This window comes from Thamnophis sirtalis, unplaced genomic scaffold, assembly GCF_051295495.1.
Source record: "Thamnophis sirtalis isolate CommonGarterSnake01/CBP01778 unplaced genomic scaffold, rThaSir2_p1.2 scaffold_6, whole genome shotgun sequence".
NCBI lineage: Eukaryota > Metazoa > Chordata > Lepidosauria > Squamata > Natricidae > Thamnophis > Thamnophis sirtalis.
This window is the reverse complement of record NW_028261386.1, coordinates 123,655,667-123,771,587: the sequence shown is the minus strand read 5'-3', so window position 1 is coordinate 123,771,587 and position 115,921 is coordinate 123,655,667. Positions and strand designations below refer to the sequence as shown.

The following is a 115,921-nucleotide window of genomic DNA, read 5'->3' as shown; positions in this document are numbered from 1 at the left end:
ACGACACTCAGATCAGATCAGCCCAGCATCTAACAAACAGAGAGCTAGCAGTCATTCTGGCTCCCCCTTATGGCCGATTGAGGAAAAACAGCAACCAATCACATTTTACCGTATGATTTAAAGAAACAATTACAACATTGCTACATGATTTATATATTGCCAACCCAACTGTTAGATTAAATTCCTAACAAAACTCATTAGAAATAGTAGCATGGTTTTTAATTGTGTCAGATGAAAAGCAACGTTTAAGCTTTCTCCTTTCCCAGATCCTTTTTTCATGTTAAATAAAACAGAGGGTGATGTGACTGGACTTCAATATAAAACAACTACTTTCAATTTCTCTTTGTTTCTTGATAGGTCTCATAATGGTTAGCGTTTATTTCACCAGGAAACGCGCTTTGGCTACTGGCCTGGTGATGGCTGGAGGGGCTGCAGGGACTGTCCTCCAGTATCAACTGCAGCCCTTTCTCATCCATAAGCTGGAATGGAGAGGCAGCCTAAGGGCCTATAGCGCTATGTTAGCCATATGTGTCATTGCTGCCTTAGCCTACAGGCCCCTTCAAAACGGTATGTATCTGCTTTGGGCATTTTAAATTAAATATCTCCTTTTTCCTGTGTGTGTGTGGGGGGGGGGGGAAGAGAATCCATATTGGGTAAAATAAGGATACAAAGTACCCCAAAGAGTTCTTTTCAGGTTTCTGAATTCTCCTACACAATTACTCAGACACAACACAACTATACATCCCTGCCCCCCCCCCCCCCCCAATAAATAAGTAGCAACACGGGAATGAAAAGAAAGTAAATCCAACATTTAGGACAACTATTGGAACCATGCAATAGTGTAGAAACAATTGGAAAAGAACTGAATTTTAAATTATTTATGCTTTGTAGCTCAATTGAGTTGAGACCCTCTTTTTCCTGTTTGGGAGTTTGACCTTGGGATGGAGAGTCTTGGAGGGGAAGCACCAACCACTGAAACCAGAGATTGACTCTTCTTCCTCCCTCCCTTTTCTCTTCCAGACATGGATCCCAATGAACAGCTGCAACCATCATGGTCTGATCATGGTGAGCCTTTATTTCACAAGCAAACGCTATTTGGCTACTGGCTTGGTGATGGCTGGAGGGGCTGCAGGGACGGTCATCCAAAATCAACTGCAGCCCTTTCTGATCCAGAAGCTGGAATGGAGAGGCAGCCTAAGGGCCTATAGCGCTATGTTAGCCATATGTGTCATTGCTGCCTTAGCCTACAGGCCCCTTCAAAATGGTATGTATCTGCTTTGGGCATTTTAAATTAAATATCTCCTTTTTCCTGTGTGTGTGTGGGGGGGAAGAGAATCCATATTGGGTAAAATAAGGATACAAAGTAACCCAAAGAGTTCTTTTCAGGTTTCCGAATTCTCCTACACAATTACTCAGACACAACACAACTATACATCCCTGCCCCCCCCCCCCAATAAATAAGTAGCAACACGGGAATGAAAAGAAAGTAAATCCAACATTTAGGACAACTATTGGAACCATGCAATAGTGTAGAAACAATTGGAAAAGAACTGAATTTTAAATTATTTATGCTTTGTAGCTCAATTGAGTTGAGACCCTCTTTTTCCTGTTTGGGAGTTTGACCTTGGGATGGAGAGTCTTGGAGGGGAAGCACCAACCACTGAAACCAGAGATTGACTCTTCTTCCTCCCTCCCTTTTCTCTTCCAGACATGGATCCCAATGAACAGCTGCAACCATCCAGCGACAGACCCTAGAACGTCCTTAGGGACCCCTGGAAGGCGACTTTGTTTGTCCTTGGTTGTTGGTTTTTTCTCATTATGATGATATTATTGTTATTTAATTCTATGTCCAAAAGAAGAGTCTTAGCTGAAGTTTTAAATATTAATTTGGTTGTTACGTTTCATTTATTATTTCTTGCTTACTTATTTTTTTAATTAAAATATTACATTGGTACTTCTTTTGCCCCAGGATGAATAGCTGCAGTGGGTGAAATCCATTCTTTACATGCCAGTTAAAGCCTTTTTCCCTGCAGATAATTTATAAACTCTTTATCGTGGAGTAATATACAAATGTGAACAGACAGTTGGACAAAGGCTTAATAAAATTCTAACCGGAGTTGGATGTGATTTTGTTTTCAAACCTGATCTTTGTCGATTGATAAATGTCATATGAATAGTCTATAAATACATCAATATTCCTAAAAAAAAATACTGCCCTAAGTTATTGAAACCTTTATAGTGATCCTAGAATAACATAATGAAATTTACAACAAGGAAAAACCGAAAGAAGGGTTATACTTTGAATAAAGGAGAATAAAATTAAAATTAGAAAGGCTCATTAGTCTTGATGAGAGGAAAAAGAAAGATTAATTCCAGGAAGTATTTTCAAAGGTATTGTAAATCTTGTTTGTTTGTGTGTTTATTGGATTTATATGCCGCCCTTCTCCCAGAGGACTCAGGGCAGCGTACAACATTAAAAAAAAAACACATTACAAAAGTTAAAAAGGAAATTAAATAAAGTATCCAAAAACAAACCCAATTAATATTAACAATACAATTTTAAAAATTAGATTAAAATTAATAATTACATTAATCATTTATTTTATTCTGTTCAGGCCAGGCCGGCTTGCTGGAAAAGCCAACTTCTTAGGGCGCGTCAAAAGGACTGGAGGTCGTCAAAAGGACTGGAGGTCGGGGATTATACGAAGCTCCAGGGGCAGCTCATTCCAGAGGGAAGGTGCTCCCACAGGGAAGGCTCTCCCCCTGGGGGTCTCTAGCCGACACTGTCTGGCCGACGGCACCCTGAGGAGGCCAACTCTGTGGGATCGCACTGGACAGTGGGAGGCTACTGGTGGCAGTAGGTGGTCTCGCAGGTATCCTGGATATTCTTATTGCATAAGAAAAACTTCCAGTTCAATTTATGATAGCCCTGAAGGAAAAAATGGTTTTCTAGAGATATGTCAGATCTATATAAAGAAGAAACAGTCTGCCTCAGAGGAATTCAAAAATGCTGAAGGATTTATGAGATTTGTCAGAACATTGTACATCAGACTAATTATGTCAATCATAACAAAGGCCAATAAAATCTCACGGCAAATAAATTATGCACAGTTGGCTCTAGTCTATTTTCAAATCAAATGATGATGCAACAGCATACAAAAAGATGGTCTTATTGCTATAGCAATTAGCTTTTGGGCAGAACAGAAATGTAGAGAAATAGGAGGCACAGAAAGAAGATGCTAGCTAGTATGGTGGCTTTTAAAAATGTATCATTTATGTGTGTGTAACAGGAAGATTTGTTGTTATGCAGTGGTGAATCACAGAGCAGGAATGGGACACAGGACAGAGCATGGGGTGTAATAGTAATATTATTTACATGTTTCTACAACAAAAATATTTTATTCTGTGCTTGATTTCTGAAAAAGAAAAGCAGAAGAGACATCTATGGATCAAAATTTCACTAAGATTTGTTGATCACTAATTATGATTGTAAGATGCAATGATTCTTCAATTTGGGAGAGAACTGAACCAAAGTATTGCTTGGATAATTGCTGGTGAATAGGAAGTTCTTCATCAGCCTCCAGTTTTAAAATTCAGGAACCTATTATGACCATTTAACTTATTTATTTATTACATTTATACATTGCTCATCTCATTGTTGCAGTGATTCCGGGCAGCTGATTTTCATCACTGTGTTTACTAGTTATCCAAACGAAAACAAAACTGCTAATTAAAATTACTTTTATGTAATCAAAGATTAGATAAGCATATGAAATAATGAAGCAGGAAAAGAAGCAAAGGACATCACAATTCTCGCAGAAAAGTGCACAATAATACAAAACATAAACTAAAAGGTAAAGATATTAATCTAATGCAATCAACTGTTGCCACATTTTAACTGCAATCAAACAGTATTTGGCTGCAATCCTTGCTATATCTTCAATTGAAATTTCCCTAGTAAACCAAACAAAAAAGTTTCACATAAAGAGACTGGGAAAACCAAGCATATGTGGAAAGAGAGCATAGGTGTCCCACAATTAATGAAAAGACACGGATTATACTTTCCTGCCAATTTCCTATAGTTGCCATATCATTAACACCTTTCTGTGGATTCGCTTATTGCTGTGATGCCAGCAGGATCACATTTACACAAGAAATAAATGAAAAGTTTATAAATAAGTTTCAAAATAAAACGCTGCTATATTTTTGTTGATATTACAGTATTCTAAGAATGTATTATACCTCTGGAATAAAAAATGGTTTGCTTCCTTCCCCACATAAATTGGGTGACACATAAATTAAATAAACATGTATTTATTTATTTGTTGGTTTTTCTTATTTTCAGAGCATCAGAGTGTAATTCATCCAAATTTATTTTAAAGTAGATATTAACAGAAGTATGGAATTGTTGTGATCTATGAATAAAGCAAAACCCCTGTGAAATAATTTAAAATAAAAATAAAAATATGAATAGGCAGTTTATTCGACATTCTATTTCACTGTACTTAATTCTGGTGTTTCCTTACAATTTAGAATCTATGTAATTTGTTAAATGTTTCAAAAAATTAAGTTGTGTTTATTCTACAAGTATGCATAAATTGTAGCTTTAAAATGGCACCATCTTCTACTTAGGTTTAATGGGACTTCTCAAGATTTAAGAAAGTACTTTGGAGGTAGTGCTTGCAAAACCATTCATGGATCAAATTACCAAAAAAACCAACAACATTCCAGTGATGTAACCTTAAACACTTCTGCTTTTATTGTTTGCTGAGTTTGTCTGCTGATAGATCCAGTGCCCTGTCAAGTAAAAGAAACCTATCCTTTGCTGATCGATGATTCAACATCTTGATTCTTTATGGTTGATTGCTTAGAATCCTTCAAACACTCTTGATATTCTTTTGGGATTTATTAGTGACTAGATTCTTCACTGCTGGTAGAGCTAATCTTGCAGGCTGGTGAGATGTTAGATTTCTCCATATGAGTTTGTTGATTCTCAGAACAAGAAATCCAAAGAAGCTTATACTCCTGGACATTGTCCCAAGTTTAAACATTATTTTAATTAATACAGAATACATAATAAACTCTTGAAATATTTGCTCCATTGTTTTAACAGTTACATAACTCCACTTATAGAAACAGGAACAAGAATAAATGCAAGTTACGGACTGCATATCATATAAGATTTAAGTTTATACTTTTTGTGTTCCGGGGCCCTTTCATCAATTTCATAGCAAATCTGGCCAGTATCTATTTTACTATCCTTCAAAATCAGGGATGAAGCAGGTTTTTTTGAGTTTTTAAATTAATTTCGTGTTGCAGAAGAACCTATAGTGCTGTATACTGAAATATTCCCATCTCACATCATCATCTAATATTTATTCTCAGAGGATGGTTGAAAGGATAGTGCCGACATCATCTTCCATTCTTCAAATACCTTTTTTTCATCTGATTATGTGGAAAAATTTATTAATCTTTGCATGTGGTTACAGAAAACCTATTTCTTATGATTTATTATGTAGAAATGATTAAAGAATAACCTAAACATTAATTTTGGGTCAGATTTTAAATTCAAGTAAATGGCTTACACAAATTCTCAACAGTGATATTCAGTATGGTGTTTCATTGTGGCTTAAGAATGATACCATTCCATGGCAATAAATATATACTCAAATAAGGATTTAGGCTGTATGCTGCAAAGTAAGGAATAAAATATACAAACTTTATGTATATCCTGTTGGATGACACAGAATGGCATCCATAGCAATGGCTGATTTGGACAATGTTACAAAACAAATGGGCCATGTACCCCAAGTTAATTATTGGATCCCTCCAAATAGAAACATCTGTATCTCCCAAAATATCCTTTATGACATGATAAAAGAATTTAATCCATCCCAGCATTTCAGAGATTCGAGATATTGTTAAGATTATGGATAAAATTAATGGAGTATGAAAGAAAAATGACATGATCATGGGAGTTTATTTCAGCCAGCTGATTTCTTTCTATATCAACTAAATTCTCAAGAGGGCAAGCTATAGCTATAATGTAAAAATTCCAGCTGCCCTGTCAAAAAATTAAACATGGAAGGTGTTTCAGGAGTGGAAGATTTCAGGAGTGGAAGGTTTCTTGCAGGCAATCTCATTTTTCAAGGGATGAAAACAGAATCAGCTATCTTAAATGTAATCCTGACTAACAGAGAACATTTGGGAGATGGTCTGAAACTGCCAGGACCTTCAGCAAAGCAACCTCATGTTGGAGTTCAAGGTAACTAGAAGAAAAGCTGAGCCAAATCAATACAGTGGTACCTCGTTACTCAACTACTTTACAACTTGGCACTAGAACACATTTTGATGTGAAAATGTTGTCCCAGTACTTGTTTGTTTAGCACTCAATGCACAAACTAAAACTTATCAGTGTTGGCTGCCTTGTGACTCACTACAGTATTCGTTATAAGATTTTTTTTTGTACTCATTATTTTTGATACTCATCGTGCCTCCCAGAACCAATTAAGGCTGAGTATCAAGGTACCACTCTATCTTGGATTTCCAGAAGGGTGATTTAAATTAATCCAGGCAAAAAGTAGATAGTGCACTTGGCTTGGAAGCCTGCAAAACAAATAACCAATATAACGATAAACAAGATATTGAAAAACAGTACTGTAGGATTGCCTTATGGTGTTGCAACGAAGACAGAGTCAATTCCTTTGTAAATGAGATTTTTATTATAAAAATAGATTTCTTTGTAATAAAAGTTTTATAAATGTTATAAAAATTATTTCTATAAATTGTATTTTGATAGCATTACAACTTTCAGTAGTTTTTTCAGCATTTTTGTAATTACATTGAAGTGTACCATCATCTTTAGTGGATCCTAGTATTTTCATACACGCACACACCAGAGGTGGGCTTCAAAAAATTTTCGAACCTACTCTGTGGGCGTGGCCTCCTTTGTGGGAGTGGCTTGCCAGCCATGTGACCTGGTGGGAGTGGCTTGCCGGCCATGTGTTTTCTCTCTCTCTCTCTCTCTTTCTCTCTCTTTCCTTCCTTTTGTCTCTGTCCCTTTTTCCTTTTTTTCTTTCATCTCTCTCTTTTTCTTTCTTTTTTCTTTCTTCCTTTTTTTCTTTCTCTCTCTGTGTGAGTGTGTGTGTGTGTGAGTGGCGGGTTTCAAAAAATTTTGGAACCTCTTCTGTAGGTGTGGCCTGCTTTCCAGGTCCACTGGTGGAACTTCTTCTAACCGGTTCGGTAGATGTGATGAACCGGTTCTACCGAATAGGTGCAAACTGGCAGGAACCCACTTCTGGCACACATACACACACACTTTGGGGGAAACAACTAGGGCAGCAATATTCCGACAGTAATGGCAACAAGATTCACTTCTTCCTGATAAACACATCCTGCTAGAAAGTGGAGAGAGCTTGCTTGCTGGCAGGTTTAGCACTAGTCTTCTTGGAAGTATCTCTAAAACTATATAGAGTCCCTGCTCCAAAGCTGAATGTTGGACCTTCTGTAGAGAAATCACTTGATTTCCTCACAGAGGTCTTTGAGTGGGAAACCAGCTACAGCAGTGGTCTCCAACCTTGGCAACTTTAAGACCTGTGGACTTCAACTCCCAGAGTCCCTCAGCTTTGCAAAGCTGGCTGAGGAACTCTGGGAGTTGAAGTCCACAGGTCTTAAAGTTGCCAAGGTTGGAGACCACTGAGCTACAGAGATGCAAGGAATGCAGGAATGGGATGAGCTGAAGTCCACAAGTCTTAAAGTTGCCAAGGTTGGAGACCACTGAGCTACAGGGATGCAAGGAATGCAGGAATGGGATGAGCTGAAGTCCACAAGTCTTAAAGTTGCCAAGGTTGGAGACCACTGAGCTACAGAGATGCAAGGAATGCAGGAATGGGATGAGCTGAAGTCCACAAGTCTTAAAGTTGCCAAGGTTGGAGACCACTGAGCTACAGGGATGCAAGGAATGCAGGAATGGGATGAGCTGAAGTCCACAAGTCTTAAAGTTGCCAAGGTTGGAGACCACTGAGCTACAGGGATGCAAGGCAGGAAGCAGCTGCCCCATCTCCACATGCTTAGGCCACTTTTCATAAGCAGATGTCTGTGGAAATTCTCAGTCATCCAGGTCACAGTTGTCTCAAAAGTGCTTTTTCAAAAGACAACTGTCTGGTGTTTTTTTTTCCAGGAGGAAGAGGAGGAAGGGGGGGGAGAGGAGGAAGAAGAAAAGTTTGTCATCCAATAAATCCCATGAGTTGCTTTCAAGCAGATTCATCATTCCTAAGCGGATGAATACACGGTCTTGGAATGCTTGATCCCTAATGGGAAGAAATTATTTCCCGAGTGGGCGGCTGTGCTCATTTGCATCGCGAGATGCAAAAAAAAAAAAAAAAGAGCCGTCTTTTCTCCTTTTTTTCTCCTCTTCAAAAGGCCTTGTGAGAAGGTGCCTGAAGAAACCCATGAATCTTTGCAAGCTTTAGCTATCCTACTCACTGTCTGCGTTGGCCAGATATGGCTTCAAGGCCAGGTGATAGACTGCCCCCTACAGGCAGTGAGAGGGACAGCTAAATCATGGAAAGAACCAGTGGACAAGGACCCTGATTGCTGACTGGGGAGTTTTTGGAGCTGAAGTCCACTCTTCTTCAGGTTGCTAAGGTTGAGAAACATGCTCTAATAGATCTTGCACTGGGCAGTTGGACAGATGACCTCTAAGGTCTCTTTCAACTCCATTTGTCCATTATTCCCTGCTTACCTTTTTATGGAAGGAAAAACAATCCTCTCTAAAAAGGGACTTGAACAACAAAATGGAGGATGCGGGGTCTTTGCCAGTTTTAGCTGTCCTACTCACTGCCTGCAGAGGCCAGGCATCACTTAAAGGCCAGACTATAGACTGCCCCCTACAGGCAGTAAGAAGGACAGCTAAAGATGGCACAAGCCCCACAGGGTCCTCCATTTTGTGGCGGGAAAGAGGGAAATTGGCAAAGGAGAAAAGTGGAGAATTGTGGAGTATTTTCTGTGTGTGGAACCTTTTCTCTTCTTTTGGCACCTTGAATAAAATCCATCTTGGTTTTGTTGTCCCCAAAACTGGGCTCTTGCTTAAGTGTCGAAGCAGATAAGTCAACGGACACAAGATGTGATACAGAATCATACTTTTACTTTGGTACCCAGATCTAAGGACCCCGGTTTGAAAAGCTAACCAAGGGCCAAGACTAGAGTCTTCCAGCAGTTTTTATAGTCAAGGGATGGTCGCCTTCAACCCTTTGCCCTTCCCCTAATCATGCATGCACAACAGATCATTTTGAATGGTTATTTGGGTTTTACGTTGTTTTCACACACACACACACACACACACACACACGGTCACAGGTGACTTGCAAAGTGTGCCGGTTTAGGGTTTTTTTTCCTTAGAAGTGAGCTATTCTTCCTGGCTGGCGGTTTGAAGGTGCTAACTTCTGCCTGGCTGTTAATGTGCAGCCCCCCCTCCTTCCTTCCTATTGCAGAGCAGAATAAAAGAACAAACAGCTTTTTCTGAGGCAGCCCCCCCCCCTGCGACTCCCCTCCCTCTTCAGAGAGAGAGACAGGAAAGGAGCAAAGCTCTTAATTGCCAAGGCAAAGAAATGAAGACAAGAGAAAATGTTTTATCAGAATTCATATTCCTCACTCTCGTGTCCATTCCATTCACGCCAGAGTCCTATCTCCACATAGGACATTTCCCCATAACCGTCGTAAATGGGAGTCAGTTGTCCAGCCTCCAAATGTAAATCCCGGGACCAGGGAGATGCTGCAACCTCATCACTTAGCAAAACAATTCTCCATCACCATAAGGAAGTGAGGGCTACTTGGAGTACAAAATAAACCAATACAATGATGCCAGATAGACAAATATTGCACCCAGATCCATGTTGTCTTTTCCCTCAGAGTGTACTTTTAACATCAGGTTGGAGGCATTATTTTCCTCTTTAACTCTAAGCATAAATGCTTCATTATCACAAAACACATTTTATCTTAGTAAATCTCTATTATATTAAATACAGTATGGCGCATCACAGATAATGTACATTGCATTTTTTGGGAAGGACAAAAATGTATGTTTTTGTTTTCAGTTGTGGTTATAAAGTACATAATCAGATACCAAGCAAGTTATATCATATATTTGTGACAGATGAAGTTTTATTTACCATAATACAAAATAGCTACTCAGTACAAATAAGTTATTTGCACTGACTTTCATTTTCCACTTCATTACTATAGCAAAAAGAAAACATATTTCTATTTATACCTTTTCTATCAATTTTAACTTTGTTTATAAAGTGACAGAACTTTAATTAAACCTGTATCATGTGTGATGTATATAAATTAAAATCTAAACAACCTTAAGAAGAGAAAACATGGAAGATGTAGTTATTTTATAGTCTCTGAACACGATTCAAGGTGCTGGTTATCACCTTTAAAGCCCTACATGGCCTAGGACCCGGATACCTGCGAGACCGTCTTCTGCCACATACCTCCCTTAGCCCAATAAGATCGCACAGGATGGACCTTCGTCTTCTGAGCCGAAGGACAGAGAATGGAAGTGTGACCTTCCTCCCATATTTGGACATACCAGGGGTTGTGACTTTAAATATATACCTTTCACCCTGACCTGGCTGATAAGGAGTCGAGCCCTGTAGCTCAATGGTTAACACATCTGCCTAAGAGGCAATAGAGCACAGGTTCGATTCCCAGCAAGGGTATGGCTAGCTGATGAGAGCTAAATAGCTTGAAATAGATCTATACTAGTCTCCCTTTATTTATTTATCAGCATAAATATAACAAATATATATATATATATATATATATATACGTACATACATACATACATACATACATTCTACAACACTTTCTTCTTTATGCACACCTTTCTTGCCGAAGGAGAGGTAAGTTAAGAATACATTTTTCTACAAATCCATCACTTCTCACTTCACAAAAGCTTCATTTTTTTTTTTTTACAAAGAAAATCCAATCCCTTTCACAACACAATTTACATAACAACCCTTGGACCAGCCTGGTGGAACAAAGGTGGGTTAGCAAATATTTATTAATTATTTATTAAATTTATGTACCACACATCTCACTATCCAAGCGACTCTGAACAACTTACAACAGAGCAACCATTAGCATTTTATTGGGAGAGGAAGACATTCTTGTGTAGTGACTTACAAGAAATGAATCTGAAAATCCTGAAAAGCTTACCTGCTCCAAGACAGAGAAGCAAAAATAGTGGAAGAGGTTGTATCTACCCAGGTACCCCAGAATAAGTCCTATTAAATACCTGGGACTTAACACTACTCCGAAGTACAGGTAGTCTTTGACTTACAACAGTTCATTTAGTGATGGTTCGCTAAAAATAGTAAACTAATAGTTACTCATTTTAATAGTTGCTAATTTAAGAACTGCAATGTTTCACTTAACACACGTGGCAAGGAAAGGTGGTAAAGCGGGGCAAAACTCACTTAACAAAGTTCTCACTTAGTCTCATGAATTTTGGGCTCCGCTGTGGTGGTAAGTTGAGGACTACCTGTATTGGGCAAACGAAGGGCAGAAACGGAGACTTCAGCCAAAGAAGAGAAACAACGTGAAAGAAACCACGTAAAACCCCTTTTATGAGTGATCCGAGCGAAGAAGGTGCCGGGGTGGATGGATGGGTGGGTGAGCAGGCAGAGGCTGCAATCCAGGGCTGGCCCCCGCAAGAGCTGCCCCCTTAAGAAAAACTCGGGTTTGGCCTACCGCCTCCCACTACTCAACCTCCTCCCCAGCCCGGCCGCCAAACTCCGCTCCCCGCTTACTGGCTTGTCCGCCGCTGGAGGCGAAAGAGCGGCCCTGCCGGAGCGATAGGCGCAGAGCCATTTCCTGCCAAGGACCCGCGCCTTCAATGTCCCCGCGAAGTGGGCGGTGCTTGTTGAGGAAACCCCGCCCCTCGCCCGCCCCTTTTCCTCTGGCCTCCCGATGGAGGATAGAACTGCGTTTCGGGCTCTTTGCAGCTTTTGTCATGGAACGTGGCTTGTGGACTTCAACTCCCAGAATTCCTCAGCCAGCTTTGCTGGCTGAGGAATTCTGAGAATTGTAGTCCACAAGTCTTCAAGTGGCCAAGGTTAGAGACCCCCTGATTTAGAGTATATACAGAGGAGGAGACGGGAGCCTGCTCGCTTTTAGACGAGGCCACGTGGACTTGAATCGTGGGACCCGGCCTGAGTTTTTCGCCAGGGTAAAGCGGCGTTGGATCGCGATCGATCCTTGCAACAGGTCTAAGTGAGCAACTAGTAGTGGTACTGTTATTCTTTTTAGCGACGCCCTTTCCTCTTTTTGACAACCTCTGCAAACTATATTGGAACTCTATGGGAAACCGCTTTCTCTTGGGACGTGGCTTTGATCCATAGGAGTAGGTCCTATGAGGCGGTTAAGCCTCTTGGAAGTCTACTTTGGCTCCTAGTGGCTGCATAGATAAACCTTGATGCGCTCTTTTTCGCAACACTGTAAGTGGGTTTTGCAATGATTTTCTTCAAGGATTTTTTTTTTTTAAGCGTCCTAATCATTTGTCAGCGACCTCGGATTCTCTCGAGGTTTTTTCATCTAATCCCCTGTGTGGCATCACCCTTAATGCACTATTTTGGCTCAGAACTGCAAAAATGCCGTTTGCTGAATTCCTGAATTCACACGCGCAAAACCTAAGCGAACGTATTATGCCTTAAGTAGATGGTCATATTCGGGGTGCGACTAAACGGCGGTAGGATAATCCAGTCCTGTGTGTTGGGCAAATGCAGACAAATTGGCATGAGCAATCAGCTTTTATGGCTATATAAATTATATATATATATATATATCGTGCCCTGCCAGGAGACAGGAGAGATTAAATCTGGGGGACCCGACTGCATAACAACTGGCCTTCAGTGCATTGCAGCTTTTTGTTTTGGAAAGAAGCCAGTCTTTAGGGACCATTTCTTGAAACCCTGGTGGAATGGAGGAAAGCCTATACTGGCAAAGATTTGGGGCTCCTAGTATTTAAAACAGCACAAACGCTAGCGTGTTTGTTCCTAAAATTGCAGATTTTGTACTCTTAAAAGCATTTTGTGCCTTAAATGACAGTTCCTGGGACTTAACCTAATCAGTGCGAACTGGGCAGTAAAGGAGGCTGCTCATTATAGTCCCTCTAACTTATAAAGCCAAATGATAATGATAGTTCTTGGACACACGTTACGTAAGATAATCCAAGTTAGATATTTCTGTAAGTCGTTCATTCTCTTCCTTTTAATTTTATTGGCTATGTTGGAATCTGACAGTTGTCATGTGTTTATGTGCGACTGCAAACAATGTGAAGCTGCTTGAATGTAGAGAGAATCAGTGGAGTTCTTCTGACTCCTTTGAGAGTTGCAGCTTCCCTCTGGATCCCACCTCCATTTCCAGGTGCTGGAACAACCCACTTGGAGGCCTTCTCTCAACACGGAGAAGTACCACATTATATTTGAATGCCTTTGTCAGGATTCCAAATAGCATCCAAAAGTAAATCAGAATCCAAAGCAAAAGAGTCCTCAAAGTTCCCATTTATTAAGACAGCCATGTCGGCACCTCTGGGAAAACCCGAATCTGAAAGCTTCCAGGTTTTCCCCACCTAATTGAAAGTTCAAGATCTTGCCCCCACACCCACAATTCCATCACATGGTCCAATCTCCCACTGCCATGCTGGCAGTTCCACCCGTCCAGTTCTGGTCAGGTGCAGAGGTGCAGAGAAAAAGGATGCCCTTGGCTTTCTAGAAAGAATCATGTTTTGGCTACACAGTAGGTAACTCCATTGAATCCCCCCTCCCATTTTCCCACAATAGAAAAAGGCATAGTAGAATAAAAGAAAGTGTGGCAGGCCAAAGATCCAAAAGAAAGCTGCAGGCCTGACAGTCTTTTGATTTTGCAAAGTTGCTTTGGCATGGTGGAAATCTTCCTTGCATTATATAGGGCTGTGCAAAATGCCACCTAAGTGCAGCAGAATCCTTTGATCTTGTTTGATGACTTGATCTGGAACACTGTGGGATGCTTCTTCAAAAAAGGTTTCTCCAATTGGGGCCTCATTTTCATTCAAGTTCATAATTGGTGGGGGAGTTTATAACAACTCATCATTGGAAAGCTTCGTTGAAGACGTTTCATTTCTTAATATAATAATGTTAATGATTTGATCTTCTAGGATGCAACTGTCAACGCTGCTTACATCGCCAGCGTCATTCTGCTGAGCAAATATGATGATGACGTTGTGCAGCAAATGCCGATCTGGAGGAAGTGAGAAGCCTTGCATCATCTAGAGGTACGTACAATTAAGCTTGTGAATAAGGTTATCTTTGAACGAAAGAGCTATTCTGGCGTGTGGGCTAATTATTTTACTTAACGTAAAATGTGAGTCATTAATGAGATAGCAGTGAGGACTTCTCCCTCATCAGTGCTGGATGCTGTGGTCTTCCCACTGAGGCCAACGTCAGCCTCTATACAGCATCTGTAGAAAGAGGAGCTTCCTACATCCCGGGGCTGAAATTAGGCTAAGAGCTTGGCTCTGTTCAAGAGTGATCTCTAGGCTGGAATACTGCAATGTGCTCTACATGGGGCTGCCCTTGAAGAGCATCCGGCGACTTCAGTTAGTCCAAAATGCAGCCGCGCGAGTGATTGTGGACGCACCACGGTTCGCCCACATAACACCGATCCTCCGTGAGCTGCGTTGGCTACCTGTTGGTCTCCGGGTGCACTTCAAGGTCCTACTTACCATTCATAAAGCGCTCCATGGTAGTGGATCTGGCTATTTGAGAGACCGCCTTCTGCCGATTACCTCCCTCCGTCCCATCAGATCGCATAGAGTAGGCCTCCTCCGAATTCCATCCGCCAGTCAGTGCCGACTGGCGACTACGCGGAGGAAAGCCTTCTCAGTTGCAGCTCCGACGCTATGGAACAATCTCCCCGTGGAGATCCGCACCCTCACCACCGTCCAGGCCTTCCGCACAGCCCTCAAGATCTGGCTATCCCGTCAGGCCTGGGGATAAGACTTTACTCTTGCCCCTCCCGAATGTTGAATGAATGTTGGGTTTTTACTGCTAATTATTTTTAATCACATTTTCTTTTTGTGTTTTGTCCTGCACTCCCTCCCCTTATTATTGTAAGCCGCCCTGAGTCCCCTCAGGGAAAAGGGCGGCCTATAAATGCTTAATAAAATGAAAAAGAAAAAAAAAATGAGTCCCCTTGAGAAACTCACCTATAGGGAAACCGCCAGGTCAAAGGAAATTCTATTAATCTGGATCTGGAAGTCCAGAAGGGAAGGCTGCATCTCTCAAACCGTTGATTTTGATTTATATACAGGATGGTTGCACATCCTGGGTTTTCAGACCCTTCCAAGAAAGTTTCCCGAATAGACTGATTTGCTGATCGAGTGAAATAGCTTCCTTCTTTCCTGCCCCATGCAACCCCTTGAGAATGAGAAGGGAGAATCTGACAAAGAATTTTCCTTTTCCTTCCACCAATTTATGTATACTGTAGTTTTAAATTAATGGGGAGGTTTATTCGTTGCAGAGGTTACTGTTGTGTATACTTGAACTTGCTTCTCCTAAGTAATCTTTCTCTTATCTAGAACATCCTAAAGGAGACGCCAAGGTGCGACCAGGAGATCATCAACAGTGAAAATGCAGTGAAGGCCGTCACCCTTTGTGGTAGGCATTTTTTTCATATTTCTGTGCTTTTCAAAAATGTTTCATACACACACACACACACACACACACACACACACACAATCCAAAAGCCATGAACAGAAGCCATGCAGAGGGTTAAATAATTCTGCTCAATTCCCAAACTTGAAAGTGCATGAGAGGGGCAAGAGAGGGTGAAATACCCAAGTTGACCCTGCAAGTTCCAATGTCAGCAGCAAATTTGCCTGATGATACTGTGATGTCTGTTTTATCATTCTTAAATGATTCTTAAGTACCAGATGCCTTTGTTCTTAAATGCCCATTGTTCCAAACTAACAGACAAACTTGTTTTTTTCTGCTAGGACTTAGCGTCCACTTAGTGTCCAGACAAATCCATAGGATGAGTTAGTAGTAGATACTAAATGTTTCTCTTGTTTGCCATAGGTTCACCATCACAGGTGTAGGGTCTGCTTGGGCAGGAGGTTAGACTAGATGACCTACAAGGTCCCTTTCAACTCTGTTTATCTGAATCAGCATCTGCATTCTGGTTTCCTTTGTTTCAGAGGTGTTGCTCGGTTGCTTGCAAGGCGATTTCTGATATTCTAAAGAGCCTTCTGGCGTGGCAGACAGATGAAGCTCACCTGAACAGAATAATCAAGGTACGATCGTGTGTGGAAGAGTGCAATGAGATCTGCAATGTTGTCCCCAGACCTGGCCTCTTGCTTGGTGTTGAATCCTATAAGTCACCGGACACAAGGTGTGATACAGAATTATACTACTTTTATTTTGGTACCAAGACTTAAGGACCCCTTCTCTCTATAATTAGGAGTTTGATTTTTCCAATGGTATAAACCAGCCATTGAGAACGGAGCACATACCCACACCTGACGTAGCTCCCCCTCAGCTCCTGGCAATGCAATTTCCCTTAGGTGTGATTGGAGTTCTGCCTCAACTGCTCCCTTGGGCCGGGTGTGTGGTCCAGTTTATCTGTCCCTTCAGCAACCTTTTTGATCTCCTTCCTCCTGGCCCCACCTACTGGGACCGTTGGTTCTTTTGAACCAATATCTGATTCCTCCTTTTGTCTCCCTGGGTCTCCTACACCTTCAGTGCCAACCATTTCATGCCAAGGAGACACAGGCGGAGGGCACTGATGTCAGAGACCCTCCTTTTTAATGTTCCGGTTTTAGATTCGTTATCTGGGATTTGATCCCTTTTTACCTTGCCTCCTGTAGGCTTATTACCCATCCTTGTGACTATGTCTCACACCTTACAACCCCTGGGGGAGTCCCCCACAATAGTCTCACCTTGTTCTCTGGACGGTTAACTTCTGCCACTTAAGCTGAGGAAGCCTGGCTTTTGTTTCCAATATCTTTCTCCAGGATGAAATTGTCCACACCTTGATTTTTCAGGGCTTCGACCTTTGAGTCTCACACCGTCCAGGGACTTATCTCAGGGCCAAGTCCAAAAGTAGGCAGGTTATGGTCATTCTGTCCCCCTTTCTCTGAGTTGGCTGCCTCTGGATGAATACACAGCCAAGGTACCTGGCCAGATATAATTCTTAGGAACCATTCACTCTCCCCTCAACTGCCAACTTACATGACCTGGAGGCCTCCCCTTTGATTTGTCCCTCAGGCAATGGGGGATCCAGACATGTTTGCCCGCATTCTCCACCAAACTCTTGTCCCCAAACCTGGGTTCTTGCTCAGTGTCGAAACCGATAAGTCACGGGACACAAGGTGTGATACAGAATTATACTTTTATTTTGGTACTAAGATATACAGACCCCAGTTTGAAAAGCTAGCCAAGGACCAAGATTAGAATCTTACACCAGTTTTTATAGTCAAGGGATGGTCGCATTCAACCCTTTGCCCTCACCCTCATATGCAAGCAAAACAGATAATACTGATTGGTTATTTGGATATAGGAGTTGAGATATTGCACAACATCTCAACTTCTTCCACTCTGCTTTCTTTTCCATCCTACCAGTGAGTGAAAACCATATCCCCCAGTTCAAAATCCCTCTTGGGTTTCTCACTTGCTGCTGTGCAGATTTCACATTACAAAGCACTTGAAATTTTAAAAGAAACCATTTCTGCACTTACAAAAGGAAAACCAACAAGAACAAAATTATTCCAGCCCATGCATAAGAAATAAAACACAAATTTAAAAAGTCCTTGGCGGAATAAACATAAAATAGTATTTTTCATTGTAACGATTATAGTTTTCTTTAACTGTAAGTATTTTTTTGTAAAACATAGCAAGATAGCAATACGTGTCTAGAAAATGGAATTCTCTCCGCTTTTCCTAGGCCTTGCGGAACTGGCTGACCTCGCCTGACCTCACCTTGCGTGAGAGAGCAACCCGGTCCCTGATCCAGCTGCTTCAAATCTATAAAAGGCAGATCCCATCCGGGGTGAGTTGGTTGAGGAAGCAGCCTTTCTTACCCCTGGATGAGATGGGCTTGCTGTTGGGTTCCAGAAGGTCAGCCTTGCATTTACCCTGGGCCTGTCTTATTCCGCAGAACCCGACCATCAGAAACAAGGGACACTGGATCGGCCTGTTGGTCCCTTTCTGGGTCCATACAGAACCTGCCTTCCAGTACTGGGACCTCTTGGCTGCTAAACATGAAATTCCCAGCTCCAGCAACAGGTAGGTTTCCCTCAGTGACTAATGGCCATTTTTGCACCCTTACGTAATTTTTGGGCTGCAGGAACTTTCGTCCAGTATATACTGCAGCATCTATTGCCGGAAAGTCAGCCTTTATTGACTGGACTTCAATATAAAACAACTACTTTCAATTTCTCTCTGTTTCTTGATAGGTCTGATCATGGTTAGTAAGTAAACGCCATTTGGCTACTGGCCTGGTGATGGCTGGAGGGGCTGCAGGGACTGTCATCCAAAATGAACTGCAGCCCTTTCTGATCCAGAAGCTGAAATGGGGAGGCAGCCTGCAGGCCTATAGCACTATTCTAGGTCTATGCGTTCTGGCTGCCTTTGCCTACAGGCCCCTTCCAAAAGGTCTTGCTTATTAACAGTCTTGAAGCAAATGGTTTAAACTATATGTCAATGCTCTTGAAACCCACAAGAATTGGTGTCATTTACATCAGTAAAACATACAAGTGAGTTGATAATATTTTTTTTACGATATTTTTTTATATGTTTAATTAAATGCCTTTGTCTTTTTAAGCTTGGGTTGGATCAATCAGCCACGCTCTGATGATGATACTTGCTCCCCTGTCCGGGAAACTCATGGTGAGGTATGGAGCCGCCAAAGTGGCAGTAGTTGGAGATCTGGTGACCATAGGTGGTCTGGTGTGGTCATCCTATGCGGACAAATTCAAGTATCTGTTTTTCAGCTGGGGAATCATTGTCGGCGTGGGATCAAGTCTGGCCTACGCTCCAGGTAACGCTTTACATTAAAATCAAATTTTGTCAGACATTTCTTCTGTTTTTGAAACAGAAGGAGGAGGGGACAGGGATAACGCGGTGCCCAGTTCAGGAGCGGAAGGGGATGTGTCACTGCCATGGGCGGGGGTGGTGGCGGGAGCTTTGGCAGCTTCACCTCAGCCGCAGTGTCAGACGGCAAATCTGGCAGTGCTGTTGGAGGAGGAGGAGGAGGTGGCGGCAGAAGATATTCTGGTGGCAGCGGGGGCTTTGGGGCTTCACCTCAGCTGCAGTGCTGGGCGCAAGCGGCTAGGACTGGCCGCCCACAAAGGGCCTCCCCGGGCTTCCTTTGCTGAAAACGGGGCGCTTGGTGCTAGTTTGAGGCCTATAGCGCTATTCTAGGTATATGCGTTCTGGCTGCCTTTGCCTATAGGCCCCTTCAAAACCGTATGTATCTGCTTTGGGCATTTTAAATTAAATATCTCCTTTTTCCTGCAGGAACTTTCGTCCAGTATCAACTTCAGCATTATCTAATCAAGAAGCTTGGATGGAGAGGTAGCCTGTGGGCCTATAGCGCTATTCTAGGTATATGCGTTCATTTAGGACAACTATTGGAACCATGCAATAGTGTAGAAACAATTGGAAAAGAACTGAATTTTAAATTATTTATGCTTTGTAGCTAAATTGAGTTGAGACCCTCTTTTTCCTGTTTGGGAGTTTGACCTTGGGATGGAGAGTCTTGGAGGGGAAGCACCAACCACTGAAACCAGAGATTGGCTCTTCTTCCTCCCTCCCTTTTCTCTTCCAGACATGGATCCCAATGAACAGCTGCAACCATCATGGTCTGATCATGGTGAGCCTTTATTTCACAAGCAAACGCTATTTGGCTACTGGCCTGGTGATGGCTGGAGGGGCTGCAGGGACGGTCATCCTAAATCAACTGCAGCCCTTTCTCATCCATAAGCTTGAATGGACAGGCAGCCTGCAGGCCTATAGCGCTATTCTAGGTATATGCGTTCTGGCATATGCGTTCTTGGAGGGGAAGCACCAACCACTGAAACCAGAGATTGACTCTTCTTCCTCCCTCCCTTTTCTCTTCCAGACATGGATCCCAATGAACAGCTGCAACCATCCAGCGACAGACCCTAGAACGTCCTTAGGGACCCCTGGAAGGCGACTTTGTTTGTCCTTGGGATCTATGTATTCCTTGGCCTCTGCCTATTTCTCCACCAGTGCAACTAAGTGGCTCTGATCAGGGGAGTGAAATCACCACAACCTGGGGAGCCCTGGGGCACTGAAAGGCCCCCCCCCCCAAATGTTGGTGGAACTAATAGGAGAAAGAATAGAATCCCTCAGGGCTAGAAGGGACCTTGAAGGTCTTCTAGTCCAACCCCCAATCTTTTTTGTTGTTGTTGAAAATCTGGAGCCCCCATTAAGAATTATCTTCATTATCATTGTTAAGAAGACAATGTACTAGTCAGTTATATTTGATTCTTTTCCTCTTCTTCAATCCCCAGAAAAAGGTGTCTGCAAGTGTCACCAGAGAAACAAAACGAAGATGTGGAGGCTGATATCATCACTGTGGAACCGTACATACCGGAACTCATCTACCCCAACATCCCCATCATTGATGAGTGAAGGATGTCAGACGTTCTACGTTGCACGACAATGTGATGGATGGTAAGTGTTTGAACTAATTTGGTTGTTGGTTTTTTCTCATTATGATGATATTATTGTTATTTAATTCTATGTCCAAAAGAAGAGTCTTAGCTGAAGGGAGAGGATTTGGGGTGTCTTGAGGTCACCTGGGGTCCTTGGTTGCTTTGCAGTGCCTGCTTTGGGTTTTTGGGTGGGGATGGCTGGCCTTGGAAGCTAAAAAGGAAGAAGAGTGGGAGCCTGGTAGTTTTAAATATTAATTTGGTTGTTACGTTTTATTTATTATTTCTTGCTTACTTATTTTTTTAATTAAAATATTACATTGGTGCTTCTTTTGCCCCAGGATGAATAGCTGCAGTGGGTGAAATCCCAAAACAACTGGAGCCCAATTTGGACCCCATCGGCATTGACAATCTCACCATCAGTCAGTTGCCAAAGGCCGCCTTCCTTGGAAGAGCTGACATCCAGTCTGAACATCTAGCTGACTGTGTGAAGAACCACAATTCCCCCCCTCCCCCATGAGGCAGGACCTTGACATGGTTGTGGGGCTTGTGTGCTCTGAGGAAGATTAGGGCTACACCTCAGGTTCAACCATACTGAACAGGACTCATGAGAGGAATCGGACAAAGAGTGTCTCTCCCATAAACAATAGAGGAAAGCACATAGAACAGAAACCCAGATTGGCTCTCTAGTTGCCCAGGTCAAGAAGGACCATGCCAGGGCTTCATATTCTTGGACATCTGGTGGAAAATGACCTGCAGGACTCAGGGATGATGGCTGAGCATCCAGGACTGGCAGCTGATGAACAACTGGAAGGAAAGTGTTTTTCCTGACTCTCCCTAAGATGGCATCCAGACTCAGCAGGGTTTTTTTTTCCCTGCTGAGAGATTCCTGGTTTCCTCACCTGAACTGGTTCTTTTCGTTTTTCTTTTTATGTACTTTTTATGTAGTTTTATTTAACTTTTGGGGCTTGTTTGTAATTCTAATTACATTTTTGGGAGGTTTTGAATAAAATAAAAAATTGATTAAAAAAAGAAATGATAGGACAAAAAGTATAAATGAAATCTTAATGAAAGATTCACATTGTAGCTGCCATTCATTTGTTCTTATGTGAAATAAAAGGGTCTTGTTAAGTCCTACTGCTAAAAATTATCTATTTTTCTACTAGAGTTTACTTATGCACTCTATTAGGAAATCGTAGATATTGTTCTAAAAGCTGGATGGTATTTTTAAAACAAGATCAAAGTAGCTTTATCTAAGAATTGGTATACATGTTTGATCACAAAATCCTATTTCTTCAACTATCCCGCCTGTATTAATGACAACATAGAAAACTAGATGAGCAAGGACCAATTGCTATTCACACCTCCTCAGTTTTATGAGGCATTATCTTAATTAATTAACTTAATTATGAGGGAGTACCGTAGTTAATACTTTGCTGGATCCAGGCATTCCCGCAAACTATTAAGGAAGTGTAAAGATAAGTGCAAATAAAATATGGCACCAGGCTAGAAAGTGGAAGATCCTGAGTTCTAGTCCCACCTTAGTCATCAAAGCTGGGTGACTGTCGGTCAGTCACTATGCCTTCTACTTCACAGGGTTGTTGTTGTGAGGGGAAATAGGAGAAGGAAGGTGTGTTTGATAGATTGACTGCCTTGAGTTGTTTATAAAAATAAAGGAGTAGTAACAAATAAATGACCTTGGGGAGAGAAGGAGATGCTGCTGCACAGGGAATAATCAGATAAGGTGGGGGAGCCCCCAGGTGCATAACTGGCACAGAAAGAACCTCCGAAAGGACCCTCCATCATTTTTCAGGCTTTCAAAAGAGTTGGTGGGAGAGATGTACTTTCAGACTTTCAAGATTATCTTATGTATCCTTCCAATAAAGTAGAGTTACCTCATTTGGTCATATTTCCTATCTGGTGTACCTGGGAGGTGATGAGTGGGGGGACTTGCTACCTTGTGTGCCAGGTGAGTCTGGCCAGAGCTGGATCTGGGATCTCAGATGCGGCTGCTGCAGACTTTTGAGGTGCTTCTTCTTGTTTTCACTCATCTTCTGAAGACGGGTGACTTTCTCAGTTGGCTGTAGTGGTTTTTCTGCACATGGTAACTGTGGTCCATCTCAGCCACTTCATGTTGCAGACTCTGGAGGTGCTTCTTAATGTCTGGCAGAAAGTTCCTCGCCTCTTTGAGGTTTTTCTCAGTCAGCCTTCTCTTACTTGAGATGGACACTTGGCTAAGTAACCTCGTGCAGTTCTTTGTAGAGTTCTTTAATGTATTTCACCAAAGATTTGTTCTCTAGCTCTAACTGATGGCATGATCTTCTGCAGATCGTCTGTTGTGGTCTTAAGTTGATCCACTTTCTCCTGGAGATAGCTGTGCTGATCTTTCATCCACTGATTATCTTTCTGGAATTTCTGGGTCTGAAAGTCAAAGGAGTCTCTCAGTTCATCAACCTGGAAGTTGGGACCATCAGTGGTCGCTGAGAGATCATCCAAGGATATTGGCTGTACGACCATTTCTTCCTTGTTGCTGACCTGTTTGACAAATGGAGACACAGTCACATCCTCTCTCAGTTCAGGTCTAATTTTACTAACCTGCCTTCTCAATTCTGGCTTTTTCCTAAAGTTTTGGAGTCCATCATCTTCTGCTAGCATGAGATGCAGCAGGAGTGGATAACCAACAATCTGCAGGGGGGGGTCTCCTGACGAAGGATCCTTTCAATATAATCTACCCAGATCTCAACTAAAAACCATCAGGTTCAAAATATCATATTTGAGCCACATCAAGTGAAAATCAGCTCTCTGGAAATGCTGGTAAAGGTGGAAGGAAAGAGAAAGGGAGGAAATTTTAGGGTAAGGTTGGTGGATTTGATTACTGTGTGGATGGGTGAACTTTTGGGAGACCGGAAAGTCCAGACTGGGGACAGGTCATCTATCTACCTCTGTGGTCACTCAGAGTCCACACAGTTTCCATGCTGTCAATCAATGCAGACCAAACTCCCTGGAGAAGTCTGCAATGCTGGGAAAAGTGAAGGATCACCCATAAGCAGCTAAAATGAGGCTGGGGGAAGGTTGGGAGACCCAGAGGACCAGGTTGGGGACAGATCTCCATGGAGAAAATTGATCTATGGGCTACTAGGCATCAACATTCAACTTGATGACACATAATCAATCTATCAGTCAGTCAGGCAGGCAGGCAGGCGGTTAACTTACAAGGTCCCTTTCAGCTCAAGGCTTCTGTTGTCTACTTCCTTTTCATTGTTGCCTTAACCTACAAACAGGGAACAGATTAGGGTTAATGCAATCAAATGACAAAAGCCTAAAGCAGGGGTGTCAAACTCAATTCCATTGAGGCCTGTATCAGGGTTGTGTTTGACCTCGGGGGGGCTGGTGTGTGTGGCCAGGGTGGGAGTAGTCAGTTCGACATCACTCGTGTCAAGAGGCACCCCTCCCAGGCTCCGTTTTGAGCAGCGACAGCCTCCTGCAGTGCTCTACCAGCGAACTAGGGCTTAGTAGGGCCACTCGCGGCCCTCTCAAGCTCCGTTTTTGTTGACAGAGGCGCCATGGGCCAGTCCGCTATTTGCAGAGTGTCCTGCGGGCCGGATCTAAGCATTCTGCAGGCCAGATCTGGCCTGTGGGCCTTGAGTTTGACACCCCTGGCCTAAAGCAGTATAACTTTGTATAAAAACACAAACTTGGCCCTTTTAAGGCTTGAATGGTCTTCAACTCCCAGAATTCTGCTTGCTGAATGCCTGGCTGGGAGTTGAAGTCTCCCATACCTTAAAGGGGTCTAGTTTGAGAAACGCCAACAAAATCCCTCAATACTGGTCTCTCTTCAAACTATCCTGACTTCCCATTTGATTCTGAATCCAACTCAAGGCATCTCATTGCTCAAAAACCCCACAGGAGTCGGTATCAGCTCTCTATCAATTTGACTGTCTTTGTATTGCTATAATTTCTGATAACAGCAATAGCAATAGCAATAGCAGTAGACTTATATACCGCTTCATAGGCCTTTCAGGCCTCTCTAAGCGGTTTACAGAGAGTCAGCATATTGCCCCCAACAATCTGGGTCCTCATTTTACCCACCTCGGAAGGATGGAAGGCTGAGTCAACCCTGAGCCGGTGAGATTTGAACCGCTGACCTGCTGATCTAGCAGTAGCCTGCAGTGCTGCATTTTAACCACTGCGCCACCTGCGCAGGAAAAGGTGGTGACCTTTGGAATTAAGACAGACACCCCCCCCCCTGCAAATACTTACTACGAGTCCCATCTCAACCATGAAAGCCCAGTGAGTGACCTTGATCCAGTCCTTCTCTCAGCCTTCACAAGGTTGTTCTCTTGAGGATGAAGAAATCTTAGATATGTTCACTGCCTTGAGCTATTTAGAGAAATAATAAAGGTGGTGTAAAAAATCCAAGTAATAAAAAATGAAAACAAACGTTCAGTTGCCAGGCCAAGTGTGTTATTGGGAAATAACTACTATCTGGCCAACAAAATCAGAGTTTAGTAATTTCCCCAAATCATTAAGCAGATCAACCTCTAGCTTTGTGGTTGCAATGCCCACCCAACTGGGACAGCCTGAAGCCATTTTTTTGGCCCCTAAAGATTGCAGGTTTTTCCGAGTGCGCTTCACCGCCACAAAGCCAGCCAGGCCCAGCCCCTTTCTGGTGACAGGAACTTTTGACATGATGGATGAGGAGTTTGGTGACAGGTATGGAGGCTGCCAACATGGCAGGTATCAGCATGTCTGTGAAGTTTAATGGAATCCCCACTTTTCTAATCTTCCCCCCTTGGTTCTGCCTTAAAGTGAAGGGTCTCTCCCTCCTGAGGAGCCCAGGCGAGGGAGACCCTGCGATGCCCCCAGTGCCAGCCATCCAATCCAGCCACTTTCCAGGGATGTTGAGCAGAGCCTCCATTATATGGTCTAGACTCCCCAAGGATGCTGGAGGTTGCCATGGCGAGCTTCAGCCAATGAGCTTAGGAGGAGCCTCTGACATCATAGGCCAAGGCTTTGATTGGCCTGGACCTGAGATTTAAACAATAACCGCCAACTGGCTGCCTTCCCTTGAGGGTATGGGTTATCCATTGATGAGCCAATCCTGAAGGGGCTTCGAGCCCCGAATTGGCTTCAGCCAGAGCGGCTCCCTCTGAAAGGGAAACCCTCGGTCACCTGGAGAGGTTGGGGAGCCCCAGATTCCACCCCTTCTCTGGGAGTGAAATTAAAATCTTGTCCCTTGGAGTATAATCTGGTGTTAAGAGATCCAGAGAATCCAGGTTTCCCTCTCTAGGCCCAAATGATGAAAGGGAAATATGCATAAAAGAGATATGATTCATATTCAAAAGGCCTTGTGAGAAGGTGCCTGAAGAAACCCATGAATCTTTGCAAGCTTTAGCTATCCTACTCACTGTCTGCGTTGGCCAGATATGGCTTCAAGGCCAGGTGATAGACTGCCCCCTACAGGCAGTGAGAGGGACAGCTAAATCATGGAAAGAACCAGTGGACAAGGACCCTGATTGCTGACTGGGGAGTTTTTGGAGCTGAAGTCCACTCTTCTTCAGGTTGCTAAGGTTGAGAAACATGCTCTAATAGATCTTGCACTGGGCAGTTGGACAGATGACCTCTAAGGTCTCTTTCAACTCCATTTGTCCATTATTCCCTGCTTACCTTTTTATGGAAGGAAAAACAATCCTCTCTAAAAAGGGACTTGAGCAACAAAATGGAGGATGCGGGGTCTTTGCCAGTTTTAGCTGTCCTACTCACTGCCTGCAGAGGCCAGGCATCACTTAAAGGCCAGACTATAGACTGCCCCCTACAGGCAGTAAGAGAGACAGCTAAAGATGGCACAAGCCCCACAGGGTCCTCCATTTTGTGGCGGGAAAGAGGGAAATTGGCAAAGGAGAAAAGTGGAGAATTGTGGAGTATTTTCTGTGTGTGGAACCTTCTCTCTTCTTTTGGCACCTTGAATAAAATCCATCTTGGTTTTGTTGTCCCCAAAACTGGGCTCTTGCTTAAGTGTCGAAGCAGATAAGTCAACGGACACAAGATGTGATACAGAATCATACTTTTACTTTGGTACCCAGATCTAAGGACCCCGGTTTGAAAAGCTAACCAAGGGCCAAGACTAGAGTCTTCCAGCAGTTTTTATAGTCAAGGGATGGTCGCCTTCAACCCTTTGCCCTTCCCCTAATCATGCATGCACAACAGATCATTTTGAATGGTTATTTGGATTTTACGTTGTTTTTTCACACACACACACACACACACACACGGTCACAGGTGACTTGCAAAGTGTGCCGGTTTAGGGTTTTTTTTCCTTAGAAGTGAGCTATTCTTCCTGGCTGGCGGTTTGAAGGTGCTAACTTCTGCCTGGCTGTTAATGTGCAGCCCCCCCTCCTTCCTTCCTATGGCAGAGCAGAATAAAAGAACAAACAGTTTTTTCTGAGGCAGCCCCCCCCCCTGCGACTCCCCTCCCTCTTCAGAGAGAGAGACAGGAAAGGAGCAAAGCTCTTAATTGCCAAGGCAAAGAAATGAAGACAAGAGAAAATGTTTTATCAGAATTCATATTCCTCACTCTCGTGTCCATTCCATCCACGCCAGAGTCCTATCTCCACATAGGACATTTCCCCATAACCGTCGTAAATGGGAGTCAGTTGTCCAGCCTCCAAATGTAAATCCCGGGACCAGGGAGATGCTGCAACCTCATCACTTAGCAAAACAATTCTCCATCACCATAAGGAAGTGAGGGCTACTTGTAGTACAAAATAAACCAATACAATGATGCCAGATAGACAAATATTGCACCCAGATCCATGTTGTCTTTTCACTCAGAGTGTACTTTTAACATCAGGTTGGAGGCATTATTTTCCTCTTTAACTCTAAGCATAAATGCTTCATTATCACAAAACACATTTTATCTTAGTAAATCTCTATTATATTAAATAAAGTATGGCGCATCACAGATAATGCACATTGCATTTTTTGGGAAGGACAAAAATGTATGTTTTTGTTTTCAGTTGTGGTTATGAAGTATACATATATATATATATATATATATATATACATACATACATACATACATACATACATACATACATACATACATACATACAAGTATTCTACAACACTTTCTTCTTTATGCACACCTTTCTTCCCAAGGGAGAGGTAAGTTAAGAATACATTTTTCTACAAATCCATCACTTCTCACTCCACAAAAGCTTCATTTTTTTTTTTTGCAAAGAAAATCCAATCCCTTTCACAAAACAATTTACAGAACAACCCTTGGACCAGCCTGGTGGAACAAAGGTGGGTTAGCAAATATTTATTAATTATTTATTAAATTTATGTACCACACATCTCACTATCCAAGCGACTCTGAACAACTTACAACAGAGCAACCATTAGCATTTTATTGGGAGAGGAAGACATTCTTGTGTAGTGACTTACAAGAAATGAATCTGAAAATCCTGAAAAGCTTACCTGCTCCAAGACAGAGAAGCAAAAATAGTGGAAGAGGTTGTATCCACCCAGGTATCCCAGAATAAGTCCTATTAAATACCTGGGACTTAACACTACTCCGAAGTACAGGTAGTCTTTGACTTACAACAGTTCATTTAGTGATGGTTCGCTAAAAATAGTAAACTAATAGTTACTCATTTTAATAGTTGCTAATTTAAGAACTGCAATGTTTCACTTAACACACGTGGCAAGGAAAGGTGGTAAAGCGGGGCAAAACTCACTTAACAAAGTTCTCACTTAGTCTCATGAATTTTGGGCTCCGCTGTGGTGGTAAGTTGAGGACTACTTGTATTGGGCAAACGAAGGGCACAAACGGAGACTTCAGCCAAAGAAGAGAAACAACGTGAAAGAAACCACGTAAAACCCCTTTTATGAGTGATCCGAGCGAAGAAGGTGCCGGGGTGGATGGGTGGGTGAGCAGGCAGAGGCTGCAATCCAGGGCTGGCCCCCGCAAGAGCTGCCCCCTTAAGAAAAACTCGGGGTTGGCCTATCGCCTCCCACTACTCAACCTCCTCCCCAGCCCGGCCGCCAAACTCCGCTCCCCGCTTACTGGCTTGTCCGCCGCTGGAGGCGAAAGAGCGGCCCTGCCGGAGCGATACGCACAGAGCCATTTCCTGCCAAGGACCCGCGCCTTCAATGCCCCAGCGAAGTGGGCGGTGCTTGTCGAGGAAACCCCGCCCCTCGCCCGCCCCTTTTCCTCTGGCCTCCCGATGGAGGATAAAACTGCGTTTCGGGGCTCTTTGCAGCTTTTGTCATGGAACGTGGCTTGTGGACTTCAACTCCCAGAATTCCGCAGCCAGCAAAGCTGGCTGAGGAATTCTGGGAATTGTAGTCCACAAGTCTTCAAGTGCCGAAGGTTAGAGACCCCTGATTTAGAGTATATACAGAGGAGGAGACGGGAGCCTGCTCGCTTTTAGACGAGGCCACGTGGACTTGAATCGTGGGACCCGGCCTGAGTTTTTCGCCAGGGTAAAGCGGCGTTGGATCGCGATCGATCCTTGCAACAGGTCTAAGTGAGCAACTAGTAGTGGTACTGTTATTCTTTTTAGCGACGCCCTTTCCTCTTTTTGACAACCTCTGCAAACTATAGTGGAACTCTATGGGAAACCGCTTTCTCTTGGGACGTGGCTTTGATCCATAGGAGTAGGTCCTATTAGGCGGTTAAGCCTCTTGGAAGTCTACTTTGGCTCCTAGTGGCTGCATAGATAAACCTTGATGCGCTCTTTTTCGCAACACTATAAGTCGGTTTTGCAATGATTTTCTTCAAGGATTTTTTTTTTTAAGCGTCCTAATCATTTGTCAGCGACCTCGGATTCTCTCGAGGTTTTTTCATCTAATCCCCTGTGTGGCATCACCCTTAACGCACTATTTTGGCTCAGAACTGCAAAAATGCCGTTTGCTGAATTCACACGCGCAAAACCTAAGCAAACGTATTATGCCTTAAGTAGATGGTCATATTCGGGATGCGACTAAACGGCGGTAGGATAATCCAGTCCTGTGTGTTGGGCAAATGCAGACAAATTGGCATGAGCAATCAGCTTTTATGGCTATATAAATTATATATATATATATCGTGCCCTGCCAGGAGACAGGAGAGATTAAATCTGGGGGACCCGACTGCATAACAACTGGCCTTCAGTGCATTGCAGCTTTTTGTTTTGGAAAGAAGCCAGTCTTTAGGGACCATTTCTTGAAACCCTGGTGGAATGGAGGAAAGCCTATACTGGCAAAGATTTGGGGCTCCTAGTATTTAAAACAGCACAAACGCTAGCGTGTTTGTTCCTAAAATTGCAGATTTTGTACTCTTAAAAGCATTTTGTGCCTTAAATGACAGTTCCTGGGACTTAACCTAATCAGTGCGAACTGGGCAGTAAAGGAGGCTGCTCATTATAGTCCCTCTAACTTATAAAGCCAAATGATAATGATAGTTCTTGGACACACGTTACGTAAGATAATCCAAGTTAGATATTTCTGTAAGTCGTTCATTCTCTTCCTTTTAATTTTATTGGCTATGTTGGAATCTGACAGTTGTCATGTGTTTATGTGCGACTGCAAACAATGTGAAGCTGCTTGAATGTAGAGAGAATCAGTGGAGTTCTTCTGACTCCTTTGAGAGTTGCAGCTTCCCTCTGGATCCCACCTCCATTTCCAGGTGCTGGAACAACCCACTTGGAGGCCTTCTCTCAACACGGAGAAGTACCACATTATATTTGAATGCCTTTGTCAGGATTCCAAATAGCATCCAAAAGTAAATCAGAATCCAAAGCAAAAGAGTCCTCAAAGTTCCCATTTATTAAGACAGCCATGTCGGCACCTCTGGGAAAACCCGAATCTGAAAGCTTCCAGGTTTTCCCCACCTAATTGAAAGTTCAAGATCTTGCCCCCACACCCACAATTCCATCACATGGTCCAATCTCCCACTGCCATGCTGGCAGTTCCACCCGTCCAGTTCTGGTCAGGTGCAGAGGTGCAGAGAAAAAGGATGCCCTTGGCTTTCTAGAAAGAATCATGTTTTGGCTACACAGTAGGTAACTCCATTGAATCCCCCCTCCCATTTTCCCACAATAGAAAAAGGCATAGTAGAATAAAAGAAAGTGTGGCAGGCCAAAGATCCAAAAGAAAGCTGCAGGCCTGACAGTCTTTTTATTTTGCAAAGTTGCTTTGGCATGGTGGAAATCTTCCTTGCATTATATAGGGCTGTGCAAAATGCCACCTAAGTGCAGCAGAATCCTTTGATCTTGTTTGATGACTTGATCTGGAACACAGTGGGATGCTTCTTCAAAAAAGGTTTCTCCAATTGGGGCCTCATTTTCATTCAAGTTCATAATTGGTGGGGGAGTTTATAACAACTCATCATTGGAAAGCTTCGTTGAAGACGTTTCATTTCTTAATATAATAATGTTAATGATTTGATCTTCTAGGATGCAACTGTCAACGCTGCTTACATCGCCAGCGTCATTCTGCTGAGCAAATATGATGATGACGTTGTGCAGCAAATGCCGATCTGGAGGAAGTGAGAAGCCTTGCATCATCTAGAGGTACGTACAATTAAGCTTGTGAATAAGGTTATCTTTGAACGAAAGAGCTATTCTGGCGTGTGGGCTAATTATTTTACTTAACGTAAAATGTGAGTCATTAATGAGATAGCAGTGAGGACTTCTCCCTCATCAGTGCTGGATGCTGTGGTCTTCCCACTGAGGCCAACGTCAGCCTCTATACAGCATCTGTAGAAAGAGGAGCTTCCTACATCCCGGGGCTGAAATTAGGCTAAGAGCTTGGCTCTGTTCAAGAGTGATCTCTAGGCTGGAATACTGCAATGTGCTCTACATGGGGCTGCCCTTGAAGAGCATCCGGCGACTTCAGTTAGTCCAAAATGCAGCCGCGCGAGTGATTGTGGACGCACCACGGTTCGCCCACATAACACCGATCCTCCGTGAGCTGCGTTGGCTACCTGTTGGTCTCCGGGTGCACTTCAAGGTCCTACTTACCATTCATAAAGCGCTCCATGGTAGTGGATCTGGCTATTTGAGAGACCGCCTTCTGCCGATTACCTCCCTCCGTCCCATCAGATCGCATAGAGTAGGCCTCCTCCGAATTCCATCCGCCAGTCAGTGCCGACTGGCGACTACGCGGAGGAGAGCCTTCTCAGTTGCAGCTCCGACGCTATGGAACAATCTCCCCGTGGAGATCCGCACCCTCACCACCGTCCAGGCCTTCCGCACAGCCCTCAAGATCTGGCTATCCCGTCAGGCCTGGGGATAAGACTTTACTCTTGCCCCTCCCGAATGTTGAATGAATGTTGGGTTTTTACTGCTAATTATTTTTAATCACATTTTCTTTTTGTGTTTTGTCCTGCACTCCCTCCCCTTATTATTGTAAGCCGCCCTGAGTCCCCTCAGGGAAAAGGGCGGCCTATAAATGCTTAATAAAATGAAAAAGAAAAAAAAAATGAGTCCCCTTGAGAAACTCACCTATAGGGAAACCGCCAGGTCAAAGGAAATTCTATTAATCTGGATCTGGAAGTCCAGAAGGGAAGGCTGCATCTCTCAAACCGTTGATTTTGATTTATATACAGGATGGTTGCACATCCTGGGTTTTCAGACCCTTCCAAGAAAGTTTCCCGAATAGACTGATTTGCTGATCGAGTGAAATAGCTTCCTTCTTTCCTGCCCCATGCAACCCCTTGAGAATGAGAAGGGAGAATCTGACAAAGAATTTTCCTTTTCCTTCCACCAATTTATGTATACTGTAGTTTTAAATTAATGGGGAGGTTTATTCGTTGCAGAGGTTACTGTTGTGTATACTTGAACTTGCTTCTCCTAAGTAATCTTTCTCTTATCTAGAACATCCTAAAGGAGACGCCAAGGTGCGACCAGGAGAGCATCAACAGTGAAAATGCAGTGAAGGCCGTCACCCTTTGTGGTAGGCATTTTTTTCATATTTCTGTGCTTTTCAAAAATGTTTCATACACACACACACACACACACACACACAACCCAAAAGCCATGAACAGAAGCCATGCAGAGGGTTAAATAATTCTGCTCAATTCCCAAACTTGAAAGTGCATGAGAGGGGCAAGAGAGGGTGAAATACCCAAGTTGACCCTGCAAGTTCCAATGTCAGCAGCAAATTTGCCTGATGATACTGTGATGTCTGTTTTATCATTCTTAAATGATTCTTAAGTACCAGATGCCTTTGTTCTTAAATGCCCATTGTTCCAAACTAACAGACAAACTTGTTTTTTTCTGCTAGGACTTTGCGTCCACCCGTGCAGTTCCCCCAAACATCAAGCAAAGTCTCGAGACAAATCCATAGGATGAGTTAGTAGTAGATACTAAATGTTTCTCTTGTTTGCCATAGGTTCACCATCACAGGTGTAGGGTCTGCTTGGGCAGGAGGTTAGACTAGATGACCTACAAGGTCCCTTTCAACTCTGTTTATCTGAATCAGCATCTGCATTCTGGTTTCCTTTGTTTCAGAGGTGTTGCTCGGTTGCTTGCAAGGCGATTTCTGATATTCTAAAGAGCCTTCTGGCGTGGCAGACAGATGAAGCTCACCTGAACAGAATAATCAAGGTACGATCGTGTGTGGAATAGTGCAATGAGATCTGCAATGTTGTCCCCAGACCTGGCCTCTTGCTTGGTGTTGAATCCTATAAGTCACCGGACACAAGGTGTGATACAGAATTATACTACTTTTATTTTGGTACCAAGACTTAAGGACCCCTTCTCTCTGTAATTAGGAGTTTGATTTTTCCAATGGTATAAACCAGCCATTGAGAACGGAGCACATACCCACACCTGACGTAGCTCCCCCTCAGCTCCTGGCAATGCAATTTCCCTTAGGTGTGATTGGAGTTCTGCCTCAACTGCTCCCTTGGGCCGGGTGTGTGGTCCAGTTTATCTGTCCCTTCAGCAACCTTTTTGATCTCCTTCCTCCTGGCCCCACCTACTGGGACCGTTGGTTCTTTTGAACCAATATCTGATTCCTCCTTTTGTCTCCCTGGGTCTCCTACACCTTCAGTGCCAACCATTTCATGCCAAGGAGACACAGGCGGAGGGCACTGATGTCAGAGACCCTCCTTTTTAATGTTCCGGTTTTAGATTCGTTATCTGGGATTTGATCCCTTTTTACCTTGCCTCCTGTAGGCTTATTACCCATCCTTGTGACTATGTCTCACACCTTACAACCCCTGGGGGAGTCCCCCACAATAGTCTCACCTCGTTCTCTGGACGGTTAACTTCTGCCACTTAAGCTGAGGAAGCCTGGCTTTTGGTTCCAATATCTTTCTCCAGGATGAAATTGTCCACACCTTGATTTTTCTGGGCTTCGACCTTTGAGTCTCACACCGTCCAGGGACTTATCTCAGGGCCAAGTCCAAAAGTAGGCAGGTTATGGTCATTCTGTCCCCCTTTCTCTGAGTTGGCTGCCTCTGGATGAATACACAGCCAAGGTACCTGGCCAGATATAATTCTTAGGAACCATTCACTCTCCCCTCAACTGCCAACTTACATGACCTGGAGGCCTCCCCTTTGATTTGTCCCTCAGGCAATGGGGGATCCAGACATGTTTGCCCGCATTCTCCACCAAACTCTTGTCCCCAAACCTGGGTTCTTGCTCAGTGTCGAAACCGATAAGTCACGGGACACAAGGTGTGATACAGAATTATACTTTTATTTTGGTACTAAGATATACAGACCCCAGTTTGAAAAGCTAGCCAAGGACCAAGATTAGAATCTTACACCAGTTTTTATAGTCAAGGGATGGTCGCATTCAACCCTTTGCCCTCCCCCTCATATGCAAGCAAAACAGATAATACTGATTGGCTATTTGGATATAGGAGTTGAGATATTGCACAACATCTCAACTTCTTCCACTCTGCTTTCTTTTCCATCCTACCAGTGAGTGAAAACCATATCCCCCAGTTCAAAATCCCTCTGGGGTTTCTCACTTGCTGCTGTGCAGATTTCACATTACAAAGCACTTGAAATTTTAAAAGAAACCATTTCTGCACTTACAAAAGGAAAACCAACAAGAACAAAATTATTCCAGCCCATGCATAAGAAATAAAACACAAATTTAAAAAGTCCTTGGCGGAATAAACATAAAATAGTATTTTTCATTGTAACGATTATAGTTTTCTTTAACTGTAAGTATTTTTTTGTAAAACATAGCAAGATAGCAATACGTGTCTAGAAAATGGAATTCTCTCCGCTTTTCCTAGGCCTTGCGGAACTGGCTGACCTCGCCTGACCTCACCTTGCGTGAGAGAGCAACCCGGTCCCTGAACCAGCTGCTTCAAATCTATAAAAGGCAGATCCCATCCGAGGTGAGTTTGTTGAGGAAGCAGCCTTTCTTACCCCTGGATGAGATGGGCTTGCTGTTGGGTTCCAGAAGGTCAGCCTTGCATTTACCCTGGGCCTGTCTTATTCCGCAGAACCCGACCATCAGAAACAAGGGACACTGGATCGGCCTTTTGGTCCCTTTCTGTGTCCATACAGAACCTGCCTTCCAGTACTGGGACCTCTTGGCTGCTAAACATGAAATTCCCAGCTCCAGCAACAGGTAGGTTTCCCTCAGTGACTTATGGCCATTTTTGCACCCTTACGTAATTTTCGGGCTGCAGGAACTTTCGTCCAGTATATACTGCAGCATCTATTGCCGGAAAGTCAGCCTTTATTGACTGGACTTCAATATAAAACAACTACTTTCAATTTCTCTTTGTTTCTTGATAGGTCTCATAATGGTTAGCGTTTATTTCACGAACAAACGCGCTTTGGCTACTGGCCTGGTGATGGCTGGAGGGGCTGCAGGGACTGTCCTCCAGTATCAACTGCAGCACTTTCTCATCTATAAGCTGGAATGGAGAGGCAGCCTAAGGGCCTATAGCGCTATGCTAGGTATATGCGTTCTGGCTGCCTTTGCATACAGGCCCCTTCAAAAAGGTATGTATCTGCTTTGGGCATTTTAAATTAAATATCTCCTTTTTCCTGTGTGTGTGTGTGTGGGGGGGGGGGGGAGAGCAACCCGGTCCCTGAACCAGCTGCTTCAAATCTATAAAAGGCAGATCCCATCCGAGGTGAGTTTGTTGAGGAAGCAGCCTTTCTTACCCCTGGATGAGATGGGCTTGCTGTTGGGTTCCAGAAGGTTAGCCTTGCATTTACCCTGGGCCTTTCTTATTCCGCAGAACCTGACCATCTGAAACAAGGGACACTGGATCGGCCTGTTGGTCCCTTTCTGTGTCCATACAGAACCTGCCTTCCAGTACTGGGACCTCTTGGCTACTAAACATGAAATTCCCAGCTCCAGCAACAGGTAGGTTTCCCTCAGTGACTTATGGCCATTTTTGCACCCTTACGTAATTTTCGGGCTGCAGGAACTTTCGTCCAGTATATACTGCAGCATCTATTGCCGCAAAGTCAGCCTTTATTGACTGGACTTCAATATAAAACAACTACTTTCAATTTCTCTTTGTTTCTTGATAGGTCTCATCATGGTTAGCGTTTATTTCACGAGGAAACGCGCTTTGGCTACTGGCCTGGTGATGGCTGGAGGGGCTGCAGGGACTGTCCTCCAGTATCAACTGCAGCCCTTTCTCATCCATAAGCTGGAATGGAGAGGCAGCCTAAGGGCCTATAGCGCTATGCTAGGTATATGCGTTCTGGCTGCCTTTGCCTACAGGCCCCTTCAAAAAGGTATGTATCTGCTTTGGGCATTTTAAATTAAATATCTCCTTTTTCCTGTGTGTGTGGGTGGGGGGGGGGGAGAGCAACCCGGTCCCTGAACCAGCTGCTTCAAATCTATAAAAGGCAGATCCCATCCGAGGTGAGTTTGTTGAGGAAGCAGCCTTTCTTACCCCTGGATGAGATGGGCTTGCTGTTGGGTTCCAGAAGGTCAGCCTTGCATTTACCCTGGGCCTTTCTTATTCCGCAGAACCCGACCATCAGAAACAAGGGACACTGGATCGGCCTGTTGGTCCCTTTCTGTGTCCATACAGAACCTGCCTTCCAGTACTGGGACCTCTTGGCTGCTAAACATGAAATTCCCAGCTCCAGCAACAGGTAGGTTTCCCTCAGTGACTTATGGCCATTTTTGCACCCTTACGTAATTTTCGGGCTGCAGGAACTTTCGTCCAGTATATACTGCAGCATCTATTGCCGCAAAGTCAGCCTTTATTGACTGGACTTCAATATAAAACAACTACTTTCAATTTCTCTTTGTTTCTTGATAGGTCTCATCATGGTTAGCGTTTATTTCACGAGGAAACGCGCTTTGGCTACTGGCCTGGTGATGGCTGGAGGGGCTGCAGGGACTGTCATCCAAAATGAACTGCAGCCCTTTCTCATCCATAAGCTTGAATGGAGAGGCAGCCTAAGGGCCTATAGCGGAATGCTGGCCATATGCGTTCTGGCTGCCTTAGCCTACAGGCCCCTTCAAAAAGGTATGTATCTGCTTTGGGCATTTTAAATTAAATATCTCCTTTTTCCTGTGTCTGTGTGGGGGGAGGGGGGAGAGAGCAACCCGGTCCCTGATCCAGCTGCTTCAAATCTATAAAAGGCAGATCCCATCCGAGGTGAGTTTGTTGAGGAAGCAGCCTTTCTTACCCCTGGATGAGATGGGCTTGCTGTTGGGTTCCAGAAGGTCAGCCTTGCATTTACCCTGGGCCTTTCTTATTCCGCAGAACCCGACCATCAGAAACAAGGGACACTGGATCGCCCTGTTGGTCCCTTTCTGTGTCCATACAGAACCTGCCTTCCAGTACTGGGACCTCTTGGCTACTAAACATGAAATTCCCAGCTCCAGCAACAGGTAGGTTTCCCTCAGTGACTTATGGCCATTTTTGCACCCTTACGTAATTTTCGGGCTGCAGGAACTTTCGTCCAGTATATACTGCAGCATCTATTGCCGCAAAGTCAGCCTTTATTGACTGGACTTCAATATAAAACAACTACTTTCAATTTCTCTTTGTTTCTTGATAGGTCTCATCATGGTTAGCGTTTATTTCACGAGGAAACGCGCTTTGGCTACTGGCCTGGTGATGGCTGGAGGGGCTGCAGGGACTGTCCTCCAGTATCAACTGCAGCCCTTTCTCATCCATAAGCTGGAATGGAGAGGCAGCCTAAGGGCCTATAGCGCTATGCTAGGTATATGCGTTCTGGCTGCCTTTGCCTACAGGCCCCTTCAAAAAGGTATGTATCTGCTTTGGGCATTTTAAATTAAATATCTCCTTTTTCCTGTGTGTGTGGGTGGGGGGGGGAGAGCAACCCGGTCCCTGAACCAGCTGCTTCAAATCTATAAAAGGCAGATCCCATCCGAGGTGAGTTTGTTGAGGAAGCAGCCTTTCTTACCCCTGGATGAGATGGGCTTGCTGTTGGGTTCCAGAAGGTCAGCCTTGCATTTACCCTGGGCCTTTCTTATTCCGCAGAACCCGACCATCAGAAACAAGGGACACTGGATCGGCCTGTTGGTCCCTTTCTGTGTCCATACAGAACCTGCCTTCCAGTACTGGGACCTCTTGGCTGCTAAACATGAAATTCCCAGCTCCAGCAACAGGTAGGTTTCCCTCAGTGACTTATGGCCATTTTTGCACCCTTACGTAATTTTCGGGCTGCAGGAACTTTCGTCCAGTATATACTGCAGCATCTATTGCCGGAAAGTCAGCCTTTATTGACTGGACTTCAATATAAAACAACTACTTTCAATTTCTCTTTGTTTCTTGATAGGTCTCATCATGGTTAGCGTTTATTTCACGAGGAAACGCGCTTTGGCTACTGGCCTGGTGATGGCTGGAGGGGCTGCAGGGACTGTCCTCCAGTATCAACTGCAGCCCTTTCTCATCCATAAGCTTGAATGGAGAGGCAGCCTAAGGGCCTATAGCGGAATGCTGGCCATATGCGTTCTGGCTGCCTTAGCCTACAGGCCCCTTCAAAAAGGTATGTATCTGCTTTGGGCATTTTAAATTAAATATCTCCTTTTTCCTGTGTGTGTGGGTGGGGGGGGGAGAGCAACCCGGTCCCTGAACCAGCTGCTTCAAATCTATAAAAGGCAGATCCCATCCGAGGTGAGTTTGTTGAGGAAGCAGCCTTTCTTACCCCTGGATGAGATGGGCTTGCTGTTGGGTTCCAGAAGGTCAGCCTTGCATTTACCCTGGGCCTTTCTTATTCCGCAGAACCCGACCATCAGAAACAAGGGACACTGGATCGGCCTGTTGGTCCCTTTCTGTGTCCATACAGAACCTGCCTTCCAGTACTGGGACCTCTTGGCTGCTAAACATGAAATTCCCAGCTCCAGCAACAGGTAGGTTTCCCTCAGTGACTTATGGCCATTTTTGCACCCTTACGTAATTTTCGGGCTGCAGGAACTTTCGTCCAGTATATACTGCAGCATCTATTGCCGGAAAGTCAGCCTTTATTGACTGGACTTCAATATAAAACAACTACTTTCAATTTCTCTTTGTTTCTTGATAGGTCTCATCATGGTTAGCGTTTATTTCACGAGGAAACGCGCTTTGGCTACTGGCCTGGTGATGGCTGGAGGGGCTGCAGGGACTGTCATCCAAAATGAACTGCAGCCCTTTCTCATCCATAAGCTTGAATGGAGAGGCAGCCTAAGGGCCTATAGCGGAATGCTGGCCATATGCGTTCTGGCTGCCTTAGCCTACAGGCCCCTTCAAAAAGGTATGTATCTGCTTTGGGCATTTTAAATTAAATATCTCCTTTTTCCTGTGTGTGTGTGGGGGGAGGGGGGAGAGAGCAACCCGGTCCCTGATCCAGCTGCTTCAAATCTATAAAAGGCAGATCCCATCCGAGGTGAGTTTGTTGAGGAAGCAGCCTTTCTTACCCCTGGATGAGATGGGCTTGCTGTTGGGTTCCAGAAGGTCAGCCTTGCATTTACCCTGGGCCTTTCTTATTCCGCAGAACCCGACCATCAGAAACAAGGGACACTGGATCGGCCTGTTGGTCCCTTTCTGTGTCCATACAGAACCTGCCTTCCAGTACTGGGACCTCTTGGCTACTAAACATGAAATTCCCAGCTCCAGCAACAGGTAGGTTTCCCTCAGTGACTTATGGCCATTTTTGCACCCTTACGTAATTTTCGGGCTGCAGGAACTTTCGTCCAGTATATACTGCAGCATCTATTGCCGCAAAGTCAGCCTTTATTGACTGGACTTCAATATAAAACAACTACTTTCAATTTCTCTTTGTTTCTTGATAGGTCTCATCATGGTTAGCGTTTATTTCACGAGGAAACGCGCTTTGGCTACTGGCCTGGTGATGGCTGGAGGGGCTGCAGGGACTGTCCTCCAGTATCAACTGCAGCCCTTTCTCATCCATAAGCTGGAATGGAGAGGCAGCCTAAGGGCCTATAGCGCTATGCTAGGTATATGCGTTCTGGCTGCCTTTGCCTACAGGCCCCTTCAAAAAGGTATGTATCTGCTTTGGGCATTTTAAATTAAATATCTCCTTTTTCCTGTGTGTGTGGGTGGGGGGGGGAGAGCAACCCGGTCCCTGAACCAGCTGCTTCAAATCTATAAAAGGCAGATCCCATCCGAGGTGAGTTTGTTGAGGAAGCAGCCTTTCTTACCCCTGGATGAGATGGGCTTGCTGTTGGGTTCCAGAAGGTCAGCCTTGCATTTACCCTGGGCCTTTCTTATTCCGCAGAACCCGACCATCAGAAACAAGGGACACTGGATCGGCCTGTTGGTCCCTTTCTGTGTCCATACAGAACCTGCCTTCCAGTACTGGGACCTCTTGGCTGCTAAACATGAAATTCCCAGCTCCAGCAACAGGTAGGTTTCCCTCAGTGACTTATGGCCATTTTTGCACCCTTACGTAATTTTCGGGCTGCAGGAACTTTCGTCCAGTATATACTGCAGCATCTATTGCCGGAAAGTCAGCCTTTATTGACTGGACTTCAATATAAAACAACTACTTTCAATTTCTCTTTGTTTCTTGATAGGTCTCATCATGGTTAGCGTTTATTTCACGAGGAAACGCGCTTTGGCTACTGGCCTGGTGATGGCTGGAGGGGCTGCAGGGACTGTCATCCAAAATGAACTGCAGCCCTTTCTCATCCATAAGCTTGAATGGAGAGGCAGCCTAAGGGCCTATAGCGGAATGCTGGCCATATGCGTTCTGGCTGCCTTAGCCTACAGGCCCCTTCAAAAAGGTATGTATCTGCTTTGGGCATTTTAAATTAAATATCTCCTTTTTCCTGTGTGTGTGTGGGGGGAGGGGGGAGAGAGCAACCCAGTCCCTGATCCAGCTGCTTCAAATCTATAAAAGGCAGATCCCATCCGAGGTGAGTTGGTTGAGGAAGCAGCCTTTCTTACCCCTGGATGAGATGGGCTTGCTGTTGGGTTCCAGAAGGTCAGCCTTGCATTTACCCTGGGCCTTTCTTATTCCGCAGAACCCGACCATCAGAAACAAGGGACACTGGATCGGCCTGTTGGTCCCTTTCTGTGTCCATACAGAACCTGCCTTCCAGTACTGGGACCTCTTGGCTGCTAAACTTGAAATTCCCAGCTCCAGCAACAGGTAGGTTTCCCTCAGTGACTTATGGCCATTTTTGCACCCTTACGTAATTTTCGGGCTGCAGGAACTTTCGTCCAGTATATACTGCAGCATCTATTGCCGGAAAGTGAGCCTTTATTGACTGGACTTCAATATAAAACAACTACTTTCAATTTCTCTTTGTTTCTTGATAGGTCTCATCATGGTTAGCGTTTATTTCAAGAGGAAACGCGCTTTGGCTACTGGCCTGGTGATGGCTGGAGGGGCTGCAGGGACTGTCATCCAAAATGAACTGCAGCCCTTTCTCATCTATAAGCTGGAATGGAGAGGCAGCCTAAGGGCCTATAGCGCTATGCTAGGTATATGCGTTCTGGCTGCCTTTGCCTACAGGCCCCTTCAAAAAGTTATGTATCTGCTTTGGGCATTTTAAATTAAATATCTCCTTTTTCCTGTGTGTGTGGGTGGGGGGGGGGAGAGCAACCCGGTCCCTGAACCAGCTGCTTCAAATCTATAAAAGGCAGATCCCATCCGAGGTGAGTTTGTTGAGGAAGCAGCCTTTCTTACCCCTGGATGAGATGGGCTTGCTGTTGGGTTCCAGAAGGTCAGCCTTGCATTTACCCTGGGCCTTTCTTATTCCGCAGAACCCGACCATCAGAAACAAGGGACACTGGATCGGCCTGTTGGTCCCTTTCTGTGTCCATACAGAACCTGCCTTCCAGTACTGGGACCTCTTGGCTGCTAAACATGAAATTCCCAGATCCAGCAACAGGTAGGTTTCCCTCAGTGACTTATGGCCATTTTTGCACCCTTACGTAATTTTCGGGCTGCAGGAACTTTCGTCCAGTATATACTGCAGCATCTATTGCCGGAAAGTCAGCCTTTATTGACTGGACTTCAATATAAAACAACTACTTTCAATTTCTCTTTGTTTCTTGATAGGTCTCATCATGGTTAGCGTTTATTTCACGAGGAAACGCGCTTTGGCTACTGGCCTGGTGATGGCTGGAGGGGCTGCAGGGACGGTCATCCTAAATCAACTGCAGCCCTTTCTCATCCATAAGCTTGAATGGAGAGGCAGCCTAAGGGCCTATAGCGGAATGCTGGCCATATGCGTTCTGGCTGCCTTAGCCTACAGGCCCCTTCAAAAAGGTATGTATCTGCTTTGGGCATTTTAAATTAAATATCTCCTTTTTCCTGTGTGTGTGTGGGGGGAGGGGGGAGAGAGCAACCCGGTCCCTGAACCAGCTGCTTCAAATCTATAAAAGGCACATCCCATCCGAGGTGAGTTGGTTGAGGAAGCAGCCTTTCTTACCCCTGGATGAGATGGGCTTGCTGTTGGGTTCCAGAAGGTCAGCCTTGCATTTACCCTGGGCCTTTCTTATTCCGCAGAACCCGACCATCAGAAACAAGGGACACTGGATCGGCCTGTTGGTCCCTTTCTGTGTCCATACAGAACCTGCCTTCCAGTACTGGGACCTCTTGGCTGCTAAACTTGAAATTCCCAGCTCCAGCAACAGGTAGGTTTCCCTCAGTGACTTATGGCCATTTTTGCACCCTTACGTAATTTTCGGGCTGCAGGAACTTTCGTCCAGTATATACTGCAGCATCTATTGCCGGAAAGTCAGCCTTTATTGACTGGACTTCAATATAAAACAACTACTTTCAATTTCTCTTTGTTTCTTGATAGGTCTCATCATGGTTAGCGTTTATTTCAAGAGGAAACGCGCTTTGGCTACTGGCCTGGTGATGGCTGGAGGGGCTGCAGGGACTGTCATCCAAAATGAACTGCAGCCCTTTCTCATCCATAAGCTTGAATGGAGAGGCAGCCTAAGGGCCTATAGCGGAATGCTGGCCATATGCGTTTTGGCTGCCTTAGCCTACAGGCCCCTTCAAAAAGGTATGTATCTGCTTTGGGCATTTTAAATTAAATATCTCCTTTTTCCTGTGTGTGTGTGGGGGGGGGAGAGCAACCCGGTCCCTGAACCAGCTGCTTCAAATCTATAAAAGGCAGATCCCATCCGAGGTGAGTTTGTTGAGGAAGCAGCCTTTCTTACCCCTGGATGAGATGGGCTTGCTGTTGGGTTCCAGAAGGTCAGCCTTGCATTTACCCTGGGCCTGTCTTATTCCGCAGAACCCGACCATCAGAAACAAGGGACACTGGATCGGCCTGTTGGTCCCTTTCTGTGTCCATACAGAACCTGCCTTCCAGGACTGGGACCTCTTGGCTGCTAAACATGAAATTCCCAGCTCCAGCAACAGGTAGGTTTCCCTCAGTGACTTATGGCCATTTTTGCACCCTTACGTAATTTTCGGGCTGCAGGAACTTTCGTCCAGTATATACTGCAGCATCTATTGCCGGAAAGTCAGCCTTTATTGACTGGACTTCAATATAAAACAACTACTTTCAATTTCTCTTTGTTTCTTGATAGGTCTCATCATGGTTAGCGTTTATTTCACGAGCAAACGCGCTTTGGCTACTGGCCTGGTGATGGCTGGAGGGGCTGCAGGGACGGTCATCCTAAATCAACTGCAGCCCTTTCTCATCCATAAGCTGGAATGGAGAGGCAGCCTAAGGGCCTATAGCGCTATGCTAGGTATATGCGTTCTGGCTGCCTTTGCCTACAGGCCCCTTCAAAAAGGTATGTATCTGCTTTGGGCATTTTAAATTAAATATCTCCTTTTTCCTGTGTGTGTGTGTGGGGGGGGGGGAGAGCAACCCGGTCCCTGAACCAGCTGCTTCAAATCTATAAAAGGCAGATCCCATCCGAGGTGAGTTTGTTGAGGAAGCAGCCTTTCTTACCCCTGGATGAGATGGGCTTGCTGTTGGGTTCCAGAAGGTATTTCTTGCTTACTTATTTTTTTAATTAAAATATTACATTGGTGCTTCTTTTGCCCCAGGATGAATAGCTGCAGTGGGTGAAATCCCAAAACAACTGGAGCCCAATTTGGACCCCATCGGCATTGACAATCTCACCATCAGTCAGTTGCCAAAGGCCGCCTTCCTTGGAAGAGCTGACATCCAGTCTGAACATCTAGCTGACTGTGTGAAGAACCACAATCCCCCCCTCCCCCATGAGGCAGGACCTTGACATGGTTGTGGGGCTTGTGTGCTCTGAGGAAGATTAGGGCTACACCTCAGGTTCAACCATACTGAACAGGACTCATGAGAGGAATCGGACAAAGAGTGTCTCTCCCATAAACAACAGAGGAAAGCACATAGAACAGAAACCCAGATTGGCTCTCTAGTTGCCCAGGTCAAGAAGGACCACGCCAGGGCTTCAAATTCTTGGACATCTGGTGGAAAATGACCTGCAGGACTCAGGGATGATGGCTGAACATCCAGGACTGGCAGCTGATGAACAACTGGAAGGAAAGTGTTTTTCTGACTCTCCCTAAGATGGCATCCAGACTCAGCAGGGTTTTTTTTTCCCTGCTGAGAGATTCCTGGTTTCCTCACCTGAACTGGTTCTTTTCGTTTTTCTTTTTATGTACTTTTTATGTAGTTTTATTTAACTTTTGGGGCTTGTTTGTAATTCTAATTACATTTTTGGGAGGTTTTGAATAAAATAAAAAATTGATTAAAAAAAGAAATGATATGACAAAAAGTATAAATGAAATCTTAATGAAAGATTCACATTGTAGCTGCCATTCATTTGTTCTTATGTGAAATAAAAGGGTCTTGTTAAGTCCTACTGCTAAAAATTACCTATTTTTCTACTAGAGTTTACTTATGCACTCTATTAGGAAATCGTAGATATTGTTCTAAAAGCTGGATGGTATTTTTAAAACAAGATCAAAGTAGCTTTATCTAAGAATTGGTATACATGTTTGATCACAAAATCCTATTTCTTCAACTATCCCGCCTGTATTAATGACAACATAGAAAACTAGATGAGCAAGGACCAATTGCTATTCACACCTCCTCAGTTTTATGAGGCATTATCTTAATTAATTAACTTAATTATGAGGGAGTACCGTAGTTAATACTTTGCTGGATCAAGGCATTCCCGCAAACTATTAAGGAAGCGTAAAGATAAGTGCAAATAAAATATGGCACCAGGCTAGAAAGTGGAAGATCCTGAGTTCTAGTCCCACCTTAGTCATCAAAGCTGGGTGACTGTCGGTCAGTCACTATACATTCTACTTCACAGGGTTGTTGTTGTGAGGGGAAATAGGAGAAGGAAGGTGTGTTTGATAGATTGACTGCCTTGAGTTGTTTATAAAAATAAAGGAGTAGTAACAAATAAATGACCTTGGGGAGAGAAGGAGATGCTGCTGCACAGGGAATAATCAGATAAGGTGGGGGAGCCCCCAGGTGCATAACTGGCACAGAAAGAACCTCAGAAAGGACCCTCCATCATTTTTCAGGCTTTCAAAAGAGTTGGTGGGAGAGATGTACTTTCAGAATTTCAAGATTATCTTATGTATCCTTCCAATAAAGTAGAGTTACCTCATTTGGTCATATTTCCTATCTGGTGTACCTGGGAGGTGATGAGTGGGGGGGACTTGCTACCTTGTGTGCCAGGTGAGTCTGGCCAGAGCTGGATCTGGGATCTCAGATGCGGCTGCTGCAGACTTTTGAGGTGCTTCTTCTTGTTTTCCCTCATCTTCTGAAGAGGGGTGACTTTCTCAGTTGGCTGTAGTGGTTTTTCTGCACATGGTAACTGTGGTCCATCTCAGCCACTTCATGTTGCAGACTCTGGAGGTGCTTCTTAATGTCTGGCAGAAAGTTCCTCGCCTCTTTGAGGTTTTTCTCAGTCAGCCTTCTCTTACTTGAGATGGACACTTGGCTAAGTAACCTCATGCAGTTCTTTGTAGAGTTCTTTAATGTATTTCACCAAAGATTTGTTCTCTAGCTCTAACTGATGGCATGATCTTCTGCAGATCGTCTGTTGTGGTCTTAAGTTGATCCACTTTCTCCTGGAGATAGCTGTGCTGATCTTTCATCCACTGATTATCTTTTTGGAATTTCTGGGTCTGAAAGTCAAAGGAGTCTCTCAGTTCATCAACCTGGAAGTTGGGACCATCAGTGGTCGCTGAGAGATCATCCAAGGATATTGGCTGTACGACCATTTCTTCCTTGTTGCTGACCTGTTTGAAAAATGGAGACACAGTCACATCCTCTCTCAGTTCAGGTCTAATTTTGCTAACCTGCCTTCTCAATTCTGGCTTTTTCCTAAAGTTTTGGAGTCCATCATCTTCTGCTAGCATGAGATGCAGCAGGAGCGGATAACCAACAATCTGCAGAGGGGGGTCTCCTGACGAAGGATCCTTTCAATATAATCTACCCAGATCTCAACTAAAAACCATCAGGTTCAAAATATCATATTTGAGCCACATCAAGTGAAAATCAGCTCTCTGGAAATGTTCCTAATGCTGGTAAAGGTGGAAGGAAAGAGAAAGGGAGGAAATTTTAGGGTAAGGTTGGTGGATTTGATTACTGTGTGGATGGGTGAACTTTTGGGAGACCGGAAAGTCCAGACTGGGGACAGGTGATCTATTTACCTCTGTGGTCACTCAGAGTCCACACAGTTTCCATGCTGTCAATCAATGCAGACCAAACTCCCTGGAGAAGTCTGCAATGCTGAGAAAAGTGAAGGATCACCCATAAGCAGCTAAAATGAGGCTGGGGGAAGGTTGGGAGACCCAGAGGACCAGGTTGGGGACAGATCTCCATGGAGAAAATTGATCTATGGGCTACTAGGCATCAACATTCAACTTGATGACACATAATCAATCTATCAGTCAGGCAGGCAGGCAGGCGGTTAACTTGCAAGGTCCCTTTCAGCTCAAGGCTTCTGTTGTCTACTTCCTTTTCATTGTTGCCTTAACCTACAAACAGGGAACAGATTAGGGTTAATGCAATCAAATGACAAAAGCCTAAAGCAGGGGTGTCAAACTCAATTCCATTGAGGCCTGTATCAGGATTGTGTTTGACCTAGTGGGGTGTGTGTGTGTGTGTGTGGCCAGGGTGCGAGTAGCCAGTTCGACATCACTCGTGTAAAGAGGCACCCCTCCCAGGCTCCGTTTTGAGCAGCGACAGCCTCCTGCAGTGCTCTACCAGCGAACTAGGGCTTAGTAGGGCCACTCGCGGCCCTCTCAAGCTCCGTTTTTGTTGACAGAGGCACCATGGGCCAGTCCGCTATTTGAAGAGTGTCCTGCGGGCCGGATCTAAGCATTCTGCAGGCCAGATCTGGCCTGTGGGCCTTGAGTTTGACACCCCTGGCCTAAAGCAGTATAACTTTGTATAAAAACACAAACTTGGCCCTTTTAAGGCTTGAATGGTCTTCAACTCCCAGAATTCTGCTTGCTAAATGGCTGGCTCGGAGTTGAAGTCTCCCATACCTTAAAGGGGTCTAGTTTGAGAAACGCCAACAAAATCCCTCAATACTGGTCTCTCTTCAAACTATCCTGACTTCCCATTTGATTCTGAATCCAACTCAAGGCATCTCATTGCTCAAAAAACCCCACAGGAGTCGGTATCAGCTCTCTATCAATTTGACTGTCTTTGTATTGCTATGATTTCTGATAACAGGAAAAGGTGGTGACCTTTGGAATTAAGACAGACCCCCCCCCCTGCAAGTACTTACTACGAGTCCCATCTCAACCATGAAAGCCCAGTGAGTGACCTTGATCCAGTCCTTCTCTCAGCCTTCACAAGGTTGTTCTCTTGGGGATGAAGAAATCTTAGATATGTTCACTGCCTTGAGCTATTTAGAGAAATAATAAAGGTGGTGTAAAAAATCCAAGTAATAAAAAATGAAAACAAAGGTTCAGTTGCCAGGCCAAGTGTGTTATTGGGAAATAACTACTATCTGGCCAACAAAATCAGAGTTTAGTAATTTCCCCAAATCATTAAGCAGATCAACCTCTAGCTTTGTGGTTGCAATGCCCACCCAACTGGGACAGCCTGAAGCCATTTTTTTGGCCCCTAAACATTGCAGGTTTTTCCGAGTGCACTTCACCGCCACAAAGCCAGCCAGGCCCAGCCCCTTTCTGGTGACAGGAACTTTTGACATGATGGATGAGGAGTTTGGTGACAGGTATGGAGGCTGCCAACATGGCAGGTATCAGCATGTCTGTGAAGTTTAATGGAATCCCCACTTTTCTAATCTTCCCCCCTTGGTTCTGCCTTAAAGTGAAGGGTCTCTCCCTCCTGAGGAGCCCAGGCGAGGGAGACCCTGCGATGCCCCCAGTGCCAGCCATCCAATCCAGCCACTTTCCAGGGATGTTGAGCAGAGCCTCCATTATATGGTCCAGACTCCCCAAGGATGCTGGAGGTTGCCATGGCGAGCTTCAGCCAATGAGCTTAGGAGGAGCCTCTGACATCATAGGCCAAGGCTTTGATTGGCCTGGAGCTGAGATTTAAACAATAACCGCCAACTGGCTGCCTTCCCTTGAGGGTATGGGTTATCCATTGATGAGCCAATCCTGAAGGGGCTTCGAGCCCCGAATTGGCTTCAGCCAGAGCGGCTCCCTCTGAAAGGGAAACCCTCGGTCACCTGGAGAGGTTGGGGAGCCCCAGATTCCACCCCTTCTCTGGGAGTGAAATTAAAATCTTGTCCCTTGGAGCATAATCTGGTGTTAAGAGATCCAGAGAATCCAGGTTTCCCTCTCTAGGCCCAAATGATGAAAGGGAAATATGCATAAAAGAGATATGATTCATATTCAAAAGGCCTTGTGAGAAGGTGCCTGAAGAAACCCATGAATCTTTGCAAGCTTTAGCTATCCTACTCACTGTCTGCGTTGGCCAGATATGGCTTCAAGGCCAGGTGATAGACTGCCCCCTACAGGCAGTGAGAGGGACAGCTAAATCATGGAAAGAACCAGTGGAGAAGGACCCTGATTGCTGACTGGGGAGGTTTTGGAGCTGAAGTCCACTCTTCTTCAGGTTGCTAAGGTTGAGAAACATGCTCTAATAGATCTTGCACTGGGCAGTTGGACAGATGACCTCTAAGGTCTCTTTCAACTCCATTTGTCCATTATTCCCTGCTTACCTTTTTATGGAAGGAAAAACAATCCTCTCTAAAAAGGGACTTGAGCAACAAAATGGAGGATGTGGGGTCTTTGCCAGTTTTAGCTGTCCTACTCACTGCCTGCAGAGGCCAGGCATCACTTAAAGGCCAGACTATAGAGTGCCCTCTACAGGCAGTAAGAGAGACAGCTAAAGATGGCACAAGCCCCACAGGGGCCTCCATTTTGTGGCGGGAAAGAGGGAAATTGGCAAAGGAGAAAAGTGGAGAATTGTGGAGTATTTTCTGTGTGTGGAACCTTCTCTCTTCTTTTGGCACCTTGAATAAAATCCATCTTGGTTTTGTTGTCCCCAAAACTGGGCTCTTGCTTAGTGTCGAAGCAGATAAGCAGATAAGTCAGGCAAGGCAAAGAAATGAAGACAAGAGAAAATGTTTTATCAGAATTTATATTCCTCACTCTCATGTCCATTCCATTCACACCAGAGTCCTATCTCCACATAGGACATTATGGTTAGCCTTTATTTTACAACAAAGCGTTCATTTGCCACTGGATTAGTGATGGCTGGAGGGGCTGCAGGAACTTTCGTAAAGAATAAACTTCACTATTATTTCATTAAGACTTTTGGATGGCGAGATATTTCGCGTTTGTATAGTGCAATTCTAAGCATATGTGGATTTGCCTACAGGCCTCTTCAAAACCGTATGTATCTGCTTTGGGCATTTTAAATTAAATATCTCCTTTTTCCTGCAGGAACTTTCGTCCAGTATCAACTTCAGCATTATCTAATCCAGAAGCTTGGATGGAGAGGTAGCCTGTGGGCCTATAGCGCTATGCTAGGTATATGCGTTCTGGCTGCCTTTGCCTACAGGCCCCTTCAAAAAGGTATGTATCTGCTTTGGGCATTTTAAATTAAATATCTCCTTTTTCCTGTGTGTGTGGGGGGGGGGGGGAAGAGAATCCATATTGGGTAAAATAAGGATACAAAGTACCCCAAAGAGTTCTTTTCAGGTTTCTGAATTTTCCTACACAATTACTCAGACAAAACACAACTATACATCCCTGCCCCCCCCCCCCCCCCAATAAATAAGTAGCAACACGGGAATGAAAAGAAAGTAAATCCAACATTTAGGACAACTATTGGAACCATGCAATAGTGTAGAAACAATTGGAAAAGAACTGAATTTTAAATTATTTATGCTTTGTAGCTCAACTGAGTTGAGACCATGTTTTTCCTGTTTGGGAGTTTGACCTTGGGATGGAGAGTCTTGGAGGGGAAGCACCAACCACTGAAACCAGAGATTGACTCTTCTTCCTCCCTCCCTTTTCTCTTCCAGACATGGATCCCAATGAACAGCTGCAACCATCATGGTCTGATCATGGTGAGCCTTTATTTCACTAGCAAACGCTATTTGGCTACTGGCTTGGTGATGGCTGGAGGGGCTGCAGGGACGGTCATCCAAAATCAACTGCAGCCCTTTCTGATCCAGAAGCTGGAATGGAGAGATGGTTTGCGTGCGTATAGCGCTATTGTCACACATTTCTTCTGTTTTTGAAAACATGCTGCCCCTTCTCGGTTCTTTTGAATCGAGCAACTGGCAGATAGGTAGGTCATTGTTACATTAAGGTTTCCAGCATAGCTTTGATATATTGTACTGCAGTTTTGTTTATAATTATGTCTTGCTTATTAACAGTCTTTAAGCAAATGGTTTAAACTATATGTCAATGCTCTTGAAATCCACAAGAATTGGTGTCATTTACATCAGTAAAGCATACAAGTGAGTTGATAATATTTTTTTTACGATATTTTTTAATATGTTTAATTAAATGCATTTGTCTTTTTAAGCTTGGGTTGGATCAATCAGCCATGCTGTTATGATGACACTTGCTCCCCTGTCCGGAAAACTCGTGGTGAAATATGGAGCCGCCAAAGTGGCAGTAGTTGGCGATCTGGTGACCATAGGTGGTCTGGTGTGGTCATCCTATGCGGAAAAATTTAAAACCCTATTTTTCAGCCGTGGAATCATTGTTGGCGTGGGATCAAGTCTGGCCTACGCTCCAGGTAATGCTTTACATTAAAATCAAATTTTGTCACACATTTCTTCTGTTTTTGAAACAGAAGGAGGAGGGGACAGGGATAACGCGGTGCCCAGTTCAGGAGCGGAAGGGGATGTGTCACTGCCATGGGCGGGGGTGGTGGCGGGAGCTTTGGCAGCTTCACCTCAGCCGCAGTGTCAGACGGCAAATCTGGCAGTGCTGTTGGAGGAGGAGGAGGTGGCGGCAGAAGATATTCTGGTGGCAGCGGGGGCTTTGGGGCTTCACCTCAGCTGCAGTGCTGGGCGCAAGCGGCTAGGACTGGCCGCCCACATAGGACCTCCCTGGGCTTGCTTTGCTGAAAACGGGGCGACTGGTGCTAGTTTGAGCGGCCGGCGCAAACTACCGTCAGTCGCCCAGTGCTCAACAAAACAAGTCTGGGGAGGTCCTTTGCGGGTGGCCAGTTCTAGCCGCACCTTAGAGGGGGTCTTCCCGGAAGTTAATTGCTTCCAGGTTCACCGACCAACTGGTCCGCAAGGACCGGTAGGAACCCACCCCTGATACAGAGACGCTGCAGTTTAAATAGGCTTTTCCTTTCGTGGAAATAGAGGTATCAGAGTCCATCAAACAGTCCAAGTCATAAACAGATAAGACAGTCCGTCATCAATGTCTTTCAGTTAAGGGATAATCCAAATAACATAGTCCATAATCATACAAACAGTCGGTTTGCTAACTGTTGCAAAACTTACACTAGCTCACGACACTCAGATCAGATCAGCCCAGCATCTAACAAACAGAGAGCTAGCAGTCATTCTGGCTCCCCCTTATGGCCGATTGAGGAAAAACAGCAACCAATCACATTTTACCGTATGATTTAAAGAAACAATTACAACATTGCTACATGATTTATATATTGCCAACCCAACTGTTAGATTAAATTCCTAACAAAACTCATTAGAAATAGTAGCATGGTTTTTAATTGTGTCAGATGAAAAGCAACGTTTAAGCTTTCTCCTTTCCCAGATCCCTTTTTCATGTTAAATAAAACAGAGGGTGATGTGACTGGACTTCAATATAAAACAACTACTTTCAATTTCTCTTTGTTTCTTGATAGGTCTCATAATGGTTAGCGTTTATTTCACCAGGAAACGCCATTTGGCTACTGGCCTGGTGATGGCTGGAGGGGCTGCAGGGACTGTCCTCCAGTATCAACTGCAGCCCTTTCTCATCCATAAGCTGGAATGGAGAGGCAGCCTAAGGGCCTATAGCGCTATGTTAGCCATATGTGTCATTGCTGCCTTAGCCTACAGGCCCCTTCAAAACGGTATGTATCTGCTTTGGGCATTTTAAATTAAATATCTCCTTTTTCCTGTGTGTGTGTGTGGGGGGGGGAAGAGAATCCATATTGGGTAAAATAAGGATACAAAGTACCCCAAAGAGTTCTTTTCAGGTTTCGAAATTTTCCTACACAATTACTCAGACACAACACAACTATACATCCCTGCCCCCCCCCCCCCCCCCAATAAATAAGTAGCAACACGGGAATGAAAAGAAAGTAAATCCAACATTTAGGACAACTATTGGAACCATGCAATAGTGTAGAAACAATTGGAAAAGAACTGAATTTTAAATTATTTATGCTTTGTAGCTCAATTGAGTTGAGACCCTCTTTTTCCTGTTTGGGAGTTTGACCTTGGGATGGAGAGTCTTGGAGGGGAAGCACCAACCACTGAAACCAGAGATTGACTCTTCTTCCTCCCTCCCTTTTCTCTTCCAGACATGGATCCCAATGAACAGCTGCAACCATCCAGCGACAGACCCTAGAACATCCTTAGGGACCCCTGGAAGGCGACTTTGTTTGTCCTTGGTTGTTGGTTTTTTCTCATTATGATGATATTATTGTTATTTAATTCTATGTCCAAAAGAAGAGTCTTAGCTGAAGTTTTAAATATTAATTTGGTTGTTACGTTTCATTTATTATTTCTTGCTTACTTATTTTTTTAATTAAAATATTACATTGGTACTTCTTTTGCCCCAGGATGAATAGCTGCAGTGGGTGAAATCCATTCTTTACATGCCAGTTAAAGCCTTTTTCCCTGCAGATAATTTATAAACTCTTTATCGTGGAGTAATATACAAATGTGAACAGACAGTTGGACAAAGGCTTAATAAAATTCTAACCGGAGTTGGATGTGATTTTGTTTTCAAACCTGATCTTTGTCGATTGATAAATGTCATATGAATAGTCTATAAATACATCAATATTCCTAAAAAAAAAATACTGCCCTAAGTTATTGAAACCTTTATAGTGATCCTAGAATAACATAATGAAATTTACAACAAGGAAAAACCGAAAGAAGGGTTATACTTTGAATAAAGGAGAATAAAATTAAAATTAGAAAGGCTCATTAGTCTTGATGAGAGGAAAAAGAAAGATTAATTCCAGGAAGTATTTTCAAAGGTATTGTAAATCTTGTTTGTTTGTGTGTTTATTGGATTTATATGCCGCCCTTCTCCCAGAGGACTCAGGGCAGCGTACAACATTAAAAAAAAAAAAAAAAATTACAAAAGTTAAAAAGGAAATTAAATAAAGTATCCAAAAACAAACCCAATTAATATTAACAATACAATTTTAAAAATTAGATTAAAATTAATAATTACATTAATCATTTATTTTATTCTGTTCAGGCCAGGCCGTTTTGCTGGAAAAGCCAACTTTTTAGGGCGCGTCGGAAGGACCGGAGGTCGGGGATTATACGAAGCTCTGGGGGCAGCTCATTCCAGAGGGAAGGTGCTCCCACAGGGAAGGCTCTCCCCCTGGGGGTCTCTAGCCGACACTGTCTGGCTGACGGCACCCTGAGGAGGCCAACTCTGTGGGATCGCACTGGACAGTGGGAGGCTACTGGTGGCAGTAGGTGGTCTCGCAGGTACCCTGGATATTCTTATCGCATAAGAAAAACTTCCAGTTCAATTTATGACAGCCCTGAAGGAAAAAATGGTTTTCTAGAGATAAGTCAGATCTATATAAAGAAGAAACAGTCTGCCTCAGAGGAATTCAAAAATGCTGAAGGATTTATGAGATTTGTCAGAACATTGTACATCAGACTAATTATGTCAATCATAACAAAGGACAATAAAATCTCACAGCAAATAAATTATGCACAGTTGGCTCTAGTCTATTTTCAAATCAAATGATGATGCAACAGCATACAAAAAGATGGTCTTATTGCTATAGCAATTAGCTTTTGGGCAGAACAGAAATGTAGAGAAATAGGAGACACAGAAAGAAGATGCTAGCTAGTATGGTGGCTTTTAAAAATGTATCATTTATGTGTGTGTAACAGGAAGATTTGTTGTTATGCAGTAGTGAATCACAGAGCAGGAATGGGACACAGGACAGAGCATGGGGTGTAATAGTAATATTATTTACATGTTTCTACAACAAAAATATTTTATTCTGTGCTTGATTTCTGAAAAAGAAAAGCAGAAGAGGCATCTATGGATCACAATTTCACTAAGATTTGTTGATCACTAATTATGATTGCAAGATGCAATGATTCTTCAATTTGGGAGAGAACTGAACCAAAGTATTGCTTGGATAATTGCTGGTGAATAGGAAGTTCTTCATCAGCCTCCAGTTTTAAAATTCAGGAACCTATTATGACCATTTAACTTATTTATTTATTACATTTATACATTGCTCATCTCATTGTTGCAGTGATTCCGGGCAGCTGATTTTCATCCCTGTGTTTACTAATTATCCAAACGAAAACAAAACTGCTAATTAAAATTACTTTTATGTAATCAAAGATTAGATAAGCATATGAAATAATGAAGCAGGAAAATAAAAAGAAGCAAAGGACATCACAATTCTCCCAGAAAAGTGCACAATATTACAAAATATAAACTAAAAGGTAAAGATATTAATCTAATGCAATCAACTGTTGCCACATTTTAACTGCAATCAAACAGTATTTGGCTGCAATCCTTGCTATATCTTCCATTGAAATTTCCCTAGTAAACCAAACAAAAAAGTTTCACATAAAGAGACTGGGAAAACCAAGCATATGTGGAAAGAGAGCATAGGTGTCCCACAATTAATGAAAAGACACGGATTATACTTTCCTGCCAATTTCCTATAGTTGCCATATCATTAACACCTTTCTGTGGATTCGCTTATTGCTGTGATGCCAGCAGGATCACATTTACACAAGAAATAAATGAAAAGTTTATAAATAAGTTTCAAAATAAAAGGCTGCTATATTTTTGTTGATATTACAGTATTCTAAGATTGTATTATACCTCTGGAATAAAAAATGGTTTGCTTTCTGCTAAGAAAGAAAATTCCTGAATTTATCTACTTTTAAAAAATCCGATCTTTGGGCTTCTGGGGGAGGAGGCTGCCGCCGTCGGGAGCTCAACGGAGCTCCTCTCAGGGTTCTGGGCTGTATATCTTATAAGATCTATAGATCTCTCCCCTTTCTGGCAGAAAGGGGCAGGGAGAAGGTCAGTCGTTAGGATCTCTTTGTAATTCACAGCCTTTTTTTTCCGCTGTGAATGGAGAAGAGGTTCAACATTAGCTGAGCTTTTACTCCAGCCAGTTCTTCGCAGCTGCTTTTTTGCAGCCCTAGGCAGGTTGCCCCCCCCCCCCCCCGGACAAAGCTAAGCTATTTAAAAATTAATCCGGGCGGGGACCATTCCTGAGGAATTTTTTCTATTATTATCCAAAATACCAGCTTCAACTTTGTAAAAGGCTCCCTTTTCTAGCTGCGTCACAAGATGGCGATCTTATAGCTTTTGTGTTTGATGTGACGTACTTAGTCAGCCCTACTCTCCTGAAGGCTTCTCCGTATTAACTGTTAAAAGATTAACTGAGGGGAGCAGAGACTTTGATTGTTGGCTTGCTTGATTGCTTGTTTTTTATTTTTATTTTTTTGGAATGGCTCCCAAATCTAAGCAGAAGCGCTTCCTTAATAACATATCTCAAAAAATTGCTATGAAGTCGCTGCCCTTGCCTCCTACGCCCTCCACTGGAGATTTGTTAACACAAGAATTTCTTCTCAAAACGCTTAATAATTTCAGACAGGAAATTAATCAACTGATATCGGATTTATATGATCAATTTGATGCTAAAATTGCTCAAGCAAAGGAGGATATGATCGGAGTAATGACAGTCATGACAGATTATATTGCTGAAACGGAGGATAAATTGGAACTTTTGGAAGAAACCAACTCTAATTTGACATCTAAAATCCAAACGTTACAACAGGAAATTGAAAATGCTCAAAAACAACTTGTCATGATAAATTATAATAAGACTGCGTTTGCAATAAGAGTTAGAGGACTGCGTGAAAAGGAACAGGAGAATTTGAAACAGATCTTCTTTGAGGCTCTTAGCCGCTCGGTGGGAAGTCCGGGACTTAACTTTGATTGGCAGATTCAAAAAATTTACCGCCAGAATTCGTGGGTAGCAAAACAGCGACAGCTTCCGAGGGACATAATTATATACTTTACCACAAGGGAATCCAGAAATGTGATAATACAGAGGCTTTACAACAAGAGGCTGAGAATTGATGGACAGGACTTGATTGTTTTTAAAGAAATACCATCTCAAATATTAAGAGCAAGGAGAGACTACATTTTCTTAACTGAAGAACTCAGAAATTCTCAGATTCCATACAAATGGGAAGTCCCAGCTGGCATTACAGTTACATTTGAGAATCAAAAACATCGCTTTAATTCTGTCTGTGAAGCCCGAGAATTTTATTACAAGACTCTGAAGGTGGGACTTCCTGATTCATCCGGACCTGGAGAGAGACAAGGAGAAGGAGAAGACAAGCAGCGGGATACGTGGCTACAAGGCGGAGGGTGTTGCTTTCCTCTTCCGGAAGGGCAGAAGAGTAAAGAATAAAGACTTAGCGATGCTTTTAAAACTTCATGATTTCTGCCTGGTATAAAATGGAAAAGTTGTATATCGATGATGAGACATGGAGGCTGAAAGAAGCGCTGCTGATTGTGGACACATATTGTATATAAGATTTGGAATTGGAATTGGAATTGATTTTATTTGTAGGCCGCCCTTTTCCCTGGGGGGACTCAGGGCGGCTCACAGAAACCAGGGAGAGGGGAATACAATACAATACAATACTACGACAACAACACATAATAAAATAATACGCAACATGCATACAACATTCGGGCGGGGTAGTGGTCCTTATCCCCAGGCCTGACGGGCGAGCCAGTTCTTCAAGGCTGTGCGGAAGGCCTGGACGGTGGAGAGGGTACGAATCTCTACGGGGAGCTCGTTCCAAAGGGTCGGGGCCGCTACTGAGAAGGCCCTCCTCCTTGTGGTTGCCAGCCGACATTGGCTGGCCGATGGGATGCGGAGGAGGCCTAACCTATGAGATCTTATAGGCCGTAGGGAGGTAATTGGCAGAAGGCGGTCTCTCAAGTATCCAGATCCACTGCCATGTAGGGCTTTATGGGTGGTCAATAGCACCTTGAAGCGCATCCGGAGATCAACAGGTAGCCAGCGCAGCTCGCGGAGGATAGGTGTAATGCGGGTGAATCGGGGTGCACCCGCAATCACTCGCGCGGCTGCGTTCTGTACTAGCTGAAGTCGCCGGATGCTCTTCAAGGGCAGCCCCATGTAGAGCACATTGCAGTATTCCAGCCTAGAAATCACGAGGGCCCGAGTGACTGTTGTGAGGGCCTCCCGGTTCAGGTAGGGTCGCAACTGGCGCACCAGGCGTACCTGGGCGAATGCCCCCCTGGTCACAGCCGCTATATGATGGTCGAATGACAGCTGTGAATCCAGGAGGACTCCCAGGTTGCGAACCCTCTCTGAGGGGTGTAAAATTTGACCCCCCAGCCTGAGTGTTGGATTAATGGCCGAATTTTTGTTTGATATGTTTGAACTCTAACTCAAATTGCGCATGAATTATTTTCCTAGGCGAGGAGAGCGGAGATCGCGATCTTCTTGAGTTGTGGTCTGGGACGAACGGAGTTGGGAGGTGCGTGGGAGATGGAAGGGTAGCGAAAGCTTAACTAGACTACTTGGGGCTAGAATGCAAGCTGATGTTTGTATGAATTGCTATTTCAATATAAGGTTAAGAAAGATTAGTCAGAGAGTCTCCAGGAAGGTGGAGTAAATATGTGAGGAGCAATGGACGCGGATAAAATATATATGTGGACATGGGTAAAGGCAGGGTGGAAGGTAAAAAATTTACACGTGGATGTGGGTAAGGACAGAATGGGAGGTGTTGGAAATGAAAAATGAAAGAAGTACTTGAGTTTAATGGTTTTATAGAAAGGTTTGGATATTTGGATAAAAAAGAGATAAATTAAAGGTCTGAATAGATAGATAAAGCAATGAGACCTTTAGTTGGGGAACCCCAATTGATTAACTTACCTGGTTCTAATATAGTTTGAAACCCTGCAAGTAATAAAATAACCGAAATTTGGAATGAGCCACATTGTTTAAGATTTACAGATGATGGGAAGCTGTGTTAATGTAGTGGGTTTATTGATCTTTCTTGTTTTTCTTTTTTTTGTGTGTCTTTTTCTTTTCTATTTTTTACTATTTCCTTTTTTTTGTTTTTCTTTTATTTTTTATCTTTTAACTTTAAAGTTAGTTGGTTTTATTATACTCCAGTGCTTGTTAAAGAACTATGCCGGGTATGGGACCTGGGAAGCCGTAAGGGGGTTAGGGAGGGGGGATTATAGGGGGGAGGGGGGAGGGGGGAAATACAGTTTCAATTCTTAGAACAATAAGAATCCACTTGTATACTGCTGCTTGCTTTTCTTTTCTTTTCTTTTTCTCTTTCATTTTCAAAAAAATAAACTGAATAGATTAATTGTAGGGATACACCAAAGTGAGGAGTAGAGGGAAAGAAGAGGGAGAAGTAAAGAGGGAGTGAGAGGGGAATGTAAGGAGGGTGAGATGGAGGGAGGGGGAGATGTCTGAGGGGGAAGGGAAGTAGAAGAGGGGAATGCTGGAGGGGAGAAATGAAAGTTGGAGGGGGAGAAGAAAGGGTGTATGGGGGATTGAAGTGTTATGTTGGGTTTTTTTTATGGTGGATTTTTTCCTTTTTTTTGTTTTTAGGTTACGCACAGTATATAAGTGATTGTATAAAATGAAAATGAAAATGAAATAAATAAAATGTGTTGAACGAGAAAAAAAAAATCCGATCTTTGAAATAAACTGAGATATCGCAGAAATTTAAGTTCTATTCTCTATAACAGTTTCTGGATTTATCAGAATTTCACAGGTGGGCTGTCAAGACTCTTACATAATGTTTGTCACCTGTGGATGAATTGGGTGACACATAAATTGGGTGACACATAAATTAAATAAACATGTATTTATTTATTTGTTGGTTTTTCTTATTTTCAGAGCATCAGAGTGTAACTCATCCAAATTTATTTTAAAGTAGATATTAACAGAAGTATGGAATTGTTGTGATCTATGAATAAAGCAAAGCCCCTGTGAAATAATTTAAAATAAAAATAAAAATATGAATAGGCAGTTTATTCAACATTCTATTTCACTGTACTTAATTCTGGTGTTTCCTTACAATTTAGAATCTATGTAATTTGTTAAATGTTTCAAAAAATTAAGTTGTGTTTATTCTACAAGTATGCATAAATTGTAGCTTTAAAATGGCACCATCTTCTACTTAGGTTTAATGGGACTTCTCAAGATTTAAGAAAGTACTTTGGAGGTAGTGCTTGCAAAACCATTCGTGGATCAAATTACCAAAAAAACCAACAACATTCCAGTGATGTAACCTTAAACACTTCTGCTTTTATTGTTTGCTGAGTTTGTCTGCTGATAGATCCAGTGCCCTGTCAAGTAAAAGAAACCTATCATTTGCTGATCGATGATTCAACATCTTGTTTCTTTATGGTTGATTGCTTAGAATCCTTCAAACACTCTTGATATTCTTTTGGGATTTAAAAGTGACTAGATTCTTCACTGTTGGTAGAGCCAGTCTTGTAGGCTGGTGAGATGTTAGATTTCTCCATATGAGTTTGTTGATTCTCAGAACAAGAAATCCAAAGAAGCTTATACTCCTGGACATTGTCCCAAGTTTAAACATTATTTTAATTAATACAGAATACATAATAAACTCTTGAAATATTTGCTCCATTGTTTTAAGAGTTACATAACTCCACTTATAGAAACAGGAACAAGAATAAATGCAAGTTACGGACTGCATATCATATAAGATTTAAGTTTATACTTTTTGTGTTCCGGGGCCCTTTCATCAATTTCATAGCAAATCTGGCCAGTATCTATTTTACTATTCTTCAAAATCAGGGATGAAGCAGGTTTTTTTGAGTTTTTAAATTAATTTCTTGTTGCAGAAGAACCTATAGTATGGAGGCGAAAGAGCGGCCCTGCCGGAGCGATAGGCACAGAGCCATTTCCTGCCAAGGACCCGCGCCTTCAATGTCCCCGCGAAGTGGCCGGTGCTTGTCAAGGAAACCCCGCCCCTCGCCCGCCCCTTTTCCTCTGGCCTCCCGATGGAGGACAGAACTGCGTTTCGGGCTCTTTGCAGCTTTTGTCATGGAACGTGGCTTGTGGACTTCAACTCCCAGAATTCTGGGAGTTGAAGTCCACAAGTCTTCAAGTGGCCAAGGTTAGAGACCCCCTGATTTAGAGTATATACAGAGGAGGAGACGGGAGCCTGCTCGCTTTCAGACGAGGCCACGTGGACTTGAATCGTGGGACCCGGCCTGAGTTTTTCGCCAGGGTAAAGCGGCGTTGGATCGCGATCGATCCTTGCAACAGGTCTAAGTGAGCAACTAGTAGTGGTACTGTTATTCTTTTTAGCGACGCCCTTTCCTCTTTTTGACAACCTCTGCAAACTATAGTGGAACTCTATGGGAAACCGCTTTCTCTTGGGACGTGGCTTTGATCCATAGGAGTAGGTCCTATGAGGCGGTTAAGCCTCTTGGAAGTCTACTTTGGCTCCTAGTGGCTGCATAGATAAACCTTGATGCGCTCTTTTTCGCAACACTATAAGTCGGTTTTGCAATGATTTTCTTCAAGGATTTTTTTTTTTTAAGCGTCCTAATCATTTGTCAGCGACCTCGGATTCTCTCGAGGTTTTTTCATCTAATCCCCTGTGTGGCATCACCCTTAACGCACTATTTTGGCTCAGAACTGCAAAAATGCCGTTTGCTGAATTCACACGCGCAAAACCTAAGCAAACGTATTATGCCTTAAGTAGATGGTCATATTCGGGGTGCGACTTAGGCTTATTACCCATCCTTGTGACTATGTCTCACACCTTACAACCCCTGGGGGAGTCCCCCACAATAGTCTCACCTCGTTCTCTGGACGGTTAACTTCTGCCACTTAAGCTGAGGAAGCCTGGCTTTTGGTTCCAATATCTTTCTCCAGGATGAAATTGTCCACACCTTGATTTTTCTGGGCTTCGACCTTTGAGTCTCACACCGTCCAGGGACTTATCTCAGGGCCAAGTCCAAAAGTAGGCAGGTTATGGTCATTCTGTCCCCCTTTCTCTGAGTTGGCTGCCTCTGGATGAATACACAGCCAAGGTACCTGGCCAGATATAATTCTTAGGAACCATTCACTCTCCCCTCAACTGCCAACTTACATGACCTGGAGGCCTCCCCTTTGATTTGTCCCTCAGGCAATGGGGGATCCAGACATGTTTGCCCGCATTCTCCACCAAACTCTTGTCCCCAAACCTGGGTTCTTGCTCAGTGTCGAAACCGATAAGTCACGGGACACAAGGTGTGATACAGAATTATACTTTTATTTTGGTACTAAGATATACAGACCCCAGTTTGAAAAGCTAGCCAAGGACCAAGATTAGAATCTTACACCAGTTTTTATAGTCAAGGGATGGTCGCATTCAACCCTTTGCCCTCCCCCTCATATGCAAGCAAAACAGATAATACTGATTGGTTATTTGGATATAGGAGTTGAGATATTGCACAACATCTCAACTTCTTCCACTCTGCTTTCTTTTCCATCCTACCAGTGAGTGAAAACCATATCCCCCAGTTCAAAATCCCTCTGGGGTTTCTCACTTGCTGCTGTGCAGATTTCACATTACAAAGCACTTGAAATTTTAAAAGAAACCATTTCTGCACTTACAAAAGGAAAACCAACAAGAACAAAATTATTCCAGCCCATGCATAAGAAATAAAACACAAATTTAAAAAGTCCTTGGCGGAATAAACATAAAATAGTATTTTTCATTGTAACGATTATAGTTTTCTTTAACTGTAAGTATTTTTTTGTAAAACATAGCAAGATAGCAATACGTGTCTAGAAAATGGAATTCTCTCCGCTTTTCCTAGGCCTTGCGGAACTGGCTGACCTCGCCTGACCTCACCTTGCGTGAGAGAGCAACCCGGTCCCTGAACCAGCTGCTTCAAATCTATAAAAGGCAGATCCCATCCGAGGTGAGTTTGTTGAGGAAGCAGCCTTTCTTACCCCTGGATGAGATGGGCTTGCTGTTGGGTTCCAGAAGGTATTTCTTGCTTACTTATTTTTTTAATTAAAATATTACATTGGTGCTTCTTTTGCCCCAGGATGAATAGCTGCAGTGGGTGAAATCCCAAAACAACTGGAGCCCAATTTGGACCCCATCGGCATTGACAATCTCACCATCAGTCAGTTGCCAAAGGCCGCCTTCCTTGGAAGAGCTGACATCCAGTCTGAACATCTAGCTGACTGTGTGAAGAACCACAATTCCCCCCCTCCCCCATGAGGCAGGACCTTGACATGGTTGTGGGGCTTGTGTGCTCTGAGGAAGATTAGGGCTACACCTCAGGTTCAACCATACTGAACAGGACTCATGAGAGGAATCGGACAAAGAGTGTCTCTCCCATAAACAATAGAGGAAAGCACATAGAACAGAAACCCAGATTGGCTCTCTAGTTGTCCAGGTCAAGAAGGACCATGCCAGGGCTTCAAATTCTTGGACATCTGGTGGAAAATGACCTGCAGGACTCAGAGATGATGGCTGAGCATCCAGGACTGGCAGCTGATGAACAACTGGAAGGAAAGTGTTTTTCCTGACTCTCCCTAAGATGGCATCCAGACTCAGCAGGGTTTTTTTTTCCCTGCTGAGAGATTCCTGGTTTCCTCACCTGAACTGGTTCTTTTCGTTTTTCTTTTTATGTACTTTTTATGTAGTTTTATTTAACTTTTGGGGCTTGTTTGTAATTTTAATTACATTTTTTGGAGGTTTTGAATAAAATAAAAATTTGATTAAAAAAAGAAATGATATGACAAAAAGTATAAATGAAATCTTAATGAAAGATTCAGATTGTAGCTGCCATTCATTTGTTCTTATGTGAAATAAAAGGGTCTTGTTAAGTCCTACTGATAAAAATTATCTATTTTTCTACTAGAGTTTACTTATGCACTCTATTAGGAAATCGTAGATATTGTTCTAAAAGCTGGATGGTATTTTTAAAACAAGATCAAAGTAGCTTTATCTAAGAATTGGTATACATGTTTGATCACAAAATCCTATTTCTTCAACTATCCCGCCTGTATTAATGACAACATAGAAAACTAGATGAGCAAGGACCAATTGCTATTCACACCTCCTCAGTTTTATGAGGCATTATCTTAATTAATTAACTTAATTATGAGGGAGTACCGTAGTTAATACTTTGCTGGATCAAGGCATTCCCGCAAACTATTAAGGAAGTGTAAAGATAAGTGCAAATAAAATATGGCACCAGGCTAGAAAGTGGAAGATCCTGAGTTCTAGTCCCACCTTAGTAATCAAAGCTGGGTGACTGTCGGTCAGTCACTATACCTTCTACTTCACAGGGTTGTTGTTGTGAGGGGAAATAGGAGAAGGAAGGTGTGTTTGATAGATTGACTGCCTTGAGTTGTTTATAAAAATAAAGGAGTAGTAACAAATAAATGACCTTGGGGAGAGAAGGAGATGCTGCTGCACAGGGAATAATCAGATAAGGTGGGGGAGCCCCCAGGTGCATAACTGGCACAGAAAGAACCTCAGAAAGGACCCTCCATCATTTTTCAGGCTTTCAAAAGAGTTGGTGGGAGAGATGTACTTTCAGACTTTCAAGATTATCTTATGTATCCTTCCAATAAAGTAGAGTTACCTCATTTGGTCATATTTCCTATCTGGTGTACCTGGGAGGTGATGAGTGGGGGGACTTGCTACCTTGTGTGCCAGGTGAGTTTGGCCAGAGCTGGATCTGGGATCTCAGATGCGGCTGCTGCAGACTTTTGAGGTGCTTCTTCTTGTTTTCCCTCATCTTCTGAAGAGGGGTGACTTTCTCAGTTGGCTGTAGTGGTTTTTCTGCACATGGTAACTGTGGTCCATCTCAGCCACTTCATGTTGCAGACTCTGGAGGTGCTTCTTAATGTCTGTCAGAAAGTTCCTCGCCTCTTTGAGGTTTTTCTCAGTCAGCCTTCTCTTACTTGAGATGGACACTTGGCTAAGTAACCTCGTGCAGTTCTTTGTAGAGTTCTTTAATGTATTTCACCAAAGATTTGTTCTCTAGCTCTAACTGATGGCATGATCTTCTGCAGATCGTCTGTTGTGGTCTTAAGTTGATCCACTTTCTCCTGGAGATAGCTGTGCTGATCTTTCATCCACTGATTATCTTTCTGGAATTTCTGGGTCTGAAAGTCAAAGGAGTCTCTCAGTTCATCAACCTGGAAGTTGGGACCATCAGTGGTCGCTGAGAGATCATCCAAGGATATTGGCCGTACGACCATTTCTTCCTTGTTGCTGACCTGTTTGACAAATGGAGACACAGTCACATCCTCTCTCAGTTCAGGTCTAATTTTACTAACCTGCCTTCTCAATTCTGGCTTTTTCCTAAAGTTTTGGAGTCCATCATCTTCTGCTAGCATGAGATGCAGCAGGAGTGGATAACCAACAATCTGCAGAGGGGGGTCTCCTGACGAAGGATCCTTTCAATATAATCTACCCAGATCTCAACTAAAAACCATCAGGTTCAAAATATCATATTTGAGCCACATCAAGTGAAAATCAGCTCTCTGGAAATGCTGGTAAAGGTGGAAGGAAAGAGAAAGGGAGGAAATTTTAGGGTAAGGTTGGTGGATTTGATTACTGTGTGGATGGGTGAACTTTTGGGAGACCGGAAAGTCCAGACTGGGGACAGGTCATCTATCTACCTCTGTGGTCACTCAGAGTCCACACAGTTTCCATGCTGTCAATCAATGCAGACCAAACTCCCTGGAGAAGTCTGCAATGCTGGGAAAAGTGAAGGATCACCCATAAGCAGCTAAAATGAGGCTGGGGGAAGGTTGGGAGACCCAGAGGACCAGGTTGGGGACAGATCTCTATGGAGAAAATTGATCTATGGGCTACTAGGCATCAACATTCAACTTGATGACACATAATCAATCTATCAGTCAGGCAGGCAGGCAGGCAGGCGGTTAACTTACAAGGTCCCTTTCAGCTCAAGGCTTCTGTTGTCTACTTCCTTTTCATTGTTGCCTTAACCTACAAACAGGGAACAGATTAGGGTTAATGCAATCAAATGACAAAAGCCTAAAGCAGGGGTGTCAAACTCAATTCCATTGAGGCCTGTATCAGGGTTGTGTTTGACCTCGGGGGGGCGGGTGTGTGTGGCCAGGGTGGGAGTAGCCAGTTCGACATCACTCGTGTCAAGAGGCACCCCTCCCAGGCTCCGTTTTGAGCAGCGACAGCCTCCTGCAGTGCTCTACCAGCGAACTAGGGCTTAGTAGGGCCACTCGCGGCCCTCTCAAGCTCCGTTTTTGTTGACAGAGGCGCCATGGGCCAGTCCGCTATTTGCAGAGTGTCCTGCGGGCCGGATCTAAGCATTCTGCAGGCCAGATCTGGCCTGTGGGCCTTGAGTTTGACACCCCTGGCCTAAAGCAGTATAACTTTGTATAAAAACACAAACTTGGCCCTTTTAAGGCTTGAATGGTCTTCAACTCCCAGAATTCTGCTTGCTAAATGGCTGGCTGGGAGTTGAAGTCTCCCATACCTTAAAGGGGTCTAGTTTGAGAAACGCCAACAAAATCCCTCAATACTGGTCTCTCTTCAAACTATCCTGACTTCCCATTTGATTCTGAATCCAACTCAAGGCATCTCATTGCTCAAAAAACCCCACAGGAGTCGGTATCAGCTCTCTATCAATTTGACTGTCTTTGTATTGCTATAATTTCTGATAACAGGAAAAGGTGGTGACCTTTGGAATTAAGACAGACACCCCCCCCCTGCAAATACTTACTACGAGTCCCATCTCAACCATGAAAGCCCAGTGAGTGACCTTGAGCCAGTCCTTCTCTCAGCCTTCACAAGGTTGTTCTCTTGAGGATGAAGAAATCTTAGATATGTTCACTGCCTGGAGCTATTTAGAGAAATAATAAAGGTGGTGTAAAAAATCCAAGTAATAAAAAATGAAAACAAACGTTCAGTTGCCAGGCCAAGTGTGTTATTGGGAAATAACTACTATCTGGCCAACAAAATCAGAGTTTAGTAATTTCCCCAAATCATTAAGCAGATCAACCTCTAGCTTTGTGGTTGCAATGCCCACCCAACTGGGACAGCCTGAAGCCATTTTTTTGGCCCCTAAACATTGCAGGTTTTTCCGAGTGCACTTCACCGCCACAAAGCCAGCCAGGCCCAGCCCCTTTCTGGTGACAGGAACTTTTGACATGATGGATGAGGAGTTTGGTGACAGGTATGGAGGCTGCCAACATGGCAGGTATCAGCATGTCTGTGAAGTTTAATGGAATCCCCACTTTTCTAATCTTCCCCCCTTGGTTCTGCCTTAAAGTGAAGGGTCTCTCCCTCCTGAGGAGCCCAGGCGAGGGAGACCCTGCGATGCCCCCAGTGCCAGCCATCCAATCCAGCCACTTTCCAGGGATGTTGAGCAGAGCCTCCATTATATGGTCCAGACTCCCCAAGGATGCTGGAGGTTGCCATGGCGAGCTTCAGCCAATGAGCTTAGGAGGAGCCTCTGACATCATAGGCCAAGGCTTTGATTGGCCTGGACCTGAGATTTAAACAATAACCGCCAACTGGCTGCCTTCCCTTGAGGGTATGGGTTATCCATTGATGAGCCAATCCTGAAGGGGCTTCGAGCCCCGAATTGGCTTCAGCCAGAGCGGCTCCCTCTGAAAGGGAAACCCTCGGTCACCTGGAGAGGTTGGGGAGCCCCAGATTCCACCCCTTCTCTGGGAGTGAAATTAAAATCTTGTCCCTTGGAGCATAATCTGGTGTTAAGAGATCCAGAGAATCCAGGTTTCCCTCTCTAGGCCCAAATGATGAAAGGGAAATATGCATAAAAGAGATATGATTCATATTCAAAAGGCCTTGTGAGAAGGTGCCTGAAGAAACCCATGAATCTTTGCAAGCTTTAGCTATCCTACTCACTGTCTGCGTTGGCCAGATATGGCTTCAAGGCCAGGTGATAGACTGCCCCCAACAGGCAGTGAGAGGGACAGCTAAATCATGGAAAGAACCAGTGGAGAAGGACCCTGATTGCTGACTGGGGAGGTTTTGGAGCTGAAGTCCACTCTTCTTCAGGTTGCTAAGGTTGAGAAACATGCTCTAATAGATCTTGCACTGGGCAGTTGGACAGATGACCTCTAAGGTCTCTTTCAACTCCATTTGTCCATTATTCCCTGCTTACCTTTTTATGGAAGGAAAAACAATCCTCTCTAAAAAGGGACTTGAGCAACAAAATGGAGGATGTGGGGTCTTTGCCAGTTTTAGCTGTCCTACTCACTGCCTGCAGAGGCCAGGCATCACTTAAAGGCCAGACTATAGAGTGCCCTCTACAGGCAGTAAGAGAGACAGCTAAAGATGGCACAAGCCCCACAGGGTCCTCCATTTTGTGGCGGGAAAGAGGGAAATTGGCAAAGGAGAAAAGTGGAGAATTGTGGAGTATTTTCTGTGTGTGGAACCTTCTCTCTTCTTTTGGCACCTTGAATAAAATCCATCTTGGTTTTGTTGTCCCCAAAACTGGGCTCTTGCTTAGTGTCGAAGCAGATAAGTCAGGCAAGGCAAAGAAATGAAGACAAGAGAAAATGTTTTATCAGAATTTATATTCCTCACTCTCATGTCCATTCCATTCACACCAGAGTCCTATCTCCACATAGGACATTATGGTTAGCCTTTATTTTACAACAAAGTGTTCATTTGCCACTGGATTAGTGATGGCTGGAGGGGCTGCAGGAACTTTCGTAAAGAATAAACTTCACTAGTATTTCATTAAGACTTTTGGATGGCGAGATATTTCGCTTTTGTATAGTGCAATTCTAAGCATATGTGGATTTGCCTACAGGCCTCTTCAAAACCGTATGTATCTGCTTTGGGCATTTTAAATTAAATATCTCCTTTTTCCTGCAGGAACTTTCGTCCAGTATCAACTTCAGCATTATCTAATCCAGAAGCTTGGATGGAGAGGTAGCCTGTGGGCCTATAGCGCTATTCTAGGTATATGCGTTCTGGCTGCCTTTGCCTACAGGCCCCTTCAAAAAGGTATGTATCTGCTTTGGGCATTTTAAATTAAATATCTCCTTTTTCCTGTGTGTGTGTGGGGGGGGGGGAAGAGAATCCATATTGGGTAAAATAAGGATACAAAGTACCCCAAAGAGTTCTTTTCAGGTTTCTGAATTTTCCTACACAATTACTCAGACAAAACACAACTATACATCCCTGCCCCCCCCCCCCCCCAATAAATAAGTAGCAACACGGGAATGAAAAGAAAGTAAATCCAACATTTAGGACAACTATTGGAACCATGCAATAGTGTAGAAACAATTGGAAAAGAACTGAATTTTAAATTATTTATGCTTTGTAGCTCAACTGAGTTGAGACCATGTTTTTCCTGTTTGGGAGTTTGACCTTGGGATGGAGAGTCTTGGAGGGGAAGCACCAACCACTGAAACCAGAGATTGACTCTTCTTCCTCCCTCCCTTTTCTCTTCCAGACATGGATCCCAATGAACAGCTGCAACCATCATGGTCTGATCATGGTGAGCCTTTATTTCACTAGCAAACGCTATTTGGCTACTGGCTTGGTGATGGCTGGAGGGGCTGCAGGGACGGTCATCCAAAATCAACTGCAGCCCTTTCTGATCCAGAAGCTGGAATGGAGAGATGGTTTGCGTGCGTATAGCGCTATTGTCACACATTTCTTCTGTTTTTGAAAACATGCTGCCCCTTCTCGGTTCTTTTGAATCGAGCAACTGGCAGATAGGTAGGTCATTGTTACATTAAGGTTTCCAGCATAGCTTTGATATATTGTACTGCAGTTTTGTTTATAATTATGTCTTGCTTATTAACAGTCTTTAAGCAAATGGTTTAAACTATATGTCAATGCTCTTGAAATCCACAAGAATTAGTGTCATTTACATCAGTAAAGCATACAAGTGAGTTGATAATATTTTTTTTACGATATTTTTTAATATGTTTAATTAAATGCATTTGTCTTTTTAAGCTTGGGTTGGATCAATCAGCCATGCTGTTATGATGACACTTGCTCCCCTGTCCGGAAAACTCGTGGTGAAATATGGAGCCGCCAAAGTGGCAGTAGTTGGCGATCTGGTGACCATAGGTGGTCTGGTGTGGTCATCCTATGCGGAAAAATTTAAAACCCTATTTTTCAGCCGTGGAATCATTGTTGGCGTGGGATCAAGTCTGGCCTACGCTCCAGGTAATGCTTTACATTAAAATCAAATTTTGTCACACATTTCTTCTGTTTTTGAAACAGAAGGAGGGGACAGGGATAACGCGGTGCCCAGTTCAGGAGCGGAAGGGGATGTGTCACTGCCATGGGCGGGGGTGGTGGCGGGAGCTTTGGCAGCTTCACCTCAGCCGCAGTGTCAGACGGCAAATCTGGCAGTGCTGTTGGAGGAGGAGGAGGTGGCGGCAGAAGATATTCTGGTGGCAGCGGGGGCTTTGGGGCTTCACCTCAGCTGCAGTGCTGGGCGCAAGCAGCTAGGACTGGCCGCCCACAAAGGACCTCCCTGGGCTTGCTTTGATGAAAACGGGGCGACTGGTGCTAGTTTGAGCGGCCGGCGCAAACTACCGTCAGTCGCCCAGTGCTCAACAAAACAAGTCTGGGGAGGTCCTTTGCGGGTGGCCAGTTCTAGCTGCACCTTAGAGGGGGTCTTCCCGGAAGTTAATTGCTTCCAGGTTCACCGACCAACTGGTCCGCAAGGACCGGTAGGAACCCACCCCTGATACAGAGACGCTGCAGTTTAAATAGGCTTTTCCTTTCGTGGAAATAGAGGTATCAGAGTCCATCAAACAGTCCAAGTCATAAACAGATAAGACAGTCCGTCATCAATGTCTTTCAGTTAAGGGATAATCCAAATAACATAGTCCATAATCATACAAACAGTCGGTTTGCTAACTGTTGCAAAACTTACACTAGCTCACGACACTCAGATCAGATCAGCCCAGCATCTAACAAACAGAGAGCTAGCAGTCATTCTGGCTCCCCCTTATGGCCGATTGAGGAAAAACAGCAACCAATCACATTTTACCGTATGATTTAAAGAAACAATTACAACATTGCTACATGATTTATATATTGCCAACCCAACTGTTAGATTAAATTCCTAACAAAACTCATTAGAAATAGTAGCATGGTTTTTAATTGTGTCAGATGAAAAGCAACGTTTAAGCTTTCTCCTTTCCCAGATCCCTTTTTCATGTTAAATAAAACAGAGGGTGATGTGACTGGACTTCAATATAAAACAACTACTTTCAATTTCTCTTTGTTTCTTGATAGGTCTCATAATGGTTAGCGTTTATTTCACCAGGAAACGCCATTTGGCTACTGGCCTGGTGATGGCTGGAGGGGCTGCAGGGACTGTCCTCCAGTATCAACTGCAGCCCTTTCTCATCCATAAGCTGGAATGGAGAGGCAGCCTAAGGGCCTATAGCGCTATGTTAGCCATATGTGTCATTGCTGCCTTAGCCTACAGGCCCCTTCAAAACGGTATGTATCTGCTTTGGGCATTTTAAATTAAATATCTCCTTTTTCCTGTGTGTGTGTGGGGGGGGGGAAGAGAATCCATATTGGGTAAAATAAGGATACAAAGTACCCCAAAGAGTTCTTTTCAGGTTTCTGAATTCTCCTACACAATTACTCAGACACAACACAACTATACATTCCTGCCCCCCCCCCCCAATAAATAAGTAGCAACACGGGAATGAAAAGAAAGTAAATCCAACATTTAGGACAACTATTGGAACCATGCAATAGTGTAGAAACAATTGGAAAAGAACTGAATTTTAAATTATTTATGCTTTGTAGCTCAACTGAGTTGAGACCATGTTTTTCCTGTTTGGGAGTTTGACCTTGGGATGGAGAGTCTTGGAGGGGAAGCACCAACCACTGAAACCAGAGATTGACTCTTCTTCCTCCCTCCCTTTTCTCTTCCAGACATGGATCCCAATGAACAGCTGCAACCATCATGGTCTGATCATGGTGAGCCTTTATTTCACAAGCAAACGCTATTTGGCTACTGACTTGGTGATGGCTGGAGGGGCTGCAGGGACGGTCATCCAAAATCAACTGCAGCCCTTTCTGATCCAGAAGCTGGAATGGAGAGATGGTTTGCGTGCGTATAGCGCTATTGTCACACATTTCTTCTGTTTTTGAAAACATGCTGCCCCTTCTCGGTTCTTTTGAATCGAGCAACTGGCAGATAGGGAGGTCATTGTTACATTAAGGTTTCCAGCATAGCTTTGATATATTGTACTGCAGTTTTGTTTATAATTATGTCTTGCTTATTAACAGTCTTTAAGCAAATGGTTTAAACTATATGTCAATGCTCTTGAAATCCACAAGAATTGGTGTCATTTACATCAGTAAAGCATACAAGTGAGTTGATAATATTTTTTTTACGATATTTTTTAATATGTTTAATTAAATGCATTTGTCTTTTTAAGCTTGGGTTGGATCAATCAGCCATGCTGTTATGATGACACTTGCTCCCCTGTCCGGAAAACTCGTGGTGAAATATGGAGCCGCCAAAGTGGCAGTAGTTGGCGATCTGGTGACCATAGGTGGTCTGGTGTGGTCATCCTATGCGGAAAAATTTAAAACCCTATTTTTCAGCCGTGGAATCATTGTTGGCGTGGGATCAAGTCTGGCCTACGCTCCAGGTAATGCTTTACATTAAAATCAAATTTTGTCACACATTTCTTCTGTTTTTGAAACAGAAGGAGGGGACAGGGATAACGCGGTGCCCAGTTCAGGAGCGGAAGGGGATGTGTCACTGCCATGGGCGGGGGTGGTGGCGGGAGCTTTGGCAGCTTCACCTCAGCCGCAGTGTCAGACGGCAAATCTGGCAGTGCTGTTGGAGGAGGAGGAGGAGGAGGTGGCGGCAGAAGATATTCTGGTGGCAGCGGGGGCTTTGGGGCTTCACCTCAGCTGCAGTGCTGGGCGCAAGCAGCTAGGACTGGCCGCCCACAAAGGACCTCCCTGGGCTTGCTTTGCTGAAAACGGGGCGACTGGTGCTAGTTTGAGCGGCCGGCGCAAACTACCGTCAGTCGCCCAGTGCTCAACAAAACAAGTCTGGGGAGGTCCTTTGCGGGTGGCCAGTTCTAGCCGCACCTTAGAGGGGGTCTTCCCGGAAGTTAATTGCTTCCAGGTTCACCGACCAACTGGTCCGCAAGGACCGGTAGGAACCCACCCCTGATGCAGAGACGCTGCAGTTTAAATAGGCTTTTCCTTTCGTGGAAATAGAGGTATCAGAGTCCATCAAACAGTCCAAGTCATAAACAGATAAGACAGTCCGTCATCAATGTCTTTCAGTTAAGGGATAATCCAAATAACATAGTCCATAATCATACAAACAGTCGGTTTGCTAACTGTTGCAAAACTTACACTAGCTCACGACACTCAGATCAGATCAGCCCAGCATCTAACAAACAGAGAGCTAGCAGTCATTCTGGCTCCCCCTTATGGCCGATTGAGGAAAAACAGCAACCAATCACATTTTACCGTATGATTTAAAGAAACAATTACAACATTGCTACATGATTTATATATTGCCAACCCAACTGTTAGATTAAATTCCTAACAAAACTCATTAGAAATAGTAGCATGGTTTTTAATTGTGTCAGATGAAAAGCAACGTTTAAGCTTTCTCCTTTCCCAGATCCCTTTTTCATGTTAAATAAAACAGAGGGTGATGTGACTGGACTTCAATATAAAACAACTACTTTCAATTTCTCTTTGTTTCTTGATAGGTCTCATAATGGTTAGCGTTTATTTCACCAGGAAACGCGCTTTGGCTACTGGCCTGGTGATGGCTGGAGGGGCTGCAGGGACTGTCCTCCAGTATCAACTGCAGCCCTTTCTCATCCATAAGCTGGAATGGAGAGGCAGCCTAAGGGCCTATAGCGCTATGTTAGCCATATGTGTCATTGCTGCCTTAGCCTACAGGCCCCTTCAAAACGGTATGTATCTGCTTTGGGCATTTTAAATTAAATATCTCCTTTTTCCTGTGTGTGTGTGTGGGGGGGGAAGAGAATCCATATTGGGTAAAATAAGGATACAAAGTACCCCAAAGAGAGTTCTTTTCAGGTTTCTGAATTCTCCTACACAATTACTCAGACACAACACAACTATACATCCCTGCCCCCCCCCCCCCCCCCAATAAATAAGTAGCAACATGGGAATGAAAAGAAAGTAAATCCAACATTTAGGACAACTATTGGAACCATGCAATAGTGTAGAAACAATTGGAAAAGAACTGAATTTTAAATTATTTATGCTTTGTAGCTCAACTGAGTTGAGACCATGTTTTTCCTGTTTGGGAGTTTGACCTTGGGATGGAGAGTCTTGGAGGGGAAGCACCAACCACTGAAACCAGAGATTGACTCTTCTTCCTCCCTCCCTTTTCTCTTCCAGACATGGATCCCAATGAACAGCTGCAACCATCATGGTCTGATCATGGTGAGCCTTTATTTCACAAGCAAACGCTATTTGGCTACTGGCTTGGTGATGGCTGGAGGGGCTGCAGGGACGGTCATCCAAAATCAACTGCAGCCCTTTCTGATCCAGAAGCTGGAATGGAGAGATGGTTTGCGTGCGTATAGCGCTATTGTCACACATTTCTTCTGTTTTTGAAAACATGCTGCCCCTTCTCGGTTCTTTTGAATCGAGCAACTGGCAGATAGGGAGGTCATTGTTACATTAAGGTTTCCAGCATAGCTTTGATATATTGTACTGCAGTTTTGTTTATAATTATGTCTTGCTTATTAACAGTCTTTAAGCAAATGGTTTAAACTATATGTCAATGCTCTTGAAATCCACAAGAATTGGTGTCATTTACATCAGTAAAGCATACAAGTGAGTTGATAATATTTTTTTTACGATATTTTTTAATATGTTTATTTAAATGCATTTGTCTTTTTAAGCTTGGGTTGGATCAATCAGCCATGCTGTTATGATGACACTTGCTCCCCTGTCCGGAAAACTCGTGGTGAAATATGGAGCCGCCAAAGTGGCAGTAGTTGGCGATCTGGTGACCATAGGTGGTCTGGTGTGGTCATCCTATGCGGAAAAATTTAAAACCCTATTTTTCAGCCGTGGAATCATTGTTGGCGTGGGATCAAGTCTGGCCTACGCTCCAGGTAATGCTTTACATTAAAATCAAATTTTGTCACACATTTCTTCTGTTTTTGAAACAGAAGGAGGGGACAGGGATAACGCGGTGCCCAGTTCAGGAGCGGAAGGGGATGTGTCACTGCCATGGGCGGGGGTGGTGGCGGGAGCTTTGGCAGCTTCACCTCAGCCGCAGTGTCAGACGGCAAATCTGGCAGTGCTGTTGGAGGAGGAGGAGGAGGTGGCGGCAGAAGATATTCTGGTGGCAGCGGGGGCTTTGGGGCTTCACCTCAGCTGCAGTGCTGGGCGCAAGCGGCTAGGACTGGCCGCCCACAAAGGACCTCCCTGGGCTTGCTTTGCTGAAAACGGGGCGACTGGTGCTAGTTTGAGCGGCCGGCGCAAACTACCGTCAGTCGCCCAGTGCTCAACAAAACAAGTCTGGGGAGGTCCTTTGCGGGTGGCCAGTTCTAGCCGCACCTTAGAGGGGGTCTTCCCGGAAGTTAATTGCTTCCAGGTTCACCGACCAACTGGTCCGCAAGGACCGGTAGGAACCCACCCCTGATACAGAGACGCTGCAGTTTAAATAGGCTTTTCCTTTCGTGGAAATAGAGGTATCAGAGTCCATCAAACAGTCCAAGTCATAAACAGATAAGACAGTCCGTCATCAATGTCTTTCAGTTAAGGGATAATCCAAATAACATAGTCCATAATCATACAAACAGTCGGTTTGCTAACTGTTGCAAAACTTACACTAGCTCACGACACTCAGATCAGATCAGCCCAGCATCTAACAAACAGAGAGCTAGCAGTCATTCTGGCTCCCCCTTATGGCCGATTGAGGAAAAACAGCAACCAATCACATTTTACCGTATGATTTAAAGAAACAATTACAACATTGCTACATGATTTATATATTGCCAACCCAACTGTTAGATTAAATTCCTAACAAAACTCATTAGAAATAGTAGCATGGTTTTTAATTGTGTCAGATGAAAAGCAACGTTTAAGCTTTCTCCTTTCCCAGATCCCTTTTTCATGTTAAATAAAACAGAGGGTGATGTGACTGGACTTCAATATAAAACAACTACTTTCAATTTCTCTTTGTTTCTTGATAGGTCTCATAATGGTTAGCGTTTATTTCACCAGGAAACGCGCTTTGGCTACTGGCCTGGTGATGGCTGGAGGGGCTGCAGGGACTGTCCTCCAGTATCAACTGCAGCCCTTTCTCATCCATAAGCTGGAATGGAGAGGCAGCCTAAGGGCCTATAGCGCTATGTTAGCCATATGTGTCATTGCTGCCTTAGCCTACAGGCCCCTTCAAAACGGTATGTATCTGCTTTGGGCATTTTAAATTAAATATCTCCTTTTTCCTGTGTGTGTGTGGGGGGGGGGGGAAGAGAATCCATATTGGGTAAAATAAGGATACAAAGTACCCCAAAGAGTTCTTTTCAGGTTTCTGAATTCTCCTACACAATTACTCAGACACAACACAACTATACATCCCTGCCCCCCCCCCAATAAATAAGTAGCAACACGGGAATGAAAAGAAAGTAAATCCAACATTTAGGACAACTATTGGAACCATGCAATAGTGTAGAAACAATTGGAAAAGAACTGAATTTTAAATTATTTATGCTTTGTAGCTCAACTGAGTTGAGACCATGTTTTTCCTGTTTGGGAGTTTGACCTTGGGATGGAGAGTCTTGGAGGGGAAGCACCAACCACTGAAACCAGAGATTGACTCTTCTTCCTCCCTCCCTTTTCTCTTCCAGACATGGATCCCAATGAACAGCTGCAACCATCATGGTCTGATCATGGTGAGCCTTTATTTCACTAGCAAACGCTATTTGGCTACTGGCTTGGTGATGGCTGGAGGGGCTGCAGGGACGGTCATCCAAAATCAACTGCAGCCCTTTCTGATCCAGAAGCTGGAATGGAGAGATGGTTTGCGTGCGTATAGCGCTATTGTCACACATTTCTTCTGTTTTTGAAAACATGCTGCCCCTTCTCGGTTCTTTTGAATCGAGCAACTGGCAGATAGGGAGGTCATTGTTACATTAAGGTTTCCAGCATAGCTTTGATATATTGTACTGCAGTTTTGTTTATAATTATGTCTTGCTTATTAACAGTCTTTAAGCAAATGGTTTAAACTATATGTCAATGCTCTTGAAATCCACAAGAATTGGTGTCATTTACATCAGTAAAGCATACAAGTGAGTTGATAATATTTTTTTTACGATATTTTTTAATATGTTTATTTAAATGCATTTGTCTTTTTAAGCTTGGGTTGGATCAATCAGCCATGCTGTTATGATGACACTTGCTCCCCTGTCCGGAAAACTCGTGGTGAAATATGGAGCCGCCAAAGTGGCAGTAGTTGGCGATCTGGTGACCATAGGTGGTCTGGTGTGGTCATCCTATGCGGAAAAATTTAAAACCCTATTTTTCAGCCGTGGAATCATTGTTGGCGTGGGATCAAGTCTGGCCTACGCTCCAGGTAATGCTTTACATTAAAATCAAATTTTGTCACACATTTCTTCTGTTTTTGAAACAGAAGGAGGGGACAGGGATAACGCGGTGCCCAGTTCAGGAGCGGAAGGGGATGTGTCACTGCCATGGGCGGGGGTGGTGGCGGGAGCTTTGGCAGCTTCACCTCAGCCGCAGTGTCAGACGGCAAATCTGGCAGTGCTGTTGGAGGAGGAGGAGGAGGTGGCGGCAGAAGATATTCTGGTGGCAGCGGGGGCTTTGGGGCTTCACCTCAGCTGCAGTGCTGGGCGCAAGCAGCTAGGACTGGCCGCCCACAAAGGACCTCCCTGGGCTTGCTTTGATGAAAACGGGGCGACTGGTGCTAGTTTGAGCGGCCGGCGCAAACTACCGTCAGTCGCCCAGTGCTCAACAAAACAAGTCTGGGGAGGTCCTTTGCGGGTGGCCAGTTCTAGCCGCACCTTAGAGGGGGTCTTCCCGGAAGTTAATTGCTTCCAGGTTCACCGACCAACTGGTCCGCAAGGACCGGTAGGAACCCACCCCTGATACAGAGACGCTGCAGTTTAAATAGGCTTTTCCTTTCGTGGAAATAGAGGTATCAGAGTCCATCAAACAGTCCAAGTCATAAACAGATAAGACAGTCCGTCATCAATGTCTTTCAGTTAAGGGATAATCCAAATAACATAGTCCATAATCATACAAACAGTCGGTTTGCTAACTGTTGCAAAACTTACACTAGCTCACGACACTCAGATCAGATCAGCCCAGCATCTAACAAACAGAGAGCTAGCAGTCATTCTGGCTCCCCCTTATGGCCGATTGAGGAAAAACAGCAACCAATCACATTTTACCGTATGATTTAAAGAAACAATTACAACATTGCTACATGATTTATATATTGCCAACCCAACTGTTAGATTAAATTCCTAACAAAACTCATTAGAAATAGTAGCATGGTTTTTAATTGTGTCAGATGAAAAGCAACGTTTAAGCTTTCTCCTTTCCCAGATCCCTTTTTCATGTTAAATAAAACAGAGGGTGATGTGACTGGACTTCAATATAAAACAACTACTTTCAATTTCTCTTTGTTTCTTGATAGGTCTCATAATGGTTAGCGTTTATTTCACCAGGAAACGCCATTTGGCTACTGGCCTGGTGATGGCTGGAGGGGCTGCAGGGACTGTCCTCCAGTATCAACTGCAGCCCTTTCTCATCCATAAGCTGGAATGGAGAGGCAGCCTAAGGGCCTATAGCGCTATGTTAGCCATATGTGTCATTGCTGCCTTAGCCTACAGGCCCCTTCAAAACGGTATGTATCTGCTTTGGGCATTTTAAATTAAATATCTCCTTTTTCCTGTGTGTGTGTGTGGGGGGGGAAGAGAATCCATATTGGGTAAAATAAGGATACAAAGTACCCCAAAGAGTTCTTTTCAGGTTTCTGAATTCTCCTACACAATTACTCAGACACAACACAACTATACATTCCTGCCCCCCCCCCCCCCAATAAATAAGTAGCAACACGGGAATGAAAAGAAAGTAAATCCAACATTTAGGACAACTATTGGAACCATGCAATAGTGTAGAAACAATTGGAAAAGAACTGAATTTTAAATTATTTATGCTTTGTAGCTCAACTGAGTTGAGACCATGTTTTTCCTGTTTGGGAGTTTGACCTTGGGATGGAGAGTCTTGGAGGGGAAGCACCAACCACTGAAACCAGAGATTGACTCTTCTTCCTCCCTCCCTTTTCTCTTCCAGACATGGATCCCAATGAACAGCTGCAACCATCATGGTCTGATCATGGTGAGCCTTTATTTCACTAGCAAACGCTATTTGGCTACTGGCTTGGTGATGGCTGGAGGGGCTGCAGGGACGGTCATCCAAAATCAACTGCAGCCCTTTCTGATCCAGAAGCTGGAATGGAGAGATGGTTTGCGTGCGTATAGCGCTATTGTCACACATTTCTTCTGTTTTTGAAAACATGCTGCCCCTTCTCGGTTCTTTTGAATCGAGCAACTGGCAGATAGGGAGGTCATTGTTACATTAAGGTTTCCAGCATAGCTTTGATATATTGTACTGCAGTTTTGTTTATAATTATGTCTTGCTTATTAACAGTCTTTAAGCAAATGGTTTAAACTATATGTCAATGCTCTTGAAATCCACAAGAATTGGTGTCATTTACATCAGTAAAGCATACAAGTGAGTTGATAATATTTTTTTTACGATATTTTTTAATATGTTTATTTAAATGCATTTGTCTTTTTAAGCTTGGGTTGGATCAATCAGCCATGCTGTTATGATGACACTTGCTCCCCTGTCCGGAAAACTCGTGGTGAAATATGGAGCCGCCAAAGTGGCAGTAGTTGGCGATCTGGTGACCATAGGTGGTCTGGTGTGGTCATCCTATGCGGAAAAATTTAAAACCCTATTTTTCAGCCGTGGAATCATTGTTGGCGTGGGATCAAGTCTGGCCTACGCTCCAGGTAATGCTTTACATTAAAATCAAATTTTGTCACACATTTCTTCTGTTTTTGAAACAGAAGGAGGGGACAGGGATAACGCGGTGCCCAGTTCAGGAGCGGAAGGGGATGTGTCACTGCCATGGGCGGGGGTGGTGGCGGGAGCTTTGGCAGCTTCACCTCAGCCGCAGTGTCAGACGGCAAATCTGGCAGTGCTGTTGGAGGAGGAGGAGGAGGTGGCGGCAGAAGATATTCTGGTGGCAGCGGGGGCTTTGGGGCTTCACCTCAGCTGCAGTGCTGGGCGCAAGCGGCTAGGACTGGCCGCCCACAAAGGACCTCCCTGGGCTTGCTTTGATGAAAACGGGGCGACTGGTGCTAGTTTGAGCGGCCGGCGCAAACTACCGTCAGTCGCCCAGTGCTCAACAAAACAAGTCTGGGGAGGTCCTTTGCGGGTGGCCAGTTCTAGCCGCACCTTAGAGGGGGTCTTCCCGGAAGTTAATTGCTTCCAGGTTCACCGACCAACTGGTCCGCAAGGACCGGTAGGAACCCACCCCTGATACAGAGACGCTGCAGTTTAAATAGGCTTTTCCTTTCGTGGAAATAGAGGTATCAGAGTCCATCAAACAGTCCAAGTCATAAACAGATAAGACAGTCCGTCATCAATGTCTTTCAGTTAAGGGATAATCCAAATAACATAGTCCATAATCATACAAACAGTCGGTTTGCTAACTGTTGCAAAACTTACACTAGCTCACGACACTCAGATCAGATCAGCCCAGCATCTAACAAACAGAGAGCTAGCAGTCATTCTGGCTCCCCCTTATGGCCGATTGAGGAAAAACAGCAACCAATCACATTTTACCGTATGATTTAAAGAAACAATTACAACATTGCTACATGATTTATATATTGCCAACCCAACTGTTAGATTAAATTCCTAACAAAACTCATTAGAAATAGTAGCATGGTTTTTAATTGTGTCAGATGAAAAGCAACATTTAAGCTTTCTCCTTTCCCAGATCCCTTTTTCATGTTAAATAAAACAGAGGGTGATGTGACTGGACTTCAATATAAAACAACTACTTTCAATTTCTCTTTGTTTCTTGATAGGTCTCATAATGGTTAGCGTTTATTTCACCAGGAAACGCGCTTTGGCTACTGGCCTGGTGATGGCTGGAGGGGCTGCAGGGACTGTCCTCCAGTATCAACTGCAGCCCTTTCTCATCCATAAGCTGGAATGGAGAGGCAGCCTAAGGGCCTATAGCGCTATGTTAGCCATATGTGTCATTGCTGCCTTAGCCTACAGGCCCCTTCAAAACGGTATGTATCTGCTTTGGGCATTTTAAATTAAATATCTCCTTTTTCCTGTGTGTGTGTGTGGGGGGGGGGGGAAGAGAATCCATATTGGGTAAAATAAGGATACAAAGTACCCCAAAGAGTTCTTTTCAGGTTTCTGAATTCTCCTACACAATTACTCAGACACAACACAACTATACATCCCTGCCCCCCCCCCCCAATAAATAAGTAGCAACACGGGAATGAAAAGAAAGTAAATCCAACATTTAGGACAACTATTGGAACCATGCAATAGTGTAGAAACAATTGGAAAAGAACTGAATTTTAAATTATTTATGCTTTGTAGCTCAACTGAGTTGAGACCATGTTTTTCCTGTTTGGGAGTTTGACCTTGGGATGGAGAGTCTTGGAGGGGAAGCACCAACCACTGAAACCAGAGATTGACTCTTCTTCCTCCCTCCCTTTTCTCTTCCAGACATGGATCCCAATGAACAGCTGCAACCATCATGGTCTGATCATGGTGAGCCTTTATTTCACTAGCAAACGCTATTTGGCTACTGGCTTGGTGATGGCTGGAGGGGCTGCAGGGACGGTCATCCAAAATCAACTGCAGCCCTTTCTGATCCAGAAGCTGGAATGGAGAGATGGTTTGCGTGCGTATAGCGCTATTGTCACACATTTCTTCTGTTTTTGAAAACATGCTGCCCCTTCTCGGTTCTTTTGAATCGAGCAACTGGCAGATAGGGAGGTCATTGTTACATTAAGGTTTCCAGCATAGCTTTGATATATTGTACTGCAGTTTTGTTTATAATTATGTCTTGCTTATTAACAGTCTTTAAGCAAATGGTTTAAACTATATGTCAATGCTCTTGAAATCCACAAGAATTAGTGTCATTTACATCAGTAAAGCATACAAGTGAGTTGATAATATTTTTTTTACGATATTTTTTAATATGTTTAATTAAATGCATTTGTCTTTTTAAGCTTGGGTTGGATCAATCAGCCATGCTGTTATGATGACACTTGCTCCCCTGTCCGGAAAACTCGTGGTGAAATATGGAGCCGCCAAAGTGGCAGTAGTTGGCGATCTGGTGACCATAGGTGGTCTGGTGTGGTCATCCTATGCGGAAAAATTTAAAACCCTATTTTTCAGCCGTGGAATCATTGTTGGCGTGGGATCAAGTCTGGCCTACGCTCCAGGTAATGCTTTACATTAAAATCAAATTTTGTCACACATTTCTTCTGTTTTTGAAACAGAAGGAGGAGGGGACAGGGATAACGCGGTGCCCAGTTCAGGAGCGGAAGGGGATGTGTCACTGCCATGGGCGGGGGGGGTGGCGGGAGCTTTGGCAGCTTCACCTCAGCCGCAGTGTCAGACGGCAAATCTGGCAGTGCTGTTGGAGGAGGAGGAGGTGGCGGCAGAAGATATTCTGGTGGCAGCGGGGGCTTTGGGGCTTCACCTCAGCTGCAGTGCTGGGCGCAAGCGGCTAGGACTGGCCGCCCACATAGGACCTCCCTGGGCTTGCTTTGCTGAAAACGGGGCGACTGGTGCTAGTTTGAGCGGCCGGCGCAAACTACCGTCAGTCGCCCAGTGCTCAACAAAACAAGTCTGGGGAGGTCCTTTGCGGTTCTAGCCAGTGGCCAGTTCTAGCCGCACCTTAGAGGGGGTCTTCCCGGAAGTTAATTGCTTCCAGGTTCACCAACCAACTGGTCCGCAAGGACCGGTAGGAACCCACCCCTGATACAGAGACGCTGCAGTTTAAATAGGCTTTTCCTTTCGTGGAAATAGAGGTATCAGAGTCCATCAAACAGTCCAAGTCATAAACAGATAAGACAGTCCGTCATCAATGTCTTTCAGTTAAGGGATAATCCAAATAACATAGTCCATAATCATACAAACAGTCGGTTTGCTAACTGTTGCAAAACTTACACTAGCTCACGACACTCAGATCAGATCAGCCCAGCATCTAACAATCAGAGAGCTAGCAGTCATTCTGGCTCCCCCTTATGGCCGATTGAGGAAAAACAGCAACCAATCACATTTTACCGTATGATTTAAAGAAACAATTACAACATTGCTACATGATTTATATATTGCCAACCCAACTGTTAGATTAAATTCCTAACAAAACTCATTAGAAATAGTAGCATGGTTTTTAATTGTGTCAGATGAAAAGCAACGTTTAAGCTTTCTCCTTTCCCAGATCCCTTTTTCATGTTAAATAAAACAGAGGGTGATGTGACTGGACTTCAATATAAAACAACTACTTTCAATTTCTCTTTGTTTCTTGATAGGTCTCATAATGGTTAGCGTTTATTTCACCAGGAAACGCGCTTTGGCTACTGGCCTGGTGATGGCTGGAGGGGCTGCAGGGACTGTCCTCCAGTATCAACTGCAGCCCTTTCTCATCCATAAGCTGGAATGGAGAGGCAGCCTAAGGGCCTATAGCGCTATGTTAGCCATATGTGTCATTGCTGCCTTAGCCTACAGGCCCCTTCAAAACGGTATGTATCTGCTTTGGGCATTTTAAATTAAATATCTCCTTTTTCCTGTGTGTGTGGGGGGGGGGGGAAGAGAATCCATATTGGGTAAAATAAGGATACAAAGTACCCCAAAGAGTTCTTTTCAGGTTTCTGAATTCTCCTACACAATTACTCAGACACAACACAACTATACATCCCTGCCCCCCCCCCCCAATAAATAAGTAGCAACACGGGAATGAAAAGAAAGTAAATCCAACATTTAGGACAACTATTGGAACCATGCAATAGTGTAGAAACAATTGGAAAAGAACTGAATTTTAAATTATTTATGCTTTGTAGCTCAACTGAGTTGAGACCATGTTTTTCCTGTTTGGGAGTTTGACCTTGGGATGGAGAGTCTTGGAGGGGAAGCACCAACCACTGAAACCAGAGATTGACTCTTCTTCCTCCCTCCCTTTTCTCTTCCAGACATGGATCCCAATGAACAGCTGCAACCATCATGGTCTGATCATGGTGAGCCTTTATTTCACTAGCAAACGCTATTTGGCTACTGGCTTGGTGATGGCTGGAGGGGCTGCAGGGACGGTCATCCAAAATCAACTGCAGCCCTTTCTGATCCAGAAGCTGGAATGGAGAGGCAGCCTAAGGGCCTATAGCGCTATGTTAGCCATATGTGTCATTGCTGCCTTAGCCTACAGGCCCCTTCAAAATGGTATGTATCTGCTTTGGGCATTTTAAATTAAATATCTCCTTTTTCCTGTGTGTGTGGGGGGGGGAAGAGAATCCATATTGGGTAAAATAAGGATACAAAGTAACCCAAAGAGTTCTTTTCAGGTTTCCGAATTCTCCTACACAATTACTCAGACACAACACAACTATACATCCCTGCCCCCCCCCCCCCCCCAATAAATAAGTAGCAACACGGGAATGAAAAGAAAGTAAATCCAACATTTAGGACAACTATTGGAACCATGCAATAGTGTAGAAACAATTGGAAAAGAACTGAATTTTAAATTATTTATGCTTTGTAGCTCAACTGAGTTGAGACCATGTTTTTCCTGTTTGGGAGTTTGACCTTGGGATGGAGAGTCTTGGAGGGGAAGCACCAACCACTGAAACCAGAGATTGACTCTTCTTCCTCCCTCCCTTTTCTCTTCCAGACATGGATCCCAATGAACAGCTGCAACCATCCAGCGACAGACCCTAGAACGTCCTTAGGGACCCCTGGAAGGCGACTTTGTTTGTCCTTGGTTGTTGGTTTTTTCTCATTATGATGATATTATTGTTATTTAATTCTATGTCCAAAAGAAGAGTCTTAGCTGAAGTTTTAAATATTAATTTGGTTGTTACGTTTCATTTATTATTTCTTGCTTACTTATTTTTTTAATTAAAATATTACATTGGTACTTCTTTTGCCCCAGGATGAATAGCTGCAGTGGGTGAAATCCATTCTTTACATGCCAGTTAAAGCCTTTTTCCCTGCAGATAATTTATAAACTCTTTATCGTGGAGTAATATACAAATGTGAACAGACAGTTGGACAAAGGCTTAATAAAATTCTAACCGGAGTTGGATGTGATTTTGTTTTCAAACCTGATCTTTGTCGATTGATAAATGTCATATGAATAGTCTATAAATACATCAATATTCCTAAAAAAAATACTGCCCTAAGTTATTGAAACCTTTATAGTGATCCTAGAATAACATAATGAAATTTACAACAAGGAAAAACCGAAAGAAGGGTTATACTTTGAATAAAGGAGAATAAAATTAAAATTAGAAAGGCTCATTAGTCTTGATGAGAGGAAAAAGAAAGATTAATTCCAGGAAGTATTTTCAAAGGTATTGTAAATCTTGTTTGTTTGTGTGTTTATTGGATTTATATGCCGCCCTTCTCCCAGAGGACTCAGGGCAGCGTACAACATTAAAAAAAAAAAAAACATTACAAAAGTTAAAAAGGAAATTAAATAAAGTATCCAAAAACAAACCCAATTAATATTAACAATACAATTTTAAAAATTAGATTAAAATTAATAATTACATTAATCATTTATTTTATTCTGTTCAGGCCAGGCCGGCTTGCTGGAAAAGCCAACTTCTTAGGGCGCGTCAAAAGGACTGGAGGTCGTCAAAAGGACTGGAGGTCGGGGATTATACGAAGCTCCAGGGGCAGCTCATTCCAGAGGGAAGGTGCTCCCACAGGGAAGGCTCTCCCCCTCGGGGTCTCTAGCTGACACTGTCTGGCCGACGGCACCCTGAGGAGGCCAACTCTGTGGGATCGCACTGGACAGTGGGAGGCTACTGGTGGCAGTAGGTGGTCTCGCAGGTATCCTGGATATTCTTATCGCATAAGAAAAACTTCCAGTTCAATTTATGATAGCCCTGAAGGAAAAAATGGTTTTCTAGAGATATGTCAGATCTATATAAAGAAGAAACAGTCTGCCTCAGAGGAATTCAAAAATGCTGAAGGATTTATGAGATTTGTCAGAACATTGTACATCAGACTAATTATGTCAATCATAACAAAGGCCAATAAAATCTCACGGCAAATAAATTATGCACAGTTGGCTCTAGTCTATTTTCAAATCAAATGATGATGCAACAGCATACAAAAAGATGGTCTTATTGCTATAGCAATTAGCTTTTGGGCAGAACAGAAATGTAGAGAAATAGGAGGCACAGAAAGAAGATGCTAGCTAGTATGGTGGCTTTTAAAAATGTATCATTTATGTGTGTGTAACAGGAAGATTTGTTGTTATGCAGTAGTGAATCACAGAGCAGGAATGGGACACAGGACAGAGCATGGGGTGTAATAGTAATATTATTTACATGTTTCTACAACAAAAATATTTTATTCTGTGCTTGATTTCTGAAAAAGAAAAGCAGAAGAGGCATCTATGGATCACAATTTCACTAAGATTTGTTGATCACTAATTATGATTGTAAGATGCAATGATTCTTCAATTTGGGAGAGAACTGAACCAAAGTATTGCTTGGATAATCGCTGGTGAATAGGAAGTTCTTCATCAGCCTCCAGTTTTAAAATTCAGGAACCTATTATGACCATTTAACTTATTTATTTATTACATTTATACATTGCTCATCTCATTGTTGCAGTGATTCCGGGCAGCTGATTTTCATCACTGTGTTTACTAGTTATCCAAACGAAAACAAAACTGCTAATTAAAATTACTTTTATGTAATCAAAGATTAGATAAGCATATGAAATAATGAAGCAGGAAAAGAAGCAAAGGACATCACAATTCTCGCAGAAAAGTGCACAATAATACAAAACATAAACTAAAAGGTAAAGATATTAATCTAATGCAATCAACGGTTGCCACATTTTAACTGCAATCAAACAGTATTTGGCTGCAATCCTTGCTATATCTTCAATTGAAATTTCCCTAGTAAACCAAACAAAAAAGTTTCACATAAAGAGACTGGGAAAACCAAGCATATGTGGAAAGAGAGCATATGTGTCCCACAATTAATGAAAAGACACGGATTATACTTTCCTGCCAATTTCCTATAGTTGCCATATCATTAACACCTTTCTGTGGATTCGCTTATTGCTGTGATGCCAGCAGGATCACATTTACACAAGAAATAAATGAAAAGTTTATAAATAAGTTTCAAAATAAAAGGCTGCTATATTTTTGTTGATATTACAGTATTCTAAGATTGTATTATACCTCTGGAATAAAAAATGGTTTGCTTCCTGCTAAGAAAGAAAATTCCTGAATTTATCTACTTTAAAAAAATCCGATCTTTGAAATAAACTGAGATATCGCAGAAATTTAAGTTCTATTCTCTATAACAGTTTCTGGATTTATCAGAATTTCACAGGTGGGCTGTCAAGACTCTTACATAATGTTTGTCACCTGTGGATGAATTGGGTAACACATACATTGGGTGACACATAAATTAAATAAACATGTATTTATTTATTTGTTGGTTTTTCTTATTTTCAGAGCATCAGAGTGTAATTCATCCAAATTTATTTTAAAGTAGATATTAACAGAAGTATGGAATTGTTGTGATCTATGAATAAAGCAAAGCCCCTGTGAAATAATTTAAAATAAAAATAAAAATATGAATAGGCAGTTTATTCAACATTCTATTTCACTGTACTTAATTCTGGTGTTTCCTTACAATTTAGAATCTATGTAATTTGTTAAATGTTTCAAAAAATTAAGTTGTGTTTATTCTACAAGTATGCATAAATTGTAGCTTTAAAATGGCATCATCTTCTACTTAGGTTTAATGGGACTTCTCAAGATTTAAGAAAGTACTTTGGAGGTAGTGCTTGCAAAACCATTCATGGATCAAATTACCAAAAAAACCAACAACATTCCAGTGATGTAACCTTAAACACTTCTGCTTTTATTGTTTGCTGAGTTTGTCTGCTGATAGATCCAGTGCCCTGTCAAGTAAAAGAAACCTATCATTTGCTGATCGATGATTCAACATCTTGTTTCTTTATGGTTGATTGCTTAGAATCCTTCAAACACTCTTGATATTCTTTTGGGATTTAAAAGTGACTAGATTCTTCACTGTTGGTAGAGCCAGTCTTGTAGGCTGGTGAGATGTTAGATTTCTCCATATGAGTTTGTTGATTCTCAGAACAAGAAATCCAAAGAAGCTTATACTCCTGGACATTGTCCCAAGTTTAAACATTATTTTAATTAATACAGAATACATAATAAACTCTTGAAATATTTGCTCCATTGTTTTAACAGTTACATAACTCCACTTATAGAAACAGGAACAAGAATAAATGCAAGTTACGGACTGCATATCATATAAGATTTAAGTTTATACTTTTTGTGTTCCGGGGCCCTTTCATCAATTTCATAGCAAATCTGGCCAGTATCTATTTTACTATTCTTCAAAATCAGGGATGAAGCAGGTTTTTTTGAGTTTTTAAATTAATTTCTTGTTGCAGAAGAACCTATAGTGCTGTATACTGAAATATTCCCATCTCACATCATAATCTAATATTTATTCTCAGAGGATAGTTGAAAGGATAGTGCCGACATCATCTTCCATTCTTCAAATACCGTTTTTCATCTGAATATGTGGAAAAATTTATTAATCTTTGCATGTGATTACAGAAAACCTATTTCTTATGATTTATTATGTAGAAATGATTAAAGAATAAGCTAAACATTAATTTTGGGTCAGATTTTAAATTCAAGTAAGTGGCTTACACAAATTCTCAACAGTGATATTCAGTATGGTGTTTCATTCTGGCTTAAGAATGATACCATTCCATGGCAATAAATATATACTCAAATAAGGATTTAGGCTGAATTGTGATTTAGATTCACTTCTTCCTGATAAACACGTCCTGCTAGAAAGTGGAGAGAGCTTTCTCGCTGGCAGGTTTAGCACTAGTCTTCTTGGAAGTATCTCTAAAACTATATAGAGTCCCTGCTCCAAAGCTGAATGTTGGACCTTCTGTAGAGAAATCACTTGATTTCCTCACAGAGGTCTTTGAGTGGGTAACCAGCTACAGCAGTGGTCTCCAACCTTGGCAACTTTAAGACCTGTGGACTTCAACTCCCAGAGTTCCTCAGCTTTGCAAAGCTGGCTGAGGAACTCTGGGAGTTGAAGTCCACAGGTCTTAAAAGTTGCCAAGGTTGGAGACCACTGAGCTACAGAGATGCAAGGAATGCAGGAATGGGATGAGCTGAAGTCCACAAGTCTTAAAGTTGCCAAGGTTGGAGACCAGTGAGCTACAGGGATGCAAGGCAGGAAGCAGCTGCCCCATCTCCACATACTTAGGCCACTTTTCATAAGCAGATGTCTGTGGAAATTCTCAGTCATCCAGGTCACAGTTGTCTCAAAAGTGCTTTTTCAAAAGACAACTGGCTGGTGTTTTTTTTTCCAGGAGGAAGAGGAGGAAGGAGGGGGGGAGAGGAGGAAGAAGAAAAGTTTGTCATCCAATAAATCCTATGAGTTGCTTTCAAGCAGATTCATCATTCCTAAGCGGATGAATACACGGTCTTGGAATGCTTGATCCCTAATGGGAAGAAATTATTTCCCGAGTGGGCGGCTGCGCTCATTTGCATCGCGAGATGCAAAAAAAAAAAAAAAGAGCCGTCTTTTCTCCTTCTTTTCTCCTCTTCAAAAGGCCTTGTGAGAAGGTGCCTGAAGAAACCCATGAATCTTTGCAAGCTTTAGCTATCCTACTCACTGTCTGCGTTGGCCAGATATGGCTTAAAGGTCAGGTGATAGACTGCCCCCCTACAGTAAGGTGACCAGATGTCCCGCTTTTGGCGGGACACCCCCGCCTTTTGATGCATATTCCCGCCCCCCGCCCGCTTTTTAAAAAGGCACGCTTTTTTTGGCGCTGGCAGCTCCCGCCCATCAGCTGCTGGGCTGGCTCATCGTTTCGTTCTATGCTACCTACAAATTTAAGCCAGCCCAGCCTGCCGCTCACTAATTTGATTGGCTAGACTCCAGCCAATCAGTGAGCTGGCCAACCAGCTCACTGATTGGCTGGACTCCTTAGCTGAGGACGCATGCGCGAGTTCTCCATTTTATTTTGTCTTTCTTTCTTGTTGGGGTTGCAGCTGCTGCGCTTACTCACTGGTGGTGAGTATGTTTTGTATTGTCTAATTAATTTGGTACCGTGGGAATCGGGAGGCGCTGGGGGGAGGAGACGTTGCTGGTCGCCGCGTGCTCCCTCGCTCGCGGCGGAGGAGGAGGAGGGGAAAGCAGCCCGGCGTTGCTGGTCGCCGCGTGCTCCCTCGCTCGCGGCTGAGGAGGGGGAGGAGGGGGAAGCAGCCCGGCGTTGCTCGCGGAGGAGGAGGAGGAGGGGTGGAAGGCAAGCAGCCCGGCGTTGCATTGCTCGCGGAGGAGGAGGAGGGGGGGGAAGGTAAGCAGCCCAGCGTTGCACGCGGCGGAGGAGGAGGAGGGGTGGAAGGCAAGCAGCCCCGCGTTGCGTTGCTCGCGGAGGAGGAGGAGGAGGGGGGAAGGCAAGCAGCCCAGCGTTGCACGCAGCGGAGGAGGAGGAGGGGTGGAAGGCAAGCAGCCCCGCGTTGCGTTGCTCGCGGAGGAGGAGGAGGAGGGGGGAAGGCAAGCAGCCCAGTGTTGCATGCGGCGGAGGAGGAAGCAGCCCAGCGTCGCTGCTCGCCGCGCGCTCCCTCGCTCGCGGCCAGGCTTTGGTGCTGCCTTTCCCGCTCTGTGCGTGCTGCCCAGACCAGACCTCTCTTCCTTCCGTGGAGTCCGTTCGTGAATCCATGGGATTCGCCGCGGAAGGAAGAGATATCGGGGGAGCGGCGGACGCCAGCAGAGAACGTCCTCTGGCTTCTGGGCCTCCCCGCTGCTGTCCCGATGTCTCTTCCTTCCGTGGAGTCCGTTCGTGAATCCATGGGATTCGCCGCGGAAGGAAGAGAGGTCGGGGGAGCGGCGCCGCCAGCAGAGAACGTCCCCTCGCTTCTGGGCCTCCCCGCTGCTGTCCCAATGTCTCTTCCTTCCGTGGAGTCCGTTCGTGAATCCATGGGATTCGCCGCGGAAGGAAGAGATATCGGGGGAGCGGCGCCGCCAGCAGAGAACGTCCCCTCACTTCTGGGCCTCCGAGAGCGTGGACGCAGCGGCAGCTGCCCGCAGACAACTTCCACGCGCTTCCGGGGCTCCTGTCGCTCGGCAGAAGCTCCTGAAGCATGTGGAAGTTGTCTGCGGGGCAGCTGCCAGCGCACCCACCTCTCCTCCTGCCTCTTCGTGCATGGGATCGCTGCCTCCGAGAGCGTGGGAGCGGCCGCGAGGAGTCCGTTCGTGCAGCGCCCCAACCTCTCCTCCTGCCTCTTCGTGTATGGGATCGCCGCCTCCGAGAGCGTGGGAGCGGCCGCGAGGAGTCCGTTCGTGCAGCGCACCCACCTCTCCTCCTGCCTCTTCGTGCATGGGATCGCCGCCTCCGAGAGCGTCTCTTTGGTTCCCTTCTCCTCCTCCTCCTCCTCCTCCTCCTCCTTTCTGGCGCCCCTTCCTTAAAGATTTGGTACCAAAGCAATGGCGGTGAGGTCGTGAGGAAGTTGTGTCTTTTGGATTTTGCTGCACTGTTGTCTTTTCAATGGTTCTCAGACTGGTTGAACCTTTAGCAGCTGGGGTGATATTCTTTACTGTTAAGGTTACAATTGGATGTGTTGGACGAATCTTAAAAGATGAAACTTTTATTAAAACGTTTGACTTAACTAAAAACGTCTTCCTTTTTCTTCTTCTTCTTAAATATGATTTATTTATTTATTTTTACTTCAGAAGTTTGATGACTGTTGTACAAACTAATCCAACCTAAATGTAGAGGAGGAGAAGAAGGGGGGGGATTTAAAAAGAGCAGAGGAAAAAGAAAAGAAAGCATGAAGAAAACATAAAGAAAACATAAAGAAAGGGATGGGAGGGAGGGAGGGAAGGAAGGAAGGCACTTTATGTTGAAACAGAAAATATTATATAAGGAAGAAAATGGAAATAACTTAGGAAGGAAGGAAGGAAGGAAGGAATTGCACTTAATATTGAAGGAAAAGAGAATGAAGGAAAAAGTATTGGAAGGATTGAAAGAAGGAAGGAGGAACAAAGAATTACACTTAATATTGAAATGGAAAAGAAAATATAATGAATGAAAGAAGTAGTATAGGAAGGAAGGGAAGGAAGGAAGGAGGGAAGGAAGGAAGGAAGAAACAAAGACTGTTGAAACAGAAAAGATAATATAAGGAAGAAAATGGAAAGACGTATAGGAAGGAAGGAAGGAAAAAAGGAAGACAATGTTGAAATGGAAAAGAATATAAGGAAGAAAATGGAAAAAATTATAGGAAGAAAGGAAGAAATGTACTTAATATTGAAACAGACAAGGGAATGAAGGAAAAAAATATTGGAAGGATTGAAAGAACAAGGTTTTCCTTGTATGGGATTGATAGTGTCATTCTTAAATTTATTCCCCAAAATTTTTCCCATTTGTCTAGTTCAATGTTATAGCCAAAGTTCTGTGCCCATTTTATCATTGGTTATTTTACAGTTTCCAATTTCCTCTTCCATTTGATACTTCAAGAGGAATTTGTATATTTTCCCTATCATCTTTCTGTCCAGACTTTGAATAATTTTATTCAATTTGTTTGGTTCTGTTTCAATACCATATATTTTAGTGTCTTTATTGTATTTAGTTTTAATTTGGAGGTAGGTTAGCCAGTCACCTTTCATATTCTGATCTGCCAATTCTTCAATTGTTTTTAAATTTCCCTGTCTGTCAATTAGATCTCTGTATCTTAGAATTTTGTTCCAATCTGTAAAATTTGGGTGTGTCGTTCTTTCTGTTGGTGATAGCCAATTTGGGGTTTTCACATAGTGGATTTTTTTAATTTTGAGCCATTGTTGCAGTAAAGTTCTAATTAAATGATTTTGAAAGTATTTGTGCGTTTTATGTTTGTCATTCATTCCATAAGAAATTATGCCAGCCTGGCTGCAGGTCATGGCCTTCTAAGATCAGAATTCTTTTATTCTTTAACTCAATCCAATCCTTCATCATTGTCATTGTTACTGCAGTTGCGTATATATAGGCTCCCTGTGTGCTTCCATCCATCCCTACGAAGATCTGCTGACTCTGCCTGCCTGCTGGTAAGTGAGCTGGGTTTTTTCTTTTATTTTTTTAATGTATTTTAAAATAATATTTTATTTATTGTGCATATGATTTTTAAAAATAGTGGTATTCTGTGTTGATTCTTTTTTTAAATTGTCTTAAACTATTTAAAAAAAGATTGTATCCAAAATAAATTGAAACAAGCCATTTTAAAAATTTCTATGCACAATACTTTGAAATGGACTCAGGAGTCATGATTGACACTGAGTGAATTTGCACTTTTAATAATCAGGAAGATACAATGGCATTGAAAAAAAGTGACTGATGACCATTTTTCACACTTAGCGAACGTTGCGACCATTTTTCACACTTAGCGACCGTTGCAGCATCCTCATGGTCACGTGATCAAAATTTTGTTTGGCAACAGATTCGTATTTATGCTGGTTTCAGTGTCCTGGGGTGACCTTTTGACAAAAAAATTTTTTTTTAATCAAGCCCCCCCCCCCCCTCCCCGGTCAAGGGCGTCCCTCTTTTCCAATCTGAAAATCTGGTCACCTTACCCTACAGGCAGTGAGAGGGACAGCTAAATCATGGAAAGAACCAGTGGAGAAGGACCCTGATTGCTGACTGGGGAGTTTTTGGAGCTGAAGTCCACTCTTCTTCAGGTTGCTAAGGTTGAGAAACATGCTCTAATAGATCTTGCACTGGGCAGTTGGACAGATGACCTCTAAGGTCTCTTTCAACTCCATTTGTCCATTATTCCCTGCTTACCTTTTTATGGAAGGAAAAACAATCCTCTCTAAAAAGGGACTTGAGCAACAAAATGGAGGATGCGGGGTCTTTGCCAGTTTTAGCTGTCCTACTCACTGCCTGCAGAGGCCAGGCATCACTTAAAGGCCAGACTATAGACTGCCCCCTACAGGCAGTAAGAGAGACAGCTAAAGATGGCACAAGCCCCACAGGGTCCTCCATTTTGTGGCGGGAAAGAGGGAAATTGGCAAAGGAGAAAAGTGGAGAATTGTGGAGTATTTTCTGTGTGTGGAACCTTCTCTCTTCTTTTGGCACCTTGAATAAAATCCATCTTGGTTTTGTTGTCCCCAAAACTGGGCTCTTGCTTAAGTGTCGAAGCAGATAAGTCAACGGACACAAGATGTGATACAGAATCATACTTTTACTTTGGTACCCAGATCTAAGGACCCCGGTTTGAAAAGCTAACCAAGGGCCAAGACTAGAGTCTTCCAGCAGTTTTTATAGTCAAGGGATGGTCGCCTTCAACCCTTTGCCCTTCCCCTAATCATGCATGCACAACAGATCATTTTGAATGGTTATTTGGGTTTTACGTTGTTTTTTCACACACACACACACACACACACACGGTCACAGGTGACTTGCAAAGTGTGCCGGTTTAGGGTTTTTTTTCCTTAGAAGTATTCTTCCTGGCTGGCGGTTTTAAGGTGCTAACTTCTGCCTGGCTGTTAATGTGCAGCCCCCCCTCCTTCCTTCCTATTGCAGAGCAGAATAAAAGAACAAACAGTTTTTTCTGAGGCAGCCCCCCCCCCCCTGCGACTCCCCTCCCTCTTCAGAGAGAGAGACAGGAAAGGAGCAAAGCTCTTAATTGCCAAGGCAAAGAAATGAAGACAAGAGAAAATGTTTTATCAGAATTCATATTCCTCACTCTCGTGTCCATTCCATCCACGCCAGAGTCCTATCTCCACATAGGACATTTCCCCATAACCGTCGTAAATGGGAGTCAGTTGTCCAGCCTCCAAATGTAAATCCCGGGACCAGGGAGATGCTGCAACCTCATCACTTAGCAAAACAATTCTCCATCACCATAAGGAAGTGAGGGCTGCTTGTAGTACAAAATAAACCAATACAATGATGCCAGATAGACAAATATTGTACCCAGATCCATGTTGTCTTTTCACTCAGAGTGTACTTTTAACATCAGGTTGGAGGCATTATTTTCCTCTTTAACTCTAAGCATAAATGCTTCATTATCACAAAACACATTTTATCTTAGTAAATCTCTATTATATTAAATAAAGTATGGCACATCACAGATAATGCACATTGCATTTTTTGGGAAGGACAAAAATGTATGTTTTTGTTTTCAGTTGTGGTTATGAAGTACAGAATCAGATACCAAGCAAGTTATATCATATATTTGTGACAGATGAAGTTTTATTTACCATAATACAAAATAGCTACTCAGTACAAATAAGTTATTTGCATTGACTTTCATTTTCCACTTCATTACTATAGCCAAAAGAAAACATATTTCTATTTATATCTTTTCTATCAATTTTAACTTTGTTTATAAAGTGACAGAACTTTAATTAAACCTGTATCGTGTGTCATGTATATAAATTAAAATCTAAACAACCTTAAGAAGAGAAAACATGGAAGATGTAGTTATTTTATAGTCTCCGAGCACGATTCAAGGTGTTGGTTATCACCTTTAAAGCCCTACATGGCCTAGGACCCGGATACCTGCAAGACCGTCTTCTGCCACATACCTCCCTTAGACCAATAAGATCGCACAGGATGGACCTTCGTCTTCTGAGCCGAAGGACAGAGAATGGAAGTGTGACCTTCCTCCCATATTTGGGCATACCAGGGGTTGTGACTTTAAATATATACCTTTCACCCTGGCCTGGCTGATAAGGAGTCGAGCCCTGTAGCTCAATGGTTAACACATCTGCCTAAGAGGCAATAGAGCACAGGTTCGATTCCCAGCAAGGGTATGGCTAGCTGATGAGAGCTAAATAGCTTGAAATAGATCTATACTAGTCTCCCTTTATTTATTTATCAGCATAAATATAACAAATATATATATATATATATATATATATATATATATATATATATATATATATATATATATATATATATATATATATATACACACACATATATATATATATATATATATATATATATATATATATATATACATATATATATATATATATATATATATACATATATACATACATACATACATACATACATACATACATACATACAAGTATTCTACAACACTTTCTTCTTTATGCACACCTTTCTTCCCAAGGGAGAGGTAAGTTAAGAATACATTTTTCTACAAATCCATCACTTCTCACTCCACAAAAGCTTCATTTTTTTTTTTTTGCAAAGAAAATCCAATCCCTTTCACAAAACAATTTACAGAACAACCCTTGGACCAGCCTGGTGGAACAAAGGTGGGTTAGCAAATATTTATTAATTATTTATTAAATTTATGTACCACACATCTCACTATCCAAGCGACTCTGAACAACTTACAACAGAGCAACCATTAGCATTTTATTGGGAGAGGAAGACATTCTTGTGTAGTGACTTACAAGAAATGAATCTGAAAATCCTGAAAAGCTTACCTGCTCCAAGACAGAGAAGCAAAAATAGTGGAAGAGGTTGTATCCACCCAGGTATCCCAGAATAAGTCCTATTAAATACCTGGGACTTAACACTACTCCGAAGTACAGGTAGTCTTTGACTTACAACAGTTCATTTAGTGATGGTTCGCTAAAAATAGTAAACTAATAGTTACTCATTTTAATAGTTGCTAATTTAAGAACTGCAATGTTTCACTTAACACACGTGGCAAGGAAAGGTGGTAAAGCGGGGCAAAACTCACTTAACAAAGTTCTCACTTAGTCTCATGAATTTTGGGCTCCGCTGTGGTGGTAAGTTGAGGACTACTTGTATTGGGCAAACGAAGGGCACAAACGGAGACTTCAGCCAAAGAAGAGAAACAACGTGAAAGAAACCACGTAAAACCCCTTTTATGAGTGATCCGAGCGAAGAAGGTGCCGGGGTGGATGGGTGGGTGAGCAGGCAGAGGCTGCAATCCAGGGCTGGCCCCCGCAAGAGCTGCCCCCTTAAGAAAAACTCGGGGTTGGCCTATCGCCTCCCACTACTCAACCTCCTCCCCAGCCCGGCCGCCAAACTCCGCTCCCCGCTTACTGGCTTGTCCGCCGCTGGAGGCGAAAGAGCGGCCCTGCCGGAGCGATACGCACAGAGCCATTTCCTGCCAAGGACCCGCGCCTTCAATGCCCCAGCGAAGTGGGCGGTGCTTGTCGAGGAAACCCCGCCCCTCGCCCGCCCCTTTTCCTCTGGCCTCCCGATGGAGGATAAAACTGCGTTTCGGGGCTCTTTGCAGCTTTTGTCATGGAATGTGGCTTGTGGACTTCAACTCCCAGAATTCCGCAGCCAGCAAAGCTGGCTGAGGAATTCTGGGAATTGTAGTACACAAGTCTTCAAGTGCCGAAGGTTAGAGACCCCTGATTTAGAGTATATACAGAGGAGGAGACGGGAGCCTGCTCGCTTTTAGACGAGGCCACGTGGACTTGAATCGTGGGACCCGGCCTGAGTTTTTCGCCAGGGTAAAGCGGCGTTGGATCGCGATCGATCCTTGCAACAGGTCTAAGTGAGCAACTAGTAGTGGTACTGTTATTCTTTTTAGCGACGCCCTTTCCTCTTTTTGACAACCTCTGCAAACTATAGTGGAACTCTATGGGAAACCGCTTTCTCTTGGGACGTGGCTTTGATCCATAGGAGTAGGTCCTATTAGGCGGTTAAGCCTCTTGGAAGTCTACTTTGGCTCCTAGTGGCTGCATAGATAAACCTTGATGCGCTCTTTTTCGCAACACTATAAGTCGGTTTTGCAATGATTTTCTTCAAGGATTTTTTTTTTTTAAGCGTCCTAATCATTTGTCAGCGACCTCGGATTCTCTCGAGGTTTTTTCATCTAATCCCCTGTGTGGCATCACCCTTAACGCACTATTTTGGCTCAGAACTGCAAAAATGCCGTTTGCTGAATTCACACGCGCAAAACCTAAGCAAACGTATTATGCCTTAAGTAGATGGTCATATTCGGGGTGCGACTAAACGGCGGTAGGATAATCCAGTCCTGTGTGTTGGGCAAATGCAGACAAATTGGCATGAGCAATCAGCTTTTATGGCTATATAAATTATATATATATATATCGTGCCCTGCCAGGAGACAGGAGAGATTAAATCTGGGGGACCCGAACAACTGGCCTTCAGTGCATTGCAGCTTTTTGTTTTGGAAAGAAGCCAGTCTTTAGGGACCATTTCTTGAAACCCTGGTGGAATGGAGGAAAGCCTATACTGGCAAAGATTTGGGGCTCCTAGTATTTAAAACAGCACAAACGCTAGCGTGTTTGTTCCTAAAATTGCAGATTTTGTACTCTTAAAAGCATTTTGTGCCTTAAATGACAGTTCCTGGGACTTAACCTAATCAGTGCGAACTGGGCAGTAAAGGAGGCTGCTCATTATAGTCCCTCTAACTTATAAAGCCAAATGATAATGATAGTTCTGGGACACACGTTACGTAAGATAATCCAAGTTAGATATTTCTGTAAGTCGTTCATTCTCTTCCTTTTAATTTTATTGGCTATGTTGGAATCTGACAGTTGTCATGTGTTTATGTGCGACTGCAAACAATGTGAAGCTGCTTGAATGTAGAGAGAATCAGTGGAGTTCTTCTGACTCCTTTGAGAGTTGCAGCTTCCCTCTGGATCCCACCTCCATTTCCAGGTGCTGGAACAACCCACTTGGAGGCCTTCTCTCAACACGGAGAAGTACCACATTATATTTGAATGCCTTTGTCAGGATTCCAAATAGCATCCAAAAGTAAATCAGAATCCAAAGCAAAAGAGTCCTCAAAGTTCCCATTTATTAAGACAGCCATGTCGGCACCTCTGGGAAAACCCGAATCTGAAAGCTTCCAGGTTTTCCCCACCTAATTGAAAGTTCAAGATCTTGCCCCCACACCCACAATTCCATCACATGGTCCAATCTCCCACTGCCATGCTGGCAGTTCCACCCGTCCAGTTCTGGTCAGGTGCAGAGGTGCAGAGAAAAAGGATGCCCTTGGCTTTCTAGAAAGAATCATGTTTTGGCTACACAGTAGGTAACTCCATTGAATCCCCCCTCCCATTTTCCCACAATAGAAAAAGGCATAGTAGAATAAAAGAAAGTGTGGCAGGCCAAAGATCCAAAAGAAAGCTGCAGGCCTGACAGTCTTTTTATTTTGCAAAGTTGCTTTGGCATGGTGGAAATCTTCCTTGCATTATATAGGGCTGTGCAAAATGCCACCTAAGTGCAGCAGAATCCTTTGATCTTGTTTGATGACTTGATCTGGAACACAGTGGGATGCTTCTTCAAAAAAGGTTTCTCCAATTGGGGCCTCATTTTCATTCAAGTTCATAATTGGTGGGGGAGTTTATAACAACTCATCATTGGAAAGCTTCGTTGAAGACGTTTCATTTCTTAATATAATAATGTTAATGATTTGATCTTCTAGGATGCAACTGTCAACGCTGCTTACATCGCCAGCGTCATTCTGCTGAGCAAATATGGTGATGACGTTGTGCAGCAAATGCCGATCTGGAGGAAGTGAGAAGCCTTGCATCATCTAGAGGTACGTACAATTAAGCTTGTGAATAAGGTTATCTTTGAACGAAAGAGCTATTCTGGCGTGTGGGCTAATTATTTTACTTAACGTAAAATGTGAGTCATTAATGAGATAGCAGTGAGGACTTCTCCCTCATCAGTGCTGGATGCTGTGGTCTTCCCACTGAGGCCAACGTCAGCCTCTATACAGCATCTGTAGAAAGAGGAGCTTCCTACATCCCGGGGCTGAAATTAGGCTAAGAGCTTGGCTCTGTTCAAGAGTGATCTCTAGGCTGGAATACTGCAATGTGCTCTACATGGGGCTGCCCTTGAAGAGCATCCGGCGACTTCAGTTAGTCCAAAATGCAGCCGCGCGAGTGATTGTGGACGCACCACGGTTCGCCCACATAACACCGATCCTCCGTGAGCTGCGTTGGCTACCTGTTGGTCTCCGGGTGCACTTCAAGGTCCTACTTACCATTCATAAAGCGCTCCATGGTAGTGGATCTGGCTATTTGAGAGACCGCCTTCTGCCGATTACCTCCCTCCGTCCCATCAGATCGCATAGAGTAGGCCTCCTCCGAATTCCATCCGCCAGTCAGTGCCGACTGGCGACTACGCGGAGGAGAGCCTTCTCAGTTGCAGCTCCGACGCTATGGAACAATCTCCCCGTGGAGATCCGCACCCTCACCACCGTCCAGGCCTTCCGCACAGCCCTCAAGATCTGGCTATCCCGTCAGGCCTGGGGATAAGACTTTACTCTTGCCCCTCCCGAATGTTGAATGAATGTTGGGTTTTTACTGCTAATTATTTTTAATCACATTTTCTTTTTGTGTTTTGTCCTGCACTCCCTCCCCTTATTATTGTAAGCCGCCCTGAGTCCCCTCAGGGAAAAGGGCGGCCTATAAATGCTTAATAAAATGAAAAAAAAGAAATGAGTCCCCTTGAGAAACTCACCTATAGGGAAACCGCCAGGTCAAAGGACATTCTATTAATCTGGATCTGGAAGTCCAGAAGGGAAGGCTGCATCTCTCAAACCGTTGATTTTGATTTATATACAGGATGGTTGCACATCCTGGGTTTTCAGACTCTTCCAAGAAAGTTTCCCGAATAGACTGATTTGCTGATCGAGTGAAATAGCTTCCTTCTTTCTTGCCCCATGCAACCCCTTGAGAATGAGAAGGGAGAATCTGACAAAGAATTTTCCTTTTCCTTCCACCAATTTATGTATACTGTAGTTTTAAATTAATGGGGAGGTTTATTCGTTGCAGAGGTTACTGTTGTGTATACTTGAACTTGCTTCTCCTAAGTAATCTTTCTCTTATCTAGAACATCCTAAAGGAGACGCCAAGGTGCGACCAGGAGATCATCAACAGTGAAAATGCAGTGAAGGCCGTCACCCTTTTGTGGTAGGCATTTTTTTCATATTTCTGTGCTTTTCAAAAATGTTTCATACACACACAGACACACACACACACAACCCAAAAGCCATGAACAGAAGCCATGCAGAGGGTTAAATAATTCTGCTCAATTCCCAAACTTGAAAGTGCATGAGAGGGGCAAGAGAGGGTGAAATACCCAAGTTGACCCTGCAAGTTCCAATGTCAGCAGCAAATTTGCCTGATGATACTGTGATGTCTGTTTTATCATTCTTAAATGATTCTTAAGTACCAGATGCCTTTGTTCTTAAATGCCCATTGTTCCAAACTAACAGACAAACTTGTTTTTTTCTGCTAGGACTTAGTGTCCACTTAGTGTCCAGACAAATCCATAGGATGAGTTAGTAGTAGATACTAAATGTTTCTCTTGTTTGCCATAGGTTCACCATCACAGGTGTAGTGTCTGCATGGGCAGGAGGTTAGACTAGATGACCTACAAGGTCCCTTTCAACTCTGTTTATCTGAATCAGCATCTGCATTCTGGTTTCCTTTGTTTCAGAGGTGTTGCTCGGTTGCTTGCAAGGCGATTTCTGATATTCTAAAGAGCCTTCTGGCGTGGCAGACAGATGAAGCTCACCTGAACAGAATAATCAAGGTACGATCGTGTGTGGAATAGTGCAATGAGATCTGCAATGTTGTCCCCAGACCTGAGGAAGCCTGGCTTTTGGTTCCAATATCTTTCTCCAGGATGAAATTGTCCACACCTTGATTTTTCTGGGCTTCGACCTTTGAGTCTCACACCGTCCAGGGACTTATCTCAGGGCCAAGTCCAAAAGTAGGCAGGTTATGGTCATTCTGTCCCCCTTTCTCTGAGTTGGCTGCCTCTGGATGAATACACAGCCAAGGTACCTGGCCAGATATAATTCTTAGGAACCATTCACTCTCCCCTCAACTGCCAACTTACATGACCTGGAGGCCTCCCCTTTGATTTGTCCCTCAGGCAATGGGGGATCCAGACATGTTTGCCCGCATTCTCCACCAAACTCTTGTCCCCAAACCTGGGTTCTTGCTCAGTGTCGAAACCGATAAGTCACGGGACACAAGGTGTGATACAGAATTATACTTTTATTTTGGTACTAAGATATACAGACCCCAGTTTGAAAAGCTAGCCAAGGACCAAGATTAGAATCTTACACCAGTTTTTATAGTCAAGGGATGGTCGCATTCAACCCTTTGCCCTCCCCCTCATATGCAAGCAAAACAGATAATACTGATTGGCTATTTGGATATAGGAGTTGAGATATTGCACAACATCTCAACTTCTTCCACTCTGCTTTCTTTTCCATCCTACCAGTGAGTGAAAACCATATCCCCCAGTTCAAAATCCCTCTTGGGTTTCTCACTTGCTGCTGTGCAGATTTCACATTACAAAGCACTTGAAATTTTAAAAGAAACCATTTCTGCACTTACAAAAGGAAAACCAACAAGAACAAAATTATTCCAGCCCATGCATAAGAAATAAAACACAAATTTAAAAAGTCCTTGGCGGAATAAACATAAAATAGTATTTTTCATTGTAACGATTATAGTTTTCTTTAACTGTAAGTATTTTTTTGTAAAACATAGCAAGATAGCAATACGTGTCTAGAAAATGGAATTCTCTCCGCTTTTCCTAGGCCTTGCGGAACTGGCTGACCTCGCCTGACCTCACCTTGCGTGAGAGAGCAACCCGGTCCCTGAACCAGCTGCTTCAAATCTATAAAAGGCAGATCCCATCCGAGGTGAGTTGGTTGAGGAAGCAGCCTTTCTTACCCCTGGATGAGATGGGCTTGCTGTTGGGTTCCAGAAGGTTAGCCTTGCATTTACCCTGGGCCTGTCTTATTCCGCAGAACCCGACCATCAGAAACAAGGGACACTGGATCGGCCTGTTGGTCCCTTTCTGGGTCCATACAGAACCTGCCTTCCAGTACTGGGACCTCTTGGCTGCTAAACATGAAATTCCCAGCTCCAGCAACAGGTAGGTTTCCCTCAGTGACTTATGGCCATTTTTGCACCCTTACGTAATTTTCGGGCTGCAGGAACTTTCGTCCAGTATATACTGCAGCATCTATTGCCGGAAAGTCAGCCTTTATTGACTGGACTTCAATATAAAACAACTACTTTCAATTTCTGTTTGTTTCTTGATAGGTCTCATCATGGTTAGTAAGTATTTCACCAGGAAAGGCCATTTGGCTACTGGCCTGGTGATGGCTGGAGGGGCTGCAGGGACTGTCATCCAAAATGAACTGCAGCCCTTTCTGATCCAGAAGCTGAAATGGGGAGGCAGCCTGCAGGCCTATAGCTCTATTCTAGGTCTATGCGTTCTGGCTGCCTTTGCCTACAGGCCCCTTCAAAAAGGTCTTGCTTATTAACAGTCTTTAAGCAAATGGTTTAAACTATATGTCAATGCTCTTGAAACCCACAAGAATTAGTGTCATTTACATCAGTAAAACATACAAGTGAGTTGATAATATTTTTTTTACGATATTTTTTTATATGTTTAATTAAATGCCTTTGTCTTTTTAAGCTTGGGTTGGATCAATCAGCCACGCTCTGATGATGACGCTTGCTCCCCTGTCCGGGAAACTCGTGGTGAGGTATGGAGCCGCCAAAGTGGCAGTAGTTGGCGATCTGGTGACCATAGGTGGTCTGCTGTGGTCATCATATACAGAAAAATTCAAGTACCTATTTTTCAGCCGGGGAATCATTGTCGGCGTGGGATCAAGTCTGGCCTACGCTCCAGGTAATGCTTTACATTAAAATCAAATTTTGTCACACATTTCTTCTGTTTTTGAAACAGAAGGAGGGGACAGGGGTAACGCGGTGCCCAGTTCAGGAGCGGAAGGGGATGTGTCACTGCCATGGGCGGGGGTGGTGGCGGGAGCTTTGGCAGCTTCACCTCAGCCGCAGTGTCAGACGGCAAATCTGGCAGTGCTGTTGGAGGAGGAGGAGGTGGCGGCAGAAGATATTCTGGTGGCAGCGGGGGTTTGGGGCTTCACCTCAGCTGCAGTGCTGGGCGCAAGCGGCTAGGACTGGCCGCCCACAAAGGGCCTCCCCGGGCTTGCTTTGCTGAAAACGGGGCGACTGGTGCTAGTTTGAGGCCTATAGCGCTATTCTAGGTATATGCGTTCTGGCTGCCTTTGCCTATAGGCCCCTTCAAAAAGGTATGTATCTGCTTTGGGCATTTTAAATTAAATATCTCCTTTTTCCTGCAGGAACTTTCGTCCAGTATCAACTTCAGCATTATCTAATCCAGAAGCTTGGATGGAGAGGTAGCCTGTGGGCCTATAGCGCTATTCTAGGTATATGCGTTCATTTAGGACAACTATTGGAACCATGCAATAGTGTAGAAACAATTGGAAAAGAACTGAATTTTAAATTATTTATGCTTTGTAGCTCAATTGAGTTGAGACCCTCTTTTTCCTGTTTGGGAGTTTGACCTTGGGATGGAGAGTCTTGGAGGGGAAGCACCAACCACTGAAACCAGAGATTGACTCTTCTTCCTCCCTCCCTTTTCTCTTCCAGACATGGATCCCAATGAACAGCTGCAACCATCATGGTCTGATCATGGTGAGCCTTTATTTCACAAGCAAACGCTATTTGGCTACTGGCCTGGTGATGGCTGGAGGGGCTGCAGGGACGGTCATCCTAAATCAACTGCAGCCCTTTCTCATCCATAAGCTTGAATGGACAGGCAGCCTGCAGGCCTATAGCGCTATTCTAGGTATATGCGTTCTGGCATATGCGTTCTTGGAGGGGAAGCACCAACCACTGAAACCAGAGATTGACTCTTCTTCCTCCCTCCCTTTTCTCTTCCAGACATGGATCCCAATGAACAGCTGCAACCATCCAGCGACAGACCCTAGAACGTCCTTAGGGACCCCTGGAAGGCGACTTTGTTTGTCCTTGGGATCTATGTATTCCTTGGCCTCTGCCTATTTCTCCACCAGTGCAACTAAGTGGCTCTGATCAGGGGAGTGAAATCACCACAACCTGGGGAGCCCTGGGGCACTGAAAGCCCCCCCCCCCAAATGTTGGTGGAACTAATAGGAGAAAGAATAGAATCCCTCAGGGCTAGAAGGGACCTTGAAGGTCTTCTAGTCCAACCCCCAATCTTTTTTGTTGTTGTTGAAAATCTGGAGCCCCCATTAAGAATTATCTTCATTATCATTGTTAAGAAGACAATGTACTAGTAAGTTATATTTGATTCTTTTCCTCTTCTTCAATCCCCAGAAAAAGGTGTCTGCAAGTGTCACCAGAGAAACAAAACGAAGATGTGGAGGCTGATATCATCACTGTGGAACCGTACATACCGGAACTCATCTACCCCAACATCCCCATCATTGATGAGCGAAGGATGTCAGACGTTCTACGTTGCACGACAATGTGATGGATGGTAAGTGTTTGAACTAATTTGGTTGTTGGTTTTTTCTCATTATGATGATATTATTGTTATTTAATTCTATGTCCAAAAGAAGAGTCTTAGCTGAAGGGAGAGGATTTGGGGCCTCTTGAGGTCACCTGGGGTCCTTGGTTGCTTTGCAGTGCCTGCTTTGGGTTTTTGGGTGGGGATGGCTGGCCTTGGAAGCTAAAAAGGAAGAAGAGTGGGAGCCTGGTAGTTTTAAATATTAATTTGGTTGTTACGTTTTATTTATTATTTCTTGCTTACTTATTTTTTTAATTAAAATATTACATTGGTGCTTCTTTTGCCCCAGGATGAATAGCTGCAGTGGGTGAAATCCCAAAACAACTGGAGCCCAATTTGGACCCCATCGGCATTGACAATCTCACCATCAGTCAGTTGCCAAAGGCCGCCTTCCTTGGAAGAGCTGACATCCAGTCTGAACATCTAGCTGACTGTGTGAAGAACCACAATTCCCCCCCCTCCCCCATGAGGCAGGACCTTGACATGGTTGTGGGGCTTGTGTGCTCTGAGGAAGATTAGGGCTACACCTCAGGTTCAACCATACTGAACAGGACTCATGAGAGGAATCGGACAAAGAGTGTCTCTCCCATAAACAATAGAGGAAAGCACATAGAACAGAAACCCAGATTGGCTCTCTAGTTGCCCAGGTCAAGAAGGACCATGCCAGGGCTTCAAATTCTTGGACATCTGGTGGAAAATGACCTGCAGGACTCAGGGATGATGGCTGAGCATCCAGGACTGGCAGCTGATGAACAACTGGAAGGAAAGTGTTTTTCCTGACTCTCCCTAAGATGGCATCCAGACTCAGCAGGGTTTTTTTTCCCCTGCTGAGAGATTCCTGGTTTCCTCACCTGAACTGGTTCTTTTCGTTTTTCTTTTTATGTACTTTTTATGTAGTTTTATTTAACTTTTGGGGCTTGTTTGTAATTTTAATTACATTTTTTGGAGGTTTTGAATAAAATAAAAATTTGATTAAAAAAAGAAATGATATGACAAAAAGTATAAATGAAATCTTAATGAAAGATTCACATTGTAGCTGCCATTCATTTGTTCTTATGTGAAATAAAAGGGTCTTGTTAAGTCCTACTGCTAAAAATTATCTATTTTTCTACTAGAGTTTACTTATGCACTCTATTAGGAAATCGTAGATATTGTTCTAAAAGCTGGATGGTATTTTTAAAACAAGATCAAAGTAGCTTTATCTAAGAATTGGTATACATGTTTGATCACAAAATCCTATTTCTTCAACTATCCCGCCTGTATTAATGACAACATAGAAAACTAGATGAGCAAGGACCAATTGCTATTCACACCTCCTCAGTTTTATGAGGCATTATCTTAATTAATTAACTTAATTATGAGGGAGTACCGTAGTTAATACTTTGCTGGATCAAGGCATTCCGCAAACTATTAAGGAAGTGTAAAGATAAGTGCAAATAAAATATGGCACCAGGCTAGAAAGTGGAAGATCCTGAGTTCTAGTCCCACCTTAGTCATCAAAGCTGGGTGACTGTCGGTCAGTCACTATACCTTCTACTTCACAGGGTTGTTGTTGTGAGGGGAAATAGGAGAAGGAAGGTGTGTTTGATAGATTGACTGCCTTGAGTTGTTTATAAAAATAAAGGAGTAGTAACAAATAAATGACCTTGGGGAGAGAAGGAGATGCTGCTGCACAGGGAATAATCAGATAAGGTGGGGGAGCCCCCAGGTGCATAACTGGCACAGAAAGAACCTCAGAAAGGACCCTCCATCATTTTTCAGGCTTTCAAAAGAGTTGGTGGGAGAGATGTACTTTCAGACTTTCAAGATTATCTTATGTATCCTTCCAATAAAGTAGAGTTACCTCATTTGGTCATATTTCCTATCTGGTGTACTTGGGAGGTGATGAGTGGGGGGATTTGCTACCTTGTGTGCCAGGTGAGTGGCCAGAGCTGGATCTGGGATCTCAGATGCGGCTGCTGCAGACTTTTGAGGTGCTTCTTCTTGTTTTCACTCATCTTCTGAAGAGGGGTGACTTTCTCAGTTGGCTGTAGTGGTTTTTCTGCACATGGTAACTGTGGTCCATCTCAGCCACTTCATGTTGCAGACTCTGGAGGTGCTTCTTAATGTCTGGCAGAAAGTTCCTCGCCTCTTTGAGGTTTTTCTCAGTCAGCCTTCTCTTACTTGAGATGGACACTTGGCTAAGTAACCTCGTGCAGTTCTTTGTAGAGTTCTTTAATGTATTTCACCAAAGATTTGTTCTCTAGCTCTAACTGATGGCATGATCTTCTGCAGATCGTCTGTTGTGGTCTTAAGTTGATCCACTTTCTCCTGGAGATAGCTGTGCTGATCTTTCATCCACTGATTATCTTTCTGGAATTTCTGGGTCTGAAAGTCAAAGGAGTCTCTCAGTTCATCAACCTGGAAGTTGGGACCATCAGTGGTCGCTGAGAGATCATCCAAGGATATTGGCTGTACGACCATTTCTTCCTTGTTGCTGACCTGTTTGACAAATGGAGACACAGTCACATCCTCTCTCAGTTCAGGTCTAATTTTGCTAACCTGCCTTCTCAATTCTGGCTTTTTCCTAAAGTTTTGGAGTCCATCATCTTCTGCTAGCATGAGATGCAGCAGGAGTGGATAACCAACAATCTGCAGAGGGGGGTCTCCTGACGAAGGATCCCTTCATGGTAGTGGATCTGCGTACTTGAGAGACCGCCTTCTGCCAATTACCTCCCTGCGACCAATTAGATCTCATAGATTGGGCCTCCTCCGAATTCCATCTGCCATCTGTCCCTTTGGAACAAGCTCCCCGTGGAGATTCGTACTCTCACCACCGTCCAGGCCTTCCGCATAGCCCTTAAGACCTGGCTAGCCCGTCAGGCCTGGGGACAAAGATAGCCGCCCCTCCCGAATGATGAATGAATGTTGCTCATTATTTTTACTTTATGTGTGTCTACGTCACTGTTTGTATTCCCCTTTCCTGATTTTATGTAAGCCGCCCTGAGTCCCCTCAGGGAAAAGGGCGGCCTATAAATGTTAATAAACTCTTAAACTCTTAAAACTCTTTCAATATAATCTACCCAGATCTCAACTAAAAACCATCAGGTTCAAAATATCATATTTGAGCCACATCAAGTGAAAATCAGCTCTCTGGAAATGCTGGTAAAGGTGGAAGGAAAGAGAAAGGGAGGAAATTTTAGGGTAAGGTTGGTGGATTTGATTACTGTGTGGATGGGTGAACTTTTGGGAGACCGGAAAGTCCAGACTGGGGACAGGTCATCTATCTACCTCTGTGGTCACTCAGAGTCCACACAGTTTCCATGCTGTCAATCAATGCAGACCAAACTCCCTGGAGAAGTCTGCAATGCTGGGAAAAGTGAAGGATCACCCATAAGCAGCTAAAATGAGGCTGGGGGAAGGTTGGGAGACCCAGAGGACCAGGTTGGGGACAGATCTCCATGGAGAAAATTGATCTATGGGCTACTAGGCATCAACATTCAACTTGATGACACATAATCAATCTATCAGTCAGTCAGTCAGGCAGGCAGGCGGTTAACTTACAAAGTCCCTTTCAGCTCAAGGCTTCTGTTGTCTACTTCCTTTTCATTGTTGCCTTAACCTACAAACAGGGAACAGATTAGGGTTAATGCAATCAAATGACAAAAGCCTAAAGCAGGGGTGTCAAACTCAATTCCATTGAGGCCTGTATCAGGATTGTGTTTGACCTCGGGGGGGCGGGTATGTGTGGCCAGGGTGGGAGTAGCCAGTTCGACATCACTCGTGTCAAGAGGCACCCCTCCCAGGCTCCGTTTTGAGCAGCGACAGCCTCCTGCAGTGCTCTACCAGCGAACTAGGGCTTAGTAGGGCCACTCGCGGCCCTCTCAAGCTCCGTTTTTGTTGACAGAGGCGCCATGGGCCAGTCCGCTATTTGCAGAGTGTCCTGCGGGCCGGATCTAAGCATTCTGCAGGCCAGATCTGGCCTGTGGGCCTTGAGTTTGACACCCCTGGCCTAAAGCAGTATAACTTTGTATAAAAACACAAACTTGGCCCTTTTAAGGCTTGAATGGTCTTCAACTCCCAGAATTCTGCTTGCTAAATGGCTGGCTGGGAGTTGAAGTCTCCCATACCTTAAAGGGGTCTAGTTTGAGAAACGCCAACAAAATCCCTCAATACTGGTCTCTCTTCAAACTATCCTGACTTCCCATTTGATTCTGAATCCAACTCAAGGCATCTCATTGCTCAAAAAACCCCACAGGGGTCGGTATCAGCTCTCTATCAATTTGACTGTCTTTGTATTGCTATAATTTCTGATAACAGGAAAAGGTGGTGACCTTTGGAATTAAGACAGACACCCCCCCCCCTGCAAATACTTACTACGAGTCCCATCTCAACCATGAAAGCCCAGTGAGTGACCTTGAGCCAGTCCTTCTCTCAGCCTTCACAAGGTTGTTCTCTTGAGGATGAAGAAATCTTAGATATGTTCACTGCCTTGAGCTATTTAGAGAAATAATAAAGGTGGTGTAAAAAATCCAAGTAATAAAAAATGAAAACAAACGTTCAGTTGCCAGGCCAAGTGTGTTATTGGGAAATAACTACTATCTGGCCAACAAAATCAGAGTTTAGTAATTTCCCCAAATCATTAAGCAGATCAACCTCTAGCTTTGTAGTTGCAATGCCCACCCAACTGAGACAGCCTGAAGCCATTTTTTTGGCCCCTAAACATTGCAGGTTTTTCCGAGTGCGCTTCACCGCCACAAAGCCAGCCAGGCCCAGCCCCTTTCTGGTGACAGGAACTTTTGACATGATGGATGAGGAGTTTGGTGACAGGTATGGAGGCTGCCAACATGGCAGGTATCAGCATGTCTGTGAAGTTTAATGGAATCCCCACTTTTCTAATCTTCCCCCCTTGGTTCTGCCTTAAAGTGAAGGGTCTCTCCCTCCTGAGGAGCCCAGGCGAGGGAGACCCTGCGATGCCCCCAGTGCCAGCCATCCAATCCAGCCACTTTCCAGGGATGTTGAGCAGAGCCTCCATTATATGGTCCAGACTCCCCAAGGATGCTGGAGGTTGCCATGGCGAGCTTCAGCCAATGAGCTTAGGAGGAGCCTCTGACATCATAGGCCAAGGCTTTGATTGGCCTGGAGCTGAGATTTAAACAATAACCGCCAACTGGCTGCCTTCCCTTGAGGGTATGGGTTATCCATTGATGAGCCAATCCTGAAGGGGCTTCGAGCCCCGAATTGGCTTCAGCCAGAGCGGCTCCCTCTGAAAGGGAAACCCTCGGTCACCTGGAGAGGTTGGGGAGCCCCAGATTCCACCCCTTCTCTGGGAGTGAAATTAAAATCTTGTCCCTTGGAGCATAATCTGGTGTTAAGAGATCCAGAGAATCCAGGTTTCCCTCTCTAGGCCCAAATGCATAAAAGAGATATGATTCATATTCAAAAGGCCTTGTGAGAAGGTGCCTGAAGAAACCCATGAATCTTTGCAAGCTTTAGCTATCCTACTCACTGTCTGCGTTGGCCAGATATGGCTTCAAGGCCAGGTGATAGACTGCCCCCTACAGGCAGTGAGAGGGACAGCTAAATCATGGAAAGAACCAGTGGAGAAGGACCCTGATTGCTGACTGGGGAGGTTTTGGAGCTGAAGTCCACTCTTCTTCAGGTTGCTAAGGTTGAGAAACATGCTCTAATAGATCTTGCACTGGGCAGTTGGACAGATGACCTCTAAGGTCTCTTTCAACTCCATTTGTCCATTATTCCCTGCTTACCTTTTTATGGAAGGAAAAACAATCCTCTCTAAAAAGGGACTTGAGCAACAAAATGGAGGATGTGGGGTCTTTGCCAGTTTTAGCTGTCCTACTCACTGCCTGCAGAGGCCAGGCATCACTTAAAGGCCAGACTATAGAGTGCCCTCTACAGGCAGTAAGAGAGACAGCTAAAGATGGCACAAGCCCCACAGGGGCCTCCATTTTGTGGCGGGAAAGAGGGAAATTGGCAAAGGAGAAAAGTGGAGAATTGTGGAGTATTTTCTGTGTGTGGAACCTTCTCTCTTCTTTTAGCACCTTGAATAAAATCCATCTTGGTTTTGTTGTCCCCAAAACTGGGCTCTTGCTTAGTGTCGAAGCAGATAAGCAGATAAGTCAGGCAAGGCAAAGAAATGAAGACAAGAGAAAATGTTTTATCAGAATTTATATTCCTCACTCTGATGTCCATTCCATTCACACCAGAGTCCTATCTCCACATAGGACATTATGGTTAGCCTTTATTTTACAACAAAGCGTTCATTTGCCACAGGATTAGTGATGGCTGGAGGGGCTGCAGGAACTTTCGTAAAGAATAAACTTCACTATTATTTCATTAAGACTTTTGGATGGCGAGATATTTCGCGTTTGTATAGTGCAATTCTAAGCATATGTGGATTTGCCTACAGGCCTCTTCAAAACCGTATGTATCTGCTTTGGGCATTTTAAATTAAATATCTCCTTTTTCCTGCAGGAACTTTCGTCCAGTATCAACTTCAGCATTATCTAATCCAGAAGCTTGGATGGAGAGGTAGCCTGTGGGCCTATAGCGCTATTCTAGGTATATGCGTTCTGGCTGCCTTTGCCTACAGGCCCCTTCAAAAAGGTATGTATCTGCTTTGGGCATTTTAAATTAAATATCTCCTTTTTCCTGTGTGTGTGTGGGGGGGGGGGGGGGGGAAGAGAATCCATATTGGGTAAAATAAGGATACAAAGTACCCCAAAGAGTTCTTTTCAGGTTTCTGAATTCTCCTACACAATTACTCAGACACAACACAACTATACATCCCTGCCCCCCCCCCCAAATAAATAAGTAGCAACACGGGAATGAAAAGAAAGTAAATCCAACATTTAGGACAACTATTGGAACCATGCAATAGTGTAGAAACAATTGGAAAAGAACTGAATTTTAAATTATTTATGCTTTGTAGCTCAATTGAGTTGAGACCCTCTTTTTCCTGTTTGGGAGTTTGACCTTGGGATGGAGAGTCTTGGAGGGGAAGCACCAACCACTGAAACCAGAGATTGACTCTTCTTCCTCCCTCCCTTTTCTCTTCCAGACATGGATCCCAATGAACAGCTGCAACCATCATGGTCTGATCATGGTGAGCCTTTATTTCACAAGCAAACGCTATTTGGCTACTGGCTTGGTGATGGCTGGAGGGGCTGCAGGGACTGTCATCCAAAATCAACTGCAGCCCTTTCTAATCCAGAAGCTGGAATGGAGAGATGGTTTGCGTGCGTATAGTGCTATTGTCACACATTTCTTCTGTTTTTGAAAACCTGCTGCCCCTTCTCGGTTCTTTTGAATCGAGTCACTTTCAGATAGGGAGGTCATTGTTACATTAAGGTTTCCAGCATAGCTTTGATATATTGTACTGCAGTTTTGTTTATAATTATGTCTTGCTTATTAACAGTCTTTAAGCAAATGGTTTAAACCGTGACCCGTCAAAACCGCGGAGGACAAAATCGCGCTCGACGAAAGCGCGCATGTGATATCATCATAGCGCGACGAAAAAAATTAAAAATTGAAATAAAATTAAAATTAAAGCAAGCTGATTCACATAAAGGTAAGGGTTAGGGTTAGGTTTAGAGCGTTAGGGTTACGTTTAGCGTTACGTTAAGGGTTAGCGTTAGGTTTAGCGTTACGTTAACGGTTAGGTTTAGGGTTAGATTTAGGGTTAGGGTTAGGTTTGGGGGGGGTTAGGGTAAGGTTTTTGCTTTATTTTTACATTTTTCGATCACAGCGCAATGTTTTCGTCGTGCTGTGATGACGTCAAATGCACGCTTTCGTCGAGCGCGATTTTGTCCTCTGCGGTTTTGTGGTGGAACCGGTTTAAACTATATGTCAATGCTCTTGAAATCCACAAGAATTAGTGTCATTTACATCAGTAAAACATACAAGTGAGTTGATAATATTTTTTTAATGATATTTTTTTTATATGTTTAATTATATGCATTTGTCTTTTTAAGCTTGGGTTGGATCAATCAGCCATGGTCTCATGATGACGCTTGCTCCCCTGTCCGGAAAACTCGTGGTGAAATATGGAGCCACCAAAGTGGCAGTAGTTGGCGATCTGGTGACCATAGGTGGTCTGGTGTGGTCATCCTATGCGGACAAATTTAAATACCTATTTTTCAGCCGTGGAATCATTGTTGGCGTGGGATCAAGTCTGGCCTACGCTCCAGGTAATGCTTTACATTAAAATCAAATTTTGTCACACATTTCTTCTGTTTTTGAAAACATGCTTTTGCTTTTGCTTTTGCTTTTTTGCTTTTGCTTTTTTGCTTTTGCTTTTTTGCTTTTGCTTTTTTGCTTTTGCTTTTTTGCTTTTGCTTTTTTGCTTTTGCTTTTTTGCTTTTGCTTTTTTGCTTTTGCTTTTTTGCTTTTGCTTTTGCTTTTGCTTTTGCTTTTGCTTTTGCTTTTGCTTTTGCTTTTGCTTTTGCTTTTGCTTTTGCTTTTGCTTTTGCTTTTGCTTTTGCTTTTGCTTTTGCTTTTGCTTTTGCTTTTGCTTTTGCTTTTGCTGTGCAGCAAATGCCGATCTGGAGGAAGTGAGAAGCCTTGCATCATCTAGAGGTACGTACAATTAAGCTTGTGAATAAGGTTATCTTTGAACGAAAGAGCTATTCTGGCGTGTGGGCTAATTATTTTACTTAATGTAAAATGTGAGTCATTAATGAGATAGCAGTGAGGACTTCTCCCTCATCAGTGCTGGATGCTGTGGTCTTCCCACTGAGGCCAACGTCAGCCTCTATACAGCATCTGTAGAAAGAGGAGCTTCCTACATCCCGGGGCTGAAATTAGGAAGAGCTTGGCTCTGTTCAAGAGTGATCTCTAGGCTGGAATACTGCAATGTGCTCTACATGGGGCTGCCCTTGAAGAGCATCCGGCGACTTCAGTTAGTCCAAAATGCAGCCGCGCGAGTGATTGTGGGCGCACCACGGTTCGCCCACATAACACCGATCCTCCGTGAGCTGCGTTGGCTACCTGTTGGTCTCCGGGTGCACTTCAAGGTCCTACTTACCATTCATAAAGCGCTCCATGGTAGTGGATCTGGCTATTTGAGAGACCGCCTTCTGCCGATTACCTCCCTCCGTCCCATCAGATCGCATAGAGTAGGCCTCCTCCGAATTCCATCCGCCAGTCAGTGCCGACTGGCGACTACGCGGAGGAGAGCCTTCTCAGTTGCAGCTCCGACGCTATGGAACAATCTCCCCGTGGAGATCCGCACCCTCACCACCGTCCAGGCCTTCCGCACAGCCCTCAAGATCTGGCTATCCCGTCAGGCCTGGGGATAAGACTTTACTCTTGCCCCTCCCGAATGTTGAATGAATGTTGGGTTTTTACTGCTAATTATTTTTAATCACATTTTCTTTTTGTGTTTTGTCCTGCACTCCCTCCCCTTATTATTGTAAGCCGCCCTGAGTCCCCTCAGGGAAAAGGGCGGCCTATAAATGCTTAATAAAATGGAAAAAAAAGAAATGTTTTATGTTTTATGTTTTATTGCAAATTTATATGCCGCCCTTTTCCCTGAGGGGACTCAGGGCGGCTTACAACAATAAAGGGAAGGGGGTGCAAGACAAAACTTAAAAAGAAAAAAAATCGTGATTAAAGGAAATTGGTCATAAAAACACAACATTCACTCAACATTCGGGCGGGGTGAGAGTAATCCTATCCCCAGGCCTGACGGGATAGCCAGTTCTTGAGGGCTGTGCGGAAGGCCTGGACTGTGGTGAGGGTACGGATCTCCACGGGGAGGTTGTTCCATAATGTCGGAGCTGCAACTGAGAAGGCTCTCCTCCGCGTAGTCGCCAGTCGGCACTGACTGGCGGATGGAATTCGGAGGAGGCCTACTCTGTGCGATCTGATGGGACGCAGGGAGGTAATTGGCAGGAGGCGGTCTCTCAAATAGTCAGATCCACTACCATGGAGCGCTTTATAGGTGGTAAGTAAGACCTTGAAGTGCACCCGACGATCAACAGGTAGCCAGCGCAGCTCACGGAGGATTGGTGTTATATGGGCGAACCGTGGTGCGCCCATGATCACTCGCGCGGCCGCGTTCTGGACTAGCTGAAGTCGCCGGATGCTCTTCAAGGGCAGCCCCATGTAGAGCACATTGCAGTATTCCAGCCTAGAGATCACAAGGGCTCGAGTGACTGTTGTGAGAGCCTCCCGGTTCAGGTAGGGCCGCAACTGGCGCACCAGGCGAACCTGGGCAAATGCCCCCCTGGTCACAGCCGACAGATGGTGGTCAAAACTCAGCTGTGGATCCAGGAGGACTCCCAAGTTGCGGACCCTGTCTGAGGGGAATAAATTTTGCCCCCCCAGCCTGATTGATGGAACGTTAACCAAATTTTTGGGAGGAAAACACAACAGCCACTCGGTCTTTTCCGGGTTGAGTACCAGTTTGTTAGCTCTCATCCAGTCTTTAACAGCCTCAAGGCCCCGGTTCATCACGTCCACCGCTTCATTGAGTTGGC

General features: G+C 43.8%; 2 protein-coding genes and 12 long non-coding RNA genes across 19 annotated transcripts; 11 read left to right on the top strand and 3 right to left on the bottom strand.

Annotated features, from left to right (window-relative positions):
• The first annotated feature begins 12,741 nt into the window (after nucleotides 1-12,741).
• LOC148045191 (uncharacterized) lies at nucleotides 12,742-19,048 on the top strand. The gene is made up of 6 exons (XR_015697191.1): nucleotides 12,742-14,317; nucleotides 15,623-15,701; nucleotides 16,241-16,336; nucleotides 17,986-18,090; nucleotides 18,199-18,326; nucleotides 18,865-19,048. It is a non-coding gene; the product is annotated as an uncharacterized LOC148045191 (long non-coding RNA).
• Nucleotides 19,049-20,168: 1,120 nt separating this feature from the next.
• Nucleotides 20,169-21,869, top strand: LOC148045190 (uncharacterized). The gene is made up of 2 exons (XR_015697097.1): nucleotides 20,169-20,741; nucleotides 21,061-21,869. It is a non-coding gene; the product is annotated as an uncharacterized LOC148045190 (long non-coding RNA).
• A 485-nt stretch (nucleotides 21,870-22,354) lies between these two features.
• LOC148045189 (uncharacterized) lies at nucleotides 22,355-25,100 on the bottom strand. The gene is made up of 3 exons (XR_015697096.1): nucleotides 24,980-25,100; nucleotides 23,933-23,990; nucleotides 22,355-23,254 (listed from the first exon to the last, which is right to left on the bottom strand). It is a non-coding gene; the product is annotated as an uncharacterized LOC148045189 (long non-coding RNA).
• Nucleotides 25,101-29,141: 4,041 nt separating this feature from the next.
• LOC148045188 (uncharacterized) lies at nucleotides 29,142-35,666 on the top strand. Of its 3 annotated transcripts, XR_015697094.1 has the most exons (5): nucleotides 29,142-31,275; nucleotides 32,581-32,659; nucleotides 33,217-33,312; nucleotides 34,962-35,302; nucleotides 35,473-35,666. It is a non-coding gene; the product is annotated as an uncharacterized LOC148045188 (long non-coding RNA). The 3 variants fall into 3 exon arrangements; XR_015697093.1 differs by lacking the exon at nucleotides 35,473-35,666 and having other exon boundaries at nucleotides 34,962-35,459; XR_015697095.1 differs by lacking the exons at nucleotides 32,581-32,659; nucleotides 35,473-35,666 and having other exon boundaries at nucleotides 34,962-35,458.
• A 2,917-nt stretch (nucleotides 35,667-38,583) lies between these two features.
• LOC148045187 (monocarboxylate transporter 12-like) lies at nucleotides 38,584-41,381 on the top strand. Of its 2 annotated transcripts, XM_087719164.1 has the most exons (8): nucleotides 38,584-38,670; nucleotides 38,907-39,034; nucleotides 39,205-39,414; nucleotides 39,655-39,782; nucleotides 39,953-40,162; nucleotides 40,399-40,526; nucleotides 40,697-40,906; nucleotides 41,147-41,381. In XM_087719164.1, exons 1-4 carry the CDS (start codon nucleotides 38,630-38,632, stop codon nucleotides 39,753-39,755), a joined length of 480 nt encoding a protein of 159 aa, XP_087575290.1. In that variant the 5' UTR covers nucleotides 38,584-38,629; the 3' UTR covers nucleotides 39,756-39,782; nucleotides 39,953-40,162; nucleotides 40,399-40,526; nucleotides 40,697-40,906; nucleotides 41,147-41,381. The 2 variants fall into 2 exon arrangements, with proteins under 2 accessions (XP_087575290.1, XP_087575289.1); XM_087719163.1 differs by lacking the exon at nucleotides 38,584-38,670 and having other exon boundaries at nucleotides 38,677-39,034.
• Nucleotides 41,382-41,732: 351 nt separating this feature from the next.
• On the top strand, nucleotides 41,733-43,047 carry LOC148045186 (uncharacterized). Its single transcript, XR_015697190.1, has 4 exons — nucleotides 41,733-42,019; nucleotides 42,190-42,399; nucleotides 42,640-42,767; nucleotides 42,938-43,047. It is a non-coding gene; the product is annotated as an uncharacterized LOC148045186 (long non-coding RNA).
• Nucleotides 43,048-43,219: 172 nt separating this feature from the next.
• Nucleotides 43,220-44,942, top strand: LOC148045185 (uncharacterized). Its single transcript, XR_015697189.1, has 3 exons — nucleotides 43,220-43,509; nucleotides 43,680-43,889; nucleotides 44,149-44,942. It is a non-coding gene; the product is annotated as an uncharacterized LOC148045185 (long non-coding RNA).
• Nucleotides 44,943-50,046: 5,104 nt separating this feature from the next.
• Nucleotides 50,047-63,561, top strand: LOC148045183 (uncharacterized). The gene is made up of 2 exons (XR_015697092.1): nucleotides 50,047-50,106; nucleotides 62,830-63,561. It is a non-coding gene; the product is annotated as an uncharacterized LOC148045183 (long non-coding RNA).
• LOC148045184 (uncharacterized) lies at nucleotides 52,419-53,451 on the top strand. The gene is made up of 2 exons (XR_015697188.1): nucleotides 52,419-52,579; nucleotides 53,033-53,451. It is a non-coding gene; the product is annotated as an uncharacterized LOC148045184 (long non-coding RNA).
• A 149-nt stretch (nucleotides 63,562-63,710) lies between the features above and the next one.
• Nucleotides 63,711-66,633, bottom strand: LOC148045182 (uncharacterized). The gene is made up of 3 exons (XR_015697091.1): nucleotides 66,514-66,633; nucleotides 65,702-65,759; nucleotides 63,711-65,023 (listed from the first exon to the last, which is right to left on the bottom strand). It is a non-coding gene; the product is annotated as an uncharacterized LOC148045182 (long non-coding RNA).
• Nucleotides 66,634-78,477: 11,844 nt separating this feature from the next.
• Nucleotides 78,478-85,163, top strand: LOC148045181 (uncharacterized). Its single transcript, XM_087718910.1, has 8 exons — nucleotides 78,478-78,654; nucleotides 79,104-79,148; nucleotides 79,613-79,828; nucleotides 80,915-81,124; nucleotides 81,576-81,620; nucleotides 82,085-82,300; nucleotides 83,396-83,605; nucleotides 84,745-85,163. Exons 1-8 carry the CDS (start codon nucleotides 78,504-78,506, stop codon nucleotides 84,789-84,791), a joined length of 1,140 nt encoding a protein of 379 aa, XP_087575036.1. The 5' UTR covers nucleotides 78,478-78,503; the 3' UTR covers nucleotides 84,792-85,163.
• Nucleotides 85,164-97,488: 12,325 nt separating this feature from the next.
• LOC148045180 (uncharacterized) lies at nucleotides 97,489-103,105 on the top strand. 3 transcript variants are annotated; one of them, XR_015697186.1, is made up of 5 exons: nucleotides 97,489-97,605; nucleotides 99,508-99,624; nucleotides 100,926-101,005; nucleotides 101,535-101,630; nucleotides 102,652-103,105. It is a non-coding gene; the product is annotated as an uncharacterized LOC148045180 (long non-coding RNA). The 3 variants fall into 3 exon arrangements; XR_015697185.1 differs by lacking the exon at nucleotides 97,489-97,605 and having other exon boundaries at nucleotides 98,538-99,624; XR_015697187.1 differs by lacking the exon at nucleotides 97,489-97,605 and having other exon boundaries at nucleotides 98,538-99,624; nucleotides 102,602-103,105.
• Nucleotides 103,106-104,838: 1,733 nt separating this feature from the next.
• On the top strand, nucleotides 104,839-106,464 carry LOC148045179 (uncharacterized). The gene is made up of 2 exons (XR_015697090.1): nucleotides 104,839-105,410; nucleotides 105,730-106,464. It is a non-coding gene; the product is annotated as an uncharacterized LOC148045179 (long non-coding RNA).
• A 905-nt stretch (nucleotides 106,465-107,369) lies between these two features.
• Nucleotides 107,370-109,917, bottom strand: LOC148045178 (uncharacterized). The gene is made up of 3 exons (XR_015697184.1): nucleotides 109,797-109,917; nucleotides 108,984-109,041; nucleotides 107,370-107,921 (listed from the first exon to the last, which is right to left on the bottom strand). It is a non-coding gene; the product is annotated as an uncharacterized LOC148045178 (long non-coding RNA).
• Nucleotides 109,918-115,921: the final 6,004 nt, after the last annotated feature.

What these genes read in the sequence shown, in the direction of transcription:
- LOC148045187 (XM_087719164.1), top strand. Translation starts at nt 38,630, where the DNA reads ATGCGTTCTGGCTGCCTTAGCCTACAGGCCCCTTCAAAAAG. An exon ending in CTACAGGCCCCTTCAAAAAG is followed by an intron (nt 38,671 to 38,906) that starts GTATGTATCTGC and finishes CTTATTCCGCAG; the next exon opens with AACCCGACCATCAGAAACAA. An exon ending in ATTCCCAGCTCCAGCAACAG is followed by an intron (nt 39,035 to 39,204) that starts GTAGGTTTCCCT and finishes GTTTCTTGATAG; the next exon opens with GTCTCATCATGGTTAGCGTT.
- LOC148045181 (XM_087718910.1), top strand. Translation starts at nt 78,504, where the DNA reads ATGGCTGGAGGGGCTGCAGGGACTGTCCTCCAGTATCAACTGCAGCCC. An exon ending in CTACAGGCCCCTTCAAAACG is followed by an intron (nt 78,655 to 79,103) that starts GTATGTATCTGC and finishes TTTCTCTTCCAG; the next exon opens with ACATGGATCCCAATGAACAG. An exon ending in CTACAGGCCCCTTCAAAACG is followed by an intron (nt 81,125 to 81,575) that starts GTATGTATCTGC and finishes TTTCTCTTCCAG; the next exon opens with ACATGGATCCCAATGAACAG.